This window comes from Mya arenaria, chromosome 3 (assembly GCF_026914265.1).
Source record: "Mya arenaria isolate MELC-2E11 chromosome 3, ASM2691426v1".
Classification (NCBI taxonomy): Eukaryota; Metazoa; Mollusca; class Bivalvia; order Myida; family Myidae; genus Mya; species Mya arenaria.
In genome coordinates this window covers 33,751,341-33,857,050 of record NC_069124.1, presented here as the reverse complement: position 1 = coordinate 33,857,050, position 105,710 = coordinate 33,751,341, and the positions used below count along the sequence as shown (strand labels likewise).

General features: G+C 34.6%; 3 protein-coding genes and 1 long non-coding RNA gene across 8 annotated transcripts in view; all 4 read left to right on the top strand.

Moving 5' to 3' along the window:
• The first annotated feature begins 8,060 nt into the window (after positions 1–8,060).
• LOC128227739 (receptor-type tyrosine-protein phosphatase T-like) lies at positions 8,061–44,717 on the top strand. 3 transcript variants are annotated; one of them, XM_052938546.1, is made up of 31 exons: positions 8,061–8,189; positions 11,390–11,498; positions 12,980–13,216; positions 15,739–15,942; positions 21,475–21,600; positions 22,124–22,273; positions 22,666–22,797; positions 23,941–24,087; positions 24,241–24,381; positions 24,531–24,668; positions 25,677–25,901; positions 27,507–27,710; positions 27,854–27,991; positions 28,326–28,446; positions 28,565–28,674; positions 29,441–29,577; positions 29,793–29,880; positions 30,277–30,350; positions 30,491–30,527; positions 30,770–30,867; positions 35,677–35,799; positions 35,924–36,069; positions 36,488–36,623; positions 36,872–37,021; positions 37,452–37,536; positions 37,672–37,745; positions 38,225–38,362; positions 38,991–39,116; positions 39,267–39,424; positions 39,929–40,067; positions 43,064–44,717. In XM_052938546.1, exons 1-31 carry the CDS (start codon positions 8,172–8,174, stop codon positions 43,142–43,144), a joined length of 3,990 nt encoding a protein of 1,329 aa, XP_052794506.1. In that variant the 5' UTR covers positions 8,061–8,171; the 3' UTR covers positions 43,145–44,717. The 3 variants fall into 3 exon arrangements, with proteins under 3 accessions (XP_052794506.1, XP_052794507.1, XP_052794508.1); XM_052938547.1 differs by lacking the exon at positions 8,061–8,189 and adding an exon at positions 10,091–10,526; XM_052938548.1 differs by lacking the exons at positions 8,061–8,189; positions 11,390–11,498; positions 12,980–13,216 and adding an exon at positions 14,817–15,242.
• An 11,409-nt stretch (positions 44,718–56,126) lies between these two features.
• LOC128227738 (receptor-type tyrosine-protein phosphatase S-like) lies at positions 56,127–91,102 on the top strand. Of its 3 annotated transcripts, XM_052938543.1 has the most exons (33): positions 56,127–56,225; positions 56,401–56,541; positions 61,065–61,174; positions 63,352–63,564; positions 67,786–67,992; positions 70,837–70,968; positions 71,408–71,557; positions 71,879–72,028; positions 72,437–72,568; positions 73,406–73,555; positions 73,694–73,831; positions 73,979–74,116; positions 75,012–75,236; positions 75,950–76,153; positions 77,441–77,578; positions 77,907–78,027; positions 78,141–78,250; positions 79,434–79,570; positions 79,867–79,954; positions 80,284–80,357; positions 81,061–81,097; positions 81,327–81,424; positions 81,939–82,061; positions 82,184–82,329; positions 82,728–82,863; positions 83,110–83,259; positions 84,355–84,439; positions 84,579–84,652; positions 85,139–85,276; positions 85,728–85,853; positions 86,028–86,185; positions 86,733–86,871; positions 87,661–91,102. In XM_052938543.1, the coding sequence occupies exons 3-33, from the start codon at positions 61,114–61,116 to the stop codon at positions 87,739–87,741; spliced, it is 4,059 nt and encodes a 1,352-aa protein (XP_052794503.1). In that variant the 5' UTR covers positions 56,127–56,225; positions 56,401–56,541; positions 61,065–61,113; the 3' UTR covers positions 87,742–91,102. The 3 variants fall into 3 exon arrangements, with proteins under 3 accessions (XP_052794503.1, XP_052794505.1, XP_052794504.1); XM_052938545.1 differs by lacking the exon at positions 63,352–63,564; XM_052938544.1 differs by lacking the exons at positions 56,127–56,225; positions 56,401–56,541 and adding an exon at positions 60,093–60,193.
• Positions 91,103–100,700: 9,598 nt separating this feature from the next.
• Positions 100,701–104,268, top strand: LOC128227741 (tyrosine-protein phosphatase 9-like). The gene is made up of 7 exons (XM_052938549.1): positions 100,701–100,755; positions 101,942–102,015; positions 102,194–102,230; positions 102,512–102,609; positions 103,122–103,244; positions 103,378–103,523; positions 104,146–104,268. Exons 4-7 carry the CDS (start codon positions 102,526–102,528, stop codon positions 104,180–104,182), a joined length of 390 nt encoding a protein of 129 aa, XP_052794509.1. The 5' UTR covers positions 100,701–100,755; positions 101,942–102,015; positions 102,194–102,230; positions 102,512–102,525; the 3' UTR covers positions 104,183–104,268.
• A 263-nt stretch (positions 104,269–104,531) lies between these two features.
• LOC128227742 (uncharacterized) overlaps positions 104,532–105,710 on the top strand; it is a 6,077-nt gene continuing 4,898 nt past the window's right edge. Inside the window, exons 1-3 of the long non-coding RNA XR_008259849.1 lie at positions 104,532–104,667; positions 105,171–105,257; positions 105,652–105,710. The exon at positions 105,652–105,710 is cut by the window's right edge and continues 179 nt beyond it. This is a non-coding gene — a long non-coding RNA (uncharacterized LOC128227742). The remainder of the gene's footprint in view (positions 104,668–105,170; positions 105,258–105,651) is intronic.

Below are 105,710 nucleotides of genomic sequence, written 5' to 3'. Positions count from 1 at the left end.
TAACATTGCTGCTTAGTAGACAAGAACTCCATCAACTAAATTAACTTAACTGGTTACTAGAAAAGAACTCCACCGACTGAATTAACTCGAACTTACCTGACCACATACTACACAAAAACTCCACCGACTGAGCTAACTTGCCTGCTTACTACACAAAAACTCCACCGACTGAACTTACTTGACTGCATACTACACAAAAACTCCACCGACTGAGCTAACTTGACTGCATACTACACAAAAACTCCACCGACTGAGCTAACTTGACTGCATACTACACAAAAACTCCACCGACTGAGCTAACTTGACTGCATACTACACAAAAACTCCACCGACTGAGCTAACTTGACTGCATACTACACAAAAACTCCACCGACTGAGCTAACTTGACTGCTTACTACACAAAAACTCCACCGACTGAGCTAACTTGACTGCATACTACACAAAAACTCCACCGACTGAGCTAACTTGACTGCATACTACACAAAAACTCCACCGGCTGAACTAACTTGACTGAATACTACACAAGAACTCCACCGACTGAGCGAACTTGCCTGCTTACTACACAAGAACTCCACCGACTGAGCTAACTTGACTGCTTACTACACAAAAACTCCACCGATTAAGCTAACTTGCCTGCTTACTACACAAAATTCCACCGACTGAACTAACTTGACTGAATACTACACAAAAACCCCCACGACTGAACTAACTTCACTGCATATTACACAAGAACTCCACCGACTGAGCTTATATGACCGCAAACTACACAAGAACTCCACCGACTGAGCTAACTTGCCTGCTTACTACACACAAATTCCACTGACTGAGCTAACTTGACTGCTTACTACACAAAAACTCCACCGACTGAACTAACTTGACCGCATACTACACAAGAACTCCATCGACTGAGCTAACTTGACTGCATAATAAACAAGAGTTCCACCAACTGAACTTACTTGACCACATACTACACAAAAACTCCACCGATTGAGCTAACTTGCCTGCTTACGACACAAGAACTCCACCGACTGAACTAAATTGACTGCTTACTACACAAGAACTCCACCGACTGAGCTAACTTTCCTGCTTACTACACAAAAATTCTACCGACTGAGCTAACTTAACTGCATATAACTCAAAAACTCCACCGACTGAGCTAACTTGACCGCATACTACACAAGAACTCCACCGACTGAGCTAACTTGACCGCTTACTACACAAGAACTCCACCGACTGAACTAACTTGACCGCTTACTTCACAAGAACTCCACCGACTGAGCTAACTTGACCGCTTACTACACAAGAACTCCACCAACTGAGCTTACTTGACCGCTTACTACACAAGAACTCCACCGACTGAGCTAACTTGACCGCTTACTACACAAGAACTCCACCAACTGAGCTTACTTGACTGCATACTACACAAAAACTCCACCGATTGAGCTAACTTGCCTGCTTACGACACAAGAACTCCACCGACTGAACTAACTTGACTGCTTACTACACAAGAACTCCACCGACTGAGCTAACTTTCCTGCTTACTACACAAAAATTCTACCGACTGAGCTAACTTAACTGCATATAACACAAAAACTCCACCGACTGAGCTAACTTGACCGCATACTACACAAGAACTCCACCGACTGAGCTAACTTGACCGCTTACTACACAAGAACTCCACCGACTGAACTAACTTGACCGCTTACTTCACAAGAACTCCACCGATTGAGCTAACTTGACCGCTTACTACACAAGAACTCCACCAACTTAGCTTACTTGACCGCTTACTACACAAGAACTCCACCGACTGAGCTAACTTGACCGCTTACTACACAAGAACTCCACCAACTGAGCTTACTTGACTGCATACTACACAAAAACTCCACCGACTGAGCTTACTTGACTGCATACTACACAAGAACTCCACCGACTGAGCTGACTTGACCGCAAACTACACAAAAACTCCACTGACTGAGCTAACTTGACTGCATACTACACAAGAACTCCACCGACTGAGCTAACCTGACCGCATACTACACAATAATTCCACAGACTGAACTTGCTTGACCACATACTACACAAAAACTCCACCGATTGAGCTAACTTGCCTGCTTACTACACAAAAACTCCACCGACTGAGCTAACTTGACTGCATATTACACAAAAACTCCACCGGCTGAGCTAACTTGACTGCATACTACACAAAAACTCCACCGACTGAGCTAACTTGCCTGCTTACTACACAAGAACTCCACCGACTGAGCTAACTTGCCTGCTTACTACACAAAAACTCCACCGACTGAGCTAACTTGACTGCATACTACACAAGAACTCCACCGACTGAGCTAACTTGCCTGCTTACTACACAAGAACTCCACCGACTGAGCTAACTTGACCGCATACTACACAAAAACTCCACTGACTGAGCTAACTTGACTGCATACTACACAAGAACTCCACCGACTGAGCTAACTTGACCGCATACTACACAATAATTCCACAGACTGAACTTGCTTGACCACATACTACACAAAAACTCCACCGATTGAGCTAACTTGCCTGCTTACTACACAAAAACTCCACCGACTGAGCTAACTTGACTGCATACTACACAAAAACTCCACCGACTGAGCTAACTTGCCTGCTTACTACACAAGAACTCCACCGACTGAGCTAACTTGACTGAATACTACACAAAAACTCCACCGACTGAGCTAACTTGCCTGCTTACTACACAAAAACTCCACCGACTGAGCTAACTTGACTGCATACTACACAAAAACTCCACTGACTGAGCTAACTTGCCTGCTTACTACACAAGAACTCCACCGACTGAGCTAACTTGACTGAATACTACACAAAAACTCCACCGATTGAGCTAACTTGCCTGCTTACTACACAAAAACTCCACCGACTGAGCTAACTTGACTGCATACTACACAAAAACTCCACGAACTGAGCTAACTTGCCTGCTTACTACACAAAAACTCCACCGACTGAGCTAACTTGACTGAATACTACACAAAAACTCCACCAACTGAGCTAACTTGCCTGCTTACTACACAAAAACTCCACCGACTGAGCTAACTTGACTGCATATTACACAAAAACTCCACCGACTGAGCTAACTTGACTGCATACTACACAAAAACTCCACCGACTGAGCTAACTTGCCTGCTTACTACACAAGAACTCCACCGACTGAGCTAACTTGCCTGCTTACTACACAAAAACTCCACCGACTGAGCTAACTTGACTGCATATTACACAAGAACTCCACCGACTGAGCTTATTTGACCGCAAACTACACAAGATCTCCACCGACTGAGCTAACTTGACTGCATACTACACAAGAATTCCACCGACTGAGCTAAATTGACTGCATACTACACAAGAACTCCATCGGCATTTCCACCGACTGAGCTAACTTGACTGCATATTACACAAGAACTCCACCGACTGAGCTTATTTGACCGCAAACTACACAAGATCTCCACCGACTGAGCTAACTTGACTGCATACTACACAAGAATTCCACCGACTGAGCTAAATTGACTGCATACTACACAAGAACTCCACCGGCATTTCCACCGACTGAGCTAACTTGACTGCGTACTACATAGAATTCCACCGACTGAGCTAAATTGACTGCATACTACACAAGAACTCCACCGGCATTTCCACCGACTGAGCTAACTTGACCGCAAATTACACAAGAACTCCACCGACTGAGCTAACTTGACCGCAAACTACACAAAAATTCCACCGACTGAGCTAACTTGACTGCATATAACACAAAAACTCCACCGACTGAGCTAACTTGACCGCAAACTACACAAAAACTCCACCGACTGAACTTACTTGACTGAATACTACACAAAAACTCTACCGATTGAGCTAACTTGACTGAATACTACAAAAGATCTCCATCGACTGAGCTAACTTGACTGCATATTACACAAGAACTCCACCGACTGAGCTAACTTGACCGCAAACTACACAAAAACTCTACCGACTGAACTAACTTGACTGAATACTACACAAAAACTCCACCGCCTGAGCTAACTTGACCGCATACTACACAAAAACTCCACAGACTGAACTTACTTGACTGAATACTACACAAGAACTCCACCGACTGAGCTAACTTGACTGAATACTACACAAAAACTCCACCGACCGAGCTAACTTGACTGCATACTACACAAGAACTCCATCGACGACTGAGCTTACATGACCGCATATTACACAAAAATTCAACCGACTGAGCTAACTTGCCTGCTTACTACACAAATACATCACCGACTGAGCTAACTTGACTGAATACTACACAAAAACTCCACCGACTGAGCTAACTTGACTGCATACTACACAAAAACTCCACCGACTGAGCTAACTTGACTGAATACTACACAAAAACTCCACCGATTGAGCTAACTTGACTTAATACTACAAAAGAACTCCATCGACTGAGCTAACTTGACTATATACTACACAAGAACTCCATTGACTGAGCTAACTTGACTGCATATTACACAAGAACTACACCGACTGAGCTAACTTGACCGCATACTACACAAAAAACTCCACCGACTGAATTGTCCTGGCTACTTGCATGTTTTGCAGCATTTTTATTCTGTCATTGTTAAACGCTTTTAAGCCAAGAGTCTATACTATCCCCTAATTAGGAGAAAACAAGTTCTAATTACAAGATAGAATTTCCTGTACACGAGATAGTTTCTCCTAATTACGATACTAAGCTTAAATAGAAGAAACTAGTTACATCTCGTAATGATGAAATAAATTTTCCTAATAACGAGGTTTTAAGTCCTTGCTAGGATATAATAGTTATTTCACGTAATGACGAAATACTACGTCCTTATTAGGAGATACTATCTTATAATTAAAAGAAGCTAAACCTAAGCTCATGACAAATCTTTATTCCCTATTATTTTAGAAGAAGTTCATACTTAAGAATAAAAGCTTACTTATTGCTATGAATAAGCATGTTTTAACGATTTTAACGAAGCTTTTCATTTCAATTAAGGAGAAAACAGTAATAAAATACGACAAAAAAGCAATATTTCGGACTAGAAAATGCCTCTTAGTTATGCCTCATTTTACGTCAATTCCTGGATAAACCCCTGTAAAGGTCTTGCGTTGAATAAAGTCAATAGTTCTAGTGACCTCAACAGAAAACATCGCCATGCACTTATATATCATTCACAAAGAAAAACATTTGCTGTTGCACTATTACTCCTAAATAAGATTTAACACATTTAATACAATTGTTATAATAAACCAAAAAGGATGAACAAATGTCGAAAACAACGGTTCTTATGAAGGATGCCGAGTTTAATTTAAAAGAAATGTGCAGAAAACACAGTATTTCTACCTTATGAGACCATATCAGATCGCAGTAAATCTTTTAGCATTCACCAATCATTAAATATTCTTTCAGCTATTAAATACACGGTTATAATATTGTTAATAGTAATTATTATTTCCATAAATGCATTATTTAGTAAGTAGTTGAGGGTGTATCACTCAAAATTTATTCTTGTTTTACATGTGTATACACTGAATTTGAATAGGAGTGTCACTTTAAAGCTAATTTAAAAAGAAATCTTTTGACAATAAGGAGTGTTCAGATGAATAACATTCAATGTAAGTAAAATGAGGGGGAAAATATTGTAATTGGAGGTCTGACAGATCTCACGTAAACCTTCATAGTATAGTTATGAATTAGTTGGAATAACATACTAAGATAGTTTCAACAGTTATAAATACATAAAATCTACAATCTATTAAAACCTTGTTATTAAAATAATCAGTATCATCACGATCAATTAACACTTATCCGCTGTTTCCGCAATGTTAGGGCAGGGTCGTGACGAATCTGTTTGAAAACTAGAATTTAAATTATAATTGTTGTTTGATTGTTGCGCTTAAAGCCCCAGTATGTTAAAGTGATGTAAACTTTTTTTGTTTGTATATCCCTTGGGGCGTTTTTGTTGGTAATAAACTGGTTTCGGTCTTATATCGGTTTCACGAACTGTGTATTTGTTGTAACAGTTTCGAATATAACCAAAACCAGTTTCAATCGTTTTTTAACGAAATCCGAAACCGGTTTTTGAAACTATCGAAACCCCTACCGGAGGCGGTTTCATCGGTTCGTTCCATCCGAAAACTAGTTTACTTCGAAAACAACATGGCGGATAGGGATCAGCCTCGTTTATTGAAACTCAATCTTTTTTGCCTTACAATGAGCAAATGAGCTAAATGAAAAGGGTTACATTAGTAATTGTGTAGCTCAGTAGCTACAGTAGCTCCGCCATGTTGTTGAAAATGTACACAAAACCATGCATTTGTTACTTCAAGTAAAACTATCAAAACCGGTTTCGAAACTGCTGAAACCATTGAAACCAAAAGTGAAACTGGTTTGGTATCACCAAAAACCCCCCAAATAACTTCTCTTAACGTTTTCGATTCTTTAACCCAAATGATGATGAAACATAATATAAATGCAACAAAACCGATTAAGCCGACATATTTCATATCACGTGATTTTATAAATGCCAAATACTCTTTGTTGCTATGGTTGAAATATTTCTTTAAACAAAAAAATCATACCTACACTGCTATTTTGATAAAATGTTTAAATTGGAAGCTAAATTATATTCAACTGAAGAAAAGGGAGGTAATAAGACGATAAGTATGGACAGATTTAATCGGCGATTTTTACTAAATGAAATCGATAAATTTTCATTTGCAAACGCTTGCATCACATTTATTTTTTAAACAGAAGCTTAAATTTTCTTCATGTGATATTTGATTTGAAAGTGTTCAGTTACTTATAAACACTTATAATCATGTAAAGTGATGTATTATCGGCCTCATCCTAGGTCGCATTGACAATTCTAGGTTTGTTTCGAATACTGTACCAGTGTGTGTATACCACGTGATAAATTGCGTCGTAAATGCTACGTCGGAAGCAATATTTTGATTTGAAAAAAACAACAACTTTAAACAAAGATAACTTCACTATTTTTTCACCATTTTAAATGAAACAAAGCGCAGTCTACGCAGCTTACGGAGACCTGCCTTCGGTTTTTTTTACCAAAGTTTGATTGAGAGTTGAGTTTCTCCAAACACCTCGACAAACCTTTTCACAATACGGCCGTCTGACTGAGCACTGTCAAAACACGATTTTGGAAACAGGTTTCTCGAAGTGTTAGATGAAACGAATTAATGACCTCATCAAATTTTTGGTAATTAACCAAACGCGGGGCTCTTTAAGCGGCGTAGACTGCCCTTTGTTTCATTTAAAATGGTGTAGTTAAAGAAAAGTTATCTTTGATATAAGTCTTTATTTTAAGCAAAATGTTGCCTTCCGACGTAGCATATATGACGTAATTTATCACGTGGTATATACACACTGTGTACAGGGAATACTGTATTTGCCGATTTTTAAACCATCTAGCCCCTTTAAAGGGACGTACCGGTGTAAATGTGAACAAAATGCTTGTTTTAGTGATACACCATCATCAAAAGTTCATATTAGAGCTTAAGAATCATTTCAAGCTTGTTTTCACAATGTCTGTTACAAATATGTATCTACCAGTCACTGTCTGGTGTTTGTTTATAAAAGTAAGCACAATGGCTCAATTTGAACATGGCTTCAACAAGGCTTTTAACCTTAGCCTCTTTGTTAAATGTTTCAAGTTTCAAGTTTATTCAGTAAACTCATGTCACATGGATGAGAAAAACAACATTGCCATGAACATATTTAACATATAATGAGGTAGTCATATATAAGTGGTAATATCATAACATAAACAGAAGTGCATTATATTTTTGAATGAACTTAGCTCTCATATTCATGAATTTAGTTATTCATATAGTTTCCATTGTAATTTTGCATAGTATATGTTTAATTAGGGGAATTTAAATGCTTATTTAACAATAATTAATATCATTATCCTAAATCAAGTGTCTATTTCCTAGTTTTCAGGTTGATGTAAGTATGCACGTTAACACTTTCTTGACGTGTCCGGTGAAGGATGTTCAAAAAGGAAAACTTCAGTGTACATGTAGTTTAGTATATTTCAGAATATATTAAAAAAGAATATGGACGAGTTTATAGACTTTTTTTGAATGTTGTGTGTGTCATGATCAAAGTTATCCAGGTAAGCTATCATAAACATGTACTAGTACAATTATTTTGGAAGTAATGCACCAGTCAATTGTAACCACGCCCCCCCCCCACCCGGTCCGGGGGTATACCGGGGATAGCCGGGGAAATGGGCCGTGTTTTTACCTTCCAGGTGGCCCCGCAGTGCCGGGTGAATGCGGTGGTTTTGTCTATGCGCCAATTATAGTATGGGCTTTACCTAGGGTCCCTGCGATGCGAGGGCATTTGGCACGGTTTTTACCAGCAGTTCGTCCCGCAGGGCGGGGATTTTGCCCGGGCTTGGCTGGACCGAAAGTCAAAGTCCCCGCTATTCCCCGGACCTGGGGGGGGGGGGGGAGCGTGGTTACAATTGACTGGTGCATAAATGCAATTCAATTTTAAACCAGGTTCTTGCTGGTACAATGCCCAGAGTTAAAAAAAGTTCAAGATATTGAAATGAAATTTGGTACATATGTTGCCAAAGACAATACGAACATGTATACCAAGGCCCATGGCGTTTCTCTTTTGAGTTATTCGCCTTGGTTGACCTAATTAAACCGAATAGCATTGGCTTTCGCTTCGCGGCCTTCTTGGTATTTCAATGTATAACCGTCTAGCAGCTAAACTGAAACCATGCGTGCTGGTGAATTGAAAACCCTTTTAGCATATTTTGGTAATTTCACAACTCTTATGCTTATAATTAAGCCATCAATTTAAATAATCCTTTAAACCTTTTAAAAACATTTGAGGTAACCAAGGTAGAACCAAGATGTCCAAGATGACGTCCAAGATTGATGCCATTTGGTTTGAATACTAGTACACACTTTTCGTACAATATTATGACTTACGACTTAAGGTACATTAACCTTGACCTTAAGTCGTAAGTCATAATATTCTTTATTTTAATTAAATTGAGGGATATGTGTAATTGTATATAAAACAACAACAACAACAACAACAACATAACGGATGAAAAATATTCAAAATAGCGAACAAACACGGCTGCCAAATATACGAAAACATTATTTTTTCATGAACCTACATCTGCTTTAATTGCTTTTCAGAAATTATCTTAATTGGGTTGTTTTTAATAAAAACTAGTCTTTAAGGCATTCATCAAACATCAAAATGGCGTCCAGGATGTACCAGTATGGGTTATTTCTTTCAAAGATGTGCATTTGCTTGATATCTGGTCAGTGTTAATTTAATTAACTTCTCTGTGATAGGTTTAAAGAAATTGGCTGTTTTGAAAAGATATCCCTTCTTAAATGTTTTTGGATAAACTATCTACCGTCAACAATGTATTTTAGTTTAAAGACACTAGTAGGTGTCGGTCATTTTCGTAAATTTCTATACAAAGTGTTGTTTATATTTGTGAGTAATAAAGAGCCAGGAAATGGTATCTCTTAAAAAAAGAGGAATATATTCAATAACATAATGAAAATAGTGGATACAATTAATTTCCTGGTTACAAATTTTCAATGTCTTTCATGAAACAGCTGCAACCACCGCAAAGCCTCAATACATTGTTGATAATGTAGTACTGACTATTTTGACACACAAAAACACATTAATTTTGTATGAAGACATGACCAGTAAAATGCAAATGCTTGTTGATAGGAAATCAGATAAAAATATCATTTCGTAAAAATTGCTCAACTCCTTACAGCTACACGTGTTGCAATATATATTTATATTATATAATTTAATAATATTTAAACTAAATTTAAAAAATTTGTTCTGGTCCTTCATACACTATTTGCACTGTGAAAAGCCCTTAAATAGCTTTTTCATCATTAGCCTCAAATGAACTGTCCTTGTTGAAAAACTTTTTCATTGGGTTAGCCTTATCAAACACTTAAATTCAATTGATTCAATTGCGCCAACTTCTTCGTTAATATTTCCGTTTACGTTACATTTGATTAAGAGTCAAAAGCTTCGCCTCTGTGCAGATTATTTATAACGGCTAATAAATTAAATAGTCAAACTTTTAAATGTTCTGAAGTGATAGCAGAGTAAGACGTAGATTAACTAAGGGTAAACACCTAGCTTTTAGTTTTCTAAACTAAACTATAATATAATATTTTATTGTCTTAAACCTTGAAGTGTGCAGATATGAAGAAAAAGTACTTGAAATTAGACAGGAAAAGTAAAACAAATACTTAAGACAAATAACCTTCTTCAATATTTAAAAGTGTTCACTATGATGTGTAAGAGTATTGTTTCACAAGAGATGACTAACATGATTGAAGAACAGAAGGAGAGAATAACAAAGATTACGGAGAATTGATAGTGGATAAATCCAAGTTTCATTTTAAATCTGTGTTTCTTTGGCAATTGGATTTCATGTAAAGTAAGTTGTATTTCTAATAAAAACCGTTTATATGTATCATTTTGGGGGATTTTGAAATTAAAAGAATGGCATTCCCTTGTCAATTTATACATCATGTGAAAATGAAGTTTTTCAATATTTTATGGGATTGTTATTATTTGGAGAGAAAATGATATTTATTAAAATAAAAAAGTTATAACATAATTTTTACATCACATTTTGCATTCTATACGCTTTTTGAAATTCGGTTGTTTAGTATGACAGATAAACTTATTTTTATCAAATAACTCCAAAAACATTCTATCTTTTCTGTTACCGTACTCAAAACATATTTATTTCATGTTTTCTTATATTCATTACAAAAATAACATTAGATCCTAAAATGCTTCTTAACTCACTGTTTGAAACTTTGAGTTACTCGAAATGTATGTTAACAGTTTCTTAAATTGTTGTCGTTTTCCCTGTTTAAACGAATTGACATTAGCACACGCAGTACTAGGAGGAAAAATCAATGACCCCAATTCAGATATGACGGCATTTAGTTTAAATTCATGGCAGTTTTTACAATTAAATATCAATTAATTTCTGATGAATCATATTTAAAACCGGTCATTGCAAAGTCAATCGTTGAAAAACATTGCCATCTTACATTAAAACAAACAATTATCCTCTATATTTTAGTCAAGTGGTTTGTTTAAGTAATAATATGATCAACTGTGATGCTATGACATTACATTCAAACGGTTACAAAGTTAGATTATAACCCAACATAAAACATGAGTTTCATTATTGTCTAATAACAATGAAATATATATATATATATATATATATATATATATATATATCGTCTCATTTAATTAAATATTCCAATACATACATTTCAGATCCTAAAGACTGCTGATACCATGCATTATAATACCCGAAGACTGACGATGTACTCTCTGTTATTCTCATTGATTGCCATGAGTGTGCTTCGAGATTCATTGGAAACTGGTATTGATAAAATAAAGTTTTGCAACTGACACTGTTTAAGAGTAATTCCTTTTTTTTCTATTAATTGGCATTCGATCAAGGAGACAGACATAATTATATAGCGCTGTGGAACTATGCGTCGCGCATAAAACCCATGCACTCATCTCAACGACCAAGGCAACACATGGAGGTCACTGATGCACAAAATGGATTAGTTTGAATTATTTTTGTCTCGGCAAGAACTAGAAAGCTATTCATAGGAATTGAATAATAGATTCCTTAATGATATTATTAATTAGTCGGCTCTCATCTCCATTATCAAGGTAACACTTGGAGGTCAATGTTTCACAATATGAATTCATTGTAATATTCTATTTTTAATTAAATCTTTCATTTGACATATATGTTTGACCAGGCCTGATTGGGGGCATTTGTCACGTTTGTGACAGCTTTGGCGTTATAAAAGAACGTTCTCTTTTGTATGAACGCAGTGGTTCCTCAAAGATAAATTTTCATAAGAGATAGCTTTAGGTTATCATTATGTAGAAGTATAATAGTGTTTGGTTTGTTTTTTGAATGTGAGAAATACTTAACTACTCTTAATTTGCTACGGATCACTATATCCTCATATTTACAGGAACGTTACCCTAAATATCAAATTTATGTATCACTTTATAATGCGATTGGACCATAACTCAATTACGACTCAAGAAAGAGTTAATGTTTAATTTCATGCATGCTTATGTCTGACTAACGATTATTAAAATGAAATGACTTGGATGTGTCGAGATAAAAAAAAATGAATTTGACCTTGACGTGGAGTTGACAACATTTAAAGATCCCTGCTCATGTTTCTGTATAATGACGAAATAAAGTATGGCAATTCATTGGGCGTATAACTAAGATACCAAAAGCTGGAACCATTCAGCAAATGTTGATAATTTCTGAAATATAGTATTTGAAGATCACAATTTTCATTAGCGTTAAAAACACTTACTTAAAGTAGTTTTTGTTGCGTGATTGCTTGACTTGATGTTATCAATGTATAGTTAAGAGGTCAAAATATCTACTACTTGTTTTAAGTCCCGGTGGCCTTGTGGTTTAGGCTTCAGTTTTCTCAGCCTTTCTTGCCTTAACCGGCGTGGGATCACAGCCTACCAAATCCAAAATACTTTTTTATTCTATAGCCGTATATTTTCTGCAATTTCAATATCATAGAGTAAAATAAGTGTTTTCAGATGGTAAAAACTATTTTTTTGGGCCAAACACATGAGCGAATATTTTTAAGAGGATGCTTATTTCTGTAAAAATAGAATTTGTCCAAAAATGTGTGTGTTTTGATCCAATATAATATGCTTAACTTAACAGCTGTACTCTTTTAAATCAAAAGTACAGGTGATCCAAAGCAACATTTGAGTAGTATATAGAAAACACCACACAACTTAACTATACTATGTTATATTATACATTTGTATTCAATCTTACCGTCTTGGATTTTACAGTTACTGAAATCGATGTGATAGCGTTGCTTAAAAACACGAGTGTTCCTCCACTTGTTACGGGTTCAAATTACTGGTCTGACTGGTCGCCTGACAGAATTATCGATGGCAACAATGGTGACGGGGATGCCGATAAATGTAAATGTTGCGCGGCGTTATATCAACCAGCTTGGGCGACTCTGGACCTCAACTCGCCCTTTTTACTATCAAGAATTAATGTTTTCGGAAGAACTGACGGAAGTAAGTGTAGACACTCTGTATTCACTTTGAAAAGTACGGTAAGTTATGTTTTGTATTTTGTAACTGTATTATCTAAACTATATTTCAAGATCTATATGAAATGTAAATACATTATATTTCCTTTTTTATTTCAATCTTGCAAAAGATAATCGAAGTTGAATCGGAAATTTCAGTGTTACAGGAGCAAAATATAGTTTAAAAATAATAATTAATAGCTACGTCCCCGTTATAAAAAGCGCCTACATATCGCTAATAATCTTTATGTAATTTTTCTGTATCCTATTCCCCTCCCCCCCCCCCCCCCCCCCTCTCTCTCTCTCTCTCTCTCTCTCTCTCTCTCTCTCTCTCTCGCTCTCTGGCTCTCGCTCTGTTTGTTTATTTGCATCGATTTAGATAAAGTGAAGAGGTAAGAGAAGTAGTTTGACATACGACACAACCTTATTCTTCGTTGTCAACGACCCTATATCTACTACCAAGCAACGTAATGATGTCATGGAAAGATCAATTTGTGGGCAGAATAATTTCTCAACCTTTCAAAAGAAAAACAGACAGTCATATCTGAATAACGGAAATAACAAATTACTAACATTTTGCGACACACCTAGTACCTTTATAAAACTATTAAATCCGTCAAACCGAAGGTCTAAATATATCTGTCTGAGATCATTCAATTCTATACGTCCTTGAGCCTAAATCAATCGGAGTTGTATATATAACACATAATAGACACGTGTTAGATTGAGTAGACTTTGATGAGATAATAGCACGCAAGCAGACGACGACTTCCTTGAGCAAGTAAAGGAAGTGCAAATCATTCCCAGTGCAACACAACTAGCTTTCATACCCAAATCATATTGATATAGGGCTTGAGTTTCCTTTCAGGTAAATTACAATTGCTCCTCCTGCCATCTATAATCTCCGCATGGACTGCATTTCCCAAAAAAAGTTTATTCTCCATCTTTTCCCTCTTACAAAATAAACAAACAGTAATAAGAAAAATACACAAACGATGTGATGACCTCAAATCACGCCCAAATATTTAAGCGATTCGAATAAACTTGTCTTACAACTTTCAAAGTATTTAGCATATATACATATTCAACAAATCACAACAGCCCTAACACGAGTATAATAAAGTAGCTTGACAGAGTGGCAGAAGCGATATATAGCTTAAGATTCAAAACGTCCATGATTTTGTTTTGTGTTTAGAGATGTAATGTCACTTGTATACTGTAATAGTATGGTTTGTCATTTGTCCGAAATGCATGTCCGAAATTTATGTAACTCATAAATCAATATACCTGTTTGAAGTAAGTAGATGGAATTTCCACTGCTGCATCACATTATTATAATCCTTAGTAATTGTATGAAATATCTAGCAAATGCTTTCTCCATAACTCTACCAGATTAACTCGTAGTTTTGAGTGCCAGCATTGAGTCAACGCTGTGCACTTGTCAAACTTGTCCGCCATTTGCATTCTGTAGGTTACAGCGTAGTAAATTATTCAAATCAGTAAATCGAGTCATTTCTACATTTAAATGTGATGTTATATTGTATTTATATATGATTTATTGTATTGTTTTAAATTCATATTAATATGTTGTGTGTTATTTAAGGTATCACCCCAGATCTCTAATGCTGGGGAGCACTATTTCACTATTGTTCTTGCGGAATGCTGGTGTAATGCTGGGCTCACTTATCTTATAAGCATCACTGTTTTTCTTCAAAGAAGTTAATGCTGCATTGTATTGTTAAAGAGTATATGTTAATTTCTCTACTTCAAGACCTTATATTCACCTTTTAAGTGAATATTATATTATTTATGTTTCATACAAAATATGAGCCGCATTACTCAGCCAGCGTTGCTGGTGAAAATACCCAATTCTGATTGGTTGCCAGCAACGCCAGCATCAGCAACCACTATATAAGGCGATGAATTTTTGCGATGGAGTCAGTTGTCAGTAGTCACTCGTCTGTAGTCAGTCATCAGAGTAACCTACACTTGACTAAACCAGCCATGAAAAAGTAATTTCTACATTATATAAAATTCAAACTATATTTAATAACTTAATTAACTACATATATACCTACAAAAATACTACTAGCATACTTAAACAATTAAAATACATAACTGACTACTGGTTCCATTGCTGACTCGTGTAATAAGTAATTGACTAGAGAACGTGAATAAATTAATAGAAATCCTGACAAATCTTGAGTTTCAATCTTGAATGATTAGAAATTTGAACCGCCCGGCTTACAATACTTTTGTATTATTTCCATCAAAGCTAACCCTTTAATTGTGCTGAAACTGTGCACATTTGGAATTTAAAAAAATATGTTGAAATCAAGATTGTTTGAACCAAGAAAACAAAACATCTGTTTAAGTACAAGTTATTTTGCGTATTTGAAGGTAGAAATAATGCTTTTTCGTCTTATTGCATATTTTATCAACCTATCCTTAAATATAATATATACATACGATGCGTCGTAAGTTACTTTCATTCTTTTAACACTGCAGGTAATTGGCAAAGTCAAAACCTTGTTGCCTACATTGGAGATTCATCAATGGGAAACCAGTACTTAACACAGCTGAACGACCCAGACAGATCCAAGAATGGCCTGTTCATACACCTTGATCCCCCTCGACTGGCGCAGTACATTCAATTTAAGAGGTCAAATGACCGCTTTATGACGATATGTGAGGTTGAGATATTAAAAACAGGTACAAGCATGTTTAAATCTCAAATGATACATTAAAATTGAGCTTATGTCATTTTCGGACATACGACTATTCTTTTTCAAAATCAGTCGTATAAAATAAAAGAGTAATAAAAGATACACCATGATGCAAAAATAAAAACGGTTCATTTTTGTGGCTGTAAAACTATTATTCCAACTAACATGCCACATGCTTTGCTCACACGGCCTGTAAACGCCAGCTCCACCACTTTACGGTGGTGCAAAGAAAAAGAGCTGTCGACACTTCCGTGGTGGAGCTGTGCCCTATGTTTACATGAACAATCGTGAGTATGACTTATATTTTGTTTGATAATTTCATTTAACGGACATATTTCGAAAATCGGAGAATGTGGTACCGTGTAAGAACACTTCTGGTGTAGGCTGGTTACTATGTCGTTTCAATATTGTGCAAACTGTGGTGCCAGGAGCTTTTCTCCCGAATCAGACTTGTATGCCCGGTTATGAGGGAGGTATTCTTGCATACCGGACGTGTGTTTCCGGTCATTTGACCAGTGCTGGAAAAACGCATCTTACACCCCCCATGTAATATGAGTTACGCGCAACATTGCGCTTCTTCTTATTTCTTTTGTTGTATGGTTTATGAAAAGTACATTATTTCATTTCAATAAAGCGCAATCAAATAAATAAGTATGCAATTAATTAAAACATATAATGAATAATCGTAAAAACGCGATTTAAATAGTTACCATTTGACATCAATAATGATTTAAAATTACTGCGCTTTATGACGTCAGTAAACAAGGTTTCACGCGCTTTTTGGTAAAATGTACAAAAGTGCGTTTTCTACGTCAATTCTTACACAAACTGATAATTTTAGAATTGCAAGAAAAAATATAAATCATGTTTTTCCGGTCCGGACCGAAAAATCCGTCCTTCGGTCACGCTGCGTGGCCTGTAACTCGGCAAGCCTCGTTACCGGCTTACAAGCGTGCACTCGGGTCGGATTTTTCCATCCATACCGGGCACACATGATAGATACTTATAGTTCTATGGTAAAATTAACAGCACCTAGCCGTTTGTTTTCGAAATAGTTTTAAGTAAGGTTAAGATAATTCGCAAAGAGTTTCGTTTCCGCAAGTAGTATGCATAACCAGCATAATGGTCAATGAATGATAAACATAGCAAATTAAGTATTTATTCCAAAAGCGTTAACTTTTTATATTACTTCATACGCAAAACATACTCGATAGCGCCACCACTACTCGACAGCGCCACCACTAGGGCAACAGCGCCACCACTTTTATAAATATGTGCATTTTTCCTTTTTAAGAAGTGCTTATTATGTTTGGTTGTGTTCCGGCTTAGGTACAATACATAACAGTTATGTTTGCATGCGTGAGAATGTTCTTACGGGGTGTGTAAGCACCGAAATGTACTTGCTATGCAATCATATCTCAAAATATGCACAAGTCTGATTCGGGAGAAAAGCTCCTGGCACAGTTTGCACAATATTGAAACGACATAGTAACCAGCCTACAGTAGAAGTGTTCTTACACGGTACCACATTCTCCGATTTTCGAAATATGTCCGTTAAATGAAATTATCAAACAAAATATAAGTCATACTCACGATTGTTCATGTAAACATAGGGCACAGCTCCACCACGGAAGTGTCGACAGCTCTTTTTCTTTGCACCACCGTAAAGTGGTGGAGCTGGCGTTTACAGGCCATGGCTCAGTAATCGTAGAAACGTGCCTAGCTAATTGATTTCTTACACTAGTGAATATGGAAAAACATTTAGACAAAAACTAGCTTTATTGGAACCCCGATGAACTAATGCCATTAATTAAAACACTGCAGAGTAAATGAAGGTTTCGTAAATACAATAAATAATTATACAAAATTCAATATAGAGGATGAGATAAACTACTTGTTCTTATACATTAGCATTACAAGCTTAATTTAAAGCTTGCAATAAAATTCGTATGCGAATTGTTTCTTTACCATCTTTCGTACAAAACGCACACTAAAAAACTTTCATAATTGGTCATCTAACAAATTGGTCACCTAACATTTTTATGTAATAGAAATAGCGAAAATGATAAAGATTTAGCTGATCGAGTTGTTTGTGTTCAACATATCGCAAAGGTTATAAAGGTTTCCAAACAATAAATAATGTTTAAATCATGGTTCAAATTAATGTTGAATAGCAAAAACAATTGGAAATGAATTTGTTAAACAAAGTAAACTGTAAGATGAGATGATATAAAAAATAATCCTTGGAGTGCGAAGGTCGAACTGTATGACTTTTTTTTATTACGGTATGACGTTATTACAAATCAGACCGTGATAGATACACTGCAATAATGTTTCAACGGAATTTTGCAACCAGTGTTATACCCTCAATATGGCGATTATCTACAAACTGCCCATTTGGAACTCCTCGGCCATTTTCCATCGAATATATGGACGGTTTACCATGTCAAAAATCTTTAAATTTAACTACGCTGTAAATTGATCGCGTAGTTATTTCAATTTTAAAAGTTAAATTAAAGACTTTACAGATGTTAATTATTTATACAATAATGCACTTCACTGACAATCAATATAAACTTAAATATACAACGTACACGTTTAAACAAGACAAATTATTAATAATATTATTCAAAACTTTTCCAACTTTTTCTACTGATGTACCGGCATATATCCGAGGTTGTTTTCGATGGTAAATGGCCGAGGAGTTCCGAACGATAATCAGCCCGATCTTAAAAGACCTTAACTCGGACATGAAAGTGCCCATGAAATACAGAGGGATAAGTCGCCCATCTGGCTTTAGTAAACTGTACACCTCATTGCGGGATAAGCGTGTGGTGGATATTTTGTACATGACAAATTAGCCGATTTGCAAAATGGGTCTCGAGCAAAGGGGTCTTAAAAGGAGCAATCGTTTACCATAAATAGCAAGATTAGAAATAAAACAAAAGTCTACAATGCATACATAGATTTGAAACTCTGTTTTGAATATGTTGACAGTGATTAGCATAAGCTCTTTTACATACCACTGACGAGGTTGCAATTTGTCCCCATAATTATTGTCAGCGAAGTCATTGTTTTTTAGCATTCTTGATAGGTGATCGGAAACTCTCCATGCTTCTAATCATTATATTGTCAAAAAGATACACGATACAAGAACAATTATTTCACGTCGGATATACATAAATTACAACAACAGTCATAATGCCGATTTTAAGAGGATTTTCAAGCTATATTACATCAGGAGTATGTGTGGTGTAAGCTATTGAGCACAAACGTTAGCCAATACAAATCCATCCACTTGCGAAAAGGAAAAACTCAATGCGGTAACTTGCGTTCAAGATAGGGAATGACGTTCTGGATACGTGAGATATTTCATGAAAAACGTGACCATTCAATATTTCTGGACTGTCGGTTCTAGGTTCAAAATATTCAAAACTGGTGTTAGTTAATAGTAACTCCAAAGTCGATCGCACTTAAACTATTTTATGCAGTGAAGATATTAAGAGTAGTATAATACGACGTAGTCTGAAAATACAGAAATAATAATCATAAGCATAATATAAAGAATTAATACATAGTAATTCACATATACTATGCATAGCAATGAATTAATGACTTCTAAACTGATTATAAGTCCTAACAACTATTTAACAAGAGTGAATAGTTTAGCTGAGACAATCTAGTGACCGCGATTATTGCTAAAATACATTGAAAACCTATAAAACACATAAAACACAAGACTAACAAAGCAACAACACATTTTACATACCGATTGTGGATCAAAAAGGCAATAACTTTAACGCTATGCTGCTATCTGCATCTCTCGCTCTGTGCCCGTGTTAGTCTGTCTGGTTGTAAAATAAGGAGGTGATAAGTGCACAGAAGAATGTGGTATCTTCATATCAAGAATAAACAATATATATTGACATGCCGCCATGTTGAATTGTAAAACCATACAATTACCACAATTTTAACACAAAGAACAATTCGACTGCAATCATTTAAGGAATGAATTGCGGGGTTGGTGTCATTATCGGGGTATGAACGCAATTGGGCTTGTCAAGGTGTGTGGAGTCTGAAAGACTCCACGCGTACTTTGACCAACCCTAAAAGGTCACATAGGTCACTTTACCTTCTATCATCATGGTCAAAGGGAGATAATCACAATATGATCTCAATTCAGACCTGGTTACAAACGTTCAATAGTGAAGCCTTGGGGGAGGGAGCCGGGCGCGCCCTAGGTTACATTATCAGCAAATGCACAACCATAATAGATTTGGTTTTAACATTTGAAAAAGGTGTGTGTGTGTGTGTGCGTGCGTGCGTGCGTGCGTGCGTGCGTGCGTGAGTGCGTGCGTGCGTGCGTGCGTGTGTGGCTGTGGGTGTGTGTGTGTGTGTGCGTGGGTGTGTGGGTGTGGGTTCGTGTGTGTGTGTGGCACCAGTCATCGGCTACTGCTCTGCAGTCTCTGCCTTATAAAAGTACCAACATATTGACAAAGTACACAGGGTGATGTGGTTTTGCCTCGGGAGTCCGTAGGCTCACTCCCGTTCTTGCCATAGTCGGAGACACGGGCTGGCGAATCGGCGAATTACTATGAAAGCGTTTAATATTGAATTTGCAACACATTCTTCTGTAAACAATTTGTAAAATAACGTAATTCTAGAGATGGGCGCTGTAGGCATTTATGGCTACTTTGAATTTAAATGTATTGTTTATATATCCTACGTTGGTAATCATCTTGGTGTTTTTTCCAATCGAAAATGGCAAACACATTTGCATCATTTGTTACCTAAGAACACTCAAACTATTTAAGGACATATTTAAGCTATAAAACTACCTCAGCTTAATCTTGTGCAAAAAATAAACGCTCTGTTTTTTTAGTTCTGGTATGGAATTTTCGGTCGTTTATTTTTTGGTGAATCTGTGTTGCAAAAATTAAGTAGCTAGTTCTGTGAAAGTCCGTCAACTGAAGACAAAAAAAAAAGCATTTCCTGTTTGACTGTAGTCTATACATTTATATTAGAAATATACACTTCTACGTTTTTTTCAACCGGGACATTGACACGAATGTTAATTAAAACTTTTAACTTTTTAAATTAATTCAAAATATCCACGTAAGCTAGTTTATTTTCATATTCATATCTTTTCTACGAGAAAAAAAGATGTATGGATAGAAATAACATCTATTCATATAATTGCCTGATATAAAGTAACATTTTTATGAAAACCTTATAGACATAAATTGGATATGTATCACTAGAAGTACATGTTATAAAGTCAATAAAAGTTCAGGCCATTGAAAAGTAGACATATCTGGATGACGTGTACACGTGCAAAAACTAGAACATGTAGCATTACACAACCTGTTTATTATAAGCTCCTTCAGTTGTAACTTTGCTTTTTACTGTTAAGTTTCATTTCAATGAATAACTGTTGTTAATGTCAAGAAAACAAATTGGGATCTTCTTCATATTCAAATGTGGAATGTAGTAACTTATCCTTTAACATTTGCTGCAGAATGCCCTTGTGGAAAGTTTGGTGACAGATGTGAACAGACATGCCACTGTACTACGTGCTGCGATAGTTTAGATGGAAAATGTACACGATGTAAACCAGGATATAGTCCACCGACTTGTGAAACAGGTCAAAGCAGATCGGTGTTATTTTATGCTTGATAAAATTTATTTTTAAAATATCCTGTAAATTAACGTTGAATATAATATTATGATTCGTATGTTAAAGCAGCACACTGTATCGCTTGTTTGATAAAATCAAGGCAACTGAAATGTTAACAGATCTGAAATTCTTAAAGGGAATATTGCACTACCACCCTATTTGTATGCCCGTTAGAACTGATACTGTATGACCATATTAATTATTAATAAAACGATAAAGTTTCTTTTGAAACGAAATAAAAATGTTACTTTGCGATATGTCAAGAATCCAATACGTTTGGCATGGCTCCACACCACCTTCCTTTAAATATTCATAACTGTTAAAGCAATGGATATATTTACTACGGGAGTATACCAACTTAACAGTCATATCACGTGGAATAACATATAATTTTAGTTTAGATTACAAACTGAATCCCATATAGGAAACAAATATATTTTTCGCTAGTATTGACTCATTTAATCCTATTCGGACTACGCTGTGTTCACAGAATGCATGAATGGAACATATGGACAAAACTGCAGCCAAAATTGCAATTTAAATTGCTTGTACGCCCACTGCAACGCAGTGACTGGATCTACATGCGTGGAGGGTTGCAAGCCCGGATATGATTTCTTGGCAAGCAAGGATTGTTCTAAAGGTATGAACATTATAAACCACATTTAACTCAACCGTAGTGAAATTTGTAAATTTATTTCCAAAAGTTTTGAAAATTCATTTTTGCTTTAAATAGTCCTGTTTGGTAGTCTTAGTACCATGTCTGATATATGATTTTGAAGATTTATATATTAGTTTGAACATTCGATTTATGAGCGTGTGTGTACTCTGTTGGCGATCCATTGTTGCTTATAGGGCACATTTCTATTTAAGCTATGTCATTGCAATATAGGGCGTGAACTTAGTGACCGTTGTTTTATATGATCATAAAACTGTATTTTAGATGACTAAGGGTTCATAGTTCAATTCTTTAAGATATAATTTTATTTGAAAGACGCCTTACTTGAACTTTAGAGCTGCTGTGGTTTATTTTAGGCTGCCAAAATGGTTTTTACGGTAACTGTAGCCAACAATGCGGGAACTGCAAATCCCCGCCCTGTAACAAAGAAGACGGTAATTGTGTCGGAGGATGTGCTGACGGATTTAAGGGAATTAAATGTCAACTTGGTAAATTTGAGTATATTCAATAGTCTCCATTTTACATTTTAATGCATTTTTAAGAAAAAAGAGAAGAATATATATTAGTATTGCATTATATCTTATTGTACAATTTACTTCACAAAACTAGGTTATTAATGATATCCCATATATTTTTCCCAGTTTACCCCCAAATTCTAACCCTTTGGTCAAATCCTTTTTTTTATATATTTACTTGAAAATTCGTTGCATTTCATGTATTTACTTTTGAACGTGCAAATATTTTTTTCTTTATAAACATGGGCTAATATTTGGATTGAATAAGAGGCTAGTACTTGCAACCATTCAATGAAAAATCAAATTACATTTTCAATTCATTCAAAACACTGCTTTAAAGAGCATTCGGAGCTCCTCGGCCATTTTTATCGAAAACAACCTCGGATGTATATGGAATAAATACAACTCTAAAACACTACATTTAATTAATAATAAAATTTAAAAAAAACAAACGAACTACTTCAACTGATATACCGGCATACATCCGAGGTCGTTTTCGATAAAAATGGTCGTAGAGATCCGATTGCTTTAAAGAGTTGATTGATTTAAAGTTTATATGTAAAAATGGTCACCTTTATGGACGGCAAAATCGCATTTTCACTACACATTATAGTGCTGCTGTGAAGGAAATGACATAAAAGAAAATGTGTGAGTTATTGCTTATATATAAGAGTTTGGATCTCAGAAGGGAAGAGAAATACTATTCTGATTATGAAAATTTAATTGAAAAGGTCATTTTCCTGGCACATGACACTGTCCCTTTCCGTACAAATAAGGTGGTTGTGTCATTTCTAAACCAAAACAAGCATGTGCTCTTCTAGATTCCGGTCTCTATTACATTTTCTTATTTACTGGTCTCAAAATGTTCTTTTTGGAGGCAGTGATATAATTCTTAAACTTTATTTTCTATGAAACAAATTCCTTCAGTGCCTTAAACATTTACCAAGGTCATACGATTCTGAGGTTTTAGACAATTGCTACTAGGATTACAAAAATGATTTTGTGTACGTTCGGCATATTTATGGGGTTAAAACAAAGTGGTTCCGTGTAATGTTTATTGTTTTGTATGTCATTAACCAGCAATTTTACTTTCTGAAGTACCCACTTACATTTTAGCTTGTTTGAAAGGAACTTATGGCGAAAACTGCTCCGGCAATTGTAGTTCGTTCTGTGTTGATGGATTGTGCAACCATATCACCGGAGTTTGCGGTAGAGGTTGTGTACCCGGGTATGATTATAAAATGGATCCACAGTGCAATTACCGTAAGTATAAATCTCTCAAATGTGCATACCTTTAAAATCCAATCCGCAATAGATTTTATTGTAAATTATTCAATAATGTTTTCCAGTACTGTATATTTCTATGAAGAAAAAACGGAATTTCTTTTTAAAAGTATTTTTTTATATATTTCATAGCATGTCAAGATCGGACGTATGGAGCAAATTGTACTCACGTTTGTGGACACTGTCGGAACCCAAAAAGATCGTGTGAAAAAAGTACCGGTCAATGTGCGAACGGATGTGACTTAGGGTTTTCTGGAAAAATGTGCAAAGAGCGTACGCTTTTGGTTAATTTATTCATTCATAATGTTTATACATGCGTATATTATTTGTCAATACTATCGATTTATATGGATTCAAACTATCTTTCGTAAAATATTCAGGAAACTAAAAAGGAACATTAAAATCATTTTCGCATTCCCTAGCTTGCGTGAACGGGTATTTCGGATACAACTGTTCTTCGCCATGTCATTGCAATGGCTCCGATTTCAAGTGTGATACCCGCTATGGCAATTGCTCCAGTGGTTGTTCATTCGGATATGGTGGATTCAACTGCAGTATAGGTGTGTGTGTAGGGGGGGGGGGGTGCGTGCGTGTGCGTGTGCGTGTGTTTAAGGATGGGTTTCCGCTTTGTTTCGTGTGTTTATGCTGTGTTAATGCAGGAAGGCACGCGAACAATTTCCAAGATAGTTGAAAGGAATATTATAATTATATTTTAAGAAATTTCCGACACTACTTAAATATGTATTTTACTACAGCTGTGTATTTATTGTTAAAGAAAGATATTTGACAACACACATTCGTAAAACGAATAGCACATTATTGTAACTTAATTATCCGCTTATCCAATCGACGAGCTGTATTTCAACAAACAATGACGCCATAACCCTTATAGGTTAAATACCTTTCAGTTGGTTCTATACAAAGCACTAGGTGAAAGTAAATAAACATAATGAAAAATGATGGTGTGTTTTAAATCCATCCATTTACATTGTGATTAATGTATGTTTTATATAAAAGATATAAAAACAAGTGGTCATACAATACATAATTTGTTGAGCATTTTTTTATAATTGATTGAAACGAGCCTTTGCGATATTTTATTAGTAGTAAACTAGTTTACAACAGGCATTGAATATTTAGTACTTCGATAATTAAAAGCGCTAAAGACATAAAACAAACTATATAGCAAAACGATTTGTCACAGTAGATTTCATTGTTTTATTGAAACGCTATCTACTTTTATAATACTTTCTACATTTACAGCCAAGATAATTAAGTACTAGGCTTAATCATTAAGAATTTCAACTTTCGCGGGTGTTTAAAAGTCAGCCTACTGCCACTCATCCGATACACACTCCCTGCGTCAGATTTTGCGTTGACATTGTATCAGCCAACGAGGTAGTATTCTAAGACAGTAAGATCACCTGAAGTAATACTTTTATGATGACGAAGAAGTCGTCTAACCCTTACATGACTTCTTGTCAAAGGCTATTACACCAAATATATGTCGACTAAATTGTTATGCAATAAAGATAGTTATTGCCGTTAAAGAAATATAACACTTTCAGATTTGGATATCATTCAAAGTGGCGCTGTGAGCCCGCGTGCTAATCAATCAAGCCAGTATGATGAATGCAAGGCTGAAAAGGCTATTGATGGATTGCTCTTCACTAGCGATGCTGAAATATGCGGTACCTGCAGTGCCACTTCTGGAAATGAGCCACCACAGTGGCAGCTGGATTTAGGAAGAAAAGTCCTTTTACAAGGATACAGAATCTATGGCCGAAATGGTGGTAAGATAGCGTTATAATAATAATAATAATAATAATAATAATAATAATAATAATAATAATAATAATAATATTTTGGATCGAGCCCTTAAAGGGTTATGGGTTTTTTTACTCAAGGAAAATGACTCGAGCATGACTAACATCAACGTATATATGTTGCCGCAATGGAGCTTAAATTTAATTGGTATACATAGGATCTTTCACGAGTCTCGTATAATGTACAAATTAATTACACGAGTTCAGAAAAATTGTAAGTCAGCGTTTGGTTTTATATGATAACGGTAGATTATTTTTTATGACGTGATTTTTTCGTTAAAAAATGTAAAGGAAACTTACCTATCGGAGCTGTGCTGCATCTGAGCCAAAACCCACAAAGCCATGTCCTTTCCCGCGTTACATGCATTGCAGATATGTTATAGGCGGAATGATTAAAAAAAATCCGATATATTCCGTTTATAAGAAGATTGCATTCTAAGACGATATCGCACCATAAATATTATACGTTTTACGAAAGTCTTTAAATTGTGACGTCATATCTAGCAAGCCATTACTTCTTTTTCCGTTTAAACACATTTAGATGGAACGTGACCCTGATCGATGTTTTACGTATTTATGTTCGAAAATTTGTATAAAAATAAAACGGGCATATTCCCAATTAGTGACTGTTTTTACATTTTCAATATCAAAACAGTTTTGAAACTTCGAGTCTTCAAAACTTATCAGTGAAGTCAATATTCAGACGTCTGTAATTTTTAGCGTCCAAGTTGCATTACCTGATATTTTCACCAATTTTTAGTTTACCGCGATAAAATTTGACCCTCCAGTTGGTCCTCCTCTTTTTCTTCTGTTAAACGTATTATGTAAAATTTCGCGGGAAGAACGGTGTCGTGTTTATTTTATTTTTAAAAAGCTGTTGATTTTTTGATTTTTTTTTAATACGATTACGATTATAATTATTTCAAATGTTATTTCAAATCGCCTGAAATCAAGGAAAGTGTATCTTACCTCTTCTTCTTTTGCACAATATCAATTAATCCAACCCTTTTATCCGTACACGCACATACAAACAGGCATACACAAGCACGCACGCTCTCGCACTCACACATGCGTGTGCACGCACGCATATATGCACGCACGCACGCACGCACATACGCCCGCACACATATACACACACTCACATGTATCTCAATACATTTGTTTACTTATGAATACAAACTACTCCAGGTGTTTGGACGACAGACCGCTTTTGGCAATGAATTGCATCATGCCGATTGTTCCCTTACAAAGTTATAGCCTTTAATATTTAAGTGATATCAACAATTTTTAATAATAACAACCATGTCTTCGATTAAAACAAAGAGTGAGACTTTTTCTGAAATCTTAAACTTTATTTATATCACTGCAAGCGCCTCAATATTTGCTTCTGTAGCATGGACATAAAATGTATCGCTAAAAGATGTTTTTTAGAAATATGCGGAATGATATTTTTCTGACCATATATATAGAGAGATAATATATTACATATACGTTAATTGTGTAATACCAAAATAAAACACCGTGATGTTAATATTAGATTGAAACAATGTATAGCCATACACTATTATCCAGATGAGGCAGGGCAAAGCAGCAATTTTGATGTCTACGTCTCAAACAGATCAGCAGACAGGGAATACGTAGAACATGTCGACTCAACTGCAAATGAAGACGGATATATAAACAGATTTTCGCTGCCAAGAATCATACAGTTTTTAACCTTAACTAGAAAACAAAGCAGTTTTTTGACAATATGCGAAGTAAAATTATACTATGGAGGTACGTTTATTGTAGTAAGGGATACATATCGTAATATAAACCTGTTTTCTTTGGAATCGATGGTCACATTCCATTTGATAGGAACTTTGTCTCAATTTTTTGAATATTTTTGTTCTTTATTTACCAGTCAATACATGTTACAGAATGCGAACGTGACAAATTTGGGGAGGGGTGCGTCCACGATTGCCACTGTGTAGATGGAGAAATGTGTGACGGTGTTACAGGTGAATGTGCCTCACAGAACTGTAAACGAGGGTGGACAGGATCCTCATGTAACTCTCGTAAGTAATGATATAACCGACCATACTGAAAACAGAAATTCATTGAAAATATGCATGTACAGTTTCAGTCAAATCCTCTTGTAGAAATACAAATTCTGAACATACTCGAAGGGTGAAATCGTCGAACATTTAAGAGAAGAACTTCTTGAAAAAGATCATGGCTTGTGACATAATGCCGAGAAGGTTTTTAAAATTAAATGAGATCAAATGTGCGTAAAGTAGCGATACGTAACAACTATTAAGTAAGATATCCTCAAAAACTGTAAGGTTCAGTCAGGTAGAGAAACGACACTTCATTCACATAGGCATAGCGGGTTAGCTTTATTTGTTTCAGCCCTCGTCAAAGATCGAACACCCTTTCCATTCGGTGCAGTTGCAGGAGGGGTAGTCGGGCTTCTCTGTGGTGTCGCTGTCATTGTGGGCTTAGGATTTTTCTTCTACAGAAGAAGAACTCGGTAAGCCATTACTCCCAATGATTATGTTTTGTCACAAATGAGTAGCATATGTAATTCGGTACAACTATTTAATAAAAACAACTAACATTCGCACGTGCGATGATCTTTTATTTCACAGAAAACCACCAACAACAAAATCGAGTCAAACGTACACAAACGCTGAGTTTGGTACACCAAAACGGAACGTTTCCTACGCATCGAAGAACATTTCTGCACAAATCTCGGGAGGTAAGCGAATATTTATATTGAAGTTTACTGGATACGAGATAAGTACTGCAAAACATTTCTTAATATTTGATGCAGAAATAATATATGTTTTTAATCAATAATTGTCGAACTCGTTTGACTTTAATGATCATAATAAACAAAAACCATGATTTGTGTTAAGATAAAACATATTAGCGATATTTTGGTGCGTTTTAACTGGAGAATGTTTGGCCATGTAGCTCTTAATAGAAAAAAAACATTTATAAAGGTTAATAAATGTTGTGTCTGTGCACATGTGTTTTATTTGTTTTGATATTTTAGATAAAATATCTTAAACACGATATTGCATTAAAATAGAAAAGAGCATTTTTTTTGCATCAATCATAAAGAGACAATCAAAACACAAAAAGACTTTGTGTATACATAAAACATATTAGCGATAGTTTAGTGCTTTTTAACTAATGAATGTGTGGCCACGTAGCTATTAATAGGAAAAAGGGTTATATTTTTGTATGTGCACAAATCATAGGCTTTTTATGATTTAAGTCAAATTAAAGAAATGAGTTAAACATGGTATTGCATTAAAGAATTGTGCGCCGTTAAAGAAACAATCAAACACAAAAAAATCGTATTTTGATTATCACTTACAGATTCTCTTTTAAGAAACGTTTTTGTTTAAGATCTCTCCTCCAGAAGCATTTCTAAATACGTATACACCTTGATAGAACACATTTACCACAGACCGTTTAAAGTAAGACGATAACCAACTACACAAACTATATTTCAGTTGTACATACGACGGACGCAGATAATCAATATTATGAGTTTGGAAATTTAATACCTGGCATTCAGATTCACAATCTTTGGGATTACATCAAAGACCACAAGGAAAAAGGAAGCCAACACTTTAATGACGAGTTTGCGGTAAGTTATCGAAACGCGTTTGTGTGTGTGAAGTAAGTAAGACTGGTGGTGTTAAATATTTTAATGGTTAACGGATATAACTAATAGTTATCCCCCATTATTAGTGGACATTAATTGGATATCCGACTGTGTAAATAACGTGTACACACGACTTCTCCGGCCAAGAGGTTATAGTGTGTATTTATATAAATAACACATTTTTTTTCGGCCCACAGAAGCTTCCAACTGGACTGGTTCATCAACACGAAGTGGCTGCAAGAGAACAATACAAAGGGAAGAACAGATACAGGGAGATGTACGCATGTAAGTCTCATAAGAAGGTACATGTGACGAACGCTGACAGCTAAAAGAATCACGCTCAAATCCAAAGTACAAAATATTTATTTGTTACCATAAAAATAAAAGATACCTATATTGTACATTGAAAATACACAAGTGGTCAACTTGAATAGATAACATAAATATGCCATTTGAGCAACCATAAGTGGGAAGCGTGTATAATTGATTACAAAACATGATAAAATTCAAACATAGCCGTTCAAAATATTATTTTATATTAACGTTTGGGAAGGTCTGTATCATTAAGATGACCATTACTGTATTTTATGTGATAGACGACCTTATCCTGCACACAAACAGGCATTTTGTCATAATCTTCGTTTTTGCCCTGTCACCCATGCATATAATCCTTATATTTAGATGACCACTCCCGCGTGCCATTACGGAAGGAAAGGGATGACGACTGCGATTACATTAATGCGAGCTACATAAACGTAGGATTATTTTTTATACACATGTAAAATAATGTCAGATAAGATAACAATTGATAACAAAAATAAGATAAAAAAAAAAAAATCATATCAGCAGCATGACAATCAACTACTGCAATTTGTTTTATTTCTTCTCTTTGCAGGGTTATGGTAACGTTCGAAAGTTTATCGCTTCTCAAGGTAATACATTAAGACCTTTTTCTACGACATTTTATCAACTGACATTAAAATAAACTTCCTATACAGATATAAATTAATATTATGTCAGAAAATGCTTTATTTATCTAAAACTTATGCTATCTTTAGTAGTATTACATTATTTTTCTCTGATACAGTTAACATTTGCAATATATGACTATTAAAAAGGTATTGTATTATTGCTGAAGTTGTGCATACGTCTTTTCTTTAATACTTGGGTTAAGGTCCAACCCAAAACATGATCGACGATTTCTGGCGAATGGTCTGGCAGGAGAATGCTGAAAAGATTGTAATGCTTACTAACCTGATTGAAATGGCGGCGGTAATATCAACTTGAATAACACTCTTATAAGTTGACAATCTATGATTATGTTCCTTATGTTATTGCCATTTCTTTTTAATATGTATTAAGCATGAATTTGCCTTACGGCTTTACTAAATAGTATAACACCATATTAGCATTTGGCAGATTTCACAAAAAAGGCAATTATTTGGCCCATTTCCTTTCATTTATTGTTATTGCATGTCAACATCATAGATACAGCAATTGCCTTTTCCAACCCAATAAGAACACCTTATAGAAGTGATTTGTATTAAATAATGAAAATATTGTGTTAAATAAGGTAAAAAAATGTAAAAATATGCCGATATTTAGGACAAAAAAGACAGAAAATCTTCCCGGTACCAATATACCACTTTTTTGAGGATGCTTTTCAGTAACATCTTGTAAGTATTTTATTCTTGTCTGTTGAATAATGTTTGCAAGAAATGTTAATTAAAACAATAATATATCTAAAATGATTGCATTTCGTTCGTAATATACTTAAATTTTCGGTAATTTCGCATGGTGATAACGTTACGGTAATCTGTCCTCCAATTGTTGTGTAACATTAGCAGACATGATCCACTGCTAACTGGTTTAAGCCTAAACACACCTTTATTAAATCACTGAAAACAAAGACTACTTGTCGGATAAAAACAGTGTTGCATGTAACAAGAAATTGGTCATTCCCGATCATAAAGTTTTTTAGGTCTAAAAATGGGTTGATGTTACGCAAAATCGATTCTGTCCCATTTTAGCATGACGATAGCAACTTTTCTATTCGTGAATAATTTACACCGACTGAGGGTTAACATCCGGGTAGCGATTACTTTTATATTGGATTGGTTCACAGTTGACATTGAAATGATAAAAAAAGTGGTGAATACCGTTGATAAAAACTTAATCCAAGTTTGGCTCATTCTGTCCTTCGATGTAACGTTAACATTATGTCACGCTAGCATTAAGACAAGCGCGTAATAAAGCGAGAAAATCATTGAAATTTGATGACTTTCCCAAAGTCAATTATTCGAACATAACAATGTCGTCTGTAAACTATCATTTGTAAGTATTCATTCATTAGGTACGTAGTTTATATTGAATTCATACCGCTTTTGTGTTTGGCATCGTTATTTATTGGACAGAATTAAGAATGCAAACGTTATAAAATGGACAGAAATATAGATGATAACGTGAAAAATGGACATAACTGCAAATGTTACATTGGACAGAAACCTTCTCTTTTTTATAAAACACATATTTATGTTTTGTTTTTTGTGATCTATTGTATGCTTTTGATACAAACTTAACTGTTTAATACTTAATCTGAATTTAATTAAGTAAACTGAATGCTTTTGTTATAATTGGGACAGAAATATGTTTGCTAATGTGACAAAAGGACTTTTCCCTAATGTTACATAGGACAGAAGCAGAGTTTGACATCACCAAGAGAGAATGCTTGAGATGAAAGTCAATATTTGTATGCTCATGTTGTGATTCATTGTGTTTCTTATTTGACAAATCTTATTTTTGACACAAACTTGTGTTATATATTGTATCTTTACCTTATTTTAGTCACCTGAATGCTAGTGTTACATTTTAGACAGAACAATGTGTGCTATTGCATGACAATAGGACATCTCCCCTTGTGTTACTTTTGGATTCCTGTTTGACCCCCCCCCCCACGAGCATATAAAAGTTGAAGAACATTGTTTCTGTGCTTATGAAATTGTTCAATCAAGTGACTGTTTTTTATTCAATTTCAAACTGTCCCAGATTAAATTAACTGAATGCCAGTGTTATATATATATATATACAATACAAAATACGATAAATTAGTTAAAGGCCTAGTTTAGGTCCATTTACATAATAAAACATTGAAAACTGCACAGCAAATTGGAGATCTGATAAGACCTTTTCTATTTTCCCTGAACCCCACCCCTGGAGATCTGATAAGACCTTTTCTATTTTCCCTGAACCCCACCCCTGGACCTAGGGTGTGTGGTTACAATTGACTGGTGCATTATGACCAGTGGTATTGTGGCGCATGTTGTTTCATGTGGAAGGAGTCTGTTGAATAGATTTACAGATAATAAATTGACGTTGTATTCTTGTAGTATTTCAAACAAAACTGTTTTTTGAATGTAGCGAAACAATAAGAAGTGTTAGTAAAAGTAGTATCTAAAATGATCTGTTGCTAAAAATTTAAAATGTTTGAATTCATGGCATTTACGTTCGAGTTTTTTGTTTTAGTTTGTAAGATTGTGAAGACAGCTCTGTGAATTTAATCTCTCAAATCTGCTCCCTTGGTAGAAAACATAACGTATTGTGTTAGTTTTGTGAGGAAATGAGAAAGTTCCCCTGGTGGGGATCAAACCAAACCCACGACTTCTTGTGTTAGAGGCAGACATATATAACTTAGAACACTCTCATATCTCAACAGAAAGTATGTAATAATTTAATTTCTTTTTCAGAACCATACCCTTGAAGACAAGAAGATGATGTGTAAATCGTCTGAATTGTTTGACTGTTGCAATTTACTTACATTAAACATTATTTTATAAGAATTGTCTTTCGCTGTGTCGGGTTGGATTATATGCAAGGTTACTGCAGGTGGGGTGGTTCTTGTTACAGGTTTTAAAGTTCTGGATGTTTGTTTGCCTTTTTTATGATGAGATCTTTTGATCAGTGTCCATGTCACTGTGTAGGCATATACAGTTTGGGGTAAAGATTTCTGATCAATCTCTTACTGTGTATTTGTACACAACCTCTGTAAATGGATCTTAATCTAATGCACCAGTCAATTGTAACCACGCCCCCCAGGCCCGGGGAATAGCCGGGACTTTCGGTCCAGCAAACCCTGGGTAAAATCCCCGCCTTGCGGGCACGAACTGATGGTAAAACCCTGGCCAAATGCCCCCCGCACCCCAGAGACTCTATATAAGTCAATATCTCCGCTAAATTTGGCACTAAGACAAAACCACCGCATTCACACGGCCCTTCGGGGCCACCTGGAAAGTAAAAACACGGCCCTTTTCCCCGGCTATCCCCAGTATACCCCCGGACCTGGGGGCCGTGGTTACAATTGATTGGTGCATAATTGCCTAATTGTCTTAACAGATCTCCGATCTGAGTATCCTGCTGCGCAGTATGGGATATTTTAAGATATAAATGGACCCTCAATGGCCCTGAGCCAATAAACCTACTGGTAAACACAGGAAATTGGCCCCTACTGTCAAACCAGTGTGATTAGAAGGAGATGCACAGCAGGGGATTATCATGCCAAATATTCCTTAAATTAGGCCTTAAAAGGGGGAGGGTCACTTTTAAAAGGCTTAAACTAGGTCTTTAAGACACACAACAGTCTGATCTTTAGTTCTATTGTTGGTTTTTCGTATTGGAAGTTATTCTATCCAGATTGGTATATTTTTTTACGAGATTGTTTAATCAAACTGCTACGGGAACAGTGTTTCCAGGATTCGTCATTCAGTCTGACACCATATAAACTTAGGTCAGCAGTGTATTCATAAATCAACATGAACAAAACTATATGAGAAGCAATAGATTTATATTGTAACAACAGGTTATTAAAATCTCAAATAAGTAAAACATTATAACAACATTTAAACTAAATGAAGAGTCAAAGAAACTATTTTCAACTGTAGAAGCTCATAAAATGTGTACGTCTGTCACACTGCATCTTCGTCAATCTTGTATGATTATTATGATTTTTATGTGATTATCAATTGACTGTGTTTATCAATCATTTATATAGTTTGTTTTATACTGTATCAAGCTCAAAGAGTCTGTGGTAGGTCTGTATTTTATTTTGTTGTGAAACATTCTGTCCAACTGCTAATGTGACATACTGCTAATGTTACTCATTCTGTCTTGTGCTAACACTAGCACATACTCGCAATTCGCAATTTATAATATATATGTTTAATATTAAAGGTAATGATAATTGCACAATACTAGAGACATTTATATCACCACAACAAAACATTTGTGTTTATAGCTTATCTGATCTGATATAAAAAGAAAACCTATGTTTGCAAAAAATATTTTCTGTCTTGTTGTCCAATTTGGGTTTGTTTCAATAAATTTATTTGAGAAAAACAAAACAATCTTTATTTTTTGTCTGTACAATCTGTTTTATAGATAAATGAACCATTTAGTGCAAGACAAAATACTTCTTTGGATCAAAATATTAAAAAAAAAGAGTTTTTACCAGCATTATTGTAACACTAGCACAAATGGTATGGTGATACAAAATTCTTTTTTTTTATAAAAATGCATGAATAAATCATTGCAAATGTTCTGAAATATGATAGATAAGAAATTGCTGTAAAAGATTATGTTGAAATCACAAATCTGCAATAAATTTTAAAAATCAATATTCGCCGGGAACATTTTGGTCACCAAAACGTGAAATCTGCCATTTGCTAAAAAATGTACTAGTTTATGATATATCAATATCAATATGAACATTTGAACAACGACCGACACCTATAGGTATTATAATGAATTTAGGAAAGTTTTCATTTATATCACCATGTCAAATATGTTTTACATAAATAGAACTGTTAATTACCTTGATATTATATATGCCATTCTATACAGGTAACACCATGCGCGTCATTCTGTTTGCAGTCACAGAAACAAGCATTTTACCTTGACATGCTAATTCAAGCTAACGTCCTGTTTACTATAATATAGATTTCTGCCTGCTGCGGTTCCTTTATACTTATTATAACCTTCTAGCAATGCCGCAAAATAGTTTATTTTTTTTATTTCTTATATTTTTATCAGGTAAAGTGCCTTCAATACTGGCCAGAAATGGAACAAACCTGCTCATTCGGTGGAATCGACATATCCATCACTGGTGTTGAGGAGTTTAGAGATTATGAAATTAGAACATTAATTGCTGAAAAGGTTTGTTCTTATACTTTGAGTATTTACCATTTACTTATTGTCATTAAATGTTGTTTTTTCTCAAACGATTTTAAACGTTTCATGTTTTCAGTGACAGATATGACAGTACTCATATGTTTTTCAGGCCCAAAGTGATTCCAGGCGAATTAAACAATATCACTTTAAAGCCTGGCCAGACAAAGATGTCCCTGACAATGGATGGTGTCTTGTTGAGTTTTTGAATGCTGTCGAAACACAGTCGACAAATGCACCTATCATAGTTCACTGCAGGTAAAAATGGACCAATCATAGTACGCTGCAGGTAAACATGGCCAAATCATAGTACGCTCCAGGTAAAAATGGACCAATCATAGTACTCTGCCGGTAAACATGCACCAATCATAGTACATTGCAGGTAAAATGCACCAATCATAGTACATTGCAGGTATAATTGGACCAAACATTATGCACTGCAGGTAAAAATGCATCAATCAAAGTGCATTGCAGATAAAAATGCACCAATCATAGTACATTGCAGGTAAAAATTCCAATACTTCAAGTTAGTCGAATAACTTGAACCTACATAATGATTATGCATTTCAATACGATTGGTACTTTTATGCAATTTTAAAGTAAGACCTTGAACTTACATTCCAAATTGGTCCTCTGTAAATATAAGATTAAAATAAAGATTGTAATTGTTTTATAGTGCCGGTGTTGGTCGGACCGGCACGTTTATTGCACTTGACAACCTCGTAGATCAGGCAAGGACTGAAAAATGTGTTAGACCGTTGCAAATGGTTGAAGCCCTGAGGCACCAACGAGTCAACATGGTTCAGACAAAGGTAGGCGTAAAACAATGCTATAAAAGGCTTAGATGTATACATGTATGTATTTGTGTAGAAGACCACTAGTTATATTGTCATTTGGCGCGATATTTCAATGTTAGTAGATAGGCGCTTACTCGAGAACACGCGGGAACGTCTTGAAATGTCGAGTGACCCGATATGTTAGTAACTCTGAAGTCTGATCTCGGACAAGTATCATTGTATGTAACTCCATGCCATGTAAACGTTTTATGATTTCCAATCAGGATCAGTACATATACTTGCACGAAGCGCTTGCCGAAGCTCTACTGATGGGCACTGATCACGTCTGGCATAGACAGTTTGAAGAGGTCCATTCCTTCATGATGGCAACAGAACCGGGAGAGAAACAAACAAGGATGGTTAAACAGTTTCAGGTCAGATGATGTTACTACCAAGTAAACAACGACTGCTAGATATTGTCCTTTTTATCAATTCTGAGATAGTAAAAAACTTGTGTAAAGCTATTGTTATTATTGTTTTGTTCCTTGTTCCTTGTTTCTTAAAGTTTATTTAAGCTCCATTATATAAACGTGCTTTTCTTTGGTAGTGACCAGGCCCCGTTTCAATAAAGATAGCTTAGGATTAAAGTCTTAAACTTCCAGCTGTAACCTAGTTGTGGCGTCAACTGCGTTTCAATGAACATATTGTAAGGCATAGTTTCTGACCGTACTTTGCGGGTGTAAATGATCATTTTAAGTAGCATAAGGTTTACGACTACGATATCTAATTGAAACAGGGCCCAGTACTGTATTTCTGTATTGTTGTTATTTATATCGTTGCTTATGTTTTGTACACTGCTTACAGTTGCTTGAACAAAGTCTTACAAATGAGGCTCAGCAGATGCAGGATGGACCAGAATATGGAAACATGGAAACAATTCTATCAGAAAGTATGAGTTTCAAATAGTGCTTTGCGTTTAATATGTGTTTTGTGTACACTGATATATCTTTAAATGTATTTTAAAAATAGCATTTACATATTTGTTAAACGAAGTGTTGTCATTAATTTCCCTCGTTAATTGTAGTTGACGCATATCGCCCGAAATTAAAGAAACGAGGTTCAAATTTTACACAACAGCTCGACGCAATCCTGTTGCCAGTAAGTATTCAGCGAACTTATTTAGTTGCGTAATTTTAAACAGAATTAACCCGGTTAAACTGTGTGTCAATTTTTCTGCATCCAAACCTTTGCATAAGTTAAATGTTCATAAAGTGAATCAAATCAATTTTCCAACAATGATCTAGATATCGTATGCTCAAAAATCAAAACAACCGTTGACTATATTGCTCCTATATTTTGATTCTATCGTTATGTGCTGTATACAGTTAACGTTGTCTTATTGAATAAACTAGATTTGTGCTACACAATTGTGATCAACATTTCGTCAAGCAACTGATAAAGGGCATATAATAAACATGTAAACTCAAATGCAAATGGTTAACCCAATATCTTATTTCAATTAAGATTATAATTAACGACTTTTGCCAAAACGCATAATTTACATAAAAAACGCTCACCTCTCAACTCGGGTATTACTGTTATCGGATGTATTGCTATTGTGAATGCGAATACTTCAGGGCTTTTGCGGAAATAACACGTTTTTAATGTGTAAATCTCCACGTGAAGAGCAGCTGGAAGAGTTTTGGTCTCTTGTTGAGGAGCAGCACGTGATCACCGTCATTATGCTTACCTCTAGTTCAAGCCGAGCACACCAGGTATGGTAGAATACTTCAAACAAAATATCGTGGGTTAGTACTTCCATGTACCAAACGACATAAACATATATCGAATCACACGTCATTGACGTATTCGGCCGCCAAACAGCGCGCTCTAGTTTAAGAGTTACGACCCTTTGATAAAAGCATAAAGTTGTTTTAACCCGAAGACTTGTAAAACAAGATACTTTAATATTTAATGTAGTATGATGTACTGTAAGCCTAATTATGGAAGTGCATGTGCTACGAAATATTTGTGATAAAAATCAATATAACTATGTGTTCATTATTTTCTATTAAAACATGGAGAAACTTTGTTCAAGGATAAGATCCCAGTGAACTTGACTTGTTGACCGTTCTGAGGCCGTTAGCATTAATGAATAAAAAAATCGATGTATGTGTAGCCTGTTTGGTTGCTTGGTAACGTTTTTGTCTCTCGCTTAGTGTATATTATGCCTCACCCATGTGCCTCTAAACAGGTAATGTGTTAATAGTTTGGCTATTGGCTGCCGGATGGTTAACTCGAATTAGAAAGCAGTAACGCATGACTTTACAGTCACTGTTTTCTCTGATCTTTGACCATATTGACAGACAAGCGTAAATCCATATTGTTTGGTTTATATTTTAGACATGCGTGTACATGGGCGGAAATGGAGATGGAAAAGTTGGACGATATTCCGTTAACTTCATACAAGAATGGAAAAACAAAACGTTTAATGAAAGAAGCTTTTCGTTTCGGGACGACAACAATGAGGTTTGGTATTGAAAGATATTGTAATGGGAAAAGTATAACATGTGTATAATTGTTTCGAATGGTTAAATTCTGTTCTTTGTTAGTATACATACTATTTTATGAGAAACTGTTAAGAGTGACGTATCTATGTAGTTTATATATCCATTTAAGGACGAAGATAATCTAACAACAGTAAAACAGTTTCAATTCACCGCTTGGACTGAAAACGAATCACTCCCACCAGTGCAAAACATGTTAGACTGCCTCGATGATGTAAGAAAATGGCAGCCGGATCTAGCCGAAAACAGAGCTGTTCTGATTCATTGCGAGTAGGTACCATTATTAAGGAGTTCAATTTGGTTTTTTAATTTACTGCGATGTAATCTAATTGGGCTCTCTATTTAGATATTGGCCATACTGGAGTTTTGACATCGAGACTGTAGTATCATTATACAATAACGTCGTTGAAGTTATTTTTGTACTTGGACGTGTCTTTGAATTTAATCCTGGTATTCCACTGTTTCAAATTGTTTGAGAATTATACCCTTTCTTAATTCCACTGCAAATGCTAGTGCACACAGGGCTGGCACTCCAAAATGACTTAATATTTGTATTCATTTTGGCGCTTTCTGAAAAAAAATTACTGAATTGTGTCATATTATATCCTTTTTATGCATATAATAACGAATGCTCGTTTCAATCACAATAAATTTCACTTTGTGAACACAAAAAGTAAATAGTTCAGTCGTGGCCTTACAATTCGGTGAAATATATTACGATCTACCACTGAAACAAAGATTTCACACTGAACCAATGATCCTATATATCACAAGGACGGGCCATGAGCGGAGTGGATTGATCGCAGTACTTCTAAATGAGCTCCATCGCATGGAAAATACACGAGGTCAAATAAACATCGTGGAGACTGTGAAGACAATGAAACAGAGAAACAGGGACATCATACCCAATACTGTGCGTAACATGTGCAAATTTCATATTTTCGCATTTTAATTAGACCATGTATTATAAATGTTTTCAAATTTATTATGTGTGAGGTGTTCTCTGAAGCTACTCCATATACGCAAGTAATATGACGCCAGGACTTTCGTAAAATACCAGATCAGGATAAAGCTAGTGAGCGGCCATCCGTTGATTCTATATATTAGCGTTCAAATTCGGAAAACCAAACTCTTGAACGTATGTAGCTCTTTGTTCGCACAATCCCATGATTCCCTTCGTGCCCCAGTCTGATAGCACTTAGTCATGTAAGCAGGACGATCCTGTCATTTCTCATTAATACCGATCCACAGTGTACCCTCAGCTCATTTCCATATTTCTTAGGTCGATAACCCTTCCTCATTTATTTTTGGATCTCTTAGTTTAATTAGATCGTACCATTTCCCAATTTCGGTCAGTCCAATAGCTTTCTGTGTTGCCTTATCATTTACCGATGCTAATTTTACGTCATCTAATGCCATGCATTTGAGTCAGCTCTTTTTAGTGATAAAGTTCACACATTCCTCTGCCAGGTTTCTATCGTTACCATATGTTGGCAAGCAATCAGATGGGTTGTCTTTTCTTTGCTTACATACAAAGTTCATTTTGTATGGCTGAAGTCTTAATCCCCAACGTTCAATTTTTAGACGCGTTTGTTTTTCTTCCAAATGTTCTCTAGTGGCTTATGATCAGTTACCACAGTAAAGCACGAAGCACCACAGCACTACAAAGATACATGTTATAAAGTTCACATACCCATATACCACATGTCACCACTTTTATTTGTTTCTCTGGGCCATAATACCCCCATCACCCTGTCACCCGAAAGAACATGTTTTAGCTTTTCGAATTAAGCTTTTTATTGTATATATTTCTATGACCATGGTGTTTCTTTTCTTGTTTGTCTTCGAAGACGTTCTGTAGTTGATGGATAGTGCTATATGAAACGTGAGCAATATATGCTCTTGGCCCAAGACACATTTGTTGGAGTTTTTACAGCTGTCACTTCATAACAGCCTTTACCTTCAAGTTTACCCCTCCGTATGGTAATACTTTCGGTACATGTTTCATTTTAAGTGTTGGTTTTACGAGGAATGCTTAAGTGTTTTTGTCGATAATCTCTACGCGCGAACCTATATCTATTGTCACTTTAACTGCTTTATTGCTGTTTGAGATTACTGTTTTCGGAGTCCTGTTGTTATTTATAGTGTTAATTCTGACTTGGTAGTGGTACTCCTCTTCTGAAACGGACTTTAATTGAACCTCTCTCACATTATTGTCCCTCTGCCTGGACCACCTACTAAAGTGATTTGTTTTTTTGCATAAAATGCAAGTTTTGCCCTTCGCATGACATGTTTGCTTGTTTGGTAATTCAAATTCACACGTTCACACTATTTCCCAATAATTATAAACACTTTTTCTGTTGATTTAACACCAGAAAATCAAGATAGTTTCGATTTTTTGCTTTCATCATTTGTTTACAGTCACTATCTATAACGCCCAGGTGACACAGTCATGGCCGCATCTCTGGTGTGATCTTTTAATCCATCAATCCAAGAAAGAGGTCCTGCAAAATATCATTCAAAACCACAATCATGTCTTCAAATAGGATATTAATCATGCATTAACTTCAAAATACATACACAAATGCAATGTACACATAATTAAATGCTACCTTAATGGGGAGAAGCATTGTTTTAAGAACTACTTGAAAGGATACAACGATCAGGAAATATTTCGTTGTGTGCCGACACCTGATTAGTCTTGGCCTCTTTGCATGCCGTTATTTGCATTATGCTGTCTGCCGCTCTCGCGTTTTCATCCACGCCTTTTAACACTGCCACGTGGTCGAAAAGAAACATTTCGCGCAGGGTCCGAATTATCCATAGCGGCGGACTGTCGGTCGGCTTTCTCCAACAATCGCCCCATTTTTAATATGTCACCTTATGCTTTATTCGGTTCCCGCATTGCACGACGTCTTAATTTGTTTGACAATTGAATAACTATTTGAGTACGAAATCATGTCTACAGTTGTAAACTCACAATTTATGGCAAATGTCCGGAGTTTTGTCACAAACCTATCCAATGGCTGTGTAACATTTTGTTTGCATGACCGGAAATTGTAAATTTCTATTTGATCATTCTTTTTTGGGGAATCTATTCATTTAGCACTTTTCTATTTGCCTCAAACGACGCACCCGTGTTCCGTTTTTGGTCGCCGTCTATCACTTTTAACCCGACAAAGATTTTTTCTAACCTTCCTAACAATTTCCCCGAACGTATGCCAGCGTTTGAATTGTCCGTTTCCACTTCAAAGGATGGAAAATTTGGTAAATTATTCATTATGTTTTTACTATTGAACGTTTTTTTAATCGGTTAAACAAACTAATAATTTAAACTGTTTTATTTTACAACGATTGTGAAACCTTTTTACAACGTTACATTAATCGTATATATATTAATAGTAATCGTTTGCACGATCTTACGCGACACTGTGGCATTGTGTGGTGTGGCAAACCAAAGTACCAAAGGGAAACCCACTTGTCCGGCTTGGTGACCACAAACCAAACTCACATGCGCCCAGGCCGGGAATCGAACCCGGGTCGCCTTGGCGAGAAGTGAGTGCGCTAACCACTGCGCTAACCGGACATCGTCGGGGATTAGATGTTCTGTTAAACAACAGATGGCCGTCCACTAGCTTTATTCATGAGCTGGTAAGTCCCGATATAACTTGCGTACAAATATAGAGTGGCTACAGAGAACACAGCAAAGAGAACGATATTTGTGTAAGGAACCGTGCAACTCAAATGTTTAACTTCTTAACTTTTTTCACATTTTCTAAACTTATTTAAATTCAACCGTGTCAGTATTTGATGTGCGCATTATAAACATATAAAAACAAGACATTGTTTCCTCTATGATTCCTGCCGCCTTCCACAGTCTCTCTAACAGTGACTTGTTTTTCATTTCAGGTCCAATATAAATTCATTTACGATTCACTTTTGGAACATGTCAAGAACTCAACTGTATATGAGAACATCAAAAGTGCTTAAAAATGGCAATGACCCTGGTACTGTGGTGTGCTGGGCTTAAATAATACCTTAAGTTATATAGGTCCTAAACGTGGCAGATATTGTAACGTACCAAGATCAGTATCAAGCAAGGATCTTGTCTTACAGATAACACCTCGTACTTAATACATGGAAACATCATTCACAAATTATAGCAAACATATATGGAATGACATTCCTTTACATATACGTACCTTGAAAACCCTTAAAACGTTCAAAGGAAATTATAAGCTTCATTTATTTTGTGAATGATAAGCTATTTTACATGATCTTTAACATATGTATATGTTTAATTTATAGTTATGTCGTTTGAGTGTCTGTCAGTGAATATTGAAGTATGAATGCATTTATAAACATAATGTTTAATAGTTTTATATGCAAATGTATCTTTCTAGATTTAACATTGACAGGTGACTTATTTTCAAGGATATATTTTTTTTCCTTTTCTTTCTTTACCTTGAAGGCCATATTGAAAATTAGATTATATGTTCGCATATGTCTGAATGTGTAACCTTCGGTAAATAAAGCTTTTATTATTATTATTATTATTATTATTATTATTATTATTATTATTATTATAACAAGACATACACCTTTTATGCCAAAACCGGCATTGTTTAATTGAAAATTTGAAACGAGTGTGTGCTGTTGTGTTTATAAAAAATCAGGTATTATTCTATTGCATAGTTTTTTATCAATTTAGGAAATATCATAATCACAATGTTAGTAATGATACATGCAACATAAACGTTACTCGTGTGTAATAGTGACGCATTGTATGTTTGTTTATTAAATTGTGTGTGTTGAATTGCTAGCATAGAGATATGTTTGGTGATCATTTAGTGTAATCAACGAAACCATAAACGTGTCTTGTTTATAGACAGAAGCGACTGTGTGCTACATTTATATTTGTCATACTTAGAATGTATATAGTATATCTCCAAACAGGCTTTCCTAAGTTTACTTCATATTAAATATAACATAATAATTATATGTGTGTATGAAATACGTTTTTAGGTACATCATAAATATACCATTCATAAAAAAGCTTCTTAACAAAACATAGTACTAGTACTGTAGAAACTGAAGTATTTTGTAAAGTAATTGATATCTTGATGCGTTTACCAGAGTGGCTTGATTTTATTTTAGCTTTAATGTTAATATTGTCAATAAATGTGTTGTGACCATGCTCGAAGTCATTGTTCATCATTATTAAGTATCGTTAATTATGCAAAATAAAATATGTACCTGAAACTGGTAACGATTATTTTGTGGATTGAATATTGAACAACACTTCGAGCATGGTCACAACACATTTATGGTCTAAAATAGCATTTAATTTCCAAAATTCAAGCCACTATGACGTTTACTGGTTTGTAGAATGTTAAAAACATTTGTCAATACATTACTTTTGAAATCTTTGTCTTTTGTATTGAAATGTCCTCAATGATAAAAAACACCTTGTTATTGTTACTGACTGCAAGTTTAATCGTGAATGCTCATGATCCATCGTTTTCACTGCAAATACATGTAACTATTTTGTAATAAAATACCAAAGCAGGCTGTGTTTCATGGTGACAATATAAATAAATATGCTAAGCTGCTAATATTGCTGTAGGTCAGAGACCACTTAATACATTTCGATATATATATTCTATAGTCAAATGGTCAATTCGCACACGAAATAACACTGATTTATAGTGTTTTACGATTCATAAAACCCTACATGGGAATAAATACCAACGTGTGTAAAATAATCATTAAACAACGTTAGAAAAAGGTTACGCATCTTTCAAGATATAGGGTGAACGTAGACAGTATGTAATCGATAAAGTGACCACATCCGGTGTATATGCAGTATGCAGAAATAGTTAAAAGGCAAGTTAAAACAACTATAATAGTTATAAATGCAGTCATTTAAGAGTTCTATGATTACAAGGATCATGAAATAATGTTGTTTCATTGAATGAAGAACACATCAATCATCAATTTGATACTTACAAGCATTTGTCTTTAATTAAAAGACTTTGAAAAAAATTAATATAATGAGTCGTAGAGAACGATACAATGATGTATATAATAATAATGCTCATACTACAGAAGTCACTATAAGGGTAACACACATTTTTACTCGTGTAATTGACAGGCATGGTTTGAGGGTTTTATTATCGCTTTTTCAAACAGGCGGTCATTTTATTCCCGACAAAATAAAAGCACTCGATAATACTGGTTTTATCTTAAATGTAAGCTTCTTGAGTGAAATTTAGCTGAAAATTGGTGAAAATGTTCTACTTTCGTTTGTAAACATGCATGTGTTTGATGGGAGAATCGGTCTTTTAACTCCATAAACAATATGTTTACAAAATAACCGAAATACGTGTGAAGATTAAACATATCTATATGGCACTGCATTCCCTGATTTTTCATATAAGCCCTCATAATTGTGATATTAGATAAAATAACGAGCCATACCTACGTTTTATGATGATGTCCGTTCTTTTGCTCTTGCTCGGAAGTGTCATTGGCTCTTTTTATATACAGCTCCTAAATGAGCTGGAGCCACTCTTCCGCACCCATGTTTATGACAAAGCTTATAACGGCCTTGAAACAATCCTGCTCGCATACACAAAATTGCGTCACCGTTGCTCAGATATGATCAGTATGTTGATGATGAAACCATGGCTCCTGGATGTAATTCATTTCCACCGTTTTAAAAACATTAGAGCGAAAGCAAAGCCACTGTGACCCATTGATAAAACGCGTAAAGCGATTGTTTTGAATTCATTGATCATTTATTGATTATTATAATTTGTATTAAATTCAGTCAATTTAAACTGTATATAGAAAAGCGAACGGTGTATAAAGTTGTTTATGTTTTGCAATGGATATGTTATAATTTGATCGGCTTAAATTTCTTTAGAATTCAAAGCCATCGTTTTAATGTTTTCGATGTACAAATGACATTGTCATGTTATCGACTTTGATATATTGTTATCGTTATGAAGAGCATCAAGACATACATACTAAATAAGCATGTGCAAACAAATGTAACAGAACAAAGATGTTAAGCAACATGTTATAGAAATTTGTTTCAGCCCTTCCCAGATTTTATTTTCAATAATGAGTAACCAAATATAGTTTGTACCATTATTGTATTATTGTTCCAATGATACCACTTGAAAAGGAATTGCTCACTGATTTCTTATACGTATCATTTTTACTTAATGACCTAAAAGCGTTATTGATAAAGATTGTGTGTTTTATTTCATCTGCAATTGGACGTGAGATGTCCTTTTTTCAATATTTCAAGTCAACTTAAGTTTGTTTGTAATTTTACTTTATCTTATTTTTGATAATTCATTTTTGATATAATTTTATTCTATTCAATCCTTAAAATAATAACAAAAAAAAATCCGGCTACCATCAATAGTAACACCGAAGGAAAGTTGGATTTTTTGTTGCGAAGGTGCGTACCAGGTATGAGTTTACGAAATCGCTGTTAAGTTCGAATGATTTTGATTAAACGTTAGTGATTTGTTATATCGCAGTTTTGATTGTTCGTCTTTTTTTCAAATTTAAAGTTAATCCTTGTTCTTAATTTGAGCAGCAAAAAACTGTTACAGTATACTTTTAGACAAAACAAGCCGGTATGAAGTACCGTGTATGTCACAAAAGAGGTTATGGTCCTCAATACAACCGTTTATCTTTTTGGTTTGGTCAAAGTTGTCAGAAATGTAAATTGATTTGATAAAAGTACATTTTGGATAAGTATTGAGCAATAAACTTATTGGAATATATATAAAGGCCCAAAGATAAATTGTTGATTACTTATCAAAGTTGTATACAATTGGAGTCAATTGTATAAAACTTAGATTGGTTGCCCACATCTTTTGGCCAGTATGTATACTCAAATGATTCAATCACTTGTTCGGATAACTTTGACCAAACCAAAAGGATAACCAGTTTTATATGATTGACTCCTGGCTACTTGTTGCTGGAATTGATATTAGGAGAGGATTGACTTAGGGCTTATGTTTTTGAAATGCGCCCCTCATTGCGAAATTGATTATGCTATAAATGTTAACATTTGGTGATGGAGAAAGTTTTAGCTTTTTCCAGTTTACATGGTGCTTTTGGCTTGTTTAGTACCTTCTTTCTCCGATTTATTGACAAAGTAATCAATTTCACTAGCCGCCAAACTGGTGTTAATTGCTGTTCAATATCAACGTTAATCGAAGTACAAAAGGCTGCGTTTAGACATCAGATACCGAACTGAAAGACTCATGATCATAAGCGATTTTCAGAAATAAATAAAAATGATCATAAAAGCTTAACAAGTTTGAAGAGTTTGATTAATGTCGCACCACAATGTGCGTAATGTGCTTGTTGCTTGTTACAAACAAAGAGGGTGGGTAGGCACACACAAATCCGCCAAGAAACGTGTACAATCGAGTTATTAGCATCAAGTTTAGATGATGCAAGCACAATTATAAAATGCACCGAGAAAATACGTTAATTGTGGATATAATCAACACGTTCATGTGTAAACAGTTGGGTCGTAACCCACAATCTGTTCAATTTAATTATTGTTTTTATCTTTATTAAATATTATGATACCAAAATAAGATGCCAATCGAAAAATATGCTCTTCGCCACATACTGGACACATACAATTTTCAAAATAGAAAAAAAAAACAGTAATCAGGCAACAATTTATACTAGACTTATAAATCCGCCATTTTGTTTTAAACCAGATAACACTAGATTGAGAGGGGCACAACATAGGTTACATTTCGTGGATATGTGCATAACATAGGTTACCATTGGAAGACAGGGGCACAATATTGGTTACACCTGGACGATATGGGCACAACATAGGTTACACGTGGTAAATATGGGCACAATATAGAATACACTTAGTAGATATGCACACAATATATGTTAACACTTGATAGATAGGGGCGCAATTTAGGTTATTCTTGGTTGCTATGGGCACAATATACGTTACACTTGGTAGATTGGGGCGCAATATAGGTTATTCTTGGTTGATATGGGCACAATATAGGTGACACTTGGGAGACAGGGTCGCAATATAGGTTATACTTAATACATAGGGGCACAATATGGGTTACACTTGATAGAGGTAAGCACAATAAATAATACAGTTGTTCGATAGGGGAACAACATAGGATTCATTGTTTTATTCCGCCTGCATGATTTCGCGTTCACATGATACCATTTCATGTCAGATTTGACCTAGTTATCTAGTTTTTGAAAGAATGTGTCGCATGGTTTATATATAAGACATATAACACAAGCACAAAATAGGTTCAGTGTTTGAAACAGTTTAATGTGTTTGTATCAGATGTTACATACTTATGGTAACAGTCATGGGTATTGTACAGTGCCCGGTTTGTACAGTATTGAACAGCTACTGTTCCTAATTGCCTTCACTGTGCCCGGTCTTGACGGTCTTGACAATCTTGAACAGTACCTGTCCCTAATTGACTGTTCCCCGGTCTATACAGTCAAGCACCGTTCGTTTCTTGTACGGTGCCCTGCTATACATTCTTGCACAGTTCCTGTGTCTAATTGTCTGTACTGTGACCAATATATACAGTATTGCACAGTTCCTGTTCCTTATTGTCTATACTGTGACCGGTCTATACAGTACTGCACAGTTCCTGTTTCTTATTGTCTGTACTGTGACCGGTCTGTACATTCTTGCTTTCATCTATTTTAAAAATATCTGTGTATGACAAAGTTACAAGCCAGACATGAACAAACGGATAGACGGACGGAGGCATAAAACTTGTCAATGTGTGTATATGTCAAAGTTTCACTGAAAAGGCCCGAACAAGGCTATTTTATTAATTCAAAACGTATAAAAGTAAAAAGGACTGGCATCATACCAATATAGTTTCAACATGTTTCTCATTCAGGTCTTTCTAACGACGCGGAGTTGTTTTGTTTTTCCAAGTACTGCCTTCATCTCCTGAACCTTATTTTGATCTACTAGTTCAACAGACTTGAACGGACCTATGTCAAACTGTTCGTGTGTTATTACGAGGAAATATTGTTCTCAACAACGTAAACTGCGGCCTTGATTGTATATCTTCTGACCTTATAAATAACCTTAAAAATGAAAAATTACAGAAACAAACACAGTAGTGGAAAGTTAAACATAAACCCTATTAAATGGCATAGGGTCAACGCAAAAGACATAACACATAAAAACAGACAATTCACCATTATACATTTTATACACCAAATGCTCATTCGATGAATATTTTCTCTGATTTGACTTAGTGGCAGAGGATTCAACCGGCAAGACACATAATTTACTAGACACAATCATTTGGAGCAGATTGCATAATGTCAGATGAAAATTAAAACGTATATAATGATCGCAATATTGTTTTCAGATTTGACCTAGCAATCTAGTTGTTTACCTGACATGATACAATATTTTAAAATCGATGATATTTTTAGTTCCATGATGTCTCAATTAATTTACACTTCCTAGATTTGTATTTGGTTTTGCCGTAGTGATCTGGTCTTTTACCCATAGCGATCCATATTTGAACCGACCTAGAATTCATCATAAAAATAATTCTGAGCAAATTGCATTATGAAACACGGAAAATTGCACCTGATATTATTACATAAGATTATTCTTCTATGACCTGACCCAGTGACTTTGTTTTTGACCCGACACGACCCATAAACTTTACCTACTCTTCTTGGTCCAAATATTCTTCATTCACAAGATCGTATGATGGTTCGACCTAGTGACCTAGATTTATTACCCAATACTACCCATATTCATACTTGATCATTTTAAACTTTCTATGTTGGTCAGGTGAAAGTAACATCCAGTGTTCTGAAGATGTATTCTTCATTCTAATAATTCTTAGCAAGTTTCATGTTTGTCCGATGACAATTATACCTTATATTTTGTTCACAAGAGATGTTTTAGGAATTGACCAAGTGACCTAGTTTTTCATCCAATTTTAACAATATTTCAACCTTTTCCTAGTTTCCATGCAGACAATCATTCTAAAAAAGTTTGATGTTGGTCAGATTAAATTATGCCTTGATTTTCTTTACAAGATCATTTTATTTAACGTATTGACAAAGACTATCATTTAAAGCAAGTTTCATGATGGTCTAATGAACAATACACCAATTATAAACACACGAATCTCGGTGGTGATTTTTGATTGCATCAGTATGTTATGCACAGCATGGGACCATTTCAATATTGTTATAAATGTTCATTGATGCTTCTTAAATTAAATGTTTAAAGACGACATCGGTTTTCATGTATATATGTAATAGTTTGTATTGTTCTTAGATCACAAATATAATGCTAATTCATTATATACCTATTTTTGTTTAAGCGTTACTTTCGTTCATAACATATGTTCACTTTTTATTTTATCCGATTGAATTATGTATTGTTTTATTAATAATGTATTGTACTCTTCAGAAAGGGAGGAATAAACGGTTATATCAAATAAAAGCATTTAACTCATACCTCATGTACTTTTAGATACAATATTTAGCCAATATAAAACATGCAACAATTTGTGCGTTAAAACGTGTGTTTTCGAGCTTATCAAAACAATGTTGAAGGAAACTGCTCCCACTGTGTCGTATCCGTTTATTGTACCATGTTTGAGAGTGTTTCCTTTGTTTTCGTCCATTAACTTCCCATATCGGAACGGTAACAAGAAGCGGAACTTTGATAACATATGTGTGGATAAATTACAACGAGTAAAATAAAAGCTATCGGGAAATGTAGTTCAACATAGGATTGTCTATGTGTTGGGTTTACTGTTAAAGTTCCGAACAAAAACATAAATTTAATAGCGGATTAAGACGATGGAGGCGCACCCGGCGCGCGCCCCCGCTAAAACTGTTAAAATTTACATTTTTACATCAATATTCGAGGAACAATACGAAAATATTGCACTTGGAATGTCTTAATCTTTCTTTGGGGACAACTTCGAGCCCCAACTAACCCTTTTAAACCATGTATTGTTCGAATTCTTTAGGAAGCGAGCGTTCGTTCTTTGTTGCACTTCAAATGTGCGCCCCTCTAACGCGAAATCCTGAAACCGCCCCTACACACATACAATCGATCAGCATTTCAAAACCGTAAGATAACAGGCATCTTATTACTTTATTAAATTATCAGTAACCAGTGTCAACATATTTAATTAACAGTAATTGGATGTTTCAGCAATGTAAGGGCAAAGTCGGTGACGAATCTATTTGAAATCTAGAATTTAAATCATAATATTTTGATTGTTGTACTTAAAGTGATGTATACTTATTTGTGTATGTACATCCAAATGACTTCTCTTAACCTTATTTGAATTACCCCAAGGATTATACAAAATGCAACTAAACCAAAATTAAACGCGCAATTTGCATATAACGTGACTATAAATGCTAAATACTCTGTCGCATGGTTGAAATATTTCTTTAAACAAAAAAAGCCATACTTACACAAGTTTCGATAAAACGTTTCAATTGAAAGCTATTTTATATTCAACTGAAGAAAGGGGAGGTAATAAGACAATAGTATTGACACGTTAAACCGGCGATGTTACACTAAACAACATTGATTAATTTTCATGCGAAAACGCTTGCATCTCATTTATTTTAGAAACCGAAACTTATTTTCTCCATGAGATATTTCATTTGAAAATGTTCAGTTACTTATTAAGTCACTTACTAAGTGAAGTTAGCAAATTATAATTAAGTAGATCACCGGTTGTATAAATCTATTTATAGATAAGTGGTAACACGAATCTTATCTAGTTAACCAGTTTTTTATATAACTTGTTGAAATTATCAAACAATAACTGGATACCCTGTAAGTGCCTGAATCGAGAATGCATGTATAGATATTAAAAGTAGTTACACGAATCTTATCTATTTAACCAGTTAATATGTTGCTTACTACGTGGAATTCGCAAATTTTTATCTAGATTACCAGTTACTTCGAAAACCTAAAAATGCATTTATTAAAGTTAACTGGTAACACGAATCTTATCTAGTTTACCAGTTATTATGTTACTAAATAAGTGGAATAAGCAAACCATAACTAGTTGACCTGTTAGTGTTGTACAGCTAAAAACGATACATGTAACAGGTGGCAGATTTGGGCACGTTCAAGCCTGTTTTGGTCTTATGATATTCATTCTCGTAACCACAGCGATGATGCTATGCGTATGAGATTTATCATTTTCAAACCTCTGATGAATGAGAATGATGATATTTACCAAAAAGATTACACTATTAACTAAATAGCTTGAATAATAAGTTGTTAACACGAAACAATTCGCGAATGCTAACAGGTCATCTTACGGCAGTAATATATGCCACCAAATATACGCATTTTTCTTTCTAATGATTTAATCCTAAGTGGTTCTGGGCCTAAACTATAGTTAAACTATATAAGTTTATAAGATTTTTTTGTTTGAGGTTGTAATAATTATGATGGATGTAATAGTATTTCGGAATAAGTTTCTTCCATTTTTAAATAAAATATTCACACTCAAAGAAAAACAATGAAATTCGTCACCAATACCATTCTTATAACAGAGAGAACAGAGTCTTTGATTACGTTCAATGCAGATGCATCCTTTTCTATTGGCAAAAAATGATTCATAGTTCTAAATTTACCAAACACATTTCTTGAATTAACAGAAAAAATAATTAAACAGTATTCACAAACAATAACCAGATTTATATAAACGATAAACAAGACATTTTGGGAATATATATCAAGTGCTCTTCCATTTTTTTCAGAATTGGTCAAACAATCAAATGATTTTAACAAATTTGGTTATGAAAAACGTAATTAGGCCTACTTAAAGCAAAAACATCATTTATGTCAAGCTCTATATCTAACATATTGCTCATTAAAACAAGTAGTAAATTTATCCCTAACTGATCTATCCGCAATGGGGTTTATGTTCTTTATGACATTATCCACATTTAGTAGAGATACGTTTGTTTGCATCATCAACAAGATTCTGTACTTCGTTCACACACAACAACGTAATAACAGCACTAACGTTTATTGTTTTACAAGAAATCACATCACAATTTATTGGGTCAGAGTCATGAACACTTAACTATCTAACACGTGAAAAATTCTGAAGAGACATTAATTCATAATCAAGTAAACTTCTGTTATAACAAGTATTTCTACCAACAAAGGAATCTTTACCGCATCTACCTTTAGCAATTATAAACACAAACCTACTCTAGAGAAAAAGGTTTGTTGTGTCGTTTTCTGTAAAATCCAACATCCCCTGATATACTATGAAAATGCTCACGGTGTATTCCTATATATGAATCAATAACAGGATCATCAAAGTAATACAATTAAGTTTATACTAAATGCACAGTATCATATTAGAGTTTTACAAATTCTATAAAGTCAGGGATCTTTTGACGAAAGTCCACAGACATTTACGTTAGCTTATTTAATTCTAGAAGAAACATTGTGTATTTTATTGTCCACAAGAATAGTAGGACTGGCAGATAGTATGTTCATTTAAAATAAAACACGTTTTCATCAACTTAGCTAGAACACTTATCAATATCTGTTACCTTTTACGTTAAATCTCAGGAGTGCAATAACTATGTTCAGAAAATAATTTGCATCAACTCGTGTGATTATTATGTAACGGTTGATTGGCATCATGTGAATATTAGAGTCCACAATGGTATAAAGATAACAAAAGATTCATTAAGTCCCTAGCTACAACACTTTACGTGACGTAAATTATAATAATGCATCGTTTGCAATGTGATAGGTATTTAAGGTTTACTAGCATATATCTATCTACTTTCAAAAGGCGTGATTCGAGCAAGGTCAACAGCATTTTTAAACAAGTCATTGTTCTGACATGTCAATGAGCTAAATCTTTAAACCATATGCTTCTACAATCTCATGTTCATAAAATATTTGTAATTTACTTCTTGTTGTTTGCTTACAAGCATCGAACATTGGGCACATGAATTTCAGTTGTCCAAATGAATGTCAAAAGAAGGTCTACATTACAAAGTGCTGAAAGGGCAAACATGTCTAATATTTAAACTATATCACTTAATGAATATATTTAGTATTATTCAAGTATCTGACTTAGATATTTGAAATTCGTTCTGTTTTTATTCTTCAATGATATAACCCTGTATCTATAATACGTAGATGTATGCCAGAGTTTATTAAATCGTTAAACTTAGGTTGATCACAATATGTTATGCCATTTGTTTTACAGTCACAATACCGTCGTTTAGTTGCCTCTTATATCCATAATTACTTGTTCACATATAACGATGCAGGTGTAGTCTGTCGCGGTGTACATATGTATGCCTATTAACCCTTAAAGGGGCTAGGCACCACATGATACAATTGCAAGAAAAAATGAAAATTGTCAAAATCTTACATGAAATTGACGTCATTGTATACAACGCATAGAATCTTATTTACTGATGTATCAAATCACTTACGACACATGTATCTGCCGCAGTATTTGCTCATTTTTCCAATTCGAAATTTACTAGGGTTGTCTACCACGTAAATCGAAGTAAGTTTACAAATAGCGTCGGTACTGGTTGATAAGCAGTTTCCGACAAATCGCTTTTTTGCGTACTTTCTTTAGATCTTCATAAAGAAGGTACTGCGATTCAATTATATGGTTACTAGGTAATCAAAAGTCAGAGTTCTTACCGAGATACGTAAGTTATTAATATTACTATTTAATGTTTATTTTTTTTCATTTTGTACACAAACTCGCACTTGGGGGATCGTTAAAGGCAGCGAATTGCGCATGCGTGTGAAGCTAATTAGCATATCTATGAATAGCTACAAGGTTTTCTTAAATTGATTATACAAACGATGATCAGTGTACATATTTGTGAACACTATTGTCGTGCTAGTTTCACACTCACATACACTAAAAGGTATCCAAACACAAGTTCCTATCAGAAATGAATAAACATATCATTGATATTCAGTGTCTGCCTGATTTCGAGAATGAATTGACCGTCGTAAATTTTAGGGTTTAATTTTTTGGTAAATTCTGATTAATAATATTTCTCTTATTATAGTCTTATATTTAGTATATTAATATTATTAAATAAACATATAAAAAACCACAAAGGGCACCTAAAATTCGCCGTTTATTCGATTTGTCGGAAACTGCTTCTCATCACCAGCCTATCAGAACAGTATAAGTGGCGCGCTTATTAAATACACTTTATGTGACGTCACAAATGTGAAAAATATATCAATAATAGTAGTTTGAGCTGCAGTTATCTAAAATGTGAACAATTTTAGAAGAGATTTAAACACGTACAAACAATTCAATAAAAACTTGTAAAATCTGTACTGTACTCATAAACTGTTTTATATTATTTAAACTGGGAAACCATTATGCGTTATTTTAAACGGGGAAACACAGATGAAACAGCAACATGATTGTTGCGTTCATTATTTTAACCATGTATAAAGTGATGAATTATCGGCCTCTTACTAGTTCGCATTGACAATGCTAGGCTTGTTTTGAGGGAATACTGTATTTGCCGATTTTTAAACCATCTAGCCCCTTTAAAGTTACGTACCGGTTGCGTTGTATAAGATCAGACTACGAAACAATAACTTTCAAGTTAAATGTGAACAAAATGCTTGTTTTAGTGATACAACATCATCAAAAGTTCATGTTAGAGCTATAAAATCATTTCAAACTTGTTTTCACAATGTCTGTTACAAATATGTATCTATCAGTCACTGTCAGGTGTTTGTTTATAAAAGTAAGCACAATGACTCAATTTGAACAAGGCTTCAACAAGGCTTTTAAACTTAGCCTCTTAAAGGGGAATTTGTTAAATGTTTCAAGTTTCAAGTTTATTCAGTAAACTCATGTCACATTCATGAGATAAACAGCATTGCCATGAACATATTTTACATATAAAGAGGAATTCAAAATGATGTTTAAGCATATTTAAGTGTTAATATCATAGCATAAAGAGAAGTGTATTATATATTTAAGTGAACTTTGTTTTCATATTCATGAGTTTAGTTGTTCATATAGTTTCCATTGTAATTTTGCATATTATATGTTTAATTAAGGAAATTTAAATGCTCATTTAACAATAATTAATATAATTATCCTAAATCAAGTGTCTATTTCCTTGTTTAATTTTATCAGATCCAGTGAGGAGTCCAGTAAAGGATGTTCAAAAAGGAAATCTTCAGTAAAGTTTAGAATATTTCAGTATATTTTAACAAAGAATATTGATGAGTTTATAGGACTTTTGTATTTGTGAGTGTCATGATCAAAGTTATCAAGGTAAGCTATCAAAAACATGTACTAGTACAATTATTTTAGATGTAATTGCAATTCAATTTTGAAACAAGATATTTGCTGGTTCATTGTTCAGAGTTAAAAAAGTTGAAGGTATTGAAATGAAGTTTGGTACATATGTTGCCAGAGACAATACGCACCTGTATACCCAGACCCTTAGCGCTTTCATTATCGAGTTATTCGTCTTGTTTGACATAATAAAACCGACTAGCGTTGACGTTCGCTTCACATCCTACTTGTTATTTCAATTTATACTTGATTGGCAGCTGAAACCATGCATGGCGGTGTTTTGAAAAACCTTTCTCGCATATTTTTGTAACCAAGGTAGAACCTAGAATGCGATTGATAGCCTGACACCACTTTTTTATAGTTAGAGATGGCGTCCAAGATGGACGCCACTTGGTTTATATATACGATTGGAGAACAAATGTGCATCATTTTGACATTAAGTCGTTTGTCATAACATTCTTTATTTTAAACTGAATATGTGTAATTGTATATAAAAAAAATGTTATATGTGATAAATATTCAAAATAGCGACCAAAGATGCCTGCCAAATATACGAAAATGATATCTTTCTCATGAACTTCTCCATTGGATTTGATGACTTTTAAAAATAATCTTAAATATATTTTCTAATATAAACACAATTTTTAGAGGCATTCAAAGAGCATTTTGAAAAAGAATCTCATCGAAATGGGCACCAAGAAGTACCGAAATGGGTAATTTCTTTCAAAGATGTGCTTTAGCTTGATATCTGGTCAGGGTTATTTTGTAAACATTGGACAAGTATACTTAATTGTAATAAGAATATATTTTGGACCATATCAAGTTCAGTATGGCGTCCAAGATGACTGCCAAAATAAACAGAATAATAGAGTTTACTTTCAAACATATTCTAGGATATAAGAACTAATTCTAAACTTCTATTTGATAGGTTGGAAGCAATTGGCTGTTTCGAAAAGACATCCCTTCTAAAATGTATTTTGATAAATTATTTACCGTCAACATGCAAAGTAGCGTCAACTCTGGCTTGTATGTATTAGTTTATTAATATGGGAATGACAATCTCCCCGTAAATTATATATATATATATAGTTGCACTTTATCTGAATTATGTTTGCAATAATGGCCTTTCCGCATAATTGAATAGGAAATAAAACATCATTGCTGTAAATTCGGTTGCCTCATTTAAAACTCTTTTTTTAGTCAAAATAAATGGAAATCTATATTAAGTGATTCATCAGAAAGGTGATTGTGAAATTGCATTTTAAAATGAAAATCTCTTGAATGATGCGCATAAGAAGCGTGTTATTACAATGTATTATTTTGTTAAACTTACTTCTCTTTAACGAATAAAAAAAGCATATGCTTTTGTACAGATTAAAATATAAAACAGCCATTAATGCTAATACTTCTTATCTTAACAAAATAATGTATTTAAGTTGGTACTTTTTGACCAGCTATCAAGTGTAAAACTATTTTGTATCCCTTTAAAAATGCCTTTCACTCTTTCATTTTGCATCGTCTCGCCCATATATTAAGTCTTAGGTGAAGTTATTTTTGGCCTTTAAAGTTCTATTGTCACAACATAATAGTTGATGCTGATGTCATCACGTGTGTGCCAACGATTACTTGACCCATTTATCGGGATGAATAGGAAGAAGATGGCCCGATTAACTTGTCAATACATACATATGTGTTACTATATTTAGTTATACATTTGTACCGGGTTTCCGCGAGTATTTGCATGACTGGACGATTATCCGTTTTGCGGCCCGGACCGATTATCGATAATCGTTTTGCCTGCGAATGGTGACTGGCGAAATCATGGAGTGCAGTTTTAACTAACATTCTGTACACTGTACTGGTTGAGTTTGTAAACCCGATCAGTTTTTTACTTTTTTAACAATATATTTGCGAGTTTTGGTTGTAGTAACTTCAAACTTGGCATGAAACATGTTTGGTTCAAACCTCAACATCAGCATAAATGCAAATTTACATTTTTTTTAACGTTTTAATTAATGTCGAAAAACGTTCATTTTTTAAACAGTAAATCACCCCCCACCCGGTGGCATGGAGTGTGTAAATCACGATCGCTTTAAATAACAAAACAAAAGACAAATTGCTACTCCGTAACTGTTGTGTTTAATTTTTATTAGCCGGATTTTTCATCTGAAAATTACGGGTTATAGAATGGCGAAAACCGGGTGGGTGGGCGTTCGGGCGGGCGTTAACAATTCTGCATTTAAGTTTTCATTTTATGTAATAAAATCAAGAGTTTTTATCCAATGGTTTTCAAACTTGGTCAGACTATTTGTCAACATGTTATCTTGAATATATATGAATATGGATCAACTCGGGTCAAAAACTAGGTCACTAGGTCAAATCTTAATTAGAAATATTTCAAGATAATAAATTCAACAATTTTTATCAAATATTGATAAAACATGGTCAGAATGCTTGTCTGCATTATATCTTGCATATTTTTAATATTGGTCAAAATCTAGGTCACTAGGTCAAATCTTAGGAAAATCTTTCCACGTCATAAATTCAACAATTTACGTCAAATCTTTATGAAACTTGGTTAGAATATATGTCTGCATAATATCTTGTTCAAATATGTAATAAATGCTCAGTATAGTGCAATCAATTGAAATAAAACAAACAAAAAACCACACAAAGATATGACTTGCTGTGGTTCGCCAAATGGGTGCGAACGGCAAAAAGTTAAAACGCCAAAAGTTTAGTCTGTCGACAGTATAATTATGATTTTGTCAACGTGCCCCAAATTAACTTATCAACAATGTATTGTGGGTTCTTAATGGTATCTTTTATAACAAGGAATATATTCAATAACAAATGAAAATGGTGGATAAAATTAATTTCCTGGTTACAAAATTTCAAACGTCTTTCATGAAACAGCTGCAACCACCACATAGCATTAACACATTGTTGATTGGGTAGTATTTTGACACATGTGTTTTGTATGAAAACATTTCTGGTAAAACAATAATGCTTTTGGATTAAAAATCAGATAAATATTATTTTGTAAAATTTGCTCAACTTCTTATCACAGCTACACATCTTGCAACGGATGTATATATATATATATATATATATATATATATATATATATATATATATATATATATATATATATATATATATATATATATATATATATATATATATATATACATTACATTACGATACATTTGATTAAGAGTCAAAAGCCTTGCATCTGTGCAGATTATTTATAACGGCTAATCAATTAAATAGTCAAACTTGTAAGTGTTCTGAAGTGATAGCAGAGTAAGACGTAGAATAAACGAAGGGTAAACACCTAGCTTTTAGTTTTCTAAACTAAACTCTAATATATTATTTCATTGTCTTAAACCTTGAAGTGTACAGATATGAAGAAAAGGTACTTGAAATAAGACAGGAAAAGTAAAACAAATAACCTTCCTCAATAATTTTAAGTGTTCACTATGATTCATAATATTATTGTTTCCCAAGAGATGACTAACATAAATAAAGAACAGAAGGAAGAGAAAAACAAAGATCACAGATGACTGATAGTGGATTAATCCAAGTTTAATTTTACATCTGTATTTCTTTGGCAATTGGATTTCAGGTACATTTAGTTGTATTTATGAAAAGCAATCTGAATGTAGTATAAAAATATAAATTCGTAAACCATGTATATAAATTCCTTTTTCATGATCTCATGGTAGTATTTTATTTGTATAAAAACTAGTGAAATTTATTGAATTAAAAAGTTATAACATAACTGGTTACCGCGAAATGTCTTTTTTATAAGCGTTTTTAAATTATGTTGTTTAGTCTGACAGCTATTGTGCAATAGTTTGTACCACTAAAATTGATTATGTGTCTCAAATGTATCGAAATCAATGCATCTAGACTTCAACCATACTTACATAAACTAATTATTTATTTCACCTTTCCGATAGTAAACTGAAATAAACGATGATTAAATACTACAAAACTCTCCGTTTGAAATTGTGAGTAAATTGAAATGTGTGTTAACAGTAACCTAAATGGTTGCCGGATTCCCTGTAGAAACGAACGTCAACTCGCACAGTTGTAGGAAGAAGACAATCACGTCATCACCTTAATTTGGTTTAAATTCATCCCGATTTTTTACAATTAAATATAAGTTATTTTCTTTTGAATCATAGGATTGCGATACATTTTATCTCGTTTAATCTAAAAGTAAATATTTCTGTCATGAAAAAGCCGCTCATTGAAAAGCTTTGCGATCTTTCATCAAACAATTATCATCTATAGTTTGGATAGTGGTATGCCTTAGTCATGTGTACTCCTTGTACGTTAAAGCTGGCTATTTCACATTTATTGTAGTCAACTGTGATGCGATTGTTTCCCGACCTTAATACAAATGTGTTTCATTATTATTAGTGCTGTTGTTATAGAAACCAAACATATATCGTACCATTCGATTAAATCTTCTTATCCATGCATTTCAGTTCCTGGTAGACTGCTGATTTCATTCATTTTAACACCCTAAGACTGGCGATGTACTCTGTGTTCTTTGCATTGATTGCCATGAGTGTGCTTCGAGGTTCATCGGAAACTGGTATTGAAATATTGAAGTTTTGAATCTTTAAACATTGTTGACAATGTTTAACAACCATTTACTTTTAACTATTTTAAAGGGAATTCAATCAAACGGAACAAGATGTATAGCACCGTGTAAAAAATCGTCGCGCAATAAATCCATGCACGCATCCCAACGACCAATGCAACACTTGGAGGTCACTGATGCACAATATGTATTTGTTTGCTATACGCTTTGTCGCAGCAATTACTAGTAAGCTGTTCATTGGCAATCAGTAGTCAATTTTCACGGGTTATAGACTACCATGGTAGGATGTGTCGCCCATACAATTCGTACTCTTATCTCAAAGGTCGGCGTCACACTAGGTCAATTTTACAAAACATTGATATCATACTAATTTATATTCTCAGCTATATTTGCGTTTAACATATTTATCAGAATTCAACCAAACTAGCATTATATATCAAGGTCACACGTGGACAGTATTGTTGTACAATATGAATACCATTGTTACAGTTTATTTTTAATCGAACCTTTCATTCAACATATATGCTTGACCGATTGGGAGCATTTGTCAAATGTTATGACCGCCTTTTTTTATTATAAAAAACAACACTTTTTTACGCAGTTTTTCCTAAGAGATAGTATTTCAAAAGAGTTAGCTTTATATTATCAGGTAGAAATATAGTATGATTTCGTGCTTTTTTAATAGTATACTACTCAAAAATTGCTAAGAATCACTGTGTCCTTTTATACGCTTTGACTTTTGTTATGATGGAATGGCGGCTATACAGATACTTTTACATGTCAAACAAATGTCTTACATAATTAAAGGAATTTCACAAGAAAAACAGTTAAATTTGTGTATACCAATGGGCTATAACTCAAGAAACATAACCATTTCGGTTAATTTTTAGTCGTGTTTATGTCTGACTTAAGATAATTAAAATAGAATTAATTTGATATGACGAAATAGACTTTTTTTTAAATTTATCTCGATGTTAGTTTATGTAAAAGGCTTTGACAACTTTAGAACAAACTTTTTAACCAGTTAAAGGCGCACAATAGAGGCTGATGCAAAACAATCTTATTTTAATTTAAATGCATTATTATGTTTAAATCGTTTTACTTAAATGATAAAACAAAAACAAAACGTACCATTTAGGTCCAGATAAATATTAGCCTTTATAAATGTGTTTTTAATGAATAGGTACGTGATCACAAATTCCCCAGTAAAACAGCGCCAAAACATCGCTAATATTTTGTCTATCTTTACCTAAATCATATACATTTGTTTGTTTTAATCATTAAAGTAAAATGACTTAAACACGAAAATTCATTACAAAACATCAACCTATATTGTGCGCCCTTAATGTCAAACCATAGATAGTGAGTTTGCTTAATCTCATTATTAAACACATAATAATCTATAACAGCTTTACCTTTTTTGAGAAATCAGCCCTTGGTGTTAAAGGGACTATTTCATGTGTTTACGAAAATAATGTATGACGAATTAAAGCGTGGCAAATCTTTTGGGGAATTATAACTAAGATACTGACAGCTGGAACCCTTTAAAATAGTGACATCTGCTAAAATATTGCTTTTGAACTCTTTTAAGTCCACAATTTTGAAAACGTTAGTAACACGATTCAGCAAAAGGTTGTAGTGCGATTGGGTTGGGTAATTGACATTATCACGTGATGATACGAATGTATTTGATAAAGGTTGAAATATCCGTTAAATATTGTTAAAGTCCTTGTGTCCGAGTGGTTAATGCGTCAGTTTTCTCTTTCATTCTTGACTGTTACCGATGTGGGTTCGGTCCCAACTATAACCAGAATATTATTGTTTATTCTTTAATTGTATATTTTCTGCAATTTCTGTATCAAGGAGTAATATAACTATAAAATTAGTGTTTACCGATGCATTACCGGGAAGAGTCATTAATAGTCTAAAAACATGAGCGTGTCCCTTTAAATAAGCATACACGCCATTTTCTAAGAATTTTTGAAAGACTAATACTTAATGCATTAAATAGTTTTATTTCTTTGTTATATCTCGGCATCGGATTAAAGCATCATAGCAATTAAAACACAAATTACACTGAACACATTTATTTAATTATACCAGTTTAATGCTTATATTATATCGCATGTATGACACTGAAATGAACACTATTCATCCTATTTTTACAGAGTTAGGTGAATTAGTAACTGGCAAGGCACGGCAATCATACACTTACAATAAATGCACTGCGGACAAGGCGCAAGATGGCATAAAGATATTCTCCGAGAGTTCCTCAAATTGTACCTGTAGTGTTACTTTAAACAACAATGGATATGCTTACTGGGAAATAGACTTGTCCGCATATCATTTAATAGAGCACATAGCAGTGACCGGTCGCACAGGTAGGGACATATCATCTTACGTTATGGCGTATCTTGACTCGCTCTCTGCTCATACGATAGGTCTACTACATACAACATCGTATTCATTTTAGGTCCATCTGAAAATTATCAGAAACAAACCATTCAAGGAGATAGTAGCTTGAACTGGCCCATGTCTGCGCTATTTATAGGCAGTCCGATCCTTTGATGTCGGTAATTTCCGTGCATTCAAGATTCGTTCCCAATTGCTCCATCGTCAGTAATTATCTACCACTCGTTATAACTTGCTTTAAATGAAGTCAATGAATTACAATATTTGCTTGTGTTCCTCATTGTTCAATTCTTGTACATTTAGACTTGGCTTTTCTGTCCTTATCTACATTACTGACATCGTTTGTGAAAAGCAATCACTAAAACGCAGATTTTCATATTTTCGTTCGAAAATTAATGTTTTATGGCTTAAATCGTTACTCACGGTTAAAGATATATATAAAACATTATTTTTTTAACTTACATATAAAAATCTGCGATTTTTTTGTCAGCAGCCTTATATAACTGGTTTCCATGCATTTTTTGCAAAACAATAGCTCGTTCCAAGACAATAAATAAATAAAGTTGTTTAAACGTTCAATCTATGAGAGCGCAGCTTTAACTTTACAGATAACTTTCAAAAAGCGGAAGTAACAACTTACAAACATCTTGCTACACTTTTTAAATACCTTTATAAAATTATTCAATCCGTCATTGTGTCAAACAGAAGGTCTGGCTGCAAATACACGACAAGCTTTCGTATCCAATTTGCGTATTGAAATAGGACTTGAAAGTAAAGAATGCGGAAACATGATTTTACCCTATTCTATAAGATGTATTATTCTTTTTACCTTATATAAATTAACTTTTAAGTTAATCCCTCCGACCTCATACAGTCTACGAAATGCGTTTTTCCAGCATAACATTTCATGTCAACAGATATGTTCGTGAAGTTGGCAGCCCAGCAGACTGGCAGCGTGAAGTCAACAGCCTGGCTGACTGGCAGCCTAGCAGCGTGAAGTCAGCAGCCCAGCAAACTGACAGCCTAGCAGCGTAAAGTCAGCAGCCCAGCAGACTGGCAGCGTGAAGTCAGCAGCCCAGCAGACTGACAGCCTAGCAGCGTGAAGTCAGCAGCCTAGCGGACTGGTAGCCTAGCAGCGTGAAGTCAGCAGTCCAGCAGACTGACAGCCTAGCAGCGTGAGTTAGCAGTCTAGAAGCCTGACGGCGTGAAGTCAACAGCTGAGCAACTGGGCAGATTAGCAGCTATGCTAAGACGAACTCGTGTGAAGTTTCCCGTCGGTTTTCAGTTTTCAAAGCCAAAATAAAAACATAAAAAAATAAAATAAATCATTCACAATAGTTCGTTTGCAAAACACACCATAAAATGAAGCAAAGATACTAAAATGAATAATTTAAAAACGTTTACACTTTTCCTTTTTTGTGAACTAAAGACACCACTTTACTCGACTTTTCGATTTCACGCTTCTGACAGCCCCGGGCAGCCCGAGGCGTTTTATGGTATTTTTACTCGGGCTGGATACATGGCTTTTAGTATATGAAACGTTCGAATGATAACAAGTTTAATGACTTAACAACACGGACAATTAAGAAATTCATGTTTTCAAAGGCAAAAAAAAAATAAAAAAAATCATTCACAATAGTTCGTTTGCAAAACACTCTTTAAATGACGCAAAATACTAAAATGAATTCTTTTTCAACATTTGCACTATTCTTTGAGTGTGAACTAAAAACTTCACTTTACTCCACTTTTCTATTTTAGTTTTCTGGCAGCCCCGAGCAGCCCCGGGCAGCCTCGGGCAGCCTGAAGCGTATAACGATATTTTTACACGGGCTGTATACAAGGCATTAAGTATGTGTAACGTTCGGATGATTCCAAGTTTAATGACTTTAAAGCAAAGATAAGATATGAAATGTTACAGAACACTTATTATTTAACGTAATCTTGCTAGAATTTCACTCGATTTTTATCGCTTTGCTGAGACGAAATCGTGCGAAGTTTGCCGTCGTTTGTTTGTAAAAAAGCGCGTCTTCTAATTCAAAACACTTTCATTTTGCCATTTAAGCTGTCATTTAGTTTCCCCTTACCACACCACGCATCAAAGCGTTATATGATGAATATTGTCTTTTCTTACAACACGGAAAATTTAGAAACTCATGTTTTCAAAGCCGAAAAAAAATGAAAAAATCATTTATAATAGTTTGTTTGCAAAACACTCTGTAAATGACGCAAGATACTAAAATGAATACCTTTTCAACATTTACACTTTTCTTTTTGTGTTAACTAAAAACATCACTTTACTCCACTTTTCGATTTTAGTTTTCTAGCAGACCCGAGCAGCCCCGGGCAGCCTGAAGCGTATAACGATATTTTTACACGGGCTGTATACAAGGCTTTAAGTATGTGTAACATTCGGATGCTTCAGAAGTTCATGTTTTCGAAGCCAAAAAAAAAATACATATAAAATGAAAAATTCCTTCACAATAGTTTGTTTACAAAACACGCTTTTAAATGATGCAAAATACTAGAATGTATACTTTTAAAACATTTACACCATTCTTTTCATGTAAACTAAGGCATTTCTCTATACTCACTTTTAGATTTCAGCCTGCTAGCAAATCTTGCTCGTTCCAGCAATGCCAAGCGTATTTTAATATTTTAACCCAGGCTGTATACAAGTCTTTCAGTATATGTAATGTTTGGATAATTCCACGTTAAATTAGTTCCAAGCAAAGGAATGATGTGAACTGTTTCAGAACAACAAGTCTTTTACTTAATCTTACTAGCAGAGCAGACATGTATTTCCTGCAATCCAAGGGAAGATAATTTAATAAAGAAGTTGTCAATCTGTAAGAGTGCAGCTTTTAAGCTTTATTTTAACATTCTGAAATGTGTGAACGGGAATATGGGAACAGTTTCAGTATCGGTAAACTCACAAAACTGCAACAATCTATGTTTTACACATCAAAGCTTCAAATCATCTTGACTATAATCCATACATAATATTAATAATATTCCACACATGTATTACAAAACAATATGTTCTGATGTTAAAGAAGAATCTTAATTTGTCCCATTTATCGCTTCAAATCAAATCTGAATCGGCAGTAATAGAATAAAATAAAATCTTAAATTCTCAATTTCAAATTGCGTAAAAAAATAAATTTCTGCGATTGGTTCCTAACCTACATGAAGCAGATGCATTTAACTTCAAGATCATCAGTTAAGCCATTTTTAACATATATTATATCGTATAATGTTTATTATTAGGAGTTTAACAGAAGAAAACCATGTTGAATTATGAATTTAACAAAAACAATTCCTGTTATTCAATTAATCAGTGGTTTATTCATTCTAGTATTTTTTCTTCATATTAAGGTGTGTTTTGCAAACCAACTATTGTGAAGGATTTTATGTTGTTGTTTTTTGGCTTTGAAAACTGAAAACCGACGGGAAACTTCACTCAAGTTCGTCTTAGCATAGCTGCTAATCTGCCCAGCTGCTCAACTGTTGACTTCACGCCGTCAGGCTTCTAGGCTGCTAACTCACGCTGCTAGGCTGCTAGTCTGCTAGGCTGCTGACTTCACGCTGCTAGGCTGTCAGTCTGCTGGGCTGCTGACTTCACACTGCTAGGCTGCCAGTCTGCTGGGCTGCTGACTTCACGCTGCCAGTCTGCTGGGCTGCTGACTTCACGCTGCTAGGCTGTCAGTTTGCTGGGCTGCTGACCTCACGCTGCTAGGCTGCCAGTCCGCTAGGCTGCTGACTTCACGCTGCTATGCTGCCAGTCTGCTGGGCTGCTGACTTCACGCTGCCAGGCCGCTGGGCTGCTGACTTCACGCTGTTAGGCTGTCAGTCTGCTGAGCTGCTGACTTCACGCTGCTAGGCTGCCAGTCTGCCAGGCTGCTGACTTCACGCTGCCAGTCTTCCAGGCTGCCAGTCTGCCAACTTCACGAACATTCAACTGATTGTTATTGGGCTCCTACTTGCCATCTACAATATTCAAATTGCATATTCTAGCGCAAGACATTTTTTCTCCATATTTTCCCTCTTGTAGGAAGAACCCCCAAAAGAATAAGAAAAATCTGTTCTTCAGTCGACCTCAAAGCATGTCCATATATATCAGCTTCTCGACACGTTATCTATAATGCACGTAATATGTGTACTAGTTCACGTGTACTATTGAAACACTTCAGATCATCAGCAAAGTCGAAACCTTGTTGCCTACATTGGGTATTTACAAATGGGATACAGGACCGGTACAAAGCTGAACGACCCAGATATGTCCAAAATTGGCCTGGATATACACCTCGATCCTCCCCGACTGGCGCGATACATCAACATTAAGAAATCGGATATCATTGATGTGATGACGATATGTGAGGTTGAGGTATTTAAAACAGGTACAACCATGTTTAAATATCAAATGGTACGTTTCACTTGATTTTATGTCGTTTTCGGGTAAACGAATATCCATCAAAAGCAGCATCTTGAAGTAAAAGAGAAAAGAATAGACATTGATGAACGATAACAAAACGTTCCAACTTTTGTGACGGTAAACTATCATTTCATTTGTGAAACAACATGCCCTTTTCATAACTCTTACTTAGAAACCTGTATATCTTATTAAGAAACCCACTCTATATCAATATACATTTTCATGCAAAAGTAACTTTATTGGAACCACGATGAAGTGGATACTATGAAATTGAAACAAGACAGCGTATATCAAGTGATTCTGAATACAATTAATAATTTAAATTTAATCAATATTACGGTTGAGATAAACTACTTGCACTTATACATGCAGCTTCCCATTACAAGTAGAAGTGAAAGCTGGCAATGAAATTCGTTTGCAAAATGTCCGTTAACCACCTTTCGTATAAAACGCGTTCCTAGTGATACCTTGCATATACACTTTCAAAAATAACTGTTATAATTGGTCACTTATCATTTTTCTGAAATAGAAAAAAACGAAATTGATTAAAATCAAGTTTATCAGTCCTGTTTGAGTTCGACATATCCCAAAAGTTGCATGGTGATATTGCTTTAAGTTTAAGAAATTGTAACTTTAAAATGATATCCCTCGAAACAAAAGGTCGAACAGAGCATCATAGACTTTGAACAGTAAAAGCATGCTTTTGTAAATAAAATATGTTTAAAACATGGTTCAAATGGATGTTGAAGAGTTGGAAAAACATTTGGAAATGAATTTGCTTTTAAACAGAGTAGACTATCAGGTACACATGAATGATCAAACGAAGGTCAAACGGTATAGCTGTATCATTGTGTTACTGTATGACGTTATCACAAATCAGGACATGATAGGTTCACTGCAATTACTGCCCATTCAGAACTTCTCGGCCATTTTCAGCTAAAACAACCTCGAATGTTTATGAACGGTTTAAAATGATAGAAATCTTTACATTTAACTACGCTGCAATCGCAGCGTAATAATCGCGTAATAATTATAATTTTGCAGAAAGGGATTATGAATGATAATCTGGCCAATCTTAAAAGACCATAACTCGGACATGAAAGTGCCTATGAAGTACAGAGGGACAAGTCTCTCGTCTGTCTTTAGTAAACTGTACATCTCATTGCAGAATAAGCTGCAATATTTGCTGGATTTTTTACATGAAATTAGCCGACGAGCAAAATGTGTTTCGAGCAGAGGGGTCTTAAAAGGATCAATAATTTATATTCAATAGCATAATTAGAAAATAAAACAAACGTCTACAAAACATTCATCGATTTGAAACTCTGTTTGGCTAAATTGACAGTGATTCAACTGTCCATATAAATAAAATATTGACAGAATGGTTAAGCTTTTTTACTTACGTCAATCAAGGTTTCAATTTGCCCCGGAATTATCAGCGAAGTCAATGTTCTTGACATTTCGATATAGATAGGTGACCGGAAACTCTTCATGTTTCTCATCGCTGATAATATTGCCATAATGACGTTGTTTTTTTAAAGAGGATCTTCAAGCTATATCTAATCAGGAGCATGGTTCGTGTAAGCGGTGAATCGTGCTCATTAACGCCAGCCATTCAAAATCCATGCACTTGCGGAAGATTGGAAATCATGTTCAAGAAAGCGTGGATATCTTGATTTAAAATTTCATAAAAAGTATGACTATACGTTTTTTTGTGTGACATCAGCCATAAGCTACTGCTCTTCTGTCTCTGTCTCGGTCTTTTAAAAGTACCAACATATTGACAATGTACACAGGGTGGTGCGGTATCTCCCTAGTAGTCCATAGGTTCATTCAGTTCTTGCCATAGTCGGAGACACGTGCTTGCGAAACGGCGAATTACTAAGAAAGTGTTTATTATTTAATCTGTTAGACATACTACTGTAAACAATTGGTCATATGATGTAATTCTAGAGATGGGCGCTGTAGGTTTTAAAGGATACTTTGGATTTTAATGTGTCATTTATCTATCTAACGTTGATGATAATCTTGGTGACTTTTCCAGTCGAAAATGGCAGACAGATTTGCAGCATGTATTACCTAAGAACACAAAGAACCGGGGCTAAAACTATTTAAGGACATATTAAAGGTAGAAAACTACCTCAGCTTTAACTTGTGCAAAAATAAACGTTCTGTATTGTCAGTTATTGTGTGAAATTTTCGCACTGAGGAGAGAAACGAGTCGGTTTGTCACCCTGTTTTGCAAGGACTTAGTCTTTCTGTGTAAGTCGGTCCTTTGAACAAAAACAAAATACATTTTCTGTTTGACTATAGTCTTTACAATTATTTTAAAAAATAAACACTACCATGAGATTTTCAACCGGGACACTGACTTGAATGTTAAATAAAACCTAATTCAATTCATTTCGAGATATCCACCTACGCTTGCTCGTGTTTATGCCTTTTTAATTAGAACCCCCCCCCCCCACACACACACACACACACTATGTATGGATTGTTCTAACCTTTATACATATATACAAGTAACATTGTAATGAAACCTTTATACACATTAATTGATATGTATTACTCAAGGTACATGTTATAAAGTCATTTGAGATTTAGACCATTGAAAAGTAGACATATTTGGGTAACGTGCACACGTGCAAATGACCACTTTACAACCTGTTTATTATAAGCTCCTTGCAACTATGCTTATTACGGTTAAGTTCCAATATAATTAATATATCTTTTTCATTTTCTTAATTCAATGAAACAGTTGGATCGCGTTCATATTCCAATATAGCTTATTATACAACATGTTTTGCAGAATGCCCTTGTCAACAATATGGTGACAAATGTGAACGGTACTGTCACTGTACTACTGCTACCTGCTGTGACAGTGTACATGGGCAATGTCAACAATGTGAACCAGGACGGATTCCACCGACATGTGAAACAGGTCATAGCAGATTTGTGTTTTTTAATGCTTGATATAATCCACTTTAAAATATGCAACATAACTTGTGAATTTGTGTTCTATGTCTTTGGCGTTTGCCCATTGCCACTAAACCGGGTTTATGTTTAAACGTTTTGCTACTGAGCATGTTTCTGTAGCTTTTTGCATATTTATTAACGTTGATTATATGATCCGTACGTATATGAATCACAATGGATACAATTTAAGGAAACTCAAGGAAACTGACATTTTTCACAGATCTTAAATTCTTTTAACGATGTAGGAACTTTTCTCGAGGATGTGCGTAACCCAATTTAATTGTCATATCACTTTTATTTAACTATTAGAACGTTAGTTTACGAATGAAATCCAATATAAGTTAAAATAATATCCCGCTCTTATCGGCTTATTGTTTGGTGTTTGGACTACACTGTGTTCACAGAATGCGAGAAGGGGACGTACGGTCAGTACTGCAGGCAAACATGCAATTTAAATTGCTTGTACAACCACTGCGATGCAGTGACTGGATCTAAATGCGTGGAGGGTTGCCAGCCTGGTTACAATTCCTCGGCAAGTGAGGATTGTTCTAACGGTAAGAACATCATAGACCAATTTTGACTCAACCATAAAGAATGTTGTGATTTCATTTCTGAAATAAAAAGTTCTGGGCGTGTTATGAAGATACATTTTTTTAGATATAGTACTTCGAGCAGTTTCAGAACCACATCTCATACAACTTCATATACTCAACAGGATATTGAGTAATGATTACACACATGTATTTAGTTATATAAACCATATATTGACATGTATGTGAAAACGTTAGTTTACGAAGGAAATCCCATATATTTTAAAAAAATATCCCGCTCTTATTGGCATATTGTTTGGTGTTCGGACTACACTGTGTTCACAGAATGCGAGAAGGGGACGTACGGTCAGGACTGCAGGCAAAATTGCAATTTAAATTGCTTGTACAACCACTGCGATGCAGTGACTGGATCTAAATGCGTTGAGGGTTGCCAGCCTGGTTATGATTCCTCGGCAAGCGAGGATTGTTCTAAAGGTATGAAAATTATAGACCAATTTTGACTCAACCATTAACCATAAAGAATGTTGTGATTTCAATTGTGAAACAAAAAGTTCTGGGCGTGTTATGAAGATACATTTTTTTAGATATAGTACTTCGAGCAGTTTCAGAACCACATCTCATACAACTTCACATAATTAACAGGATATTGAGGAATGATTACACACATGTATTTAGTAATATTTACCATTTATTAACATGAATGTGTTTGTTTCACTTGTTGCTTGTATGGCATGTTTTGTTTTGTTTTTCCATTGCAATATTAGGCAAGATCTCAGTGTCGATTTGTTATGGTACTATATATTCGATTTTTTAAGATTCATAGTAATGTTTGAATTATGCCTTACTTGAACAAATATGACCTCAAATAAGCTGCTATTTCAGAATGCCAAAGTGGTTTTTACGGTGACTGTAGCCAAAAGTGTGGGAACTGCAAATTCCAGGCCTGTAACAAAGTAAACGGTCATTGTGAAGGAGGATGTGATGTCGGATTCACAGGAGAAAGATGTCAACTTGGTAAATTTCAGTAAATTTGATGTGTTGCATTTTACATTTTAAATTCAAATAGAAATGAAACGAATAAAAAGAGCAATAATGCATTATATCCTTTTTACAATGTACTTCCAAAAGTTACGTTTTCAACCTATAAATGATATCCCATACGTACATATGTTGTTTTTTTCATTTTCCTCAAATTTATACTCTTACATTTTGTTCAAATCCTTTTTCATATTAACCTGGAAATTTCTATACATCTAATGTATTTAATTTGAAGTAGTATTGTTCATATTAATTTGTCAATGATTATATATAATGTCATATTTAAAGTATATTCAAGATCGCCTCCATAATAACCGACCAAATCGAATTTGACTTTAAATTATAATGCTGCTATGGATAGATAAAGAAAATGAGTGATGAATGGTTTGAGATAATGGTTACAGAGTTTGGATCTCGGAACAAAGTTATTTAGAATGACATTTTCCTGGAACATGACACTGTCACTGTCCGTTCAAATAAGGTTGTAATGTCAATTCTAGACCATAAAACATTGTACTCGGACGTTGTGTCTACTTTAAGACTAAGGTCCTTTTCCTATTTAGAAGTCTCAAAAATGCTCTTGTTCGGGGTTGACAAATTATACTAAAAATGTCTCATGAATCGAAATGTGTCGGTGCCTGATACATATACCAAGATGATGCTATAGACATTAGCTAATAGGTTAACAAATAATATTGTGTGTACATGCGGCATATAGTATGGTGTTAAAACAAGGCGATTCTGTGTATTGTGTGTGGCTTGTTTGTTTTTACCAAATAACATTACTTTTTGAAGTACCCTCGTACATTTAAGCTTGTTCGAAAGGAACGTATGGCGATCACTGCTCCGGCACGTGTAGTTCGTTTTGTTATAATGACCGACAATGCGATCATATCACCGGTTTTTGCGGTAGAGGTTGTGTACCCGGGTATGATTATAATATGGATCCACAGTGCAATTACCGTAAGTATAAATCATCCAATTGTGCATACCTTTAAAATCCCATCCGCAATAGTTTTTATTGTAAATTATCCAATAGTTTTTTACCATAACTGTATATTTACATAAAAATAAGCGGATTTGATTTTCTTTATTACATAGCATGTAAAGATGGAACATATGGCGCAAATTGTACTCACATTTGTGGACACTGTGGGAACGAAAAAGCATGTGAAAAAAGGACCGGTCAATGTACAAACGGATGTGACTTAGGGTTTTCTGGAAGAATGTGCAAAGAGCGTACGTTTTTTTTGTTTTTTTTTTCATAATGTTTATACATGCGTATATTATTTATCAATACTATCGATTTATATAGATTCAAATTATCTTTAGTAAAATATGCAGGAAACTAAAACGGAACATTAAAATCATTTTCGCATTCCCTAGCTTGCGTGAACGGGTATTTCGGATACAACTGTTCTTCTCCGTGTCATTGCAATGGTTCCGATTTCAAGTGTGATACCCGCTATGGAAATTGCTCCAATGGTTGTTCATTCGGATATGGAGGATTCAACTGCAGTATAGGTGTGTTTGGGGGGTGCTTGCATGTGCGTGTGTATAAGGATGGGTTCCCGCTTTGTTTCGTGTGTTTATGCTGTGTTAATGCAGGAAGACACGCGAACAATTTCCTAGAAAGATGAAATAAATATTATAATGATATTTTAAGACATCTCCAGCAGTACTAAAATATGTATTTGACTACAGCTGTGTATTTATTGTTAAAGAAAGGTATACGACAACACACGTTCGTAAAAAAGAATAGCCAATAATTGTAACTTAATTAACCGCTTATTCAATCGGCGAGCAGTATATAACAAACAATGACGCCATAACCCTTGTAGGTTGTATACCTTCCAGTTGGTTCTTTACAAAGTACTAGGTGAAGGTAAATATATTAAAAAATGATGGTGTGTTTTAAATCCATCCATTTACATTGTGATTTATGTATGTTTTATATATAAAAGATATAAATACAATTGATCATACAATTCAGAATTTGTTAAGGAGTATTTTTATAATTGTTTGAATCGAGCCTTTGCAAAATTTTATTAGTAGTAAACTACTTTAATACAGGCATTGAATTTTACTACTTCGATAATGAAAAGCGCTAAATACATAAAACGTACCTATATAACCAAACGATTTGTCCCTGTAGTTTTCATTATTTTATTGAAACGCTATCTATTTTAGAATACTACCTACATTTTCAGCCAAGGTAATTAAGTACTAGGCTTAATCATAAGGAATTTCAACTTTCGCGGATGTTTAAAAGTCAGCTTAAGAATCATTATAATGTTAATTCATGTCATCGAACTGTTACATGACTTCTTGTCAAAGGTTATTAAACCAAATATATGTCGACAAAATTGTTAATGAAATAAAGATAGTTATTGCCGTTAAAGAAATATAACACTTTCAGATTTGGATATCATCTCAAGTGGCGCTGTAAACCCGCGTGCTAATCAATCAAGCCAGTATGAGGAATGCAACGCTAAAAAGGCTATTGATGGATTGCTCTTCACTAGCGATGCTGAAATATGCGGTACCTGCAGTGCCACTTCTGGAAATGAGCCACCACAGTGGCAGCTTGATTTAAGAAGAAAAGTCCTTATACAAGGATACAGAATTTATGGCCGAACGGGTGGTAAGTTGGCGTAATAATAATATGTGAAATCGAGCCCTAATATGGTCACGGTGTTGTTGTTTTTACCCAAGGAAACTGACTCGAGCATGATTCAAATCAATTCGAGTTAATGTTCGAAAAATGGTATACAAATAAAACAGCATATTTCTAATTAGTGACAGTTTTTACATTTTCAAAATTCAAAACAGTTTTTAAACTACGAGTCTTCAAAATTTACCACTGACGTCAATATTCAGACGTCTGTCATTTTTAGCGTCCAAGTTGCATGACCTGATATTTACACCAATTTTGAGTTTCCCGCAATAAAATTCGCCCCTCCAGTTGGTCTTGTGAAAACTTTTACGGACATCCATTTTTCTTACTCTTGTTTTACGTATTTTATTTTTAATGAATATGAATCTTTTATGTACATTTTCGCTGGAAAAACGGCGTCGCTTTTTTTAAGCTGTTATTTTTTTTAATATAATTATTCCAAATGTTATTTGAAATCACCTGCTATCAAGAGAAGTGTACCTTACTTCTTCGGTTTTTTTGCGCAATATCAATGAATCTAGCCCCTTTATCCGGTTTTTATTCTAAACGTTAAACTTGACGATAATCGAAATATGTAAGTTAAATGGTTAGATAACATATGAGTTAATTGTGTAATAACAAAAAACACCGTGATGTTTATATTAGATTGCAACAATGTATAGTCATACACTATTATCCAGATGAGGCAGGGCAAAGCAGCAATTTCGATGTCTACGTCTCAAACAGATCAGCAGACAGGGAATCCGTAGAACATGTCGACTCAACTGCAAATGAAGACGGATATACAAACATATTTTCGCTGCCAAGGATCATACAGTTTTTAACCTTAACTAGAAAACAAAGCAGTGTTTTGACAATATGCGAAGTAAAATTATACTATGGAGGTACGTATATTGTACTTAGGAATACATATCGTAATATAAACCTGTTTTCTAAGGGATTGATGGTCACAGTCCATTTGATAGGAACTTTGTTTTAAATTCTTGGATATTATGCCCCCGAAGGTTGGCATGTTAAAATCGCACCGTCCGTCCGTCTGTCCGTCCGTCCGTCCTTGTGTCCAGCTCAATAACTCATGTCCGGGCTGTAACTTACCCTTGTATGGACAGATTTAAAAATAACTTGCCACATGTGTTCCACATACCAAGACGATGTGTCGCGTGTAAGACCCGTGTTCCTACCTCTAAGGTCAAGATCACACTTAGTGTTTATTCACAATGGAGTGCTGCATATAGGACATAGAGTATAGGTTGTCGTGTCCGGGCAGTAACTCTCCCTTGTATGGACAGATTTTAAAATAACTTGGGACATGTGTTCCACATACCAAGACGACGTGTCGCGTGCAAGACCCGTGTCCCTACCTCTAAGGTCAAGGTCACACTTAGTGTTTATTCACAATGGAGTGCTGCATATAAGGACATAGTGTATAGGTTCTTGTGTCCGGGCTGTAATTTTCCCTTGTATAAACAGATTTTAAAATAACTTGCCACATGTGTTCCACATACCAAGACAATGTGTCGCGTGCAAGACCCGTGTCCCTACCTCTAAGGTCAAGGTCACACTTAGTGTTTATTCATAATGGAGTGCTGCATATAAGGACATAGTGTATAGGTTGTCGTGTCCGGGCTGTAACTTTCCCTTGAATGGACATATTTTTAATAACTTGGCACATGTGTTCCACATAACAAGACGACGTGTCGCATACAAGACCCGTGTCCCTACCTCTAAGGTTAAGGTCACACTTAGGTGTTTATTCACAATGGAGTGCTGCATATAAGGACATAGAGAATAGGTTGTCGTGTCCGGGCTGTAACTCTCCCTTGTATGGACAGATTTTAAAATTACTTGCCACATGTGTCCGACATACCAAGACGACCGGTACGTGCAAGATCCATGTCCCTACCTCTAAGTTCAAGGTCACACTAAGTGTTTATTCACAATGGAATGCTGCTTATAAGGACATAACAGTGAAGGTTGACAAGTATGGGTGGTATTTTTTATGTTTAGAGGCAATTTAAAATAACTTGCCATATGTATTTGACACGTAAAGGCAAGATCAACTTTTCATGAACTGACCTTGTTCATAGGTCAATGTCACATTCGGGGGCATTCGTCACATACTGTGACAGCTCTTGTTTTTTCTTTATTTTACCAGTAAATACATGTTACAGAATGCGAACTTGGCAAATTTGGGGAGGGATGCGTCCACGATTGTCATTGTGCAAATGGAGAAATGTGTGACGGTCTCACGGGTGAATGTGCCTCACAGATTTGTAAACGAGGGTGGACAGGATCCTCATGTAATTTTCGTAAGTAATGATATTGCCGACCATACCGATAACAGAAATTCATTGAAAATATGCATGTACAGTATTTAGTCAAATCCTCGAATAGAGTTCTGAACATACCAGTAGGGAGAAATCGTCGAACATTTTAGAGAAGAACTTTTTGAGAAAGATCATGGTCTGTGACATAATGTCAAGAAGGTTTCTAAAATAATTAGAGATGGAATGTGCTTGAAACAGCAATAAGTTACAACCATTACGTAAGATAATCACAGAATCTGTAAGGTTCAGTAAAGTAGAGAAACGACACTTCATACACATGGGCACAACGGGTAAGATTTATATGTTTCAGTCCTCATCAAAGATCAACAACCCTTTCCATTCGGTGGAGTCGCTGGAGGGGCAGTCGGGGTTGTCTTTGGTGCCGCTGTCATTGTTGGCTTAGGATTTTTCTTCTACAGAAGGAGAACACGGTAAGCATTACACCATATGAGTTTTGTCACAACTGATAAGCATACGTTATTCGATCCAACTATTAAAATAAAACAACTTATATACGCTCATACGATGACTATTCATTTGACAGAACTCCGCAAACAACAAAATCAAGTCAAACGTACGAAAACCCTGGGTTTGGTACACCAAAGCTGAACGTTTCAAACGCATCGACGGAGATTTCTGCTCAAAATTCAGGAGGTAAGTGAATATTTATATTGAAGTTTACTAGATACGAGATACTAGATACTGCAAAACCTTTCTTAAAATTTGCGTACAGATAAAACATATTAGCGATATTTAGGTGCTTTTTAACTGAGGAGTGTTTGGCCACGTAGCTATTAATGAAAAAACGCACACACTTATTGAGGCTAATATTTTTATCTAGGCACAAATCATATGATTTTTTGTCATTTAAGTCAAATGAGTTAAACATGATATTGCATTAAAATATAAAAAAATGCACTTTTGCATCAACCTATATTGTGCGTCTTTAAGGGTTTTCAACAGCGCAAAATTCGTTTGAAGAACCAAAACTAAAAATGTTTAAAAGATCAATTTATATTTAGTTTTGACGTTCAATATTTAGCAAGCGTAATTCATATATCCTTTGCAACATGTATAGCTGTAATTAGGAGTTGAGCAAATTTTACGAAAAAGATTTTATCAGATTATCAATTTAAAAGCATTTACATTTTCCCGGTAAAGTCCTAACACAAAATAAATATGTTTTTGTGTCAAAATTGTTAGAACTACACACTCAATAATATTTTGTGGTGATTGCAGCTATTTTAATAACTATATTTGCATTTTTGTAACAAGGAATTGAATTCCAATCCACTATGGTTAGTTATATTTCTGAATATCTTTTTATTGGAAAAAAATATCATCATATAACCCTCAAGACATTGTTGATAAGGTAGTCTGGGGCATTGTGACACACAAAAAAACAAAGTTATAATTTAAGCACACTTGCTGAATGCTTTTTCTCCACAATCTTATAAAACCTTTTTTCGTAAAATTTGGTCAACTCCTTACTACCCCAAAACATGTCACAGGGAGAGAAAGAGAAACCAGAGTATCAAGGTATGTTTTACTCCTGAAAAGGAGAGCTTTTCAAAACTAAATAAAACGTGGACTTTTGAAACATTTGAATTGTTTGCTTTCCCCACCCACTTTTACACTGTGGAAGGCCCTCAAAGAGACAACCAGAACACAAAATGGCGTATTTAGATTATCAGTAGCATCATCTCTTTTAAAAAACGTTTTTGTTTAAGATCTCACCTCCAGAAGCATTTCTAAATGCATGCATACCTGGATCAAACACATGTTCCACAGACCGTTTCAGGGTTAAGTTTAACCAACTACACTAAATATATTTCAGTTGCACATACAACGGACGAAGATAACCATTATTATGAGTTTGAAAATTCCATACCTGGTATTCAGGTTCAGAATCTTTGGGATTACATCAGAGACAACAAGAACAAAAAATGCCAACACTTTTACGACGAGTTTGCGGTAAGTTGTCATGACGCGTTTTTAACTGTTCTGTATGTATTCATTTCATATGTTTAATTCAGTTGAAATTTTTAATATTATTATTACGATAAAGAATTGCATGCACGCGTGTGTGTGAAAACTAAGTAAGATTGAAAGTGTTAATGGTTAAAGGATATAGCCAGTCCTTGTTCCACATTATAAGTGGACACAAGTTTAATATCAAACTGTGTTCAAAGCGTGTACACACGACTCCTCCACAAGGAGATACTAATGTGTATCTATATAAATAACACATCTTTTATTCCGGCCCACAGAAGCTACCCATTGGACTGGTTTATCAACACAATGTGGCTGCAAGAGCAGAATACATAGGGAAGAACAGATACAGGGAGATGTACGCATGTAAGTCTAGAAGTACAAATATTTACTTATTACCGTAGTAAAAATACACAAGTCGGCAACTTAAATAAATAACATAAATATGTTATTTGAGCAAACACAAATGGGAAGCGAGTATAATTGATTACAAAGCATGATGAAATTCAAAGATATTTAAAACGTCCGTTCAAAACATTATTTAATAAAGAAATTACGTTTGGGAATGTCTGTATCATTAAGATGACCATTTATGTATATTATGTGATAGGCGACCTCATCCTGCACACGAACAGGCATTTTGTCATTGACTTCGTTATTGTCCTGTCACCTATACGTGTTCTTCTTATGTTTAGATGACCACTCCCGCGTACCATTACAGAAGGAAAGGGCTTCCGACTGTGATTACATTAATGCGAGCTACATAAACGTAAGCTGATTTTTATCTATATTTTTACAACAATTGATAACAAAATAAGATTATAAGTATCTTTCATGGCGAGAGTGTAAGATAGGTTGATTTCGACCCGAGCGTAGGGCGTTTTGTGGAAACGAGGTTTACCGAGTTTCCGCAAAACACACTGCGCGAGGGTCGGGATGAACCTATCTTACACGAGCGGCTATGGTAGATGCTTTTCCTCCCACCTCAGTTAAATAAAATTAAGTAAAAATGTTTTTGTATAAATGAACTATTTTGTGCTTAGTGAAAATAATTGCGTATGGATATGCGATAATTCGTGGATGTCATGGATATGCGCGCAGTGATTCAGATTATGTTAATAGTCAAATCGGTCTTTAAATAGTCCTAAGGAGAGTGAAGCATTATTTCTTGAAAGGTGCGTGAAAACTTTTTTTATGATGACATTTGAAGCGAGAAATAATCAATTAGCTTTCTAAATATTGCCACAAGACAATGTTTCCATGATGCTACAGACGACAGTCTTCAACAAGAGAGGTACTTACAATGTGGCGACCATTAAAAAGGAGTTCCATACGGGCATTTTATCTTCGCCCGTGTGCAAGATAAGATCATGGTTAAATTATTGGATCTACTTTTCTGAGATGGGAGAAAAAAATCTTCCATCAGCATGGCAATCGAATACTGTATTTTTTTTTAAATCTTCTCTTTGCAGGGTTATGGTAAAGTTCGAAAGTTTATCGCTTCTCAAGGTAATACATAAAGTCATTTTATCACTTGATATAAAAAATAAACTACAATACAGATATAAACTTACTTTATGTCCGAAAATGCTTTACTTATCCCGAAACTTATGTTATCTTTTGTCATATTACAATGTTTTCTTTGATACAGTTAACATCTGCAATATATGAATATTAAAAAAGTATTGTATTAATGCTGATGTTGTGTATACGTCTTTTCTCTAATACCTTGGTTAAGGTCCAACCAAAAACATGATCGACGATTTCTGGCGAATGGTCTGGCAAGAAAATGCTGAAAAGATAGTCATGCTTACTAACCTGGTTGAAATGGCGACGGTAATATCGACTTGAATAACACTCATATAAGTTGATAATCTATGATTATGTTCCTGGTGTATATTGTAAATGATTTTCATTTTTTCCTTCACTGAAAATTTGCCTTACGACTATACTAAATATAATACCACCATATAAGCATTTGCCAAAGAATGTACTGTACTAGCTTATGTGATAGCAATATCAATATGAACATTTGAATCGTGAATAGCACCGATAGGTATTACAATATTTTATTGAAAGATTTCCTTTTTTTATCGTTATGTTAAATCATTTTTCACCTAAATAGAACTGTAAATTACATTGAAAGTATCTACCCATCCTAAACAGGTAACACCATGCGCGTCATCCTGTTTGCAATCACAGCAACAAGCATTTAAATTTGACGTGCTTATTCAAGTTTACTATAATATTCTGTTCAGCCTGCAGCATTTCCTTTATATTAATTGTTACCTTATAGCAACGCCGCAAGTTAGTATATTTTGTTGATTTCTTTATTTTATATTTTTATCAGGTAAAGTGCCTTCAATACTGGCCAGAAATAGACCAAACATGCTCATTCGGTGGAATCGACATATCCGTCACTGGTGTTGAGGAGTTTAGAGATTATGAAATAAGAACAATAATTACTAAAAAGGTTTGTTCTTATACTTTGAGTATTTGCTATTTACTTCTTGCCATTACATGTTTTTCCTGAACAATTTTAAACGTTTCATGGTTTCAGTGACATATATGACAGTACTTCAATATCTTTGTCAGGCCCAAAGTGATTCCAGGCGAATTCAACAGTATCACTTTAAAGCCTGGCCAGACAAAGATGTCCCTGACAATGGATGGTGTCTTGTTGAGTTTTTGAATGCTGTCGAAACACAGTCGACAAATGCACCAATCATAGTACACTGCAGGTAAACATGGCCCAATCATAGTACGCTGCAGGTAAACATGGCCCAATCATATAACATTGTAGGTAAATGCACCAATCATAGTACATTGCAGGTAAAATGCACCAATCATAGTACATTGCAGGTAAAAATGCACCAATCACAGTACACTACAGGTATAATTGGACCAAACATTATACACTGCAGGTAAAAAATGCACCAATCATAGTACATTGCAGATAAAAATGCATGCATCATAGTTCGTTGCAGGTAAAAATGACAATACTTCATGTTTGTCGAATAACTGGAACTTACATTATGAATTTAAATACGATTGGTTCTTGAATGCAAGTATAATAGTAAGACCTTGAACTTACATTCAAAATTGGTCCTCTGTCATAAAGATTGTCATTGTTTTTTAGTGCCGGTGTTGGTCGGACCGGCACGTTTATTGCACTTGACAACCTCGTAGATCAGGCACGGACTGAAAAATGTGTTAGACCGTTGCAAATGGTTGAAGCCCTGAGGCGCCAACGAGTCAACATGGTTCAGACAAAGGTAGGAGTAAAACAATGCTATAAAAGGCTTAAATGTATACATGTATGTATTTGTGTAGAAGACCACTAGTTATATTGTCATTTGGCGTGATATTTCAATGTTAGTAGATAGGCTAACTCGAGAACACGCGGGAACGCCTTGAAAGGTCGAGTGACCCGATATGTTAGTAACTCTGAAGTCTAATCTCGAACAAGTATCCTTGTATTTAACTCCATGACATGTAAACGTTTTATGATTTCGAATCAGGATCAGTATGTATACTTGCACGAAGCGCTTGCCGAAGCTCTGCTGATGGGCACTGATCACGTCTGGCATAGACAGTTTGAAGAGGTCCATCCCTTCATGATGGCAACAGAACCGGGAGAGAAACAAACGAGGATGGTTAAACAGTTTCAGGTCAGATGATGTAATAACTATGTTAACAAGAACTGCTAGATAGTGTCCTTTTTATCAATTCTGAGATAGTAAAAAAGTTGTGTAAAGCTATTGTTATTATTGTTTTGTTCCTTGTTCCTTGCTTCTTATTTTATTTAAACTCCATTATATAAACCTGAGTGCGTTCTTTGGTAGTGACCAGGCTATATAAACCTGAGTGCGTTCTTTGGTAGTGACCAGGCTATATAAACCTGAGTGCGTTCTTTGGTAGTGACCAGGCTATATAAACCTGAGTGCGTTCTTTGGTGGTGACCAGGCTATATAAACCTCAGTGCGTTCTTTGGTAGTGACCAGGCTATATAAACCTGTAAGCGTTCTTTGGTAGTGACCAGGCTATATAAACCTGTAAGCTTTATTTGGTAGTGACCAGGCTATATAAACCTGTAAGCGTTATTTGGTAGAGATCAGGCTATATAAACCTGTAAGCGTTCTTTGGTAGTGACCAGGCTATATAAACCTGCAAGCTTTCTTTGGTAGTGACCAGGCTAAATAAACCTGTAAACGTTATTTGGTAGTGACCAGGCTATATAAACCTGTAAGCTTTCTTTGGTAGTGACCAGGCTATATAAACCTGTAAGCGTTATTTGGTAGAGACCAGGCTATATAAACCTGTAAGCGTTCTTTGGTAGTGACAAGGCTATATAAACCTGTAAGCTTTCTTTGGTAGTGACCAGGCTATATAAACCTGTAAGCTTTCTTTGGTAGTGACCAGGCTATATAAACCTGTAAGCGTTATTTGGTAGAGACCAGGCTATATAAACCTGTAAGCGTTCTTTGGTAGTGACCAGGCCCCGTGTCTATAAAGATCGGATGGCTTAAGATTTAAGCCTTAAACTTCCAGACGTAAACTAGTGTTTGGCTTCAACTGCGTTTCAATAAACAAAATTGTAAGGATATTTATCGCATAGCTTCTGACCGTAACCACTTTACGGGTGTACATGAGCATTTTAAGTAGCGTAAGGTTTACGACTACGAAATCTAATTGAAACGGGGTCCAGTACTGTATTTCCTTATTGTTATTTATATCGTTGCTTATGTTTTGAACACTGCTTTCAGTTGACTGAACAAAGTCTTACAAATGAAGCCCAGCAAATGCAGAATGGACCAGAATATGGAAACATGGAAACAATTCTTTCAGAAAGTATGATGTTGAAATAGTGCTTTACGTTTAATATGTGTTTTGTTTACACTGATGTAACTTTAAATGTACATGCATTTAAAAAGAACGATAATTTATTATGAACCGAAGTGTTATCATTAATATTTCTCGTTAATTGTAGTTGACGCATATCGCCCGAAATTAAAGAAACGAGGTTTAAATTTTACACCAAAGCTCGGCGCAATCCTGTTGCCAGTAAGTATTCAGCGAACTTATTAAGTTGCGTGATCTATTTTAAACAGAATTAACCCGGTTAAACCGTGTGTCAATTTTTCTGTATCTAAACCTTTGTCTTTGTTAAACGTTCATAAAGTGAATCAAATATTTTTCCATCGATGTGCAAGGTATCGTATGGTCAAAAATCAAAACAATCGTTGACATATTGCTCATACATTTTTATTCTATCGTTATGTGCTGTATACAGTTAACGCTGCCTCATTTAATAAACAAGTTTTGTGCTATACAAGTGTGACACACATTTTGTCAAGCAACTGAAATAGTACAAAACATAAGCATGAATAATCGAATGCAAATGATGACCACTATATCTCATTTCGATGCTGTTTATTACTTAACGAGTTTTGCCAAAACATTGAACGCATAATCTACATAAAACGCCACCTCTCAACTCGGGTATTACTGTTATCGGATGTATTGCTATTGTGAATGTGAATACTTCAGAGCTTTTCCCTGAAGAACACGTTATTGCTGTGTAAATCACCATGTGAAGAGCAGCTGGAAGAGTTTTGGTCCATTGTTGAGGAGCAGCACGTGATCACCATCATAATGCTTACCTCTACATCCTGCCGGGCACACAAGGTATGGTAGAACAATTCAAAGAATTATCGTGGGTTAATACTTCAATGTACCAAACGACATAAACATATATCGAATCACACGTCATTGACGTTTTCTACCGTCAAACAGCGCGCTCTAGTTAAAGGGTTACGACCCTTTAATACATGTATACAGTTTTAACCCCAAGACTTGTAAAACAAGATACGTGAATAATTTATGTAGTATGATATACTGTAAGAAATGGTAAGACCAATTATGGAAGCGCATGTGCTACGAAATATTTGTGATAAAAAATTATGCCTCATCCGTGTGCCTCTGAACAGATAATGTGTTGATAGTTTGCCTATTGGCTGTCTTATGTTTAACTCAAATTAGAAAGCAGTAACGCATGACTTTACAGTCACTGCTTTTTCTTATCTTTGACCATATTCACAGACAAGGATAAATCCATATTGTTTAGTTTAAATTTTAGACATGTGTGTACATGGGCGGAAATGGAGATCGAAAAGTTGGACGATATTCCGTTAACTTCATACAAGAACGGAAAAACAAAACGTTCAATGAAAGGAGCTTTTCGTTTCGGGACGACAACAATGAGGTTTGGTTCTGAAAGATCTTGTAACTCGAAAAGTATAACATGGTTATAGTGTGTATAATTGTTTCGAATGGTTAAATTCTGTTCTTTGTTAGTATACATATTTAATTCACTATTTTAATGAAAGAGGAAAATGTTAAGAGTGCCATATTTATGTAGTTTACATATCCATTTAAGGACGAAGATTATCTTACAACAGTAAAACAGTTTCAATTCACCGCTTGGACTGAAAACGAAACACTTCCACCAATGCAGAACATGTTAGACTGCCTCGATGCTGTAAGAAAATGGCAGCCGCATCTAGCCGAAAACAGACCTGTTTTGATTCACTGCGTGTAAGTACCCTTATTAAGGGGTTCAATTTGGTGTTTCAATTTACTGCAATGTAAGGTATATAAACTAACTGGCCTCTCTATCTAGATATTGGCCATACTGGAGTTCTGACAACAAAACTGTAGCATCATTATACAATAATTTTGACGTAATAATTTTTGCAATCGGACGTGTCTTTGAAATTAGTCCTGCATTTTCACTGTCAAATAGTTTGAGAATTAAGCCCTTTTTTACTTCTACTCCAAACGCTAGTATACACAGGGCTGGCACTCCGAAATGGCTTAAAAATTGTATTCATTTTAGCGCTTTCTGAAAAAAACTTCTAAATAGTGTCATATTATATCCTTTTTTGCACATAATAACAAATGCTCGTTTCAATCATAATATATTTCACCTTGTGAACACAAAAGGTAAATAGTTCAGTCGTGGCTTCGCAGTTATTATATCTTTAAATATATCTTTTGGTGCTCACTCGGTGAATTATATTACGATCTACCACTGAAATAAAAATCTAACACTGAAACAAACAATGTTCCTTGATATAACAAGGACGGGGCATGAACGAAGTGGATTGATCGCAGTACTTCTAAATGAGCTTCATCGCATGGAAAAGACACGAGGTCAGATAAACATCGTGGAGTCTGTAAAGACAATGAAACAGAGAAACAGGGACATCATACCCAATATTGTGCGTAATATGTGCACATTTCGTACTTTCGCAATATTTTTAGTCCATGCATTTTTAAATGTTTTGCTACTGTCATCAAATTTCTAATGTGTGTTGTGTTCTCTGTAGCCACTATTTATGTATACGCATGTTACATGATACCGGGACTTGAACATATGTAGCTTCCTGTTCGCACAACCCCTTGATACCCTTCATGGCGCAGTTTTATAGCCTGCGCTCTTATCGATGTAGGCATAACGATCTTGTCATTTCTCAAAAATCTTCTCTGTTGATTGCTGGGTCATTTAATTTATTTATTTTATGGTATTTCTCATTTTCGGTCAGTTCAATAGCTTTGACTTGGTAGTGGTACTCCTCTTTCGAATCGGACTCTTGAACCTACCTTACATTATTGTCCCTCTGCTGGAAGCACCAAGTGATTCAGCTTTTGAATAGATTTTCCCTTTGCGGGACAGATCTGCTTGTTTGATTATTTAAAACAACAGATGACCGTTCACTTGCTTTATTCATGATATGGTATGTTCCGGGAGTACCGGTATCATACTAATTCCGTATAAATTTAGAGTGGCTACAAAGAACACAACAATGAGAGTGATATATGTGTAAAGGATTGTGCAATTCAATTATTGAACCTTTTACCTTTTTCATATTTTCTAAACTTATTTCAGTTCAAACGTGTCAGTAGTTGATGTGCGCATCATAAACATATAATAAAAAGCATACGTATTTCTTATATGATTACTGTCACCTTCCACAGTCTTTCTAACAGTGACTTGTTTTTCATTTCAGGTCCAATATAAATTCATTTACGATTCACTTTTGGAACATGTCCAGAACTCAACTGTATATGAGAACATCAAAAGTGCTTGAATATCGCAATGACCCTGGTACTGTGGTGTGCTGCGCTTAAATAATAATTACCGTTGTATAAGCAGTTATCATGCATAACGAGACAGATACTTTTTACGTTCTTACTTGAACATTTGAAACGAGTGCGTGCTGATGTTGATGTTTTTATTATCAATAATCAGGCTTTTTTTCTATTCTAGTTTTTATTATTTTTTATTAGATATTACAATGCAAAATGTTTCTCGTGTGTAATAGTGACGCATTGTATTTTTATATATTTGTGTGTTTGGTTGCTAGCATAGAAATATATTTGGTGATCATTTAGTGTCAAGGAAACCGTAAACGTGTCTTGTTTATAAACACGCAAATGTGTAACACGCAAATGTGTAATACGTTTATATGTGTTATACTTATAATGTTTATTGTATATAGTTTGTAGCTAACTGCACATGCCACATAGCATCATATATAGGTGAAGTACGTTATTTGGTATACTATAAATATACCACTCATAAAAGCTACTGAAACAAATTTCCTTTAGGTGCACTTCTAGTACTTTAGAAACATAAGTACTCTGAAATGAAATGACATGTTGTAGCGTTCACTGGCCTTTAGATTGTTAAAAACGTTTGTTAATACATTGCACTAGAGATTTAACTGTTGTATTGAAATGTACATAATGAAAACTTTGTTATTGTTACTGGCCGCATGTATACTCGTAAGTGTTCATGATAAATTCGATTGTCCTGCAAATATTCATCACTTTATCAACGAAATCCCAAAGCATGTTGTGTTTCATGTTGTATATATTCTTTGTAATAATAAACTAGAAATACTTATGTAGGTCGGAGACCAATAAATTTATTTCCTATATATTCTGAAGTAAAATGACCAATTTGCACGAAAAATGATTTAAAGCGTTTCATGTCACAACCAAACGACCTACGATCCATGTTTGGAGTCGGCTTCGCAAGTGCTAAAGGTTTAACTATCAAGTAACCATAATCACTCTTTAACAATATGCATAAAAGGTAAAAAGGCATATCATAACTGCTATAAAAGTTTTCATTGTAAGCATTCAAAACTGCTATGATTACAAGGATCATAAAATAACGTTGTTTCATTGAATTAAAATCACATCAACCATCAATCTGATCGTTAATTACAAGCCTTTGTCTCTAATAAAACGACTTTGGAAAGAACAATACTGTATATAATTATAATGCTTATGTTCATATCACAGAATACACTATACTGTAAGGGTAATTGACAGGAATCGTTTTCGGATTTTATTATCGCTTACACAAAGTTGCTTCACCGTATAAGCTTAACAATAATAGGCTGTTGTTCAGATATGGTCGTTATGTTTATAATAAAACCATTGCTCATGGCTGTAATTTATTTCATCGTTCTAAAAACAACAGATCGTGGTCACTGGGTTCCATCGACAAAGCATGCAAAGCGGGGTTTTGGAAGTTTTTCATTGATTATTTAGTGACATGTATAAACTATAATATATCAAGTCATAAACGGTAATTAGAGAAAAGCACACTGAGATACGGTGTAAAGAATTGTTTTGCTTTTGCTATGAATTTGTTTTAACATGATCGGCTGAAATTTGTTTAGAACTTTTGAACTTCGATGTACTAATCGGTTTGTCATTTTATCGATTTTGATTAGTGTTATCACTTTCGTAATGGAGACCATCAAGACATGCAAATCATATATCTACAAATACAAATGCCAACCCATCTGAGACTATTGGTTGGGTTGCTTTCCTTTTACTGATTGGCAAGACGTATTGGATGTTGCATAACAATTTCTGAAAGCTACATGGTAAAATCCCATATAAGCTTAGCATCCATTATCTAGTAAATACCATATTCCAGCAATTCAATGATATATTCAGAAGTAATATCCTTCAGGGTTAAAAGTCCATGAAACCGCGCGGTCAGTGCGGACAAGTATTTTGTCGCATTCTTTCGTTATTGATTTTCAGTATTTCTACGCCAACGCTTTAAAATATTTGAAATTGTGCGTTCACTAATGTTTTTTACATTAGTATTTTGTGTGGGCAAATGACAATCGGTTCTTTTTTTATTTTGTGTTCATTGATTTTACATGGGTCGATTCTGACGAATGCACCAAATAATAGTTCCATACAGTATATTTCAGCTAGTCTATTTTTCCACCAAATTTGTGTCAGCAGTAAAATATAGCATATAAACGTGGGCAAATGAAAATTGAAAAAAACACATACATTTTTTTTTTCATTTTACGTTGACCGATTCTGACAACTAAAATCAAACAAGGACGTGAGATGTCCTTTTTCAATATTTAAAGCTTAAGCTTGTTCTGTATATTTATATAATTAAAGCTATTCTACCCTTGAAACTATACCAAAATAATATTCGGCACAACCAACAGTACAATTTAAGGAATGTTGGTTTATTTCTAGAGTGAAGGTGCATATGAGTTTACGAATTCTCCGTTATGTTCGAATGATTTTTATTTCATGTAGAACAGTTTTAATTGTTCAGCATTTTTCAAAGTTAAATTTTGTCCTTTGTATTTATTTGAGTAGCAAAATACTGTAAACTGTTGGACAAAACTATGTCGATATGATGTACGCGTGTATTTCATCTTAGAGGCTGTCTACACCAGCAATTGGATAAAAATGATTTTCTTTATGATCTGGTCAACGTTGTCCGAAATGTTAATCAATTGGTCGATATAACGTTTTAGATAAGTATCGAGCAATCAACTCATTGATAAATATAGTTGCCAAAAGATAAACTGTAGACAACAAATATTCATACAACTGCAACCAATTGAATAGATGTGGGATAAGCTGTCCACATATTTTCTTATGGCCAATAGGTTATGTATGCGGAGAACTTTGAACCAAACCAAAAAGATAACCGATTTTATCAAATTGGCTGATGGTTACTGTAAGTGATGTTTGAACTATTTTTCGTGAACAGTAAGACAGATCATCATTTAAGGGTAAACTCAACGAGTAAAACGCCAAATGTAGTATACACATTGTTTTCGGCCTTGATTGTTTTTGGTATAATACTGTCCTGCTTTGTTTTCCTTCTTATCATTGAGGCCAAACCTATTTCGGAACAATCAGCTGACGGTATAGAAATAGAGGGATGCTGTTGACTAATGTCTGACCATATAGATAAAGAAGGAAATTCTTACTAAAGAAAAAAAAGTAGTAGGAAGAGTTTATTTATATTTCATGGCGTACTATTTGTTTGTTAAATATTAATTTTATAATGAAACTTTATTAAAGTGTATTGTAGTTTATATTTTTATATTTTATAAGAGCGTTAAGTTGCAAGCCATAGTTTCATATATTGCCGCCCTACAATAAATCTGATAAAACAGCACATGGCGTTTCGTTACCTTTTTAGGGGTGAACACATTTCTGTATTGAAATATAACACGTGTTTAGTCAATCATTGCAATACTCTGTCATGCTGTGCATAATTATACTATTCCTTTCAAAAAGCTGAAATGACTCAGAAGCCGAACAACAATTAGGACCAAAAACAATTTCTATTACATGTCGAACATTCAAACCATTCGGACACTAGACATCCCGCTGTTTATCACGGGCGAGTATATTTCTAATGGTACTCTTGTTAAAGTTGAACTCAGTGTTGGTCTGTCCTGAGGACTACGCAAGATTCATGTTGATGAAGTCACGTTTGTGCACCGATTTCATTAATATATGTGAGTAGAAGGACCAGTGTAGGATTGATCGTTGCCCTCTCGTGACAAGATATCTTGACGCGTTTATCGGAAGGAATAGGAAATCCATGGGCCGAATTAGTGTCGATTATTCAATGGCGGGAGTCCCAATTACAGCGTTATATGTACGACTATTAATATGTCACGAAATTGGCTCCGATATCTCATACGACGTGATTACAAATCCCGACAATACACGATAAACTACGACTAATCTGCGTAAATTACCGTTGAGTTATTCAAAGGCCGCCGTATTAGAGCTGTGTTAGGCCGTAACACGGGCGTAATATATCATGACGTGATTGCAGGTGTTAATATTCGTGCAGACTTAATCCATACAAAGTTAGGTTATAATGGAAACACTTAAACATAATACATTTGGAAACAAATGCTTATTTCAATCATGTCAAACCCCTTAATAAGCGACTTAACCATCATCATCCTTGTAAATGTTATAACTTATTGTTGAAGTTTTTGTCATGCATTGCAAACGGATTTTAATATTTTTTGTAAAACTTTCACATTCAAACGTGCCAACGCGAATCCGTTCAATGGTATGCTTAGTCCTTGAACAGCAAATGTTGTATGTGACGGGGAAAATGCTAAAAAACAAAAATTGTCTTAGTAATTGAACATATATGCTTGAGTACAATGCTACATATTTACACCCCAACTTCCATTCCTTAAATGAACTGCCTTTCGGCAATTGCGTTTATCAATCGATAAACGCAACATCTTCGGATATGTTCGGATCGCAATTAATCGCATTACAATATACATGAAAACTATTGATCTTGATATTGATTGTATTGTGTCAGCAGGTCCCGCAAAATATAAATCAACATTTTAGAAAGTGTTAATTCATTATATTTTAAATGTATTGTTGCCATAGGTGTTTCAATTTTACGTTTAAAAGTGATTTCAAGCGGTTGATCTTTTCCTACGTTATTGTGACGTCATTTGAAAAAAATGTTTTCGGTTACAGTCGGGTCGTTCTATTTACAACATGGGTAAGAAAGGATCACTTAAAGGTTTTCTTAATGGAAATAAAGTATTATTTTAACAATTCTTGAATGAAATAATGAACTATTTGGTGTAAATATAATTAATGAATTGCGGGGTTGATGTCATTATCTGGGATATGAACGCAATTTGGTTGGTCAAAGTACGCGTGGAGTCGGACTCCACACACTTCGACCATCCCAATTGCGTTCATACCCCGATAATGACATCAACCCCGCAATTAATTCCTTAATCAACTTTGAAACTGAATGCATATATGTATTGTTGGTACAATGTAAGAATAATAAACTGATTTGAACGAAAAATTCTGAGAATCAAATTTGTATTAGCGAAATGATTGATAGAAATAGAAGGCGTCGAAATATGGACAGAACAACATTTGCTTGCCTCTCGTTTTGGGGGAAAAAAAGTTCTCATAGTCTGTTCAAAAGTGCTTAACAATTTACATACAGATGCATAAATACCAGAAATACCACTTACCTTACCGTTTAATGTTAAAATTGGGAGTTGTCCTGTTTCTTTTTACATAAGCAAAACAACACCCGTAAGTGAAAATTGATAAACACAAAATACCGACGTTATTTCAACGTGCTGTTGTTGATATGCAAACAATTTAAAATCATTAAAAGGAACTGTACTGTTGGCGTTATTTTATAACGGCTATAGTGGTAAGACATCTTAAACTCAGTAGCCAAAATCTTATTTGAAAATAAAGAAATTGTCAAATTGATTTTGAAACTGAATAATCGTATTATTCTACAAATGAATACATGCTGACGTAATTATGTGGCATAATTTGATTGCGCCGTCCTGTTTAGAAATATAAATACATCAAGCAAAATCAACGTAGCTAAATGAAGGTGGTGCATTATTATTAAGAGAACATATTCTGAAGATTCCTGTGATATGTATAAATATTAGTTCTTACCTGTTTTAAATGTCTCATGTACAGTGTCTACGTAGTTTTTGAATGACCCTCGAACAATATATGATGGTTTCCTAATGGTACACAATATCATGGTACTAATCTTACCCGGAAAATACGTTTCAATTTAACTTCAATAAGCACTAGGAAAACAAACCAAAACTGTTTTTGATACCTACACACAAATTTGACTTGTGTTGCTAACAATTTAGCAGGATTGTATGAACACAATTAAAATCATAGCCGAATAAAATACCTTCCTTTTTCTTCTTTCGGATTATGTTCACTCAGATATGAACGAATAAGTTCTCTAATGATACACGTATGTATACTATAGATACTTATGCACATAATGCGGCCTCATGCGTATCCTCGTTCTCTGTATATATGAAGTTGTGTGGGTAGTCTGTCAGGCAGTTATATAACCTCGCTGGATACCATAGCCGATGTATAATAGCGGGATATAATTGATGCCTTTAGAAGCAACCTGAACAGATGATACTATTTTGAAAATTGTCGCATGTAACATGATGTTATGAGGGAATCAACAACGTGCAATAAATATAATACAATGTATTTAGATACCTTTTTAATAATGAAAGTCTTATTTATCAACTAGTATATTCTCGTTGACATTTAGCCTCAGTGGAACTTCCCTTGTTGAAAAGCTTTCCATTGAGTAGCACGCCTTATCAGAAATTTCAATTCAATTTGTTCAAATTGCGCTAACTTCTTTGTTCATATTACAGTTTATAAAACATTAGATTACGAGTCAAAAGCCTCGTTTCTGTGTGGATTATTTATAACGGCTAATGAATTGAATAGTCAAGCTTGTAAATGTTTCGAATTGATAGCAGAGAAAAGACGTAGATTAAACAGGATATACACCTAGCTTTTAGTTTTCAAAACTATAATATATTGTTTCGTTATCTAAAGTCTTGACGTGTCCAGATATGGAGAAAAAAGTACTTGAAATTAGAGAAGAGGATTAAAGCAAATACTTAAAACATAACGTTCTTCAATAATTATAAGTGTCGCTATAATTTGTTAAATCATTGTTTGGTAAGAGAGGACTACTTTAAAACAAAAGGAAGAAAACAACAAAGATCACGGAGGACTGATAGTGGGTAAATCCAAGTTACATTTCACATCTTTTTTCTTTAACAATTGGATTTCAGGTACTTTGATTTTTATTGTTTAAAAAGCAGTTTATATGTATATTTTGGGGGATTGTAAAATTAAAACAATATTTTTCCATTATCATTCAATCTATTCATCATGTTAATAACAACGTTCTTCATACTTTCATGGGATTGTTCTTATTTGAAGAGATAATTGATGTGTATTGAAATGAAAAGTTATAAGAAATAACTCGCAAATTCCATTCTATTATCATTTTTAAATTCGGTTGTTTTGACTGACAGGTATAATTATTCTGAAATAGTCTGTAAAATAAGGGATAAAACTCTGTTTTTAAAATATCTCCAATATCAGGCCATCTATACTATTACCATACTAGTTATTTTTTGACGTTTTCTGATAGTCAGTTCAAAAATAACGATGCATCATTATAAAAATTCTCCGAAACGCACCGTTTAAAACTGTGAATTACTCGAGATGCATGTTTACAGTTTCTGAAATATTTGCCATTTTCCCTGTTAAAACTTACATTTACTCACGCAGTGCTGGGAAGAAAAATCAATGACCTCATTTCAGATATAACGGCTTTTGGGTAAAATTCATCGCATTTGAAAAAAAAATCAATTAAATATCAATTAATTCCGGATGAATCATAAAAGGAAATAAAGAAACAAAACGATTGGTTGTTTCAGAGCAAGATTACAATACATTTCATCTCGTTAAGACCATTGGAAAGCCACTTGTTGAAAAAAAAAACATTGCCATCTTACATTAAAACAAACATTTAGCCTCTCTTTTTGTAAAGTTGTATGTTTTAGTAAGTTGTACTCTTTGTACATTTCAAATATATTATGATCAACTGTGATGCTATGACATTACATTCAAACGGTTACAAAGTTAGATTATAACCCAACCTAAAACATGTGTCTAATAGAAATGAAATACATATCGTCTCTTTTAATTAAATATTCCAATCCATATATTTCAGTTCCTAGTAGGCTGCATTGCATTATAATACCCGACTGACTGACGATGTACTCTGCGTTGTGTGCATTGATTGCCATAAGTGTGCTTCGACATTCATCGGAAACTGGTATTGAATTTTAACAACTCTAAACATGATTGGCAATTCTTAACAGCAATTTACTTTTAATTTTCTTAGTAAATTCAATCAAACAGACATAATTGCATTGTGCCGTGAAACAATTATGCCGCACATAAAATCCATGCACTCATCTCAACTTGGAGGTCAGTGATGCTCAATATGGATTAGTTTGCAATAGTTTTGTATCAGCAATAACTAGTAAGCTATTCAAAGAAATTAGATAAAACTTCATGGGTACTATTTTAAGATGTGTAGCGGAAAGAAATGTTGCAAAACATGGACTTCATACTGATATTAACTCTTAGTTTATAACTTTTTTAACAAAACATCAGAATTCAATCAAACTCAGATTGAAAACATAATAGAAACATGAGTTGGCTCTCAATTAAAAATACATGGTCACACTTGGAGGACAATGTTGCACAATATGAAACCCATTGAAATATATATGTTTAACAAGGCCCAATTGGGGCATTTGTCACAGCATTTATTAATATAAAAGCGTTCATCTTTGTTTATACGCAGTGTCAACTAAACTAAAGTATTTAAAAAGAGTGTGATTTAGCCTTTCTTAATATCGAAAAATAGCAGTGTTTTGTGCTTTTTTAATGTGAGAAATACTATACTACTCAAAAATTGCTAGGTATCGCTAAGTTAATTAAGTCCCATCCATTTGTTTTGAAGTTATGCTACTGACATGAACAAAGGCCAATATTAGAGTTTTGGTATTGTGAACTTCCTCTCTTCGTGCTTTACCATTGTATAAAGTATAATTAAATTAGATACATTTGTTTTAAGTTATGCTCCGGGCAAGAAACATGTTTCAAAGGGCAATAACTCTGCAATTGCCAAAAAAATATCTTTGCTTATTGTTCACTGCACTTGATGATGACAATTGCGAAAACATAGCAGAGTTATGCCAGTCGTTTCCTTAACCATGAACGTTGTAACTTTGTTAAAGATGGACCGAACTTTCCGTTTAGAAAATAGGTGACAATGTTATGCAGTATTTAATTTTCAAACAGTATGGGCTGAACTGTCGGATAATTTTAAATATGGCGCGTTTGAATCTCTTTCAAAAATTTGTAGAATAAGTTTGTTCCAGCTGGATTTCATATAATATAGTTTGTTTGTTATAAATTTATTTGCGGATTTTTGCGAAAAAAGTTTTGACAATGTGCATACAAAAAAAGTGGGATTGTTTCATCTCAATATTAATCGGATTAGCTGCGAAAACAGGTTTAATATTGTTAAGTAAAATATTTAGGAAACTTATACTGAGCATTATAATTAATTTTACATTCCCCAGCTTGCGTGAACGGCTATTTCGGATACAACTGTTCTGCGCTGTGTCATTGCAATGGCTCCGATAATAAGTGTGATACCCGCTATGGAAATTGCTCCAGTGGTTGTTCATTCGGATATAAAGGATTCAACTGCAGCAAAGGTGTGTGTATTTTTAAAAATTAATCGCTTCATTGTTTCGTGTGTTCATGCTTTGTTTATGCAGGAGGGTACGCGAATAATTTCCATGAAGGATGAGACGAATATCATAATTACATATTAAGTAATTTTTCAACACTACTAAAGATTAGTATGTTTCTACAGCTGTGAATGTATTGTTCAAGAAAGGTGATAATTCACGTTCGTATAAAAGAATAGCCGATAGTAGTAACGCCGTATAACACTGGTTTAATGACGTCTCGCTAATCCAATCAGAGCGCAATATTAAAATAGAAATTACGTCATAACTCTTGCAGGTTATATAACGTCTAGTGTGTTCTGTACAAACAACTTAGTGAATTTACATATATTATCAATAATAGCAGGTGTTATTTATTTCAAATACATCCATAGCATTGTGGCTTATGTACGGTCTGTGTAATAGCACCTGCGAAATTTGACATTTTTAAGGATTCAGCTTAATATTGCATAACTGCAATTTCATTGCTGAAAATGTAGGTTGTTTTGTAAATGGAGGTTATAACAAATGTCGTCCTACAATAAGGAATTTGTTAAAAGAGATGTAATACTTTCAGAATTGGATATCATCTCAAGTGGCACTGTAAAACCGTTTGCTACTCAGTCGAGCCAGTATATGAGCTGCAGCGCTGAAAAAGCTATTGATGGATTGCTCTTCATTAGCAATGATCATCTATGCGAGACCTGCAGTGCCACTTCTGGAAGTGAGCCACCACAGTGGAAGCTGGATTTAGGAAGGAAAGTCCTTTTACAAGGATACAGAATTTATGGCCGAATGAGTGGTTAGATATCGTTTAATTTTCACTACTACTACTACTATTACCACTACTATTACTACTACTACAACTACTACTACTACTACTACTACTACTACTACTACTACTACTACTACTACTACTACTACTACTACTACTACTACTACTACTACTACTACTACTACCACCACCACTACTACTACTACTACTACTACTACTACTACTACTACTACTACTACTACTACTACTACTACTACCACTACTACCACTACTACTACTACTACTACTTCCGTTAATATAAAGATTGCATTCTAAGATGATATTCAGAAAGAATCACAACATAAACATTATACGTTATACGAAGTTTGCTTTCTTCAAAATTTTGAAGTCATATTTGGTAAAATGACGTCATAATGTGCTATGTTTAGCCATGGCTCAATTTTCTGTTAAAACAGTATTTAAAACTTGCTGATTAATATATTTTCTGACCGACATATATAGAGAGCTTTGATGTTTTACACTTTTATTGTGTAATGCAAAAATATACGTGATGGTTATATTAAATCTGAAATAAGATATAGCACTTTAATTCAGGAGGGCCAGGACAAAGCAGCAATTTTAATGTCTACGTCTCAAACAGATCAACATTCAAGGAGTTTGTAGAACATGTAGAATCAACTTTGCATGATGATGGACATTTCAAAAGATTTTCGCTGCCCAGGATCATACAGTTTTTAACACTGAATAGAGCAGATAGCAGTGTTTTAATAGTATGCGAAGTGAAACTATACTATGGGGGTTCGTATATTGTACTAAGGAATACATAGCGTAATATAAACCTGTTTTCTAACGGATTTTTGATAACAGTCCATTCGATAAGAAACTTTGTCTCTTTTCTTTTTCTCTCTTTTTTTTTGGGGGGGGGGGGGGTGTTTGTTTTTTTCTTAATTTACCCAATCAATACATGTTACAGAATGTGAACCTGGTAAATTTGGGGAAGGCTGCGTCCACGATTGCCATTGTGCAAATGGAGAAATATGTGACGATGTTACAGGTGAATGTGCCTCACAAAATTGTAAGCGAGGGTGGACAGGATCATCGTGTAATTTTCGTAAGTGATGATATAACCGAAAATACCGACAAGAGAAATTAATTGCAAAATTGCATGTACAGTTTTAAGTCAAATCCTCGAATCTGAACATTCTCGTAGGGTGAAATCGTTCTAAATTTCAGAGAAGATATTGTTGAGAAAGATCATGGTCTGTGACATAATGTCGAGAAGGTTTCTAAAATAATTAGAATTGGAATGTGCTTTGAGCAGCTATACATTACAACCATTAAGTAAGATATCCTCAAAAACTGTAAGGTTCAGTCTGGTAGAGAAACGACACTTCATTCACATGGGCACAGCGGGTAAGCTTTATATGTTTAAGCCCTTGTCAAAGATCAACAACCCTTTCCATTCGGTGCAGTTGTTGGAGGGGTAGTCGGTCTTCTCTGTGGTGTCGCTGTCATTGTGGGGGGCTTAGGATTTTTCTTCTACAGAAGAAGAACTCGGTAAGCCATTATTCACTATGATTATGTTTGGTCACATCTGAGTAGCATATGATATTTGGTCCTATATTTAAATAAAAACGACTTATATACGCTCGTACGATGACTATTCACTTGACAGAAATCCGCAAACAACAAAATCAAGTCAAACGTACGAAAACGCTGGGTTTGGTACACCAAAACTGAACGTTACTAACGCATCGAAGAACACTTATGCACAACTTTCAGAAGGTAAGTGAATATATATATATATTCTTCTTTCTTTCTATATAATTCTTTTTTCAATCCATCATTATGTTTAACTCATATATGACTTTACTGATCAAAACAAACAAGAAGCATATGATCTGTGTACAGATTAAACATATAAGCGATATTTTTGTGTTTTTTATCTGGGGAATGAGTGGCCACATAGCTATAAATAGAACAAAACACTTTTTATAGTGGGTAATATTTTTATATGTGCACAAATCGTATGTTTTTATCATTGAAGTAAAATGAGTCTTACATGATATTGCATTAAAAAATTAAAAAATAAACATTTTTAATCAACCTATATTGTGCGCCTTTAAATAGACAATCAAAACACAGAAAGGCGTATTTAGATTATCACTATCATAACCTCTTTAAGGAAACGTTTATTTCAAGATCTCACTTCCAGAAGATTTCCTTAAGACATGTTTACCTGGATCGAACACATTTACCACAGACTGTTTCATGGTTAAGTTAAACCAACTACACAAACTATATTTCAGTTGCACATACAACGGACGTAGATGAACATTACTATGATGAGCTTGAAGAATCAATACCTGGCATTCAGATTCACAATCTTTGGGATTACATCAGAGACAACAAGAAAAAAAGATGCCAACATTTTAATGACGAGTTCGGCGCAAGTCATCATAACGCGTTTTAACTGTTTTATATATATCTTCATGTAATTTGTTAAATTATGTTGTAATGTTTATATTATGATTACAATGAAAAATGACATGCATACGTAAATGTGTAAACTTAGAGAGACGGAAAGTGCTAAATATTTTAATGGTTAACGGATATAACTTATCGTTGTTTCCCATTATAAGAGGACCTACGTTGGATATCCGAATGTGTCAAAAACGTGTACACACGACTTTTTTCTGTCAAGGAAAATAGTGTGTATCTTTATGAATAACACATCTTTTATTCCGGCCCATAGAATCTTCCAACTGGACTGGTTCATCAACACAATGTGGCTGAAAGAGAAGTATACAAAGGGAAGAACAGATACAAGGAGTTGTACGCATGTAAGTCTAGATACGTATGTTCAAAGCCTTTATTTAGTTTATACTAATTTCGTTTAGCTTGAATGGAACAAAAAATGACAGCTAAAAGAATCACGTTCTCGTCCGATTCCAGAACAGAAATTATTTTGCACCATGTTGAGAGGCCATGATAAGGAAGTAGGTGGTGATCAAACCCTAAAACTCTTGGTGCGAGGCGGAAATCAATACCACTCCCACTTTCTAAAACATTTATTAATTATTTTTTAAACGAAGGAAACTATTTTGTTCATCGAATCAGAACAAACAGAAATTTTGAACGTACATCAATCGGCATGTTCAGCATAAATAAATATGTCATTTGAGCATACATAAATGGGCACCTTGAGCGTACATAAATCGGCACGTTCAGCATATATAAATATGTCAAATAAACATACATTGGCACCTTGAGCATACATAAATGGCCAAATTGAGCGTCCATAAATATGTTATTTGAGCATCAAAAGAGTGCACCTTGAGCATACATAAATGGTCAAACTGAGCGTACTTTAGAGGACACCTGGAGCATACATCAATGGGCATTCAAACATACATAAATATACCATTTGAACATACATAAATATGCCATTTGAATGTATATAAATGGTCAACTTTAACACACAAAAATATGACATTTGAGCATATATAAATGGACACGAACATGAATATGAATATAACATGTGTGCGTAAATAAGTGGGATATTGAACATACCCAATTATGCCATTTAAGCGTACATAACTGGGCACGTTAACCATACATTCATACATTTGACATTTGAGAGACAATGGATGAGCACGATATCCATAAATAGATATGACATTTGAACATACATGAATATGGCATTTGGGCGTACATAAATCAAAAGCTAGTATAATTATTACTAAGCATGATGACATTAAAAGATACACGTTTAAAACGTAGAGCACGGTTTAATATAATGATAATAACACATAGAATCCGTACGAGCCATCTGCAGTCTTTTACATTAATACTATAATTACGTTTCGGAAAATCTGTATTATATCGCTTAAATGAACAACTATATACTCTTCGGAATTACTTTTTAATAGCCGACATCCTGGACACATATGCACATTTTCCCATTGATTTCGTTATTGCCCTGTCCTAACCCTAACCATAACCCATGCATTTTATCCTTATGTTTAGATGACCACTCCCGCGTACCGATACAGAAGGAAAAAGATGAAGACTGCGACTACATTAATGCGAGCTACATTGACGTAAACTTATTTAATAATCGTGAAACAATTAGACAAGTAAAATGTTATTTGTTGTTGTACACATGTGATTAATGTCAGATAACATAATAATTGATAACAAAAATTAGATAGAAAGTCCTTCCAGAGGCTAGTACAATCTAATACAGTAACTAAATAAGTTGTTTTTCTCCCATGGCAGGGTTACGGTAAATATCGGAAGTTCATCGCTTCTCAAGGTAATACATGCAGACCTTTTCTAAGATTTTATCAATTGACATCCATAAAAGTCTACATTAAAAAAAGATATTTTATTTTATTTTGTCAGAAAATGCTATATTTATCTCAATATTTTGTCAGAAAATGCTATATATATCTCAAAACTATTTATATGATTTCATATAACATTGTTTTTTTGATACAGTTTACGTTTGCAATATACGACTATTAAGACTATTAAACAAGACATGTATTAATACTTTGGTTATGCAAACGTCTTTTCTCTTATACTTTGGTTAAGGTCCAACCAAAAACATGATCGACGATTTCTGGCGAATGGTCTGGCAAGAAAATGTTGACAAGATTGTAATGCTTACTAACCTGATTGAAATAACGACGGTAATATCAACTTGATTAACACTCTTATAAGTTGATACATGATTATGTTTCTTGATTTATTATCATTTCTTTTTAATTTGGCTTTTCTATAAATTTGCCTTACGGCTTTACTAACTATAACACCTCCAGATTAGCATTTGCTAAAGAATGTACTACATGTAGTTTATAATATATCAATATCAATATTCGAACCGCGAACAACACCAATAGGTATTACAATAAATTTATGAAAGTTCCAATTGGTATCATCATGTCAATTATGTTTTACATAAATAGAACTGGAAGTATCTATACCATTTTATACAGGTAGTATCTATACCATCTAAACAGGTAACACAATGCGCGTCATTCTGTTTGCAATCACAGCAACTAAAATTTGACTTTGACGTCATAATTCCAGCTAATTTACCATAATATAGATTACTGCTTGCCGGGGTTCCCTTATACTAATTGTAACCTTATAGCAACGCCGCAAATAAATATGTTTTGCTGATTTCTTACATTTTTATCAGGTAAAGTGCCTTCAATACTGGCCAGAAATGGACCAAACATGCTCATTCGGTGGAATCGACATATCCGTCACTGGTGTTGAAGAGTTAAGCGATTATGAAATAAGAACATTAATTGCTAAAAAGGTTTGTTCTTATATTTTAAGTATTTACTATTTACTTTGCCATTACATGCTTTTTACTAAGAACGATCTTCATTTTTTTTAAAACGTTTCATGGTTTCAGTGACATGACATGAAAGTACTGATATCTTTTTTAGGCCAAAAGTGAATCAAGGCGAATTCAACAGTATCATTTCAAAGCCTGGCCAGACAATGATGTCCCTGACAATGGATGGTGCCTTGTTGAGTTTTTGAATACTGTCGAAACACACACTACAAATGGACCAATCATAGTACACTGCAGGTAAAAATGAACCAATCATAGCACGCTGCAGGTTAAAATGGACCAATCATAGTACGCTGCAGGTAAAAATGGACCAATCATAGTACGCTGCAGGTAAAAATGGACTAATTATAGTACGCTGCCGGTAAACATGCGCCAATCATAGTACACTGCAGGTAAATTGCATCAATCATTGTACACAGCAGGTTAACATGCACCAATCATAGTACACTGCAGAAAACATGCTCCAATCATAGTACCCTGCAGGTAAATTGCACCAATGCACCAGTCATAGTACACTGCAGGTAAATTGCACCATAGTATAATGCAGGTAAATTGCACCAATCATAGTACAATGCAGGTAAATTGCCCAGTCATAGTACACTGCAAGTAAACATGCACCAGTCATAGTACACTGCAGGTAAATTGCCCAATCATAGTACACTGCAGGTAAATTGCACCAGTCATAGTACACTGCAGGTAAACATGCACAAGTCATAGTACACTGCAGGTAAAAAATCCAATAATTCATGTTATTGAAGTGTGCATTTATTATTGGTTCTTGAATGCAATTATAATAGTAAGACCTTGAACTTACAATCAAAATTGGTCCTCTGCCATAAAGTGTGTAATTGTTTTATAGTGCCGGTGCACGTTTATTGCACTTGACAACCTGGTAGATCAGGCAAGGACTGAAAAATGTGTTCGACCATTGCAAGTGGTTGAATACCTAATATGCCAACGAGTCAACATGGTTCAGACAAAGGTAGCCGTTAAATCATGCTAGATAATGCCAATATATATTAATGTATGTATTTGTGTTCAAACCTACAACATGTAATTATATCGCCATTTTGGCGCGGTATTTTAGTAGAGAGGCGCTAACTCTAGAACACTCAAAAATGTCCTGAAAGCTCGAGTAATCCGATATGTACGGAACTTTGAATTCTGATCTCAGCCATGTATCCTTGTATGTAACTCCATGCCATGTAAACGTTTCATGATTTCCAATCAGGATCAGTATGTATACTTGCACAGAGCGCTTGCCGAAGCTCTGCTGATGGGCACTGATCACGTCTGGCATAGACAGTTTGAAGAGGTCCATTCCTTCATGATTGCAACAGAACCGGGAGAGAAACAAACGAGGATGGTTAAACAGTTTCAGGTCAGATGATGTTACTACCAAGTAAACAACGACTGCTAGATAATGTCCATTTTATGAGATAGTAAAGAACTTGTTAAAATATATTGCTATTATTGGTTTGTTTCTAGTTTTGGGCGTTTACTGCGCTTCAATAAAAATATTGTAAGAATATTTATTGTATGGATTCTGCAGATGTACTTGAGCAATAGGTAAGGTGAAGGACTGAAATATATAATTGAAACAGGGCCCAGTACTGTATTTCTTTATTGTTGTTACTTATATCGTTGTTTATGTTTCATACACTGATTACAGTTGATTAAACACAGTTTAACAAATGAAGCCCAGCAGGTGCAGAATAGACCAGAATATGGAAACATGGAAACAATTCTTTCAGAATGTATGAGATTTGAATAGGGCTTCGTGTTTAGTATGTGTATTGTGTACCCTGATATAGTTTTAGATATTTTTAAAAACGGTTGTGAATCGCTGTATTATGATCAATAGCCATTTTTCCTTAATTGTAGTCGACACATATCGCCTGAAATTAAAGAAACGAGGTTCAAAATTAACACAACAACTCGACGCAATCCTGATCAATTATCACTCATACGGTAAAAAAAGCTTTTTTTCTACACCGTTCTTTCAAATTAAACACGATGAACCATTTTTTGCGATGTTTATTCATCCTTTTCGGTAAATTAAAACATTTGTATAAATTGTGGTAAATCTTATTTGGGAGTAAGAGTGCACCTTAAATGAACTGGTTATGTGCTATACAAGTGTGCACATTTTTTCAAGCAATTTAAATAGCGCAAAACATAAACATGTACATTCGAATGCAAATTATGACCACAAGGTCTTATTTATCAATGTAGTTGAATACTAAACTTCTGCCAAAACATTGAAAGCATAATTGATATAAAAACGCTTACCTCTCGACTAGTGTGCTTGATTCGTGTATTGCTGTTATCGGATGTGTTGCTATTGTAAATGTGAATGCTTCAGGGCTTTTGCGGAAATAACACGTTCTTGATTTGTAAATCACCATGTGAAGAGCAGCTGGA

Excerpts from the sequence above, each read along its gene's own strand:
- LOC128227739 (XM_052938546.1), top strand. Across the intron at positions 25,902-27,506 it reads AATCTATGGCCGAAATGGTG|ATGAGGCAGGGCAAAGCAGC; the intron begins GTAAGATAGCGT and ends ACTATTATCCAG. Across the intron at positions 29,881-30,276 it reads ATACAGGGAGATGTACGCAT|ATGACCACTCCCGCGTGCCA; the intron begins GTAAGTCTCATA and ends CCTTATATTTAG.
- LOC128227741 (XM_052938549.1), top strand. The coding sequence starts at position 102,526 with ATGATCGACGATTTCTGGCGAATGGTCTGGCAAGAAAATGTTGACAAG. Across the intron at positions 102,610-103,121 it reads ACCTGATTGAAATAACGACG|GTAAAGTGCCTTCAATACTG; the intron begins GTAATATCAACT and ends CATTTTTATCAG. Across the intron at positions 103,245-103,377 it reads GAACATTAATTGCTAAAAAG|GCCAAAAGTGAATCAAGGCG; the intron begins GTTTGTTCTTAT and ends TATCTTTTTTAG.
- LOC128227738 (XM_052938543.1), top strand. The coding sequence starts at position 61,114 with ATGTACTCTGTGTTCTTTGCATTGATTGCCATGAGTGTGCTTCGAGGT. Across the intron at positions 79,571-79,866 it reads ACTTTTACGACGAGTTTGCG|AAGCTACCCATTGGACTGGT; the intron begins GTAAGTTGTCAT and ends TCCGGCCCACAG. Across the intron at positions 82,864-83,109 it reads TCAACATGGTTCAGACAAAG|GATCAGTATGTATACTTGCA; the intron begins GTAGGAGTAAAA and ends ATTTCGAATCAG.